The following is a 143002-nucleotide window of genomic DNA, read 5'->3' on the forward strand; positions in this document are numbered from 1 at the left end:
CAGACTCTGCGGGCTGGATATGAGCCCCCAGGAGCCTTCTGGATCACTTTCAACATGAGCAGGAAAAGCGCCTTGTGGAGCCGGACTCCACCAGGCAGCGCGCATTAAGGCTTTTACAAGTGTGCAGGGCCAAGAGAAAAGCCTCTAACACCGCCACACAGCACCCAATAAACACAGAACTTGGCCCAAATAGTCTTTATAATACAATAAATATGTTTTTACATTTGCCAGTAGGAGCCACCATAAATCCCAGAAACGTTTTTTGGCCGCCTGCGCTGATTTCAGGCCAAGTGTAAGTGGATATATAACAATCGCATGTGGCCAAAAACGGCTCAAAACACTCCATAAAAGCTGATCTATGTGTTTTAAGAATCTGAATATGTTGTAGTTTAAGAGTTGGGCGGCAGATAGTCAAACAGGTCTGTGTCACATAAATTATCAATAATGAGAGCGATCAGGTGAGCTACATTGCTTTTAAAGGTGATATTTTAAATGCAGGAGTTTTACTTTACAGTATTTCTACTTTTCTTCAGTAAATGGTCTGAAAACGTCTCTCATTACTGAATATTAGACCTGAAGCACAGTCCCAGGCCATCTGATGCTCTGAGCTGTGAAGACACACTCAAATTAAACTTTATTGCTTCATAAAAAACATCCAGACTGCGTTGGGCTTTCTGGACCGCCGTCTGCACGCTTAACAATTTTCTGGTTTGACCTCAAACACAACTATCTGCTCCATCCACACCATGAACCGACGTGCTGCGCTCAGTTTGTCCACATCGTAAGACTCTCACACAAACTCCTCCATGAAGGGAAGCTGCTGAGGTTTCAGGGTCAAAGTGCATCTTTGCTTTGTAGGAAGTCCATCCGACTGTGAATTTCAGTAGAACTGATGTTTTCAATAGAAATTCCCTCTTCACTGAAGGTTGTCCTGGTGGACGATGTGCTCTTAAACCCAGAGTTTGCATGTTTGTCCTCACTAAGTTCTGCTGAGGAAAAACAAATGGTTCACTCATTCAATTAACATGAGGATCAGGTTTTTGTGGCTCTGAAGGAGTTTTGCCAAGTCTGAGAAAATAACCCCCTGATGATGTCATAGTGATGTCACTGGGGTTAAATCAGCCCAGGCCTGCAGATGATACATTTCCAGTTAACAAACTTAAGGTGTGGATTGTCATAGATAAGGGAAGTGTGGGATCCAAAGTTTTTGGACTCGATGCGTAGTGGTGACTCAAGGCTTGGTCACACCTGAAAGCACCACAGGAAAACAAACAGTGCTACAGCCTCTGTGACTACCAACAGGGCTAGATGGCAAACTGTGCCTGGTGAGCTAACCGCTAACACGTTAGCCAGATTCAAGTTCCCACTGCTGCAGTATGTGTGAGTACTCAAAAGGCTACTTGTGTGAAGTATTTCTAGTATTTGCCCCAAAGTGCGCCGTGACTTACAGAAATACAAATATTGTACGTGACACAATCGAGCTAATCTTTAAAAAGCCAGATGCACAAAGATCTACTGCCCGTAAAATAGAGGATACATGAAATCATTAAAAATATATAGTGATACGTGTCATTGATCTCGGCAGTGACAGATGTGTGATGTCATTCTTACTGGTCCCATCACGGAGAACAGATTATTACGTTTTAACCATCCATCCATCCATCCATCCATCCATCCATCCATCCATCCTCTATACCGCCTATCCCTTTCGAGGGTTGCGGGGGGGGGGCTGGAGCCTATCCCAGCTTTGACGGGCGAGAGGCGGGGTACACCCTGAGCCGGTCGCCAGCCGATTGCAGGTCAACATGCAAAGACAGACAACCATTCACACTCACACTCACACCTAGGGGCAATTTAGAGTCACCAATCAACCTAATGAGCATGTTTTTGGTCCGTGGGAGGAAGCCGGAGTACCTGGGGAGAACCCACGCATGCACAGGAAGAACATGCAAACTTCACACAGAAAGGCCCCGCCCGGGGATCGAACCCAGGCACGCGCACTACCTGTGTCGCCCACGTTTCCACCATATAAACCTTAAATCAGTTCATTCATCATCATCATCGTTGACCTTTGTCTCGTGTCTGTCTGCAGACTGTTCCTCTTCTCTGGAACAGTTTATGTGCTGCTACAGGAAGTTTAATAGACGTGAATGAGGCAACACAGCTGATAGCTTCTCTCGTTTTGGACTCGGATGTCCGTTTCCAGAAAGGTCAGTTTGACCTTTGTGCTGAACAGAAAAGTTTCCTATCGTTCAAACAATTTGCATGTCAAAGTTCACCAAAGTCATACCTGACGAGTGCAGATCTGCAGATCACAGCGATTCCTTTAAAGTCACTTTCACTGGTTTGAAATTTGGATCTCGTCCTCTGCTGGTGCGATTTTGACTATTTAAAAAAAAAAAAAAAAACCCTTTCCCCTTCCCGTCACTTGAAGACAGTTAAGACGTGCACATATGATCTAGACTGGAAGCTAATCCTGGTCTAACGTGCTGATATTCTAATATGAAAACATGAAGCCTCCAGATTCACCTGGTGACCAGCAGCAGGATTTTTCAATGAAGGGAAAAGGGGTCAATATAATTTTAAGGTATTTTAATGATAATAACTGAACTTTTTAGTATAAAAACCACATCAGGCATGAATTATTATTCAAAGCAGAGTATGTTTTTGTCTTTAAACGTGTCGGGGGGGAGATTTGAACAGTGTGACTCCCTCGTTTTGTCTTCCTACGTCCAAAAGTTCCCTTTTTTTTAACAACCAATCAAACTTTAGAAACTGAGACGTTCTACTCAGCTGATTTATTGTGCAGATTAAATGATTTTAGCTATTCATCTAGTCTGAAAAGGTATAAAATGCATAGTTTAAAAGCCACTATGCACAAAGCGAATGCATACTCAGTGAAAGTCTCACAGCAACTTTTTGAACTCAAGAATATATCTTACGAAAAAAAGCTAAATCTTTTTTTTTACATTACATCAGTTACAATGAACATGTCGACTCTTTTATGTTTCAGGCAGCAATTTCAACCCGCTCTCATGTGAAAACTTATCCTCACAGGGTTGGTGTTTGAGATTTACAAAGTCGCACTTCAGTCAAAAGAAAAACCGTTCATCTGGTCTTAAAACCTTCAGGCGATCCAACGAAGGATGGAGGGTAACTGTACAGATCTGAGCGAGCAAAGGAATCGTGTATCTGACAGATAGACAGCTTCATAAACAGACCTGTGGCGGTCTGACTCGGCTGCATGGCGGCAGGAACACAACCCAAATATCAGTCTCATCAGTGTGTAACTGTCCTGCAGAGTCCTGCAGGAAACACAGTTCACACTGGAACAATTATGTCCTGTGTGTCTGGAGAGGCTGCTTTCCAACTGTCTGCGGCTGCAATGGAAACAACATTTAAAGCCAGCCCGGCGATAAAAGCCATTAGCTGAGGGGAGAAACAATACTTAGTATGAACAAACTAATATTTACACAAAAACAGCTTTTTGCTCTTGTGCCATAAAAAACAGCCAGAAAGTCTTTGTCCACTGGGTCTGAAGCTACAAACAAATCATCAGTCTGCCCGGCTGCAGCGGGGGGGGGGGGGGGGGGGGGGGTTACGGCTGGTCCGGCGGACTGGCTGCCGCGGCCTCGTCGTTGCTGCTGTCCACCTCCTGCTCCATGGGGCTGTCCTCCTCCAGCTGCTGGCTGGTGTAGTTGGTGATCTCCAGGAAGCCGCTGGGCTCCACCACCACGTTGGACTGGCTGGAGTCCGGCAGGATGGAGTACTGAGGAATCACCTGGATGCGTTAGTCAGATTTGGGTTTCAGTCAGTTTCATTTCCAGACAGGTAACAAGATTTTATTGGTCACAATGTAAATTAATTTGATATTTTATAGCTTAAAGATATCATTAAGCATATCATTTTCCAGAGGATGTGTCTAATTGCTGGAAGAGATGCAGAAGCTTCAGGTATTTTCCCACTTGTGTGTTGGCTCACACACACAACCTCTTTGGGAAATTCCAGTTATTTGTTTTATTGCATTAAATGATCAATAAAACAATAAATGTCATATCACCTGGCTAACAGATAGCACCAGCAGGCCACTCCCTCACCACAACTTCTCGTTTTTACACCTCAGTTCAGATTTAAAAATACAAAATAATATAATGTGCTAATCAGTGACTTTTGGTGGCGGAAGGCAGATTTAGTTACCCTCAGACAGAGACAGGCTAACCTTTCCCCCGTTTCCAGTTTTTATGCTAAGCTAAGCTAGGCTAGGCTAACCAGCTGCTGGCTGTAGCTTCATATTTAATGTAAAGATACCCGTCGATCAATTTAAATTAATTCTGACTATAACAAAATAGACAGTAGTGTTTCAGTATTTTCACCTAAAACTTTGAAAATAAAACCGATTACGTTGAAGGGTGACCATTAAGTTCACTGGAAATATACTTTAAATAAACTTGTTATTAAATTATCCTATTTGTTTTACGGTTAAATGAACCTGTGAACATTTCAATTGATGGTTTATAAAATGTCAGTGTTTATGAAGATGCACCATCTCTTTAAAAAGGAAGTGACGGTTTATTACTTTGAAGTTTAGTACATTTTTAGTACGTTTTTCAGTGTTTCGAGCTGTGTGATCTCACCTCGATGACCTCCAGGTCCTCTTTGCTCCTCTGTGCTGTGAGGCCCTGCATGCAGCTGAACTGCTGGGACTTGGTGTGGGAATGATGCATGGAGGTCCCCGAGCTGCTGATGAACTGGCCTGAGTCCAGAGTGCCGGACACGGCCCGCACCTCCAGGGCCTTCCCCAGGGGGCCGCAGTCGCTGGAGGAATCCACCACCATGGGCTCCGTGCTCGGGTCGATCTCCGCCTCCATCATGGAGATCTTCAGGATGTCCGACACAGACGGCTTGTCTCCCGAGGGCCCGGAGCTGGACTCTGGGATCAGTTTGGCGGTGGCCTCGCCGCTGCTGAAGACCGGCGACGAATGGTGGGAGCTGCCGAAGGTGATCTTAGTCACGGTGGCGCTCTGTGTGATGATTGGCTGCTGTGGTGAAGATATGTGACGAGGAAAAAACACGTATATAAGAGATGGTCGTACGGAAACAAGATATTCATCTGCAGTACAAAGACAGAGCAATGATGACACTGTCCGATTAAAGGGAGACAGGGACACCACCATGAAACCAAAAATATCAATGACTCATGTCTTCCTTTTGGTGGCTTTGTGGTGCAGATTCAGCAGAACATAAAACATGAAATTTGATTTCAGCTGAACTTTCTCTATTACTGTTGCCATGATCAATGTCAGAGATGTGAACGGCTCCAAGGCAAAACATCACGCTGCAACTCACGACGACTTCATCACAGTCATGAATCTGTCACCCAAAAACAATGTTATTATGTTCAGATTCTAGAAGAAAGCAGCTGCCGCCAGCGTTACTTGTTATCAGTCTGCAGCCTGTTCAGGTTAACATGATGAATGTTTGACTGCGTTTGTCAGGAAGTCAGGAAAAACCCAACACCTTCACACGGACTGGTGAGACGTCAGGTGCCTCAAAGAAAAGTCACCACGATGGGTGACGACAGAAGCGTGACTGTCAGCTGCCTCTGGGGTTTTTAAAATGAATTTTGAAAACCACTAATGCACCTGAACGCGTGACTCAATGTGTCTCAAAGGAAACAAACGCCCCACGCTGTGGTTCTTCCTCCTGGCAGCGCGCTGGGCGTAAACACTCACCTGGCTGGAGGACGTCTTTTCGGTGCTGACGGGGTGGTGCGCCTGCAGCGGAGGAGGGTGGGACATGGATGTGTGCAGGGGCCTGTGGTGGGACGTGGGTGCTTGCTGGAGCTTCGGGAGCTGCGGCGTCACCGGGGGCTTGGCCGGCGTGCCCGGGCTCGTGACCTTTGCCCCGGCCTGGGCTGGTGCGGTCAGGGGTCTGTCTTTGGGGGTCTGGGTTAAGGCCTGTGGTTTGGGCTGAATCTGCTCTCGTAGTTTTGGGAGTTTCTTTGTCAGGGGAGGAGTGGAGGGGAAGGCAGTGGAGGAAGAGGAAGGCTGGCTCATTTGAGGTTTGCTCTGAAGCTGCGGCGGCGGCGGCGGCGGCTGGGTGGAGGCGGAGCTGTGCCGGCTCTGCTCCGGCTCTGCCTGGCTCAAAGGAGGCGGCTGAGCGCCCGCGGAGTGGGCGGTCTGCTTCATGGGATCTGCAGCTGGTTGGCTGGAGCGGTAGAACAAGCCCGTCTGGGGGTCCAAGGTGTCGCCTTCCATCTCGCCCACCTCCAACACGGCCTCCGTTTTCCCGTGGCTGTCCGAGGACTGAGACAGTCACAAAGAAGAACACAGAAGGATTAATCAGAAGGGGACACCCACCCCCAGAAAGCTAACCACATGCACACGGTGAGTCTCATGACGCGTCTTTAACACTTTCACTTTCACATCCATTGAATGTGCGAGTGAAAAGGTTCAGCTTCTCGCTGACCTTTCATGGTGACCCACACACTTCTCCTGAAACTTCAGTACTTCTGGTTGTAGAAACAGTTCCTAATCAGATTTACGACAGCGTGCTCTGTGAGTCATCCACATGGTTTGTGGTGCTCGCAGTATATTTTGATGGATTTTTAAAGGCTGCGAGCACCGCAAACAAAACTCCACCTCCAGTGAATCAGGGTGGAGGTGGAGATCTCAAACACTGAGCACGTGAGTCCAGAAAGCTCTTTAAACACTAGTGCCAGGTGAGAAAGTGCGTTTCTAATGTGGGTGCTGTGTCTTCTCTTCCTCAGGTGTCCTCACCAGGTGGCTGACGAGCGACGCGGCGGACGCAGAGGAGACGGCAGCCGGTTTGGTTACCACGGTGACCTGGCTGCTGCTGCTGGCTTTGTAAGGCTTCCCCATCTGCTGACTGGAGGACATGACCACGTCATCGTCCTCTGAGGACACGCCCACTCTGCTGGCTTTACCTGCACAGGGGAAACACACACGTGCGCACACACATACGTGCGCACACACACACACACAGGTTTCAGTTTGACATTTTGACTTGCAAAATACTGGTGCTGATGATGTCAGATATGTATTTATTCAAGTACTGTACTTAGAACCATCTCAAGGTACTTTACATGAGTGATTCCACTGTGTGCTACTTTATACTTGTACTCCATTAATGCATCAATAATTACAATCCAGCAATACAATAAACAGAGGCGTACCTGCTGTGATGTAGTCCGTGCTGGGCTCAGCCTCTGAGGTGGAGGGTCTCGGGGACTCGGGGCTGGGCTTCTTCTCCTGGGCCAGCTGGAGGGGCACGGCCATCTGGCTCAGGTCGATGGTGGGCTGTCTGGGTTTGGACTCGCCCTTCTCCTTCACTGCCCGGAGGGAAAACGCCCAGATTTATCATCACATTCGGATTCAGATCAGTCATAAATCCTGTTTTTAACATGTTCACAAATTAATTCCAGTCGTTTCTAATTTACCTTTTGGGGCATTAAGCTACCAGTAATGAAACTCAACACTTCCTGCACGTGTTTCACATTAAAAGTGTAGGAGGAAAGGAAGGGATTATGCCCTCTGACCCACTGGAGGGCTTTTAATGTGAAACATCTGCGCAGATAGTTTCACCAACGCTACCTTAGCAGTAAAAAAACATTCACTGTCAAGATTTCGGTCTCAGACAAAACAGAAATGCTGCTTGATTTCAGACTGAGGCAAACAAAAGCTTCTCACTTGTAGCCGGTGATCGTTGAGCAGCTGTAGATAGATAATTAAGCTAACATTAGCTCCATGAATTTGTTAAAAACGGAGCCTCCGACTGACTTTTTAATGTTTCCAGCTGACTATATTTGACTCATTTTAAGAGTTTTGATGCCTATATTCATTATATTGTCCTAAAAAACTGGGACCACAGCTGCCCGCACCTGGCAAAAAGTTAGCATCCTCACTAAATGAGGATCCATGTAGAGCTAATTAATAATTAATCAGATGAGTCTTATTTCATTCTAACACAACCCTGTGTCTTTTGGCTGCTCAGCTAAGGTGCTTGTTTGTCAGTAGTGAGCTATTTAGCCAGACATGCTAACAATTGAGGCTTACATTAGAGCAGATAAACACACACTTTAATATCCTCCTTATATTTTTGCTCATGTTTTTTAATTTTGAGCAGCTCAATAGAATCAAAAAGACCCTGTGCACACTGGGATCAGCGAGGGGAAACATACAGTACACTGAATCCATCAAGACAACAGGGAAACGTGGAGGAAACGTTTGCAGCAACGGGAGCAGATCCTGAAACAGCAACTAGACTACGAACAAACACGTTTAGAAAATGTCTCTAATACATGCCTTCAAATAAAGGCTGGCTCTCCGTGCAGTGGAGGTAAACTAAGGCCACTGATTTCACTGTATTTTCACTGTGCTGTGCTGTGCTGTGCTGTGCTGTATAACTCTGGGCAGTGAGTCAATTAATCACTGCTTTGGTTTCATGCACTGAATCACATTTATGGCTTTAGAGAATGAAGAGTCAGAAGTGGGTAAATGTCATTGGCTCTTCTGTGCAGCTGTTCTTACACATGACTCAGTTTTCATTAAAATATTCCGTGGTAATCCTTATCTCTTCCCGTCTGCTTATCAACCCAGTTCCGCAGGTTTGGAGGCCGGTGAGCCGATGAAAGCAGAGCCCCGGGCCGAAAACATGATTACTGTGGCTCTGAGGCCAGCAGCTCCTCAAAGGACATTAACAACAACAGAGGAAAGGGTGGGACAACATGTGCATGGACGCAACACGCTTGAAGCGCTTCGGCTGAAATATTTCACCTCGCCTTCCACCAGCTGACCCCCCCCCCTCCACAGATGTAGGGGCTCACCTGTCGTCTGTTGCAGCTCCAGCAGGGCTTTGATGGTGGAGGTGGCAGACTGGGATTCCCCGCCTGACACCTCCTGGTAGATAATAGTGGGGCTGGACTCCACAGACACCTCCTGCTCTGTCCAATCCTGCTCCCTGGAGGACACCACGTGCACTACAGGCGGAGGTTCTGAGGAGTGAGGGGACAGTATTTTCAGGGGTGTCACAAACACACGTCTTTACCTTCACACTACACTCTTTTCCACGGTGAAACGAAAGGGAAGTTTACCCTGAGCACTTCCATGGGAGGCCTCTGACTCGTCCTTTGTGGACCCGTCCTGGCCTGAGGTCTGACCCTGCCCGACGTCTGCGGCCCGGGTCACCTGCTGCAGCGTCTCAGTGACCAGCTGCCTGGTCTGTTCGCTCACCACCGCCGTTTGGAAGACAGGTTTGGGCTTGATGAGAACCTGGATGGAAAAGCAAAGGGACGGACTGTGAAGCAGCAGTTCCAAACATTTCTACCTGCCCAGGTTGCTGTAAAGCAGGTGGTACAATGACGCTGGCACAGGTCTTTAACTCAGGACTGTCTAACTCAGTCAGCAGGTCGTAAACTGTAAAATGTTTTCTAAACAGGAGCCGTTTCCATCACTGGAAAGTGTTTCATAAATTGACTGATGACATGCTTTCAGAGCGCTGCTGCTCTTTTAGCAGATGGAGCTGGCGGTTTAAAGCACGGCGTCACTGTGGGTGTTCATACAGTACTGTACATGTACATCAGTCCTGACTCACTGACCTCAGTTTCCCTTTAAAAGCTAAAAACAGAAACTGAACTCGTGCTATATTTAGACGATGAGTTTGATATTGAAACCATGATGTGCTATTTGTGAATGGACGTGAAGAAATCAGAACAACCTGCTGCAGCAATTAAATATTTTTCATGACGAGTCATTCAGACGCAGACATTTTTAGAAATATATGTGCTGTGTAAGGTACTGCACCAGGACAGAAGCAGGACAGACTTCACCCTCTCAGATGTCTGTGCTTTAAATTCAAATTCCCCTAAAAGACTTTTAGAAATATTAGGGAAGGTTCAGGCATTGCTTTACTTTTTAAATCAGGAGACATACTTTCATAACCCACATCGGACCTTCTTGGTATTTGTCAGAAATATATGAATTTCTACAGAACCGAGAACCAGAGTTGTCAAGTTTTACGTAAAAATCCCCAGGAACTGAAAATCACCCACAGGCTGCTGGTTTCAATGTAAAGACTATTACGCAGCAGCTGTTGACAGGGGGCAGCACTAGGCACCGAGGACAGATCACAGAACACAGAAAAAATCTAAAAACATAAAACTAGAGATCAGATTTTATGTTTTTCTCTCAGTGTGACCACATCAAAGCAACCAGAGTTATTATGACACAGACTGGTTACTGAACAGAGACTCTGCCAGTCAGGTGAGGGTTGACTCATCTCTACGGAGATTTTTAACCTCTTTCATTGGTTCGCTTTTGCTCTCAGTGTTTCCCGCAGAATTTTCTGGAATTTGTGGCGGCAGCTGAGGGCTGGTGGAGGTGTGGTGCACGTGGAAGGTGGAGGCACACACACCAGGTTTTTGCCAAGTACAAATAAATCAACAAACCGACATTCATGATGCTAATCATTCTTGAACTCTGCAGAGAAAAGCAAACAGCAGTCCTTCCTCCTCTGCATGATTTCAGAGGGTGCACGGGGACGAGGGGCTGTTGACGGACGGGTCTGTGGTCAATGTGTCTGTCTGTGAGAGACAGCGAGAGCGGGACAAAGAGCGAATCAATGCTAGCTTCACCACGACGTGAGGTTTTGCTGATTTTAACCGTACGTGGCGTTCAGTGTTTACATTGTGATAAATCGTTGGCTCTTTTGCTTCAGTCTCCCTGCTCTCATCAGTGAAAACCCAATTACTGCAGGTTTGATATCAGGGGTCAGAAACATGATCCTGCCGCAGCCTGCAGCTGTTGACCCGACAGAGCAGCAGAGCGGATTTGGCTCGCTGACAACATTCAGCCGAAGACTCATTTCTCTCCCTGAATGGGGGAAGTAAATGGAGGAAGAGGAAAGGTCAGTGTTAAAGCCCTAGAGAGAAATTGGAATTTTTCTCTTCTGTTTGAACTAATGTCATGTTTGTTTTAATTACTAGTGATAAATTTCTCCAGAAAACAGCCACAGGAGGTGCTGACCAGTCGTCTTCTTCAGAGGACTAAAAAGAGCAAATCTGTTCTCCTTTTCAGACAAAGAACCTTTCGTCTGACTTGATGTCGGCCCTGTGGCTACTCCATGTCCATCAGTCAGTCATATGAATATCCACTTGATGTCTGTGTCTTATGATAACCTCACTGACCTGTGGTTAACCAGGATTTTACGTCGACAACATTTTAATTTCATGCCTTAAAGCCTGTTTGAGTGGGAAATCTCTGACTGCGACGCTCCTCAGTGGAAAATGGGATATTTCAGGGCTGAAGGCTGAATCAAAAGGTCAGCTGGGACAGTTTTTATAAATAAAAGCGCTAAAACACGGAGAAACGTGGATCTCACCTGTGTCTTGCCCTGCTGGCCGTAGACGATCTTGGTTGGGATGATCTTGGTGGCGGTGGACTGGGACCCAGAGCTCATGCCTTTGGGCTGGGTGACGATCATCTTGGTGATGGGCCTGGAGGCCGTGATGATGGCCGGTTTGGTCCCCTGAACGGCCTGCAGGCCCTTCTCACCCTGAAGTGCACATAGAGTCTGCATGAGATTTAAAACCAGTTTCATTGCAAAGCAACACTGAAAGCATCATAAAACAGTGTGAACGCTCAGTCGGTCCGTCCATGAGATGTGTCTGCTTACAAACTGGGACCAGTTACAGTCAGACATACTGGGATTTCTGGCAAGCTGAATCTGACTTTTTCTTGCATACGATACAGTATGTCAGTATGAGTACTGAAATACAACATATATCTTTACAACAATGGTAAGATGCTGTAATGTGCTAAAATTAGATATATATAACTTAAAGACAAACCCAGGCTGGCTGTGTCCACATTTCTGTCTATGCTAAGCTAAGCTAAGCTAACCCAGACGCTGGCTGTCGCTTCATAATTAACAGATATAAAATCACATAAATGTACAACTACATCAGAATACTTTGAGAAATAAATGTCATTTATTTATGGCTGTTTTCACCATTAATCTGTTCGTTTCATTCTCTCATTGAAATTGTTGCCAATTGATTACTGATCACTGAATCATGTCGACACAGAGCTCAAACGCCGGCGTGCCGTCTGACTGACTGACCCCGGCATTTAACAGCGTGGTGACCACGTTCTTGCCGGGCAGCCCCTGGATGGTCGCTCCTTTTCCTGTGGTCTTCTGGACCACGATGACGTTCGGCTTGGAGGTCATGGGGATGGTGGTGATCTTAGTCGTCGTGCCTGCAGCAGAAGATGATGATGTTTCATCTGACCTCAAGAAAACTGCACACATGATGTAAAATCACAGCGGTAAAAGCTCGACTCACCGGAGACGATGTTACTGCTGATGATCTTCCCGCCCAGAGTGGCCAGAGACTTGGGCACCACTGTGATGATGCTGCCGCTGGTGGTCTTGACGTAGGTGGTCCCGCCACTGGAGGCCGATATTCTGGCACCGATGCTGGGGCTGACAGTGGGTCTCGTGTAGGTGGCCTGCGTGGCTGCAGACAAGAATCCATCATTATTCAATAATTAGGCCTGAGTATCTGTTTCCTGCAGCATCGAGGATTGAATGAAGTGTAAAACGCTGTCAGATTCCTGGATTGGATTTGATTTGGTGTTGCAGCGTCGAAGCTGCTCACCTGTCGGCTGAGTGACCAGTTTGGTGGTCATGATGGCGCCGTTGCTGCTGACGACCATGATGGGGGACGAGCTGCTGCTGGACAAAGCCACCGATGAAGGTTTGGGCAGGATTTTACTGGGCTGAACCTGCTGAGTGATGATCTTGACCCCTGTGGGAGGAAAAACACTCTTAAATGCTGAAAAAGAAAGAAAGAAAGAAAGAAAGAAAGAAAGAAAGAAAGAAAGAAAGAAAGAAAAGGCTGGTCATGTCAGGCGGGCTCACCGGACTCTTGCTTGATCTGGATGGTGGGCTTCGATCCAGGTGAGCTGCTGGTGGTCTGGGTCTGGCTGATGCCTGAAGCTCCTAAAGGTGAGCTCTGCAGCTGTTTGGGTGACTGCTGTTTGGGGAACTGGGCCAGGATCTGAGCGGGAGACCCCACCAGGGTCTTGGGTGAGGGGAGTCTGGCCGAAGCCACCTTCACTCCAGCCGAAGCAGCACCTACAACAGGTGGAGGCCGAGAGTTAAAACGTGAATGAAGGAGCTGCTGCTCTGCTCCAAAGTCCAAACAACGCTGGTCAACGGCGATGCTAACACAGCTAGCTGCTCAATAGATTGGCAACAAAAGGTCAGAGGTCAAAGTCTGTTTACAGTGATGGGGCTTTAAGTTAATTAAGATGATTTTTACTTGATTGCTGATCAACTGACTGTGTGTAAATACGATGAAGGCACAGAAAATCACCACCCAGCAGGCAGTTAACTTCACTGAACACTACCTGCCGAGCACCAAACAGCCAAAGGCAAAGTTAGCAGTTAGCAGCTAGCTAAAGATCAAGATCAGTGCAGAGGAGGACCTACACGTTGCGACAGTCGACATGACCACTGAAGGAGTAGAGGAGACCACCGTGGTCACTGCGACGGTGTTGGCGTTGGAGGAGGGGCTGGAACTCGCCGGGAAGACCACTGTCTGTTTCTGGGTGGGCGTGGTCAGCATGGAGGTGGAGCCCAGCTTGGACATGGCGGCATTGTTGTGAGCGTGAGACTTGGACAGGATGTTGGGCACGAAGTTGGAGCTGGGAGAAGTTGTCACGATGATCACCTGAACGAAGAGGAGGCATTTAAAACTTAGACAGGTGTGTGAACGGAGCACCAGAGCAGGTGAGAAAGCCCCACTCACCTTCTGTGTGGTGGTGTTGGTGGTCTGGATGGTGGGCTTGGTGAAGGTGATCTTGACGGGGGACAGGTGTGGCGGCAGCGAGTTGGCGATGCTCTGCATGATGTTGCTCATCTTGGGGCTGCCGCTCACTGGGACCGTGATGTTCTTGGACACCTGGGGGGACACCTTGGTGACCTCCTTCAGCATCACCGGAGACGAGCTGGACGAGTTGGTCCGCCTCCGCTTGCGAGGCTTCTCGTCTTCATCTGAACAGCTCACACCTGAGGCGAAGCGAAGGTGTGAATTCAGGACGTCGCAGAGGTAACAGTCGATCTGTCTCTGGCTGAAACTAACAACAGGTCGTTCGCAGTCACGTGACGTTAAATTCAGACGGAGGGCAGGAAGTGAAAACCGCAATGGACGAGATGGAGGAAAGTCTTACTGTGCTGCTTACTGTGTAGATAAAATTACGAGAGAAAGGTTTAAACAAAAAATCTGAACATATGTCGGACGTGACGTTATGAACTGAACTCAAAGTTTTGTTGCTACTGAGGCAGCAGATAAAACAACTACATTCAGACTTTGTTCTGCCCTAGAAAACAAATGAAAGCAGACAAAAGTATGAAGGCAAACAACTTTCTTGTTAGCGAGTAGGACCTGCATGAACAACAACCTTTGGTACTCGATAAACACTCCTCGGTTTGAGCGATCTGAACAACAGCAAACGACACAAAACAGTCATTCTGAGTGTGTGTTATCGTGTTTCCTATGCAGAAAATCACTTCCTGCCTTCATCTGCAGTTTGCACCACAACAAAAGATCGACATGACGTCAGCCTGTTATTTTTATCATCAATCAATGTGCAAGTAATTATCTCGATTAATTGTTTAGTGTGCGAAACATCAGAAAAAAGGAAAAAATGTCAGTTGTAATTTCCAAAAAACCAAAGACATTCAATCGATCCATCAATCGTTGCAGCTCTGATTGTGTCCATTTGTTTGTTGTTCATCGCCTACATGTGAAATTCCAACCAAGAACAAGAACAAGTGGCAAAGTCTACAGAGTAAAATCACAGAAACACACTGAAAACTTTTAAAATCTCCCTTTAAAATCCTGATCTGCACGTTTCTACTCACGTCTATGAATTCTCACAAATGCAAATATGAGACTGGTTTCCAACTATAATTCTAGAACTAATTACAGCTTCAGCGCCAATAACATGGAGACACATTCGATCTTTTTCTCATCCTCCGTCAGGCTCTGCTCACAGCAGCTGTTTAATGCGCACACACACACACACACACACACACACACACACACACACACACACACACACACACACACACACACACACACACACACACACACACACACACACACACACACACACACACACACACACAGGCAGCTGATGCTCATGGAAATTTCAGATTTAATCCAGGAGATTTTAAGAGATGCTGTGTTAAGGAAATTTAAATCCCAGCCAGCAGGAAGTCTGCGCTGTGGGGAGAAATTCTGAATCACTGGTCCTGCGGAAAGCCTGAACCTTCACACACTGTGCAGAGGATGAGTTTCCATCAGGGCCATTAGTGTTGCTCTGTTTGTTCCTGATACACAGAGTGATGGAATAAACAAGCCTTGCGGTGCCCCCTACAGGCTGATCAGTGCATTTCATAAAGCCGAGCGACAACCTCAGAGAGCACATCATCTCTAAAGGTTTGGCTTAAATGCATGTTTGACCTCATCAACAACGTTTTATTTCGCTTTCTATTAGAAACATACGTGGTTCAAGTCTCCTGGATTCCTTCTATCATCCTCTAAAGGGATAAATGATTTGATGATTTTCACACTCACTCTTCACATAGACCGTGCTCCCGCTGGGCAGCACCACCACGTTGGATGAGGGACTTGGTGGTCGCGGTGATTTCACAGTTGCTCCTATGGTGCCGCTGGTCGCCGTAGCGCTGGTGGAGGTGCAGGTGGTGCTTGTGTAGGAGTAACATACAACCACTGCAGGGAGGAGATTAAACACGTCATTCAATGCTTGAACTGTTTCAAAACGCTCTTAAAGCTGAATGTAAAGTGATGCTGTTCACCTTCTTTGTTTCCGGTTTCAGCTGGCAACAGAAGAGAGGCGTTCTGATTGGCTGTGGCACTGGCCACAGCATTAGCAGTCACAGTGAAGGCCGTCTGCGGGACCAGCCTCGGCATCAAGGGGACGAGCCGGCGTCCTTCAATGGACCATTCGGACGAGCTGTTGGGACCCGACATGCTGAAACGCGAGTGAGACACGAGCTTACGTTAGAGGTGACCTGATAGGCTGAGCGGCTGCACGTGACGAAGGACGAAGCACTTACTGATACGCGATGGTGGTGAGGCGCTCATCGTTCACAGCCCTGCGGACTTCTGCTCGATGGCGCTCTGTTGAGATACTGGGAGGATGAGGAGGACAAAAAGGGTAAATAAAGTTATGTTTGTGTGCAGAAAGTGGAGAAAATGTTCCTCCAAGTCTTCAGTTTCAGAGTGTGTTAGAAGTCATTACCCAAGGATTTTAGTGAGCTCTCCCAGCAGGTCCTTTTTGTCCTTCGTCAGGTCTCCCTGGGCTCGCAGGGCACTGATTACCCCGGCGTAAGCCTCCAGCTCTGGGAACCAGAAACACACATCAAACACCAGGCAGCACTGCAGCATCTTATTCATCCAGTGGAGCAGAAAGACGTTCAGTGATGCTTTGCTAATGATGGCTGTTTTTTACACAGTTCACACACTGGACAAACGCTGCGTCCAGCGTGTCTATGTCCAACTTTTCATGTCCAAGCCAACGTTTCATGATCAGTGTGACGACAAAGGACGAGAGTTCAATCAGATAAACTCAAACATGAATTTCTTGGGCTGGTTAAGATTCTTGCCCCAAAGCTGTATAAACGAAGTGTGTAAAAATACTATAAAATACAAGTATTTGCTCTGTGTTGCGTGGCCTCACCCAGTTTCCGGAGAATTCTTTTGCACTCATCCCTGCCCAGGTCGAGGATGGTGGGCCATACCACAGGCATGGCACCAGTCAGCACCGGTTTCTCCAGCTGAATCATGGGCTAAGTGGAGAGTAAACAATAATGTGAGTTAAGGCAAATTTTTGGCATAAACCACACAAATGATGCCCCCTGCAAGGGACTGCTCTGCGTGTTTACTGTAAAGAAGTTTAACAGGAATGAGAAACAGCAGAAAGATATAAGAAAATTATATCAACACAATAAACAAAGACTCAGTGAAACAGTCAGTTTTGAGCTATCGATCTATGCAGAACTGGCAAGATAATTATTTTCATACAAATACTGCATGAGTGCAATAAAGCCAGTGTTTAGCTTTGCTAAAGCAGGCTCCTCAGTGTATTCTGATTCAGCGAGTTCAAGGTTAACTGAATGAAATCTTCCCTTTAAAGAAGCTTTTCTCTCCGAAGAACCACTGTGAGTATTTACTCTGCTAATGAGCTCATTCGTGCAGTTTTTATACAAAACTCTGATAACGAACAAAAGGTGCCTTGTTGAGATGTTATGTGTGGGAACTGAAAAGCAAATTCATGTTTCTGCAGCACTAATGTTTGCAGGATTAAATCACTGTCAAAGAGAGCTGAGGTGACTTTGATAAACTCTCACTGAGGAACAAATCAGCTAAATGTTTGAACTACATGTACGTTTATGCTCTACATGCCTTTAAATCTAAAGACAGTTGTCCAAAAATAATTCTGTCTCTTGGCCCATTTGTTTCCAAAAGCAAAGCGTATGGTTAGATATCGGGATGCAGGTGTTAAGATAGAGCAGCCGGATATTTTGGATAAGGAGTAATTGGACAAAGGAGCTCATAAAGACACCATAAAGCATCAACAGTGACTTCCTGGGGAAGTACACAAATCAATGACTGGCCACAACACCTGGGACGCAGTTAAAGGATTGGACTGCTGTTATTCTATATTTCATTAACTATCAACTAATGACACAATATGACCAACACCAAAAACGTGTTAGTCCATCTATCAACACTTTCTGACTTCTCTATCACGTCTGCAGGACTCAACTCAGGCCCAAACCTGCTCATTCCAGTTCGAGACCTGAGTCTTAAAAAAGAAACACTCACAGATGTGCTATATTATATTAAATAACTCAGTCAGCAGTCAGAGGAATGAACATTGCATTTGATGGTGACTATTTTTCACAGCGTATAAATACATGCATCTGCAACACCGGATGTGCCTGTTGTTTCTGTGCCATCATTGTTCTTTCACTGTGAGGATGAAGTGTTCATATTAACTGAAGCAAACAGGAAAATATATATTCGCTGCAGCTCCAACTGAATGCATGCAGGCTCCCGTGTACACAGCAGGCTCAGCAGGTTTGCATATGTAACGTACTCCCTCATAGTGGATTAATCCGACACTCTGAGATGAACCTCCTCCAGATCAGGTGTGCAGCATCCGTTACCATGGAGACCTAACCAGCCAGGATAAGAGAGCCACCTACGTGTCATTTTCCTTTAGGCTCAACACGAGCCCGTTTCTTTCAGTGAAGTCTCTGGGACTGTTTACACCGACCAGCACCGCCCACCACCGGGCATCTCAGTAACTACAAACACTGTGGGCGGACAAGGCCAGCCTCACACAAAAGTGGAGTTTTTGTTGAATGCAAATGCTCCCTAAACAAAGATTTATATGGCGAAAGTAGCACATATCCTTCATAATCACAGTGCCGTGCGTTTGTTCTACCAGGCTCCGACATTTCAGAACAAGCAAAGAAACGTTTTGTTGTTTGTTTTCGGGGTCAGATTCTGTCAAAGGGAAACGGCACGTACTATGCTTTCATCAAAATGGCCCATTAAATATGCAATAAGCTTAACGTTAATTGGCAAAACGTCCAGAGCAAGAAATGAGGCCCTTAGCAGGGTGAACCTCCGACAGAGAAACATTAAATTTTGCTTTAGCGAACAGCGAAAACCTTCGCAATTGAAGATATTAGCTTAGCTAGTTAGCTAACAAGTCCTATGAGCCAAATCAGTGTCTTACCATCCGTTAGCAGGGCAACTTCAAGGCCTTGGAAATCCTGAGATCCGAACAAACATGGCTGACCGTAAGATTTTTAGCTTATCTACCGCATTATGTGGTTCTCCCAAATAAATTACGGCAGAGAAAACAAAAGCTGAATTGTTAAGACAGCCCAAAGACGGACTGGTGTTTATATTTTCTGCTAACTAGCTGCGGCCGGCCTGTAGATGAGCAGGGTTTCTTCTTCGTGTGATTTACGTGGCCACGGGAATGCGTCTTCTTCTCGGTCGGCGCAGTGCTGCCACCTATAGGTAGAACGTTCATGCGGCCAAATCACAGATAAAAATCAAATGAGTAATCTAAACATTAATAACTCAAATCTTGATTAGAAACTAAACTAATGCCAAAAAGTGGAAATATACATATATTAAGGTCATATTAACAACATATTTGAGCCTTGATACTTGTTAGCATCAGAACACTCTTTGTTTTTTAATTGTTTCCCAAATAGATCAGTTCTTTTTCTGTTCCTTTATAATAATGATTAACTATTTAAATTTCATGCTATATAATACAATCACAGCTTTGCTTATACTTGGCATTATCCACTGCAGATGTTGGAGTTTCTCTGCTTGACAGTACAGGTTTTTGTTTTTGGTGTTGGTGATAAAATTAGTGAAACTGGTTTGAAATAACTGCAATCGGCTGGCGACCGATCCAGGGTGTACCCCGCCTCTCGCCCGTTGACAGCCGAGATAGGCTCCGGCCCCCCTGCGACCCCGAAAGGGATAAGCGGCATAGAAAATGGATGGATGGATGGATGGTTTGAAATAAATCATCACGTCTACTTGTTCCACATAAAGCTGCATGTTCTTGAGATATACCATACTGAAGTTTATATGACTTACACACTGAAGCATTAATGAATAGACCTTTCTTATGAGAATGCGTGTGCTCTATTTGGTCCCCTTTTTCCTTTTAGTTGACAAAACATCCAATGACCTATTTTAAAATGTCATATATAAGACCCACACATGCAGGAACATAGCCAGGACTGTAAAAAGACTGAGGTCACAAATCCAAATTGCCCCCGCAGGACCCCACCCACCTGGGAGAAACCACCAACCAAATTCTGCAAAAAAATTGAATAATCATGCATTTTATTTGTCATTTTGTTCAATTATATGATTATCTCTCTATACTGTTATCTGAATGTCGTTTCAGGGCCTTGTCTGAACTTTTTCTTCCTCACAGGTAAGTAAACCTGTTGGACAATATCAAGCTATTATTTACATAAATTATGTGTAAAAACACTCAAAAATTAAGTTCTTTTAGTTTGAATATCAAAATTGGACATAAATAACCCAACATGTGTAATATGTGAGTCATTGTACAACATAAAATCCCCTTCGAACCCAAACTTCCCCATGATATGACGAAGTATGTGAGCTCATGGTCAACGTAAAACCTGGAAGTTCTCAAATATACCAGATGCACTTGAAGGCACCATTGTTGTACGTCCCCAAACTGCTCTCATATGAAGTTTGTTGGTAAACAATCTTAATTTGAATAACAAGTAAAGATAAATGTAGTGCAGTGAAAAGTAGAGTAATTCTGTCTGGAACGTAGAGGAGAAAAATGATAGTAGTATTCAATGGAAATACTCCAAATTGTACTTAATTGAAGTAGCTGAGTAAATGTACTTAGTGATCATCCATCAGTGTTTATGTGTGATTTCTATTTTCTGATACTTCCATGTATACACATGTATTTCTGCCCTACAACAACTCAAAGGCAAACACTTATAAAGCAGTTAAAATTAGCTCCATCATCAAAGTGATGGACACATGAATGCATCCACAATTATCATCCGGTCATAGCTTTGACGTTTTACCTAGGATTCAGAAGTGGAACATTTTGCATCATAAGTACTTTTACTTTTGGTACTTTGAGTATATTTTGATTCCAATACTTTCGTACTTTTACTAAAAGTTTGAATGCAGTACTTTTTACTTGTAAAGAGTATTTCTACACTGTGGTAATGCTACTTCTGAGTACTTCTTCCACCTTTGGTCTTGTATAATTTTGCACAAACTCGTCTTTCATTGCATTGAATACAAATGTAAATATTTGTATATTCAGACTGTTTAAAGCTCAGCACGAACATCCAGATGCACAATAATCGTGAGAAAAAGTAAAATAAAACCGCAGCGTCAGTTTTGAGTGTGACAGTAGCGCGAAGTACGAGGAGCTCCTGAACGCAACGGGATGGAAGGTGGGTTTTTCTCCTCTTTTTACTCTTTTGGGGAGGGGGGCGAAGCATTTCCTTTTTCCATTCGCATCACACAGTGAAGCAAAAAACCCAAGTCTTCCGTGCAAATGAGTGCGGATTAAAGCGAGCAGACCTGGAAGAGGATGCTTCAGAAACTGCTCCCAAATCAGCAGCGACCGGACGGAAACGAGAGGACAGAATTCATTTTGGACTTTGCAGCCAAAGTTTGACGTAATTCTTCCCGGGACATCAGGAATAGGCTGGAGTGTCATCATAGAAGTATTTCCCAGGGAAAAATAGAGATATCCTCACGTTGGATTTGGGGGTTATTTTGAGAAAGTTGTGAAAAACATCCAAAGCAGTGAGTGAGTGTCGCTTTTCCAGATGTCTGTGCTGCTGCAAGCAGCCGCTGCTTAATGAAACACACTCACACCCCAAAGGAAAAGCTGCACATTTCTTCACTTTCTTGCAGCTTTCTGGATTTCAGGCTTAATCATCGTCGCTGCTCGTGAATATATGAGAAATTTGGGCTTTTCCAGCAAACAATCCCATCAGAATAACGAGGTTTTAAACTCTCTGCAGGATATAACGACTCGCCGATCTTTGTGGATATGGACGGACACCGAGGGGATGAGATAAAGGAGCCGTTTTAATCAGAAAGAGCCTCATATTATCCTGAAAATGTTATTTGGGTGAAGTCCTCGGAAACTCGAAAGAGAAGCTCAATGAGTGGCTCACAGTCAACTCTCACTGACAGGTAAGTTAAATGCTCTTTCTCAGCCTGCGCTTTCTTTGCCATCTGATGACAGCACGGTTTATCAAGTTTAAATGGTTTTCTGAAGCGGTTTGTGAATGGAAAAAATGAGCTACATCGCGCCAAACTCCATTAAGAATTCTCTAAATTTAAGGTTATCTTAGTTTTTGGAAACGTACATAAGAAGCAGAGCTTAGTATAAGACATGTTGTCGTTTGGGGTGGTGTTCTGGTGAATTCGGCAGTCAAATGATGAAACAAACAAGAGCAACGCTCCTTTAAAGTATTACTTTCTAAAAACTTGTTATGATAGCTTGCCCTCTTCACGTCGCAGTGTGGTGGGAGACGCCTGTGGAACCGGTAGGGAATATATTTTGTTAAAGTTAAGTTTTAGTAAAGTAAAGGTTCTTGGTCTGCTGGATCCACGCCGAACTGGACACAAGTCCTTGAAAATTGCTGTGAACTCTAACATTATCATCTAACTTTTATGCTTATAAGGTAAAATCAGATGAAGATCAAAATGTACTGATTTCTCAACGGAGGTCAGAAAAGTTTTTTCTTCTATTAGAACCAAAACACACCATAACGGGGCTCGGTTTTCCCTTATTTACTGGAGAAATGTGATTGGTCTTGACTGTGGATCACACGCTCCCCTTCCCAGCCAGCAGGGGGCATTTTCCTGGAATGAGTCATTCTTTACTTGTGGCCCCTAGAAGGTCACCTTAACGGAGGGGCTCCTTCACATTTTTCTCTTCATAACCTCCAGGACAGGATGCTGAAGTGCACAGACCTGTCCTCTGGCGAATGTTTTATCCCAGATACCTGAGTCTGAGGCAATTTCCTTGTTGTCTGGCTTGACTGAAGGTGCACTGACTGAAACGTGTCTGTGTAAAGATGTCCTTCAGTATTTATACAGTGAAATATTCTGCAGGAGGCTCCTAAAGTTGCCACAGAGGGACCTATGGGGGCTCAGCAGGCCCTTGAATGCCTACAGACACATTTTCTTATCTGTGATTGCAACTGGCTGCAGCATAGAAGACAAACTAAAGTTAAAAGTCACATTGACCGGTGCACATCATTACAAATTTGATTATATGGTCATACAGCTTCCCCTCCATCGATCAGAGCATACACAGGCTGTCTTTAGGAAAAATAAGCCTCACAGCTCTGGGGTTTGGTGCCATCCTGAAACATTTTGGCCGATCTTCGGCTTCTGTAAGAAACACATGAGGTGAATTGTTTTTGGAAAAGGTTAATGGCTGACTGAGCTTTTCAGACTCCATCCTTCATAAGTCACTCCTGTATTTTTACACTCAGTAATCAGGAGTTTCCTCTGAGGAAACGCCAAAACAAAGGCACACATGACTGCCTCGGAAAGTCAAACAAAGTCATTTGTTTCTTGACCTTCAGCCTGCAGAGAAGCCCGAGCCGCTCGTCTGCTTTTTACAAGAATGGACCTCTTTTATGTAGTTTTGATTCTCTGTAGTGTTTCCATTACAAGTTCCCCATAAGCACCATATACAGTTTAAAATCCGGACGGACTGTGGAAGTGGAAAGCGTTACACACACCGAAGAATGGACTTAAAGGGGAATCATGAAAGCCAAAGCACCAGCTGGAGTTTCTAAAACAAAACACAAGTTTAAAGGCTTTAAAGGCTCTCTCTGAGGCTGAGATGAAGATCCATATAAATCTCTGTGTGAAGGACACTGAGTTAGCCTAGCATAGCATAAAGACTGGAAGTGGGGGGAACAGCTAGCCTGGCTCTCTCCCAAGCTTAAACATGGCTGCCAACACGTCTGGAGCTCACTCGGTACCTGGAGGGTCTCGTTTGTTTTATTCTTGCACCAGCAGAGATGAAGACTGTCCTAAACTGTCTATCTACCTAATCCCTGAAAGAAAGTGACAGACAATATTTTCCAAATTGTTGAACTATTCCTTTAAAAGAAGAAGTTGACTCCTGGCGACTTTTTATTCATTAAGGATTCACATACCGAAGTTTTACATCAAGATATTTTTAACCTTTGCAGTCATAAAGTCGCCATAGCGTGAAAAGAACATGAGCTGTATTTCCCTGCTGAAGCTGAGCTCAGTTCAATGGATCGTTGTGTAGGTCAGAAAACTTCACATAGAGCTTGTTTGTGTGGAAATCTGCTGCATAATAAAAAATACATGAAACCAGTACAACTGCTGGAGGCGCTGGTCCAGCGTGATGGTTCAGAGCAGCTTCAGGAGCCCTGAGCCCTCGTGCTTCGTGTGGAAACGTCAGCATTCGTTGTGTTTGTCTGCAGTGGAGGTTCAGGAGTTACTGTGTGCAGAAACTGGATGCTAATGAAGCAGAATCTCTCTGTGGAAGCTGTTGAACCGCAGCCTGAAATGTGTAAAACTGCTGCAAAAAGCTCAGATTTAGAGCGTGTAATTATTGTTTCATGCAGCGTTTTATATATATTTGAGATTAGTTAGGATGAGTTTTAATGAGTGCACATTAGTCAGAAGCACCTGTTCAGGTCAAGAACGTCACATTTGATTGATAAACTCAGAGTAAACTCAGCGAATGAGATCACAGCGAGTTGTTTTCTAAAACAGTGTTTCACTCTTTGATTCCTCTCAGGATGAAGTGTAATAACTTTCCATCTAGCGCCACCATCAGGTCAAAACTTGATTTTGGTTTATGACCAAAATATCAGACACTCCTCTCAGCCTCAGGTGTACTTTGTGTTTTATGCTAATTAGCAAATGTTAGCATGCTAACATTGTCAGTGTGAGCAAGTTTATTTGTTTATTTTATTTATGTATTTCACAGTGGATGCCCCTTTCATAGCCAATCATGATGCTCTCACCTGTTACCAATGAGCCTGTTTACCTGTGGAATGATCCAAACAGGTGTTTTTGGAGCGTTCCACATCTTTCAGTCTGTGAAACGTGTTGCTGCATCAGATTCACAATAAGCAGATATTTACAGGAATCAGTGAAGCTGATGAGCTCAGACGTGAAATATATTCTTTGTTCTTTCCTTTTTTGGACTCAGGGTTCAACATGAACTCACCGTATCAGCGTTAAACTGTAGGAAAATATGTTCACTCTCTCAGTGTCTGAGCTCCTGCAGTTTGCACTCTGCATGTTTTGATTGAGTCACAGTTCAGAACGAGGTTTTACTTGCAAATTAGCAAACGCAGCCCGTCTGCGAGCTTCATCGCTCAGTGCCAGAGGAGGAGAGTCGCTGCATGTCCGTCAGGAACGTGCTTTTGTAATGACATGATTTAGTTTCATTATCTAAACAACATGCCGTCAGCGGGTTTCGAAGGTTATTACAGAAGCCTGAGATACAGAAAAAGGGGTTCAGTTGCTCGGCAACATTTGTGCCAGCTCCTGCAGCGGTGAGGTCACTTCCTGGATGTGGTTCAAGGGTTTCTCAGCGAGAAGAATTCGGTCTGAGCAGCCTGCGAGGTTTCTCCCAACCTCCGTGATGTTTTACTGTCTGGACGTCGAAGCCCCCAGCGTGGGACATGTCCTCCTGTCCCCCAGCGTGGGACATGTCCTCCTGTCCCCCAGCCTGCAGGAAAAGACCAGTCACATATTCCAGACATACCATCATTACTTCTATCATTGTATGCATCCTATTATTATTCTATTCATATACCATCATATAGTAATATATACCTATGCTGTCATACAAAATACATACAAGTCATATTTCTACTATTATTATATATGTGTTGTTGTTATTTAGCAATGTAAATACAGTAATATTTCTATTATTATATACATGTACCATCATATATTAATATATGCAAGTAGTATCATATATACTATATCATACTATCTACATACTCACATATCTTGCATTATTTATTTATTATTGATGACCTGCTCTCCTTGAAAAGTGTCGTGAGATCACTTTTGTTGCGATTTGACTGTATGAATAAACTGTCTGGATCAGCCTTGATCGACCCTGCTTGCCGTAGTTGTGTGATCACATGGTTTTTCTGTGCAGTTATGGATTATTAGCGCGACACCTTCAGGCTTTGAGCTCTCCTGCCTCAGACACACGTGGTGTATTTGTCTAACAGGCACACTCTCTTCTCATCACACACATTTAATGGAGAATCATGCAAATAACCGGAGGAGACAGCAAACAGAGGCTGAACATGCTCAGCTGGGTTCACCGAGGCCGTGCACGTTGCAGCAGTTTTCAATGGAAATTGATCTGCTTTGAAAGCAGCAGATGAGTTTAAGGGACTCAGATAAAGCTGTTGTAGGGAAACAGACCTAAATATCCAAAAACTGATTCTAAACAAACACATCTGATAACTTCTTGCTTCCCATGAATGTGTTTGCTCTTCTCTGAGCCCGGGGCCAGTTTCACTTCATGCAGATCGTAAACTGTGGCAGCATCCTGTTTCACAGACGACTGTCATCTGAAAATTGCAGATTATTTTATGAACTCTGTGCAGCTTCTGCTCGTGTGTGCACGGGATGAAAGAAAGGCGGTTCAGTGAGTGAAACCCATAAAAATGAATGCACGATGCTGCGTAGCACAGCTGCTGGAGGTCAGTCCCAGGATCAGCTGACGGAGGCTGACGGTGCGACGAGCTGCTGCTGCACTGAATCAGGGCTGAACGCCTTTAAATGTGAGCTGCAGGGTTGTTGTGGAGAGCTCAGGGAGGCGATGGGATGCAGCCAGGAGGAGGTTCCTCTTTGAGTGTGGTCCTTCAGAGCAGGTGAGACGACACAGCGATGACTCATTGACAGCTCAGAGATGCAAACCAGCAGACAGTTTAACTAATGACCCCCTCCCTCCAGGCTCCCGTTCAGCTGTCCTGACTAAAGCCGCCACACTCATTAATTTCTTTATTTACATGTTTGTTGTTTGAGTCGAGCGACTGTGAGGCCGATGCTTGCGTTGGGGATGCATCCCAGCAGGCCGTGGAGCAGCTCTTTTGCTCTTTGTCACACGGTTTTGCTGATCTGTGTGTTTTCCCGCCCGCCGACCTCCCACCTTCCCCCTCTCCACCCTCTGACGGGAAGTGGTGACATCACTGTTAAACAATGTCTGTCGGGCCCAACAGGCCACTGGTCCTTCCTGACCGCCACTGTGATGCATCTGTGCAGGGTGGCCACCAGCCGCCCGCTGTCATGCTACTGCACGTACAGTACAATATAACACGCCGAGATCAGCAGTATTTCACGCAGTAGATTCAGAACTCTGTGCGTGTTTGTGCAGCTGTTTCATTACTCCTTAAACGTATAATCACATCTGCTGTAAAGAATAATTGTTGTTATCTTTTCAGCGTTAATGCAAATGAAGAGGTTAAACTCTGCATGTTGCAGCCTGATGTTTGTATGCAGATGAAAGTGCACCCTCATAAAAAAGAAAAACAGGCTTATTAAAGTCATATAATTAAAAACACTGGATTGTGTTTGTCAGTGCAGCGTGCTGTTGAAAAACTGTACGATGTCACGGCATCCAGACATGCAAATTTTAACGCTTTCATGTGAATTATTTGAGTTAAAATCAAACATTTTAATGCAAAATATCTGATTTATATTTGAATTGATATGAAGAAGAAGTATACTTCATTAATCACGACACATTAATCACAACATGCACAAGACGTACTTCTGTGAAATTATTTCTCTGCATGTAACCCATCCTGGAAATCTTTCCTCCATGGCAGACCAGGAGCGGTGGGCTGCCCGCCGACAGCGGCGACCCAGTTCCTTCCTGTCACCGTTGGTCAGGTGGTGATCTTCTTGCATGTTCCACACAGAAAGGCCCCTTTGGAGGACACGCCCCCCAGCGCCCACAGCGCCCCAGCGGGAATCGAACCCGGGACCTTCTAGCTGTGATGTGACAGTGTTACCACTGTGTCACCGTGGCACTAACATACACATTTGCTGACAGTAATCCAGCAGCACTGTGTGTCCCTCTGAAAGTGGATGACTGCATTTATATATGCAAAGCACTCAATCACACACCAATGGCGCATTTGGTTAACACCGTTAACTTAATGGTATTTAACGTGAGAAACAGACGACTCTGTGAGTTTGTCACTCGCTTCAATGCATTTTTCAGATTCTCTTCAATCAGCTGATGACCGAGGGCGACAGATAAGGTCAGCATTGATTGTGATCTGTATCATCAGCATTATTGACGAACCGCTAAACGCCCTGTTTCAGTTTGAGACTAGTGACAGTGAGCGCTTAATGCTTCAAATTACAGTCACAAATGGGATTTATTTTCCACCGCAGACGGTTTGTGTTTCCACTGTCTGTCTCTGGCTGTCAGGACGGATTAAACAGAGCTAAATGAATAATTCACACCACTGAGAGCTGATCTCCATACGTCACGACGCCGTGGTTTTGTCTTTAATGGAGTGATGTCTGTGTGAGCGGTTGTTTTCCAGAATGAAATGTGTGCATGTACGCAAAAAAAGTTTGAATTGTTTTTTCTAGATCGATTCGGATATTCATCACCAAAGACAAACAAAGCTTTATCAAGACAAACGGCCAAAGAGCGGGCGGGTCAGGGAACATGTGCCGTGCACTGAGCAGCCTTATTCACGCTAACAATTACAGCTAGTTACTGAAGACTGGTCCCAACTTTAAACTGTCTCTGAGGGGTTGTTGTCAGGGTTTCTGCTGCATAATGAACGCTCTGTATTTAAATGATATTATTCTGGGATGCATCATCCCACAGAAAGGTGCTCTGAGGGGATAGAGCCTCCAAGATTTGAGCTATGTGTCAAGATATCAACAGAATCATGATTTATGAGCCACAGGAGCTCATCTATCAATCATTTAGTCAAAGAAAATATTGGAAATTAAATGTGCATTTATATATTTATAATGTATGTCAGTGACGTGATCGTTATCAATCAGCTGGTGTCGGGATTTGAGGTTTCATGCATGGCCTCTATTGTCCAAACAGTCTTAAATGTTTTACGGCCTTAATTAGATCTTTATGGGAGTTTGCGAGCTTATATTGAATTTGGATGTTTGTGGTGAAAGAGTGGTGCGAGCCAAGTGATGTCAGAAGATCGTGAGTCATTAATGGACCAGACGTGAAAGTATTCGCTCTGGAAAGCTCCAATAATGATCCGGTGGAGTTCGTGTTTACTCAAAGGTCTGGTGGATTGAGCCCATGAGCAAACATCGTGTGTGTGTGTGTGTGTGTGTGTGTGTGTGTGTGTGTGTGTGTGTGTGTGTGTGTGTGTGTGTGTGTGTGTGTGTTCGAAGCCTGATGTATCCTGTTCCTCCAGTGCGACTAATTAAAAAGTTAATGAAGTGGTCAACAGATTTGAATGTGGTTGAAACAGAAATGAAAGATGCCTTTTTAATGAAGTCTTCTCTTACATCCTCCTGTTAGTCGATTACAAACCTATGACATTCATTTTGCATGATTCTCATCTCGGCTGTATATTTATCTAATTTATTTTATTGGTTAGACGATTTCTGTGCATCCCACAGTGAGATGATAATCTCTGTAACGTTTGTTTAAATCATGTGAAAACTGTAAGATAATTAATGTGACGACTGGGCGTATCTATGTGGTTTGAGGTGGTAAAAAAAGTGTCCTTCGTACATTTAACCAGTTGACTGTATGTTAGCCTTGATTTAACCAGCAGTTAATTGGTTTTAAGGCACAATCTTGTTGTTTTCTCTCTGCATTCGTCATAAACGTGGAGGTCTATGTGGAGTTTCAGCTTCTTGGACTCTTGTCTTCAACCCTCTGGAGCCGAGTCCTTCGCCGTTATCATCCCAGAGGAATTGTCTGGTATTTTTGGCATCTGAGGCACCAGTAGATTACTGCATGGTTTTTTTTGGTCCTCCTTTGATAACTGAGCAGTAAGGAAGTAAAGAAAGTCTGAACCAGTTAGCCAGCAGACCTGTATCCCAGCCCAGTGACCCTAATGCAATAATTAAATTAATGGTCCCCTTTTATGGTGGTGCCAGTTGCTTTTTCACATGGACGTGAACACTTTCCCTTTTGTAATCCTGGATTGGTGAACTTTTGAACCAGATTTTAAGGACTTCTGCAGAGGAAGGCCATATCGCTGCACTGCTGGTAACTTGGCAAGATGTCGTGACATTCAGGAACTTTCCAGCTGAATCGGCCAATATTAGCTTCTTACATATATACTGGTATATATAAGTTTCAAGAAAGTGCCAGTCACGCTCATATTTGAGGGGATTTCTCCATTACAGTTTATTCCCTTAAAAGTTTATTCGGTTTATTTTGTTCATGATTCTTTAAAGCTGCTATAATCAATATTTTTTAGCTAGCTTGTTTTTGGCAAGAATCATTTTGAAGAAGTTATGACGTTTTACATCCAAAGGTCAAAGGTCAACTTCACTGTGACATCATGGTGTCATGAAAAAACTCTTTTCAGCACCGTAACTCAGCAGAAGGGCAGATTGGTACCGTTAGCATGATGCTAACAGTACCTTAAACTCTTAAACTAGTAAGCTAATTAGCCGGGCATGCTAACGATGGGAGCTTAGAGGACATAAACACACTGTTGAATAAACTTCTTACTGTTTTTCATGTGTGTTTTGGGGTTTTCGTCCACATTGTCTCAGTGTCGGGGTCACTTTCTGTAGTTCCTGTGGTAAAGAACCATGTTTCAGGCATCCCTGTGCAGCAGTGTTGTGTCAGAAAGTTAAAAGTCATCACCTGCTCTGAACCAAAGAAGTAAAACCTCTTACGTTTGTCTCCATGATGGTGCCTCGACAGGCCCATCTGAAGCAAAAGGCTTTTACCCAGCAGTAAGTGCTTAGCTGCCACCCACTGAGCAGGATGTAATCTGTCCCTGTCTCGTCATATCTTATCAGCTGCTAATCTCCTCCAACCACAGCGAGGAGGATCCTGAAGTGGGCCTTCCAATCTCAGAGGAAAAGACGAGGTTACCGCTGTAATTCTTTCCTATTCAACCTAATTTCACCTTTTTTTCCTCTGTAACTGTGACAGCTTTGTTGCGTCTGGGGGAGAATGTGCTTCAGCTCTTTCCTCTGGTTCAGTTTACAGGAAAAAAGATCATTTTCAGACTTCTGTTTCTCTGGATCTGATAATCCCAGAATTCAATTCGTCATCTTAGTTTGGACAGGATTGTCCACACACTCCCGGCTAAGTGAGACTGCCTCAGCTCCGTCCTCTTCCCTCAAGACACTTTTGCGCCTCCTCCTTCCCGTCTCCCTCCTCCGTTTCTTTCCCAGCCTTCTCCCCCTTTCAGGAAACTGGAGCCAAGCCAAAAACCCTAGTCTCCGTTTCCGGGAATGTGTCCCACAAAGCCACAGTATAGTAAGTTGGCTCTGACGTGGGAGCCATTGTTAAAAGCCCAGGGCCCCCATTATCCAAGGGAGGAACAGCAGCACAAACAAAAGCCCTCTTGCGGAATGAGTGGGAGGAGCTGCAGGGGGGACACGGAGAGGGAACCTCTGCTATTAATGTATGAACTACCACCATCAGGTCCAGCTCCCATCAGGGATATCCATTTTAAATCAGTTAAACCAATACCAACAAACACGGAGTTCATGGAGCTCTGTCTTTCCACTTTAATAATATAGAGAAAGCTACACTGGTGGTCTATGGGAAGGTGGCACTTTTAATGGGTGACTGTACGCTGTCTGAGTGGCAAAGAGGGCTGTCATCCACATGAGAAATGATCTGATTTTCAGGTTTGCTTAATGAAACATGACCCCACCTGTGTTTGGGTTCTTCGGGATGAAGGTGAAGAGCTTCTACAGGTCTTCCTCCAACTACAGTGTCTGATCACCTGTGCAGCCACAGCTTTGACTCCTCAGCATCCCAGACATCTTCCCTCGGCTATGGGAATCGAACATGGACAGTGATAGGTCACTTTTTTTGCTGATGAAAGGATTGATGTGACTTAATATCCGTATCCAGTTTTCTTAGCTCAGCATAAGGACTGGGAAACAGTTACCTTTAAACAAGCCCACCTGCCAACGTTACATCTGCTTTAAAAAAACTGAAGCGCACAAACAATCAAGTGGACGATTTTGGTCTCGCCGTTTGTTTTGTTGCACCTGACGAGGGGAACCACTTAAAGCCTTCATCGTTCAGAGCACGTAGCGCTGAATAGCTGTGAATTACCAGCTTCGCCTGTCTGGGAGTGTCAGCTGTAGCTCACATCAAACAGCCCATAAACCTCCAGTCTCTGTGGTTGCAGCCTGTCTGACGTTTGTAATAATATTTCATCATCCACCGTTTACTTGTCCTTCTTTGTCTTGCAGATGTAGGTGCATCTTTAAAGCATTTAGTTCACTTTCAAATGCATTTTATTTATTCTGATGTCTTTTCTGTGTCCTCGCTTTGCCGTGTGTCCTCCAGGACCCCAAGCATTCTCAACAAGGACCCCACAGACAAGAAACCCAAAAATGAGAAACCCTCCATCTCTCTCAAGCACGAGTTCGACCCCACAGGTGAGACGCCAGCAGATGATTTGATCGTTTCTTTAATTTGCTGCTGCATTTCTTCTTTAGAAATCCAGCATGAAGGTTTAACTGTGAATGCGTAAGCGACCTCAACAGACGTTTTCTTTACTCCTCTTTAATCTCTGCATTTTTCAGTCCCACCTTCAGAAATGTGAAGATTTGCTTCTTTTCTTTGTCTAAATATCTTTAGGCTTTGGACTGTTGATCTGATCATTTAGGATTTAATCCAGGAAGTAAACGGCAGATGAAAATAATGAGTAAAGTCTGGTTCCTGTGTATCCTTGAGTAAACTTATCTCTCACCTCTTTGTGCATGTTTTCCTCTGCTGCACGTTTGCTTTAAAATTTCAAATACAAATGGTCCCGTAGCCCTTAGCCCAGGTGTGAAGGGGGAGGGCAGAGATGTTGTGTTTGCAGGCAGGAACAAGCTGTTCAGGTGGTTTCCTCGGTTGCAGGCTTGACATTAATCCTTCCTGCCCTTTTCTTCACCCTGAAGTCTTGAGGCTCCTTCATGGAGTCCAGAAAACAACCAGTTATCCGCTTAGGAGGAGGAAAACCAGGAAGATAGTGAGAGACTAAACCTGCTCAGAACATCCCGGATGGACCGTCTTTGGTCTCTTTGCACATTTCAGGCTGTTGATGGAGTTCGAGTGTAGGGATGTGATTGGCTTGTCTGACCTGGAGGCACTGGCTTCACAGGGTCGCAAAGCTATTAGCTGTGCTGCTGGCACGCGGTCGTGGGATTTCCCAAACTGTCAGTAGGACAGAGTGCAGGGCGGGTCAGGTTAAAGGTATCCTGTGGAGTTTTTGACTCCTCTTGTAGCGCCGTGTGTGTGACGCATTGCAGGACGCTAGAAAGGCAGTGAAGAAGAAGACTGAAAGCTAGCAAACATGGAGGTAACGCTGCACAATTTGTACCAAAAATAAGCTTTGACTGGGTTTCATCAGGAAGGAAATGCACTCAGAGTGTGTTTAGTTTCTGCATGATGTTTTATATGAGCAGACAGGTTTCAATAAAAGGTTTTATTTTAAATAAAGTAGTATCGTTATTATATTACAGGGATGTTAAAGAGAGGAGAGAGATCTGCTGCTGCTGAGTCCATTTTTGTGGACAGAGCGCAGACTTCTATTTAAAACCCTTTTCTGCTGCAGTCTCTTGATTTGTCTCTTCCTGTGTGGAGAATTTTTCCCACAAGTGACTGCACGAGACGTTCTGTGCCAGAGTTTCTTTTAGGCAAATACTGCAAAAGTGTGAGACTAAACTGCCTTCAATGGTCACTTTTAACTGATAGCAGAATGTGGAGTGTGAGAGAAAACTCATGTAGGTTGGATTTAATGTGTTCTTTGATTAGTAATGGAGGAGACTTTGACTCAAGAAACCAGAAAAATCACATTCAAGATTAACGGAGGAGGTTTGTGTTTGGACATAAACATCACGCCATGACGGTGGATCATCTCACGGCCGTTGGTTTCTTCTCTGTGTGTGCTAATGACAGGCCTTGTCCAGCGGTGTGTGATAATCCAGAGAGATAAAAATGGCTTTGGGCTGACTGTAAGTGGAGACAACCCGGTGTTTGTGCAGCTGGTGAAAGAAGGTAAGGCTCACACACACACATGCACACACGCACACACACACATGCACTAGCCCTCACCATGACCTTAACCTTAAATTCAAGTCTTGACCTTCAAACAGTGCTTTAAGTAGACAGGACCGGCCAGAATGTCCTCACGATGCATAAACGTCCTCACTATGAAAACTGACCTCGTCCGCAGAAGCAGCATCTCTGACTCTGTCTTTGGTTTGCAGATGGAGCTGCAAGGCGAGCTGGTGTCCAGACGGGAGATAGGATCATTAAGGTGAGCCTTTTTGTTTCCTTCTTAGTATCTCTGCAAAGGATGACGCTAATCCATTTAACATAGCTTTTCAGTGCAGGTTGTTGGACCCCTGCTCAATTATTCAGGTGGTTCGAGGAGTTTGGGCATTTTCTATATTTTTGTCGTCATCAAAAATATTATTTTCTGTGTATTTGAGGCCTGATGTGGCTTCTCCCTCTGCTCCAATGAGCCACGTCGTCACACTGAGTCACATAAGAAGCATTTTTAAAGAAGTCAGAATGTGTTTAGAGATGGACGAACACACTGATGGTTCAGGATGGATATCGTGATCAGCTGTTCTCTCCTCATGTTTTCTGATAGGTTAATGGGACCTTGGTTACACATTCAAACCACATAGAGGTTGTAAAGCTCATAAAATGTAAGTATGCGTTTGGCTTGGACAAATAATTCATCAGTGTTACAGAATTTTGTCCTTTCGTGTGGTCAGATGTTTCTCTGATGGAGCTCTTTCTCTCAGCCGGTTTGGTGATCACGTCTTCACGGTGGCTTCATTCTTCTCTCTCCTCACCCTCCCTTCATTCCTTTCCCATGACTCCTCTCTGGCAGCGGGTTCCTATGTAGCCCTGACAGTGCTGGGGAGGCCGCCGGGGCTTCCTCACATCCCCCTGGAGGACGGAGAGAGCGAAGAGAAGGAGGAAGGAGCAGAGCTCAGCCCGTCCTCCTCTCTCTCAGCACCGCACTCACCTGCGCTGCCAGGTGGGGAGAAGTGCAGCCATGTGACCAGCGGCTCGTCCTGCAGCCCTCAGGAGCAGATCACCTCCTCCCTGCCTGACGGGGTGAGGAAGGAGACGAGAGGTTTTATGTGTTTCATGCGTAATGTGCTCCGTTTCTTGAGTGAAGGACGGGAAGACGTCATCACACAACATTTAGCTGAAAGAATTTAAACTGATGTCACCTTCTTTAAAATGCAAACTCCTTCGTATCTGCACAGTTTGTGTTTCCTTTAGTGCGACTGGTCTGATTTTGTTTTATTTAAGTGATTAAAGAAACATTCTGAGCTGTGATTACAAATGGAAACTCACTGCAGCGATCTTTAAGACACAGAAGAAGAAGATGTTTTCCAGAGAAATCAGGGTTTGGACTTCTTTTCGTTCACAATACAAATGTCCCAGAAACTTGCTGTCACTGTTAAACTTGGAGCGTCTGATGTTTATATACAGAAGGTTGATTGTGTTCATCTCCTGCTGCTGTTTCTACTTATGAGAAATGTGAGAATCTTATGCTTATTCCATAATAATATTCTCCATAAACACACGAAAATGTGATTTGACTATTCTTACGAGTGAGATGCTGCAGCTGAGCAATTTGAGGGTGCAGACGAGACATTATTTCCTTATTTTTAAGATGTTATTGTCTGCGTGTGATTTGTCTGCTACAACCCACGCAGCTCGTTATTTTTAATTAGCTCCATCGTCTCAGTCCATTACCGCCAGCTTTTCCCAAAACTGCAGCGCTGCGTCAGCGATTCGTCCTCTTTGTAACATCGAACGTGTCAAACTGGAGACTCTGGTTTCATAAAATCTGAAGAATCTAAAGAATGTCTGAATGTGAAGATACGCAGAAGACGTGTACTAAATAACATTGTTGGAAATAGTCAATAATTTACTGTATTTCCCCTTTTTTCTTTTTCACTTTCAGTCTGATTCGTATCACTTCTCTCTTCCGCTGAGTCGACCTAAAGCTGCTTTCAGTCACATTAGTGTGTGATGGGAATAATGATGTCAGGATGTGTTTGTCACCGTGTCTCTGACTGTTTTAGCTCCGTGTTTCCTCTTTGTCTCCTCTTTTAGCCTGAGAACAAAACCACGCACAGCCAGAAGGCCGACATCCTGCAAAAGATGTTAACCAAGGAGCAACAGGACCTACAGGTGTGTTTATTGGACAGTAAGACTGTGATATTCACGGCTCTGTTTCATTAATTATAAAATTAATATTATTAATTAAGTCTCTAATCTGTTCATTATGGTTGGTCTGGCTTCTGTCATGTTTCCACCAGTTACTCATTATCACATTTGACTCTAAACATGTCAGCAGATCATCAAATATTTTTAAAAATATGCTTGTTTGGGATTTATTTGTGTGAAGGCGAAGGAGGAGGAGTACAGCAGAAACCCCCGGCCCAAACTACTGAAGGAGATCCAGGAGGCCAAGAGGCACATTTCACTGCAGCAGGAGCAGCTCAGCAAAGCAGCATTACAGGTGCTGCACGCACGCACGCACGCACGCACGCACGCACGCACGCACGCACGCACGCACGCACGCACGCACGCACGCACGCACGCACGCACGCACGCACGCACACTCAAAACGGGTTAAAACTCTCGTCTTTTGCTTCCTTTATATCCTGCGACAAGTTTGACGACATTTTTTCTCTGAAGTCCGAAGCTTCGTCTCCGCTGTCACGTCCACACACTTCACATTAACGCCGGTCACTGCAGGCGCTTTGGTCTGCAGGACCCGTGTTAACTGCGCCTGATAAGAGGGTCAACACGTTCTCACCGTGTGTTTCAGGATGGAGCCACAGGATCCAGGAATACTGAAGCTGAGGAGGGGGACAGCGGGCCTCCTCTGAGGGAGCACACCCTGTCCTCGCGAGGTGACGGCGGCAACGACGGGCCCTCGACCAACAATAACTCTGTGGGTGTAATGACAGATCGCAGCAGTCAGTGTGGTGAACCACATTACCCAGAAGCACTCTGCATTTAACTTTGGGAGCTGTGGTTTTGAGCTTGTTGCTCAAGTCAGTGTTGCTTAAACAATCGATTGATATATTTGTTGTATTTGTTGGAAGCTTCTGGAATCTAAGTATTTTTTCTCTTTTATTTCACTGTAAATTTAATATGTTTGGGTTTTGGATTGTTGGTCAAAGAGGACACGATTACTATTTTCTGATAGTTTCCAATCAATGAATCTTCTAAAAATAGTCAGAAATGACCAAAATAGCTCTCAGTCTCAATGTCAGCTTGATTTTTTTCAGATTTTAGTGACCGTGTTTGTGTTTAATGGACATTTTCTAACTACTTTACCCTGGATCAGGTGTTTCTGTTGACATGGATCATTGTTAATAATACGCTGTGAGAGTACCCAGGATCTGATGTTAAATACAACAGGAAGTCTGTCTGAAAATGCTGCTTACTCAGACTCCTTTGTAACAACAGTCTTTTTTATCACAACTTCTATAAATAGGGATGAAAAAGCCGTACTTTCCAATCTCTTGGGATTTCCCAGTATTAAGCACCAGACTAAACAATCAATTTGGCTTAAGTGTTGTGTTGTTCTGTGTGTGTATTGATGTGTGTGTGTGTGTGTTTCTGTATGTGTGTCTTAGATCCACAGCAGCCCCCTCCCAGAGAGTCCTGGCAGAAGAGAGACGCCCTGTCAGAGCCCAGACATCAGCCGCCGAGACGGCCTCAACTTCTGCCCATCGCCCGACGCTGAGGACACCCCCGACATGGTAATACACACACACACACACACACACACACACACACACACACACACACACACACACACACACACACACACACGCACACACGCACACACACACGACACACAAGTGTGATGTTTTTATGCTAAAGTAAGATTTTCAATGCAGCACATAATAGTGACATGTGTGAGTTTGTCCATCAGTGCATATAACGGTGCCAATATATCAGCAGGACTCCAGTGCTCAGTGCATTGTGGGTAGCCCTCCCTACCTCCTCAACCCTCAGATCATTGGAGCAGAGGATGACTACTTTGACTCTCAGCAAGAGCAGGTATGCAAAGATCCAAAGATAAATCTGACAATAAGGAAACAATAAGCAAGTTCAGTTCAGCCCGTCCAACCAGAGTGACTGCATGAATGATGCAGTCGCTCTGGTATAAATGATACTGATGAAAATACCTGGAAATGGATGCAAACCTCGCTGATGAATTAATCTCTGACTGGATTTCTCTCTCTCAGATTAATGGAGAGTGTAGCTCATTTCAGAGCGTAGACTTGCTGAAGTCTCGGCCGGCTCACCTCGCTGTCTTCCTCCATCATGTTGTCTCGCAGTTCGACCCTGCGCCTTTGGTAAATATCCAAACACGCACACACAATAGACACTAAGGTATAATAATATCCATGTTATTAATTCAGCATAATGATAGACATGCAAACTATGCTGAAAAAAAGCTATGTGAATAAGAGTAAATGCTATTTTTATGTGAATGTAAAGTGGGCCATGGATCAATCCTTGTGGGATGCCATGACTGGTCTGAGAAAAGCTTTTTGATTCGAAGGTGTATTGTCCATGTTCTGATGCAGCATAATATACTAAATGTGATGAGGAACAGCACATTGGCAGCAGTATGAAGGTCTTTTCTTGTCTTCTTCCCTCTGTTAGCTCTGTTATCTCTATGCTGACATGCACAAGCAAACCAGCTCGAAAGAAAGCCGACGCTTCTTCATGGAATTCCACTCGCTCTTTATAGACCGAACAGCGGTGAATTGTTCTCAGTCAATTCCTTTTCTCTTAGACCACATTTTTGACTTATTGAATCTTTTGTATGTTTGTTGATGTAACTCCTTTTCTGATTATCTTTCCTAGAATCTTAAAGTACCACTGCCAGAGACAATGGCAGCTGAATTGGGTAAGAGATACAAAGACGCTAACATTTATCTCAGATTTCTTCCATGAACTGGCATTTATGTTTTGGGCATGTTTTTGTCTGCACAGAGAAGAGGAGGTTGGAGTTAATGCCGGAGGAGCTCTGCAAACAGTACACCCAGGTTTTACAGGATGCACTGCTACCAGACCTGCACAGGAACCTGGAAGATTTCAGGTAAGATTCCTAAAACTGTGCAACCACTCTGATGATAATGATTTAACTTGAAATCTGTAATGGGTTAGGTTCAAGAAGGTGATTCCTCCATATGTCGACCTGTGAATGATGTTATTCCTGTGTTTGTGTTGATGTTTAATGGGATACAGACAGAAGCGCAGCATGGGTCTGACTCTGGCCGAAGACGAGCTGTCTAAGCTGGACTCAGAGCAGGGAAAAGAGGCCTTGGAGAAGGAATGCTCCTGTGCTGAACACATCCTCTCCAAGATAGAGGACATCCTGTGAGTCCATGAGCACACACACACGCAAAGACACGTGCATATCTATATACAATTCCTATATTCTTTGTGTGACTGTGTGTGTGCTAACCCTGAGATGCCTGTTGCAGGTTGACCTCACAGCCCACAGAAGAGGAGAAGTGGTAAGGCAGGACAGTCAATGTGACATCTGTTTTAGTTTCTGTTCAGTCTGATCTGATTTACATTAAATTGCATAGAAGACAACAGTTATATATGCTATACAGTGAATAACAATTTGCCTTTTCCCTGATTGTGTCGTATCATGTTGCAGCCAAACTATGCAGTATGTGATTCTCACCTATATGAAGCACCTTGGGGTGAAAGTGAAGGAGCCTCGTGGCCTCGAGCATAAGCGAGCTCGCATCAATTTCCTGCCCAAGATTAAGGTCAAATCCCACGTTGAGAAACACGCACACACAAAAATATCCTGTATCATCATGTCCACACATACCTGTGAAACCAAACTATCTGTCCACCTTAGCTCGCATTCATCTGCCTTAGCTTGCTAACATTAGCTTGAGCAATCACTGTAATCTAACTAGGAACTGTTTACAAAAGGTAGTAGCAATAGTGAATTGTTTATCTATCTATGATATGCTTATCTAGCTTAGCTCACTAGCTTGCTGGTTATCTCTAGCTCTCCTAGCTTGCTAACATTAGCTATTGATCTATGTATGTATATGTGAAGGCTAGCTAGATAGCTAGCTCGCTAGTTTTCTCTCTGTCGTAGCTTGCTAACATTAGCTATCAATCAGCGTGACGCTATCTCTTGTCTATGAAATAATTGCATGATATGATCATGACATCATGCTTTTCTGTCTGATAAACTGTTTGAAATTCTGCATTTTCAAGTAAATATTTCAAATATGCATCATTTTATCAAGCAGAAGAGCATCAAGCCCGAGAAGGAGGGCGAGGAGAAGGTGAAAAAGCCTCGATTTCCCAACATCCTCGGCCCTCCTCGGCGCCTGAGCAGAGTGGATTCAACTTCAGGTGAGGAGGATACCACAGATCCTAGTACCGTTAATGCAGAGTGAGGCAGCTGGTAGTTTTCAGTTTGCTGACTTTGCTGACGGTTTTTCTACCCTTGCACACTTGTGTGTTTGTGGCTTTGTGTGCAGTCGGTAAAGCCGTGGAGATGAACAAGCAACGGTCACCAAAGCAGCTCTCTCAGCCGGCCTTCGGCATCCCTGAGCAGTCCGACTCCTCCACCCCGAACTCTGGACGCATCCGAGGAAATCAGCTCGGCGAGGGATCTGACACCAGCATCCAACTTTCACCTTCCACCACCTCCCCCATACACAGCTCACCCACCGGTCAGGCCTCAGATACGAGTGGACAAGACTCAGACTCCAGTAAGATATGCTGGCTTCTCCTCCCCAAGAGTATCTTGATATTATCAGGAATATGATGGTAGTGTCGTGGGTCAGTGACACCTTGAATGTCTATAAGTTATGAGCAGTTCAGTCAAAGAGTGATTTTCTCTTCTCAGTTTGTTCGATTTTAATATTTTTAGAGGCTTGAAGAGAAAAAAAACTTTACAGTGTGTCTCAAGAACCAAGCAACGACTGGAGAACAGTCCAAAAAGCAAACCAAATTTTGTGTAACAGGACATTTCATGACCCTTTAGACTCACATTAAGAGCCCTTAAAAAACATTATTTATGTAGCACCTTTCCTAACACTGTTACGAAGGGCTTTACAAAAGAAAATTCACAATTATCTGAATAGACTTTGGAATACCACAATGTTCATTTCCTCTGTATTGGACCGCTCTCCTCTTTACTCCACAGATATGTCTCCGTTCTGCATCCAGCCCAGACTGGCCGAGGGTCTGCAGTCTGCTGACCACCAGGACGGCGTCTCCAGTCCGACCAGCACTCAGTTTGACTTCAGCCCGTCCAACCTGGAGCAGCTACAGGAGGAAGACCAGGAGACTTTCAGGTATTTACAGGTTTGGATTTTCTCTTCGTGGTCCCACTCTGGAAGGATCCAAGAGGGGAGTTAGTGGTGCTTAGAGAGAGATGTACAGGACAGACAGAGGCCTTTACTTTAAAGACCTCCTCACTCTCCTCTGTCCTCGCCTGGCAGCAGGATGGAGGTACAGTGCGCAGTGACTTCAGCCGACGTCCAGAGCGAAGACGACCAGGGAGGCGAGATGGAGTGCGAGGAGGACCCTCTGACCTGGCAGAGCCTGGTCAGCCAAGGCGTCCTAGCAAGCCTGACGCCACAGGAGATCAAACGGCAGGAAGCCATCAACGGTGAGTCAACAGCATTTCCAAAGTTACAGAGAAATGAAAAAATGTACATGCGGTGTATGTTTTACACGTGTGTGTCTGTCGACCATCAGAGCTGTTCTACACCGAGCGTGCACACGTGAGGATGCTGAAGGTGCTGGACTGTGTTTTCTACCAGAGGCTGAACAGAGACGGGATCCTCCCCCCAGAAGACATCAAACACATCTTTATTAACCTGGAGGAGATCATTCAGCTGCATGGTAGCGTCACACACATATAATAAAATACTGAATTGTTGCTTCATGTTGTTCTTCTTTCCGGACACTTGAGTGTCAGATCGTCAGTAACAACAACATGAGACGCTGATTGTTTGTATTTCAGAGCTTCTTCTTCTTCTTCTTCTTCTTCTTCTTCTTCTTCTTCTTCTTCTTCTTCTTCCACAGTTTCTCTAACAGAGCAGATGACAGCAATCAGGAAGAGGAGCGAGACATCAGTGATTGGTCAGATCGCAGATGATCTGCTGGGATGGGTAAGACCAGTTTGAACTCAGCAGCCAGAAAAATATTCGTGACTGCGTATAATGCAAGTGTGAACACGATGTGTCTGTGTGTTGATTCCAGTTCAGCGGTGAGGAAGAGGAGAAGATAAAGAGAGCAGTGGGAACTTTCTGTAGCAACCAGCCGTCTGCACTGGAGCTCATCAAGAGCAGGAAGAAGAAAGACCAGAGGTTCACTTTGTTCATGCAGGTCAGAACGGCCGAGTACGGTCGACCAGCACGGTCTGCTGCCAGGAAGTGACACGTTTGATCGAGAGGAAGCCGACCTCTCCGCCGTCACTCGTCACAGTCGTTTGAGTTCTTCCATTCAGAAGTTGAATTTTGTTGAAATGAAGGTCAGGAAGAAAGTTGAAAGCTTGAGTCAAAGGTCAAGACCGTGTGACGTGGAATGATTTGATTCTATTAAAGGGCGCAAATTACACATGTACATAAAGGGCAAATGGGGAGCGTTTACATGCTCATTTCGAGTGTATTTGAGACTCTTTGTTTATGTTTTTTTTACCAATTTCCACCAACCCCCCCCCCCCAACAATCCCTAATTATGTGTTTCTGATTTGCCCTTATTGTCTGTCTTCAGGAGGCTGAGAGCAACCGTCTGTGTCGCAGGCTTCAGCTTAAAGACATCATTCCTGTAGAGGTGCAGAGAGCCACCAAGTACCCGCTAATGCTGGAAAACATCGCCAAGTACACAGGTATGCGCCGAACAGGTGTAAGTGTGGCCGAGGCTGTTCATCAAGCGGCTGTTGGTTACGTTACGTTTATCTTCCTGCAGAAGACGGCGAGGAGAAGGAGAAGGTGAAGAAAGCTGGAGAATGCTGCAAAAAGATCCTGAACCACGTGAACCAGGCCGTCAAAGAGGCAGAAGACAAACAGGTACAGACGTGAGAATCGAGGAGACTATTCAAGATTAAAATCAGATGGTTTTTTTTGTGATATAGAGCGCCTGAAAAGCTTTTAACAAGTTGTTCTTCCTCAACAGAGGCTGGAGGAGTATCAGAGGAGGTTAGACATCTCGTCCCTCAAACAGAGTGAAAACCCCATGATCCTGGAGCTCAAGGCAAGAAACTAGTCAGACTGTTCTGAGCTCAGCATAAAGTCCGTCCCCGGTGCATTAAAATACACGAAATGGACATCTAATACACTGTGACTCAATATGTAGTCGTGGGAGGTGTTCAGGTTATTGATGAAGCTGTTTGTTGTATTCTTGTCCTGCAGAATCTGGACCTGACCAAGAGGAAGATGGTGCACGAGGGGCCACTCTCCTGGAAAGTCAATAAAGACAAGACGATCGGTACCAGTATACGAGAATAACATTAGAAGATATCTGCTTTCCACCTCTACGTGAATAAAAAGTAGGATGTGCAGTCGGGTTACAGTGTTTACATGCAGTTTTATATCGCCGTGTCTCTCTTTCAGAGCTGTACACAATCCTCCTGGAGGACATCCTGGTTTTACTGCAGAAGCAGGACGAGCGTCTGGTCCTCAAATTCCACGGCAAGAATCTGGCGAGCGCCGCCGACACCAAACACATCTTCAGCCCCGTCATCAAACTCAACACTGTGCTGGTCCGTCCAGTGGCAACTGGTGAGAACTGCACTCACTCCAAAGTGGAATATTTGTAAAAACTAAGATGGTGAACGTCGTAAAAAGACCTGCTAAAATCAGCACATTAGCATTGTCATTGTGAGCATGTTAGCTTGTCGATATGAGCCTTTAGCATTAGCATTTCAAAGCTTTCTCACAGAGCTGCTAATGTGGCTCCAGCTCTCTCTTAATGTTTTGTGCATTTAATTAGTGTAACTGCTATGTAATGTAATCATTGTTTGCATCTCTGTCCTCATCAGACAACAGGTCTTTCTTCGTGCTGTCCATGTCGGAATGCGGGGCTCAGATCTATGAGCTGATGGCTCAGACGGTGTCCGACCAGAGGACGTAAGTCTCACGCCACAAACATGGCCGCATGTCGTCTGTTTCCTCCGTCTCATCCTGCTGTTTCACCTCCGTCATCCAGGTGGCAGTGTCTGATCACACAGTGCGCCGACGCCATGAAGGCCAAGCCTCACAACAGAGACGCACCTGCAGCTCAGTCCGAGTGAGTCCGCCGCCGCCACCGCCGCTCCCTGACACTGATGTTTATTATTTATTCTTTCCATTGTTTCTAACATGAGTGTGTTTCAGTGCTGAGCGGGACGCCATTGAGATCATCAAACACGGCATGCCCAAGACGAGCAAAGATCCAAACGAGACATCAGGTGGAAGCGTCCATTCTTCAGGTGTGTTGACGGCAGTTTTCATCATAATTGAATCATTGATCAAACAAAAATGCAGATTATTCACAGAGTGCAGCTTCATGTGAGGATTTTCTGTTTCATATCACTCTAAACTGCACATCTTTGTGTTTTGGACTGTCTGTGCATCCTTCATAAACCTGAAGGTGACGTCGTCTCACAGCTCAAGTGTTAAACATTTTACGTTAAATCTAAAACTTCACTTGAAATGTGTTTTTCGATGCGTCACAGATAAAGATGCCGCCTCTTCTCCAGACATTCAAGCTCCACCGAGCATGAACCCGTTCGATGGCATGAAATCAGAAGACGAGGAAGAGGAGGTGGCAGACAGACAGGAGGAAGAGGAGGATGATGAAGAGGTGGATGAAGCTGAACTGGAGGCGTTCCTGGACGGGCAGCTGGCAGACAGACTGCCCTTCCTGCAGGAGGGGTCGCGTCAGGGCATCGCCATCGGAAACCAAGAGCAGGCTGTATTCGCCATCCCCTCCTCTAAAGGTGAAGAGGCTCTCAGGACACGTAAGTCACAGTTAAAGGGCCACTTCACCCAAATCACAAAAAATGATTTTCTCTCTTGCCTCTAGTGGTGTCTGTCACGTCTTTCTCTTCGTCCTAGTGGCGACGCTGAAGCAGGTTCTTTTCAACCACTTGATGAGCCGAGAGGCAGAGGAGGAGACAGGGGAGAACAAGCAGAGTGGGGCCCCTGAGTGTCAGCCTGGGAGCCCTGAGGGGCCCTCTGCTGCGTCTGAGGAGGGCCAAGCATCTGCGAGCTCAGAGAAAGACAACCCTCAGCTCCCTCCAGGACCCGCTGGCACGTCTGAGACAGCCGAACGCAACGGTGAGGAAAAGAAGTGCTGAAGGCTTAAAGGAAGGTTACAGCCAGCAACTGGTTAGCTTAGCATAAAGACTGGAAACAGCTAGCAGCAACAGGAAATGTAGTGTAACCTGTTGATTAACAGGTGGTGCTGCTAGGTGCAGTTTGTAGCCCGTGGACAGAGCCCGGCTAGCTGGTTAAAAACTTTGTGCTAAGCTAAGCTAAGATAAGTGTTTCTGCTCCTCCATCCAGGTGGTTTCGTGGTTCTGGATTTGGGCGGGGGCTTTGAGGAGTGCAGCACTGATGACGATGGAGGAGGCGACGTGGGCATCGACATGAGGAAACTGCTGTCCTCCTCCTCGCAGACGGGGGGCAGCGGTGGCCCCAACCTCAGCCGGCAGCTTATGACCCACCTGCGCCTCCTGCAGGCCGACCTGCAGTATCTGAAGGTACCGCACGCTAACGGACAGCCTGCCGTCGTTAGCTGCTTTCACACACACACGCACACACACACACACACACACACACACACACACACACACACTGATGCTACAGTCACTGGTCGGTGGATCACGGTGAGTTTTGTTGTGACGATCTGCTTCCAGGAGGTGGAGATGAAGTACAACGAGCTGCGACAAGCACACGGTGACCCGGCCGCCGACTCGGACGACAACAACAGTGCGTTTCACTCGTTTTTCATCCACATCAGTATTTTGTTCCTTTACAGCGAATCTCAAACTGTTTGATATTTTTCAGATGGGATTCAGTGATGAAGGACTTCCTGCTCTCTCGGTCGTGTGAGCCAAGTTTCCTTTTACCACGAGACGACTTCCTCCATCATTTAACACTGATGTCGTCCAGTAATGGAGGCTTGACGTCTGATTTCCCTCCTCAGGCGTCTGTGATAATCAGTGGAAGACGTTTTCATCATTATTAGGACTGACTGAGGAGAGACACCGTGGACTCACCTGAGGACAATTCAGTCTTTTCTCGCTCAAATAGTAACCAACTGCATAACTTATCTTAAACACTGGAGCTGTGAAGTGGAGAGTGGCGTGAGGACACACAGCAGAGATAAAAGAGACATGAGGACTGTGAGGGTGACCGGGACGAGTCTCTGAGGATGAAGGAGGTAGATTGTCTTGTTCAGGACTCACTGCTGTAAAAAAAGAAGTCTCCTCTCCTGTGCACATTCAGCCCAGCACATCGCTGGACATGCTCAAAGACGGACGTCCTTGTTGTGTGGCAGCGCTGAAAAGCAGCCGTTAAAAGCCAAAATTTCCTCTCACCATGCTGATTATTATGCTTTCAAATTCTGCAGCACTCACAGAAGAGGCTCTATCATCTACTCCTACCATCCCCGAATATCTAAAAAAGCACTTTTCTGTTGTCTGTCTGTAGCCTAGCTTAGCATAAGCAGCTAGCTTGACCATAATTAACACTTAGATGTAGACATAGTGCTGAGTGGATGAAATAGTTCCAGCAAACACTCTATAACCACAAAGAGTATTTAATGTACGTTTCTGTGTGTGTTTGTAGGCGTACTTTTCAGCAGAGCCAGGCTAGCTGTTTCCCCCTACTTCCAGTCTTTGTGCTAAGCTAGGCTAACCATATCTGCTCCGAGCTTAATGCTCAGACATGAGGACGATGTCGGTCCTCTTGACTCATTCTTGGAAAGCAAACAAAGAGCCATACTGTATTTCCAAAATTGCAAATTTAAGTAATCCTTCTAACAGATGAATAATGTGCCATTTAAAAAGAGTTTTAAGACGTTAAATCTCATTTCTTGTCCAGATCAAAAGACTGAACATGGTTTATTTTTTGGGACTGGCCACAATTTGCCATATTTCTAAAGTTCTAGTACCGTTTGTTTTCTGGTTGTCTTCTTGATTTGAATGTAATGGCATAAAAATGCTCTTTAGCAGCTGACTTTTAAATTTCCTATAGCACTTGAATGTAGCATAATATAGCAAACAAACAGATCCAACAGATTGATGAAATAAACAAAGGATACAGAGTGATGGACGGACCGGTGGAGGTGAAAACAACGATGTTCAGATGGAGTTTGGCAGCATGCAGCTGGGAAACGCAGCTTTTCTCCTGAAGCTACACACATCTAAGAGCACAACACGACATACTAATCCATACAAGCTTTTCGGAGCGTGTGCACATGTGAATTTACTGAAATTAACTTAATAGTAGAATTTATTTTCCATTTGTATCTCAGACCTTTTTACTGGCCTTCATGGTAGTGAAGTGACTAACCTGAGTGCAGTTTTCCACCTCTTGTACATCATCAGACGCTGAAAAGATTTTTTTTTTTTTTTTTTTTTTGTGAGGAGCTTTCCTGCAGGATCGTTTCAGTTTGTGCAACAGGCTGCTCAGTAAAGCCACGTTCAGCTTGTAACGCCGGCCTGTTTCCCTTTAGGTACAAGCTTCAACGATTGGCTCATCACTTCAATGGCTGGACTGACCACAAGCCACAAGACTGCACAGAAGACATTATGGCTTTGATTTATGAATGAATTATACAAACAAATTAAAAGAATATATAGAGAAAAAGGATTGTTATGGACTGTAAAGGAATATAATGTACAATTATGACTGTATATCAAAGGTTTTGTGTTGTTGTGTTTTTGTACACCATGAAATCATGTAAAGTTTTAACAGAAACTACTTCAAAAGCAGCACTAATCTGTTTTATAAATGTTCTATTCAAAGTGTTATATTTTATTACATCGTTATTAACCCTGTTGACGTGTTTAAATCGCTCCTGTGACATGAGGAGCTGTTGTTAAAAATGAAGGAAACGACTGAAACCAGCCTCACTTCTTTTTTAAATGATCTTTGGTGGCGAGCTTCATCAGGACTCGTCCACAAGCATCGTTACGGGGACAGTCCTCTCTAAAGTCAGATCCTTTAAAAGGTATTTGTAGGTCTTGAAAATCCTTGAAAAGCCTTGAGTCAGCAGCATCAGACCTGGAGGAAACTCCATCACTACTGCAGTCACAGAAAGAAACTAATTAACTTCATTTAACTCATTCAGCTCAATTCATTTTAATCGGTCAACCCGTCCTGGAAACCACTCTAAAAAGTGACCTGATATTAAAAAATATTGTCCCCACTGGTTTTCCATCATGATTTGGTGTAAAACAGGTATTAAACTTCATTTGATGTGATATTTAAAATGTGTTAAAACATTTAAATTTGATGTGGTCAAACCTGCAGAGACGCTGCTTTAGAATCTAACGTCTGTAGTTTCTTGCAGTTGTTACTCAAAAAGCTGTAAATATCGCATTTGTTGGGGACTATTTTCAGTTGCGGATTAATACAGATCTGACGTTCTGATGCAGAGGGGTCATGAGATGATTGACAGAATGGCAGAGAAGATGCAGACAGATGTGGAAATCAATGACAGCTAACAACGTGTGACAGTTACTGCTTTGATTTTAATGTCTTTTCTCTCACAGAACGTTGTCTCCGTTTGTAACGGACGCTTCTGTCGCAGCTGAAAACATGTAAAATATAACTGAACGCTGGTTTGGTGGATTGAGGTAAAGTTAAAAATATGGCTGATAGCTACAAGAGGAGATGACTTCCAGATGTTTCTCTTTCCCGTTTGTGGCATGAAAACATTATGGCAGCAGCATCGGTCGCACAGACATTGAAAGCATCGACACAAATCAGCTAAATCAAATCAGACGTCCCTCATGTCTCAACTCTGAATGCTACAAAGACAAGAAAGTCAGCTTCAGCTGAACTCGGCTTCAGAAAACCAGATCGGTTTCCAAAGCAGACTCAGCAGACCGGAGTAAAAAAGCAGTTTGACACATCGTGTTGATGCAGTAGTACTACGTTTGAACATGAGTATACCATAAAAGTGGGTATAATTATTCCATGCTGTTATTGCAAACAGCTGAGACGCTGTTTAGAATAGAAATAAAACAACGTGATGCTAATCTGGAAACAGTACAAAGACAATATGTAGTCTGTTGATGATGTCACGTGACTCAAACTGCAGCTGGAGGGCAGGAAGTCATTTTTTGTAGGAAACACTAAAACACTCAAAATGCTGATGTTTTGCATCGTTTACGGTTGTTCAGATCGATCAAACCAAGAAACCACCAGGAGCTTTTACTGAGTACCAAAAGTTGTTTATAAGGGTGAAAAATGAGAGAAATTAAGTTGAGCGTCTGTGTCGGATAATGGCAGAAATGCTGTAACAGTAGCTGTTGTTTTCAATCTGTGGTGATTTAAAGTTTAATTTTATTTAATTTCTTCTAAACCAGCGCAGTAAGAACCTTCCTCCATCTCGCCCTCTGCGGTTTTCACTTCCCGCCCTCCGTCTGAATTTAGTGTCACGTGACTGCAAACGACCTGTTTAACATTTGACCTCATTGGCTTCATTGATTTTTGTAAATATCTGCTGATTTTAATCTGTTGAAGCAACACGGTTCAAAGTCTGGGACAGATGTGGAACGCTCCAAAAACACCTGTTTGGATCGTTCCACAGGTAAACAGGCTCACTGGTAACAGGTGAGAGGATGATGACTGGATATGAAAGGGGCGTCCTGGAAAGGCTCAGTCGTTCATTGAGGATGGAGGAGGTTCACCGCTTTGTGAACACATGACTGGATGAACGATCGAAGCTGTGAGTTTAATTGTCTTTCAGGTGAATCCCGTCGTCCGGTTTCTTCGTGTTGGCGTCTTTGACCTTGTGGTTCTCCAGCCACCGTCTATACTTGGTCCGACTCTTCTTGTAGCCAAACCGGGCGATGTCCACCATGAACACCCAGGCCAGTCCGTACATGACCACGCCGCCGAGCTTCATCACCAGCGTGGTCCTGGGCGACGTGAGCTCGCAGTAGAACATGGCCGTGCCCACGCCCACTCGCACGGTGGCGAACAGGAAAATGAAAAGCAGGTCCACGGCGTCGCCCAGCAGGCTGTCGTACAGGCCCAGCCGGCGGAGGAACCAGCGGATCTGCAGCAGGGGGTTGGTGATCTCGCTGCCGAAGATGACGCCGCAGGTCTCGCAGCCCGACACGCCCATGAGCAGGGCCAGCAGGATGCCCGCGATGCTGGCGGCGTGGTGGGCCATCATGACCGGGCCCTCGGTGTGGTTACATACGCACCAGCACATGTCGAAGAGGAAGTAACCCAAGCAGACGGCCAGGGAGAGGGTCTGCAGCTCAGTGTTTTCTGTGCCTGAGAGGAAGTCACATGTCAAACACCTGCTTTGAGCCTCAGAGTGCGCAAAACAAGAGTAATGGTCTCATTTATGGCCTTTGTACCCAACAGTTCCAGTAATAAGCTGCATAAAGAAAGCTGTTTGTCACCTGGGCTCATTCTCTGATGTGTAAACTGTCCTTCTGTGAGTGGTTGAAGAAGCACTTTTATCCTTTACTTAAGTAAAAGTAGCAAAGCCATAGAAATACTCAGTAACAAGTAAAAGTATCAAAAGTAAAAGTACTCATGATGCAGAACGGCCCAGTTCAGAACAAACTGGATTAAACGCACTGACTCATTAAAGTGCATTAAAGGTATTTTTAATTACTCTTTATACTGTAGTGTATCCTAATCTATAATAATATATTTGTTGATCATATTTGGATTAATAATCTGAATGCAAACAGTAACTAGTAACTAAATCTATCAAATAAATGCAGCAAAAAGCACAAAGTTTATCTCTGAAATGTAGTAAAATAGAAGTAATGACCTCAGAATTGTACAATACTTGAGTAAATGTACTTAAAACAGATCTAAGCAGATCACAGGAGACACAAACATAATCTGAAAGTCTGTTTCTATTTTAACTTTGCATTAAAAAACACCTGCGTCAGGTGAGTTTGACGTCACCGTGCCTGTCGCTCGTCACGTGACTGACCTGCGTGCGTCAGGGGCCAGGGTCCGTCTATGAAGATGACGTACGCCGTCAGCAGCACGATGACGACCCCGTGGATCAGCGTGACGAGCCGGCAGTTCCACTCCGGCCCCCGCGGAGCGAAGGTGCAGCAGAACAGCAGGTAGAGACAGAACCAGCCAATCAGGCTGCAGATCACCTCCAGCACGACCATGGCTGCCTGCGGGACGAGTGGAGGGATTTCATTGGACAACTGGTATCATGAGAGGCTGAAATAGAGCTGCGGCATGTTGCGTTTTCTGTCACTTTAAAAGTCATTTATGTTTAATTTAAACATGTTTAAAATCAGCATCTTTCATTATGATGTTATTTAGGATGTAACACTTAAAAAAACAATAATCAATCAGCAGACAAGTTCAATAATTTGGCTGAAAGTTAAATACCACTCTGACAGAGTTCAGCACCAAGTTCTCAAAAGTTACCCTAAAAATGTCACAAATCTGTGGTATAAAACAGCCTGCATGCATGTTAGATTCTCTATTTTAACGCCACAGTCAGCATTTAGAAGCAGCCCACGCTGTCAGCTTTGACCCAGTGACCTTTTGTTCTTCGTGTGGGACACGTGCAGCGCTTCACGCTCGCGTCCTGGATCTTACCGTGACCCCGGCTCCCCTCGGCCGTCCTCAGATCCAGGAGACGACACCCCGGCAGCGGGACCCGGCCCCGGCCTCCATCGCTGTCTCTGCTCCAGAAAAGGCACAAAGCCTGAAGCTCAGCGCGTTTCAGACGGACACATGCTCCGTCTGTCAAGATGACAGAAATGCCATGTGCAGGCTACTACGGACAGTTAGTGGAGCCTTTATCCCTTCCCCCTGGATCTCAGACCTGATCCTCTTAAAGGATTACAGTCTTCTCTGCAGATACCTGCTTTTAGACGGGGCGGGTGATACGAGGCTGCGGCTGAATCCCTCTAAAGTACAAATAACTGGAGTTTGCTCATAAAACACTTGTCCTCATGTCTTTAAACAGGGTACTTTAGCTCCATGTGCAGCCTGATCTGTCCATGCATGTATACAGAACACCTACTGACATGAAGCAGAAGAGTTCATTAAAAAGGGTTTAATACTGATGAACATTCAAAGTACGAAACAACAAAAAGTCTTAGAAATCTTAGTGATAAAGTGCACCTCAAAGTGCTTTAAAACAAAGAAATCACAGGCGCCAAAGGCCTGAAAACAGGGACAGAAAATGAATGCAAAATAAGATGAAGACAAATAAAACTACTCATAATTAATAGTAATAAAGTACAGTTAGAAATAGAGTAAATAGACCAAATTAAATCAAGTAAAATAAAACAATGAGAAAATATATGAGTTCATACACGGCCAATGTTAGATTAAAATTCACACTGGAACAAGATTCTGATGCTCATTTTAACAAAATTGAGACATAAATAATCATTTTTATCATCATCATCATCATCATCATCGTCATCATCACGTAAAGCATCAAACTGCTTGACGTGCATTAGGATCAAAGTGAGAGCGCTTTCAGGGCTTTTCAGCTGTGTGTTCCTCCTCTGACCTCCTGGTGAACAGACAGCTCTGTTCTCCACATACAAACGCCAGCAGGGGGCAGCATCACGTTTCCCTTCCTGAGAGAAGGACATGATGAACATTAATAATCACACTTCAGCTGTTATTGGAACTTTTGAGGTTAAAATGAAGGAACAGTGGATAATCACAATTCATAATATGTTTCATATTTCATGTGGCTCTGCGTGCGATTACTCATGTCTGCTGCTGCAGGTTAATAACCTGTGAGGCTAAGGTCAGGTTCTCACCTGACAAGCCTGCAGCATTAACCCACTTCCTTAGTCGCTCTAATCTGACTCAAGAGTAGATTATTGGTCAGTTGCGGACAGTTAAAGCAAACACAGGTGTGATTTCTCCATTCAGCTCTGCAGACATTTTTAAAGAACAGGAGTCACTAATGTGTTGGAATTAAAAATGAGAAGTCTGCAGAGTGATGTTAACATGTTGAATAGAGGAACACTTGTAGTTTGCAGGGAGCTTGGTGCTAAGCTAAGCTAACTGCAGCGGCTGATCTTGCCGCGTCTCCTAAACTTGCTCATGAACTTGCCTTTTCTGTCTGCCGTGGTGTTTAGCCCAGAAACATCTTGAACTTATGGGAGGTGGTGTTCATTAAAGGCAGATAAAACAATAAATACTAAATGAACAATGATATAAGATTATTTTTGCCAATTTTTCCACAATAAAATGATTTCATTTCCACTTCCTGTCTTCCTATTTTGTTATTTACTTCAATGATTTCAGAGGTTGTGTCCTGTATGTGAACTCCACTCCGGTAGGTGGCGCAATGCTTTACTGATGACTAATGTTTACAGTAAGACGGAGAGGGGGAAACAGAACCGTAGAAGAAGAACGGCTTTTCCTCTTCCGGGGTCAAGTTAGCTAAAGATAAACAAACACGCGATAATGACATTGAAATCTGTTATTACCAATTCAGCAGGTTCACATTAGCTTCTGTACAGCACAAGTTAGTTCTTCAGCCTGTGGAGGTTTTTACGAAACCCGGTCTAACAGGAAGTAAAGGTAAGTTCACCAGAAGTCAGTGGCTGCATGTGGAAAAACACAAAAACACGAGGTGAAACTCCGTTCATATTACTGATAATTTAACACTCGCGTGAGCATTGTCAAACGCACGTGCTTAGTAGAACATCTTCTTGTACCTTGTTCGAGTGTTTAGGAGCCGTGTTGTCATTCGGCATTACTCAGATGAGCTGAACATCAGTTATCTTGCCATCATTTTAATCTGTATTAGCCGTTTCACGTGTTAGTCTACTCATCGGTGTCAACCTCCTGCGTTAGCTGAAGTTCGTTAGCATAACGGGACTGCTGCTGGTGAGGGCATTAAAATGTGACATTTAATTCAAATTTAGAGCTGTTTACTAGACCAGCAGCAAGCCGAAGTTATAAGTAGACAATGACCAACATTGTAATTCCTAAATGGCTCACAGTGTCCTGTGTTTCATGCTTAATAAGGCTATGGCGATTATTTGTGAGAATAAGTGAACGCAATTTGGCGATTGTACATTTTCACTCCACAACACAGTACGTACAGTACGGTTGTACGTCTATTTAGACTAAAGCTGAGATATTTTCTGAAATTCGTGACTAGACAAGCTATTATTGCTCAATGCTTTTGTTAGGCATGTTCAACATTTATAAGTGCCAGTATTTTTCAACTTTATACTACATACAGCGTGTTATTTCTGCAGGTGATGCAAAATGTTTGCAAACGTTTGTCTAGTTTTACTGTGTTGTTTCATGCTGATTTAAGCTTATCTAATGAAAAACTGCAATTTTGTATGGCAAGGATGTAGTTCTGATATACTATTTCAGCTTGAATTATGAAAACAGCCTCCCTCCAAATGTGTAAAACTGGCTTCTCGGGTCATCTTTAACTGGCCTTTGTTTTTTGGTTTTTATGCAGACTGTTTTAAACTATTACCTGTTGTCCGTTATGCAGCCCTGCCTCGTCTCTTTCTACAGGATGGCTCTTCCACGCGTGCGACTGTGCACTCGACACATGACTGCAGGGCTTCAGGTCTGTGGTTATGCCACACTCAGTAAAGCATCCAGACCTCAGGAGAAGAGCAGCACCGGTCCTGTTTTTCAGTATGTCGGCCAGCACAAAAAGCCCAGCCACAAAGTGTTTGTGTGGGGCTTCAGCTTCACTGGCGCTCTGGGTATCCCCAGCTTTGTGGTGCCGGACAGCGGCAGGAAGAAGCCCCGGAAATACCAGCTGACTCCTTACCGTCTGGAGACGGCAGAGCAGGTGAAAGTAGACAGCACATGTCAGTGATTATTGTTCAGTGTCAATCATAAAGATTTCAGATCGAATCAGCTGCACTGCTGCATCATCGCAGTCTGGACTGTGCGTTTTGTGAGGTGAAGATGTGTTGAAGTAGTTTCATGACTGAACGCGCTGCGTTGCAGATCTCTTCTGCCGCTTGTGGTTACGGCTTCACTCTCATCGCCTCCCCGACCAAAGATGTGATCAAGCTGTGGGGCATGGGCCTGAACAAGGACTCCCAGCTGGGCTTCCAGCGCACACAACACAGCCGGCGTAAGACAAAACACTCTGCTTGACTTACTTCCACAGAGAATGAGCTTCTGTTAGCTCCTTGTTTTGTGCTTTCAGTCTTTCAATGTCAAGTAATCTGTCTGTTATTTTCTGGATTAATTGATTACATGTTTGTCGATGAAATGTCAGAAAATGGTGAAAAAACAGAGAACCCAGAGATATTCAGTTTACTGTCACAGAGGGGTGAAGAAACTAGAAAATATTCCCACTTAAGAAGCTTGAATCAGAGGATTTGGCCTTTCTTTCTCTTGAAAAATCACTCAAACTGATGAATCGATTGTCAAAATATTTGGTGATTAGTTTAACGGTTGACAGCTAATTGATTACTTCAATTGTCGCTGCTGGTTTCTACCACATGAATGAAGTCAGTGCAGCTTGCTTCCTGTCTCTGCGAATATCCCTGCAGATCAGAGCTACGACTACGTGTTGGAACCCTCCCCGGTGGCTCTTCCTCTTGTGGATCCTCTGCAGACCAAAGTGGTTCAGGTTGCATGTGGCCGCGCTCACTCGCTGGTCCTCACCGACCAAGAGGGAGGTAAGAGACTCGTCCTGCGCCAGCTCGATGCAGCACGCGCCGCTCGACGTCAACATCGTCGCTATAAATCACTAAAGGCTTTTTAGAGGAGACGCAGCAGCCGAGTGTTCGTCACAGCTTGTGGGAAGAGGAAGAACACCTGGTATGGGGTTGTTAACAGCCTCCTGCTGCGCTGTGCGTCCTTTACCATCCTTCTCCCACCTCTCAGTGAGAAGGAATGATTAGCAGGCAGCTGTTGAATCTCATCTAAAAGCCCATAATGGTCTGCTGGCCCGCTCAGTGATTTAGCACAGATGTTCTAACAAGCGCCACTTTCTAAAAACTGAAAGCTCAGTTTTTAGAAAGGGCTCATGTCTCTTTTGCTGCCCTCGACTTTGTGTAACGCTTGTGCAGATTTTATTTTACTTCATGAATTCAGTTGAAATGAGTCTCTTCATGTTTGCCAAATGAAAGAACGGCTCTTTCATGTGTGTTTAAGGCCTCCACGTGTTTTATCTGGTATGTGCTGTGCTGTTGGGCGTTTAATTAGCAGATTTCTGGCTGGAGTTTGGTCTGACTGTATCATCACTGTTTTTCATGCTCTGCCCTTCACCTCCTCCTGTCTGCTTCCAGTCTTCAGTATGGGAAACAACGCGTACGGCCAGTGTGGGAGGAGGATAGTTGAAGATGAAGTCTACAGGTTTGTCCCAAAGCACTCATGCTGCTGCTCAGTCAATCGTTTTATTTTCAGACTGATCTGATGTGTTTTCATTCATTCTCATTTGCTGCTTTTGTCAGAATTCTGCTTTGTTACATTTTTGGGTCATTTTGCATCAGTTTTATAAATTATGAAGTCATTGCTGAGATGAGGGAACATGGCGACTGGTTGTAAACAAACTGTGTAAAGACTTTATTTAAAGGCAAAACAAATAAAATAATCCCTCATTCTAAGCAGGCGTGTGCAGCTGTGGTAAGACTCTGCACTACGTCCATTTAACTACAGTTTAATTACCTTAACGAAGGATTCTGGCTGCTTGTTTGCAGTTTTAGACACTTCAGTTTACTTCAGCATCAATGTTGGACTTTAATTACACAGTTTGTCCAGCAGAGAGCGCTGATGGGTTTATTTTTTTAATGTGCATGTCCCTGTCAGTACTTATCTTAACCATATTTAAGGGATCCTTAGCAGAAAAATGATTTTCCAGCCTTTGTTTTTAAGCTTCATTCTTGGCCTTGAGAACAAACAGTGACAAAAGGTTTTTTCCATCACCTGCTCCCAAAGGTTGAACTTACACTTGTAAATTAGACACCATACCTGTTGAAAGGAATAATTCATCGGCTGTTTGCCTCGGATTTATTGTTCATCTGGGAGTTGTGTTCTTGCTGATACAAGCGGGAGGTTGTCGAGAAACGGATGTGTGGCCTCTCTCGCCGTCCTCCAATGATGGATTGCTCATTTCTCTGTCTCATGTCCAAACAGCGGCAGTCACATCATTCACAAGATAGAAGGCTTCGGCTGCAGGGTCGTCCAGGTGAGTGCAGCCTGAGCTGTGATGACAGATGGTTCTGGTCTTCCTGTAACAGACCCTCAGGTGCACCAGCACCCACATCACACACTCCGTGTAGCCGCAGTGCACCAACACCTGCCCGTGGTAACATTTGCACTTGTTCACGTGCCGAATGCGTCTCTGTGGAGTCGATTCAGACGAGCAGATTTCATGTGTGTCGTGTGCGTTTGCATGTGTCAGCGCTCGGATGGGGTTCGATCATTGTGATTGAGAGTCACGTTTGGTTTCCAGGTGGCGTGCGGACAGGACCACAGCCTTTTCCTCACCGAGGCAGGGCGAGTGTTGGCGTGTGGATGGGGAGCAGATGGACAGACGGGTCAGTGCACTGCGTGTCACAGTGACAGTTTGCTGCATCGGGCGCAGTCAGCACTCTTAACCTTGAAAGCCAGATGAAAAATGTCTTTTCTGAGCAGCCAGTTCTGCAACACTGAAGCTGAACTGAGACACAACTGAAGTACAAGAAAACTTGGTACAAGCTTCTTCTGCAGCACTATCTATGTTTTAGATTATTCTTTAATCTCAGCGAGATCACGGTTTCTGTAGAAGGAGAGAGATTCAACATACACTCTGAAGATTTAAGCCACGCAAAGTGGTGAACTGAGGTGTCTTTAGCAGAAGACATGACTGCAGACTGGACGATTTATCTCCTGTACTGAAGCGCAGTGATGGATGATTTAAGGTGGAATGAGCAGCCTTCGGGCACAGACGCCATCGTTGATTCCACAGAGGAAATCAGGCTTCGTTCAGATATACAAACCCTTCAGATTCTGCACCAGTTGCTCCACGTGTGGTTTAGAATTAAGACTCGCTGTCGAACGAAACTCTGAGATATTTATAAGACTGAACAGCTTCGTGCTGCTCTGCGTGGATGGCAGACAGATGGGAGATGGTATTATGTGTTCTTGAGAACAAAACATTTTGTCTCATCAGTATTCGGTACGAGTTTGAGGTTCTGCAGGGATGTCTGACGGTCCGTCCCAAATGTCTGTTGTCAGACTTCGACTGTATACAAACTAATTATGTACAATAAATCCATGTAGTGCACAGGCCTTTGGAGTATCACCACTGATTCAAACAGTATTTTTAAAGGTTTGATATCTGACAGCTTTCTCACCACCATCTTCAAAGTGTTCTCATTTTTGTAGATGTGAGCAGCTCCTCCAGCTCCTTCATGCATTGCATTGTGGGACAATAGTATGCATCAGCAGCACAGTCAACAAATCCAGTAGAGTACTTTGCGTGCTGCCCTCTGACCTTTCCATTGACACCTCACTTGACCAATTAGGATCTTCCATGTCATGTCTACAGCCTATGATAGCCACTGAGAGCCTGAGTTTCCTGTAAAGATTCAGCCAATTTTCGCCGTTTGATGAATGCGCACCCGTCTCGTTCTTGTTCGTCCTGCAGGTCTGGGACACCACAACATCAGCTCCAGTCCGGTGGAGGTCGCTGGGGATCTGGCTGGGGTGGAGGTGCAGCAGATCAGCACGTACGGAGACTGCAGCCTGGCCGTCTCCAGAGACGGACAGCTGTATGGGTGGGGCAACTCTGAATACCTGCAGCTGGCCTCGGTCACAGAGTCCACGCAGGTGAGGGGAGCTGACGGCTGGATGGTATGAGTGAAATCTGCCTGGGCGGGTCTGCGGGGGGCTGCAGACGCGTCAACAAGCAGCCGAGTCTCACCATCACTCAACGCTGGTTTATCTGTTTCTTCCAGATCAGCTCTCCTCGACATCTTCCTCTGAAAGGCTGCGGAAAGGTGGTCCAGGCGGCGTGTGGAGGCACACAGGTGGCCATTCTCAACGGTCAGTTCACACGCGTGCATCCAGACGCCATCCAGAGCATCTGAACTGCGAGCGTCGGTCAGACCGGTTTAGTTCTCTCAGCTGAATCGAGGAGCTTGTGGGAGTGACTCCTCACGTGGCCTCTTGGTGGCGTCATAGTTCAGTTTTTGGTGTCTGGCATCTGTTTACCTTTCAGACTGTATGACGGGCCGCCACCAACTGTTTCTGGCAAACATCTGTGTGAGATAAGAGCCGAAGCTTTTACTCATCCAGAATCTGTGTTTTCCTCCATTAATGCTGTTTTAATGAGAGCTGAGTCAAGCAGCTGGATCATTTCTGTCTTTAATGGCCTTTTTACAGGGACTGTTGATGTTCACAGCTATTCAGAAAGCAGACCTGGTATTTCTCAAACGTGTCAGAGCTGAAAATCAGCCATAACAGGTCTGAAATAATCAGACTGATCCATGTTTGGTGCTCCTAAACTATTGTGCAATGCTGCCAGTAACATAGATATGGCACCATTATAGCCATTATAAAGCTACGTACTATTTTAAATTGCAGTTAGCAGTTAGCTTGATGCTAGCCCATTAAGGGCTTTGTATGCAAGGAGCAGGACCTTAGCATCAGTGCTAAATGTTACGGGCAGCTTGGCTTTCACATGTGATCTGTTGTCAAGCCCAGACTAAAATATCTCAACTGCTATTGGACGATTGAGATGAAACCTTGTGCAGACATTCATGTTACCCAGTTGACGATGGTGATGCCCTGCAGCGCCACCTGCAGGTCGACACTTTTTCAGTTTTACTGAAATATCTCAAAATATTGAGCTTACGCTAACACACTAAACTAAGATTATCAACGTTATACCTGCCAAACATAAGCATGTTAGCATTTAGCTGTAGCCTCTCAGAGCGTGTACTCTCAGACGCAGTGTATGAACTACAGGTATTTTGAGTGTAGTGCTGATGGATATTATTGTCCCACAGTTCAGTGCACAGAGGAAAAGGACGTAAACTGGTTGTTTTGATGTGTCTGTGAAGTTTGAAGTTTGGCACATAGTGCATCATTTCCTGTTGGTACATCTTTGGCTATGCTAACCGCTAAAACAGAGCACATATGTAATACATATTGTCCAGAGTTGGTCTGTTTTATGGATTTGGGGAACAGCAATCTCAGCATGTGTGTTTCTGTGTCTCTGACTCTTCAGATAAAGGCGAGGTGTTTGTTTGGGGCTACGGCATTCTGGGTAAAGGACCCAAACTGTCCGAATCATCGACCCCGGAGATGATTCCCTCCACGCTGTTTGGACGCTCAGAGTTCAACCCGTCCGTCGCCGTCACCAAGATCAGGTGTGGCCTCAACCACTTTGCTGCAGTGACAGGTGAGAGAGTGAAACAGAGTTTACACGATTTCTGCTTCATCTTTCAAACATCAGCTTCATCCTCTGGAGCCTCATCAGTGGCTCAGTGAGGATAAAAGATGGAAATTAAATTCACAAACTGTCTCATCCAGTCTGAAATGCTAAAAGTGAGGCGTAAATGTTTGAGGCACTGAACCAGAAGTCTGCTGCGTTTCTTGTCTGGTTTTTATCTTCAAACGGCGGCCTGTTGTCACCGTGAACAGCGAAGGATTGACTGAAAACCTTTTAGCCACTTTTTATTAGTGTGTCTCAGACTTTTAAATCAGGAAGCAACAAGAAAAGTTCAAGGGTATTTTTTAAGCAGGACACTATTTCCCCTTGTTTTTGTGTCTAAGTGACTAATGGGGACAACAATCTTTGGATTTTTTCCAGTATTGATCGAGAGCGCTGCGGCCGGCAGCTGTGAAACAGGCTGCAAAGTAATCCCTCTGTGCATCTTTGCACTGTCAATGTGCGTCCACTGAAAGTGTTTGTTTTTGCCGCTGACAGGCTCAAATTGATATTCAGGTGTCTGACAGCGTTATGGAAAAGCGTTATGGAAAACAGAGAAAGACCTTTTTGTTAAAGAGTGAGATCCTTTTTGTTTAACCAGGAACAGCCGCTGTGTAGCTCTCGCCAAAACCACCAGACTCCATTTACAGAAACGCTAATTTTATCGTCAGAGACACATTTCATTCAAACCGGACAGAAACATAATTAAACTCACCAAAACCTCCTTGGTTCATCTTCTCACTGTTCCAACAATCTTCACCTACTCTGGTTTGGTTGAAATAAAGCCTAAATTCACCGAATCGGGACAGGAGCGAGGGAGAGGGCGGACATCGGTGAAGCAGTGAAAACAGCTTGTAGAGGTGGAAAATTTTCACACATCACTTTGTAAATTAAGGATTTACTCAGACCAAACCAGATTTTTTGACTGTTGGAACAGTGGAAAGATGAAACAAGAAGGTTTAGGTGAGCTTTATTTTTCTTTCTCTTGAGTTTTAATGAAATAGCGATTTATTGGCTGTTTCAGGTTGAAAACGACCAAGGTTGCCCTTTATGACTGAACTATGTTAACACTGACTTTGCCTTGAACGGTCCATTTCCTAAAATCGGCTTCATATTCTCATGAAAGTGTATTAGACTCTATTATGTATGTAGTTATTGTGCTTTTCTGTCGTTCACGCAGCACGTTCTCTTTGAGGAAAAACACGTTCTGCTGGCTGTTTTTATGTTATTCTGCGCGTCTCAGGGATCATCCCGCTGAAAGCTCTGACTTGCTGCTCACTGCGGCTGCCCTGCGTCGAGGCCCTGCAGGCGCTCGGTGTCACAGCGGGCTCATGTTTGACGGTTGCCTTGCAGGTCGAGGCGAGCTCTTCGTTTGGGGGAAGAATGTTCGAGGTTGTTTGGGCATCGGGAAGAGAGACGACCAGTACTTCCCGTGGCGAGTAAGACAACACTGATTCAATATTAGTCCTGCAAACAAAAGAGTGAAAGGCGGGCAGCTGGTGTACTGTGTAACGGCAGACGCTGACCGATTGGAATAATGAGCGACTTCTTCTTTGTTTAAATCAAAGTAGAACGCACGCTGAAAAGGCTGAAAGATCGTTTTCCTCAAGCTCAGCGTGTTCTCTGATTTTCTGGCAGGTGACTGTTCCGGGTCAAGTGGTGGACGTAGCGTGTGGCGTTGACCACATGGTGGCGCTGGTGAAGTCCCTCCTGTGAACTCCTCAGCGAGTGGATGAAAGGCTGGATGTGTGGCCGACCCCCCCGCCGACCCCTGGGCTCCTCGGGGAGCCGACGGGGGCCACGGTGGAGTCTTGAAGCCAGCTGCTCTCCACAGGTGTCGGAGCCTGGTGCCGCTCCGCAGAGCGGTGGATTCTGCAGCAGCCTGAGCTCACTTCATCCTGCACGAAGGTCAGATGGGAAAGACATTAAAGGATAGTTGTGGTTCGTCACAACTAGAGCTGAAACGACCAGATTTTTTAAGGGAAACAGAGGAAAAAATGCAAATAAATCTCTGCTTGCAGCTTCTCAGATGCGAGAATTTGCAGCTTTTGTTTTCTCTATGTTTTTGGAATCGGTTGGACAAAAAAAGACCTTTGAGGACGTCACCCTGGACATTTTTCACTCTTTTCTGACATTTTAAAGACTATTCATCTGCAGATTTACTGCTGTAAAACTAGTTGTTGCTTCACTAATTTGGCAATTTGGGTTTTATTTTCATAGCTTTGGCCTTTCTGTCGTAACTATTTTAGTGAGGAAACGAGGCCCGAAAAAGTAAGACCCAGGGTGTGATAAACCAAAGACGCTTCCAACCTGAAAACCTTCAGGTGCTTAAAACGGTCTCATGTTCATTTGCACCGTCACTGTGACAGAAATGTGGTCGGCGTTTGAAGTGATTCACTGTGGGATCACCAGACTCACGAGTCTCTTATCTCTTATTTCAAAAACACCTTCTGTTGTCTGCATGTTGTGCTTGTAAAAACTACAGAAGACTACAAACATGGCACCCGCTTTTATGTCACGATCCTCCTGGATGTTAGTTTGATGCCGTTAAACACACAGTATGCAGTGAACATGACACACTTCATATCCTTAATAAATGTTTTTATTGACCACATCATCTGTGTGTTTGTAAATGTACTTTGAGTTTGAAGCTTCATTGTAGGTGTCTGTATATAAATATAAGGTGATGAAATACTGCTGACAAACAGGAAGTCATTTCATCAAGTCTGCAGTGACTCAGATTTACACAAACACCAGTAAGAAACCATATTTTCATAATGCTTTCAAACTCCTCTGAAATCCGCTCATTTAAATGTCTATTAATGAAGTAATCACCACTTCACACACTTTAAACTCATTTTGCATTGATTCTGTGAGCTGCACTCTTTCTAATGAGCACTGAAACGTGCTAACGTGTGTTAGCTGCATTCTGAGGACTGAGCATTTGATTGAGTAATTTACAGCATTTTCAGTCAGTTTGGTTGTTGCATAAAGGAGTTTTGCACCTTAAAACTCATTAACCTCTTTAGTAAATCGAACTAAAGGGATCCTAAAATACTGTAACTGAGCAGCTCAGTGAGACCTTTGATCAGAGCGCCATTGATCATGCAGAGATGTGCAGTGTGTCTATGAGCAGGCTGAAGAATAATCTGTAACAGTATCACAGTCACATTTATTTTGTAGTGTTGTATTAGTACTTTCACTGAAGTACAGGATGTGAGTACCTCCAGGTTCAGTCTGACAGTCCAGTGAGTGTCTGAGGGCAGTAAACCTGCTCTTACTGTTTGGGGCCGTTCATCATCGTGACAGCTGGCGGGCCCTCGGAGGGGATGGAAACGTATTTATGACAGAACTACTGAGTGAGCGTAAAACATCTGACCTGTGATCAGCACGCCTGGCAGGACGTCAGAGCACATGGACGACAGTCAAATCCAGATTTTATTCATGACATTTTCCAGCTGGTCGGGTTGAGTGTTAAAATGTTTGACACAATCTTTAAATTCACTCTTTGCTCGCTTCTCTTTAAAGCGAGCAAAGGAAAACCGGCTCACACGAATCAGCTGACGGTTCGATGAACTTCCTCTGAACTCTTCATCTTTATTTCTGGGCTCAAAACCATCCCTGGATGTAGTTCACTCAGTTGCCATGGAGATGGGTCTGTTGATGTGCGAACACTTTCTCATCGATGTAGCTTTACATCTGCATTTGTCTTTTTGGCCACTTGGGGGCAGCAGAAACAAATTGTAAACACAGTGACATATCGTCACCTTTTAAGCTGATATGACATTTTTTTCATAGGATGGCGAAGGCATACCCCAGCCTACTCTACCTCTGATTGGCTAGCGCTCATCGCCTTTTTGGTTTGGCTGTCAGGTCTAGGCATGAGGAGTGATGATTGGGTGGAGTCAGGGTGAGAGTATCAGGATAAGAGGCAAAGCAGGGCGGGTCATGCCTTCACCATTCTAGAAAAAAAAATATCGCAATGTGGGAAATTTGTTAACTAACTTGCTAATTTATCTTACAGCCGTGTAGAAGCTACGGAGCAACATTATGGTTGATCTGGAGTCCCGTTTGCGTCGCCTAGTCAATGTAAGTCCAATATCCTTCTTTTAGCTCAAGTAAAGTACTAGTACCTCAAAACTGCACTTAATGACAGTACTTAGTTACACTGTTAAGTATATTAGCAGTACAGTACTGCATCATATCATTTAAGCATATGTAAAAAGAAATGTCAAATAAATGTAGCGAGGTGAAAAGTACAATATGTCCCTCTGAACTGTAATGCAGTACAAGAATAAAGGAATGATGAGTCCAAGTATGTTAAAATTGTACTTGATGCAACCTTTATTTAAACCTGTGTTGAGGTACAGTAACGCTAATCTTTACCATAACGTGTGAAAATACTTTGTTTCGCCCATTTTTACAAGTAAACGAACAAGCTCCTTGGTTTCGTTGATGACAGTAAATGTAATCTATTACTTGGAGCCCTGCAGGTAATCAGAAGCCTTCGCTGACGAGTCGCTGACCCTCAGAGTTGAACTGAAGACGATTATGTAAGAAGAAAGATGATCATGATGAGAGAAAACACAAACATACTGTGCGAGCTCCTTTAACCTCCTGCTCTGCAGCTGGAGCGGCCTTCCTCCTCCTCCTCCTCCTCCTCCTCCATGTGGAGGCTACAGGTTCCTGACTGTTCTCTGCTTTGTTTACTCAGGTCAGATAATACAGACAGCTGATACACCTGCAGTCCTCCCCGCTGTCGTCCATCTGCTGTGTGCAGGAGAATCAGTGAAGGCCGACAGACGCACAGGTGAGACCTACAGGTGTGTTTTCACCTCAAGGTATGATTAAAATCACACTGAACCGGCTGCTGTTACACCTCAGTGTGGCAGCTGAGAGTTAAGCAGGAAAACACGTCCTCGCTTGGTTCAGTACGATCAACACGCTGCAGCTTCAGTGTGCCAGAGCGTGTTAGCTAATGATTATCTTCATCCTGGATCATGATGCTTATTTTCTGTTCATCGATTGGTTTGAAAAATTCTGAAAGTAGTGAGAAATGTCATCACACCTACCCAAAGTGAGACCTTCACAATGCTTGTTTTATCCAACTAACGGTCCAAACCTCATAATTATTACAAATAAATTAGAATTAAATTAAGTAATTAAATGGAAAAGCAGCAGATCTTCACATTTGTGAAGCTGGAAACAAGTTTCCAATTAATTTTATGCCCACTGACTAATCGTTTGGTAGACTGATCGTTTCAGCTGAGCTTGTACAAACTGATGGGCAGTTAAATTTTTATTAAAAAATAAATATGTGTAGAAATCTTAATGTAAAAGTGACGAAATCTGCCAAAATTAAAATGTACTATATTTACCTCTGAACTGCAGTGTAGTAAAAAGGAGAAAGCGGCATGACGCTGAGGCTCTGACGACACACTGGGCAGAGATGTCACCAGTTTATTGATGAAAGTACACACTGGGAGCAAATAACAGTGAGAGGACAATCCCCGTTGTTAAGTAAAGACAGTAAAAATGACACATCGGTGAAAACTCAACAACTCCAAAAAAAAAGAAAGAAAAAGAAAAGAAAAGCTTGTTTATTTTTCCACACAAGAAGCTCCAAATGAAAATTTCAAGGTTTTTTTCTTTGAAATGGAATCAGAAACGTCGCCGTCCTCATGTTTTAACACTGATAAACACAGTTTCTGCTAATCGCGTCTGATCAGAAGAAAGGTCGCTGTTAGGTGCAAGCTGTCGTGGAAAACAAAAGAGAAAAGAAAGAAACATGATCACCAAATGCTTGAGACCAACAGAAATCTCCCCATCTGGACTGGATCTTTGTAAAGTAAATAGCCCCCCCCTCGTTTTCACATCAGTACAGCAGGCCTGTGGGGCTGAAACCTGCATTAAAGTGCAGACCGGGGCGGGGGAGGGGCGGCTTCAAGACCAGAACGGACACCAGGGCCTGGAGGGACCCGTTCCGTCCCTGTGTGAACCTTAGCTTATGTTTAGCACGCTTGCACTCAGTCATTATTCTAGTACATTGTCAAAGTGGCTCAGTAATTTATTACTATTGTAGATGCAAACATCTTCATCATCATCACCATCATCATCATCAGCGGGTTCACGCTGAGAGCAACATGAGCAGCAAATAAACAAAAAACAAACAGCTTCGATGTGCTGGTGGGCGGCACGGCTAGCAGTTGTCCTTCGTTTCCTGTGTTTATGCTAAGCTAAGCTAATGCTAAGCTAGCTGTATGGTTATTATTTTGGCACCAGCAGAAATCATTATTTTATTTATTTAATTTAGCAGGATCCTGTGAGGTGGAAACCAGCCTGTGACCCACGAAAGAAAAGCTTTTATGAACATAACTTTCTTCAGCTGTTCCTAAAAAAAAAAACAATGTTAACATGCTAAAGTTTAGCAGGTTATGTTTATTCAAAACGTTAGCGTTAACATGCTAACATGCAAATAATCACCACAAACAAAGGTGTTTGGACACAAACCAAACTTTCTCTTCACCATAGATAAATGAGAACTTTGACCTGCTGGTGGCGCTAGATACATATATCAGGAGGGCTCATCCTCTGGGAACTTTGAATATCTGCATAAAACAATTTACTGGAGGCTAAAGCAGCTTATTTTAAACTTAGTGTAAAACTGAGAGAAGCAAGCAAACGTTTGCTTTTAAGAAGCTGCATCGTGCAGACGATCGATTGATAAATTAATCAAACGTGAGGTCATTGATTAAGGTCACATGACGAGCCTGCAGGCCGACGAATCGCTCAGAAAACTCCCTCATGTTGCTCACAGGGTGAACGAATCTTTTTAAAACACAAGACAGAATATTTCCTCATCCAGACCAAACGTGAATTTAACCTCCAGGACTCCAGCAGTCACATCGTCGCTGTGATTAAAACTCATTCCACAGCCACTAAAAGCAGAAAAACACACCGCATTTCTCAGCCGGGCGGCCGCTCGCCGCCAGCCGTCTCCGAAATTGTCTCCTTCAATTGCACACATGAACAGTATTTTGACAAAGGCATCGGTTTAGGCATTCAAACATCTTGGCACTGAGAAATGACCTGTGGAAAACTAAAACAAACACAAGGAAAAAAGATGGAGAGCTTGAGATACATATACACATGTGTATATATATACACGTATATGTGTACATATACGTGTATATATATAATATTTCTTTCGTTTTTGAGAGTACATTCGTCATCCTTCCATGAGAGGAATTATGTAACTAATACAGTATGGTGCTCATGAGGGTCAGGGAGTGGGAAGAAGCAGCTTTAGAGAGGAAAAGAAACATATTCAGTCTGGTAAACTAAAGTAACAACTACCAGAGCAGGCGGTGGAGGAGGGAAAAGACCGAGCACCGAAGGCATCCCGAGCACGCCGCCACGCCGCCACCCGCGCTCCGTGGTTACATCCCGTCCTTTCAGAGCCGATCCTCATAAGTCCGCTAACTTGGCGCTTTGCGGGCGTGATGAACGTCTGAACGAAATGACTTTGAGAACGGTCGTTTCCGTCGCCCCCCCCCCCTCACTGCGCCGTGCTCTTGGTCCGCAGAGCTCCGATCACGCTTTGGATGTTTTCTTCAGGAACCTGGAGAGCAAACGAGGTTTCATGAGCCTCTGAAGGCAGCAAATTAGGCCTGACTAAACATTACCTTTAAAACATCAGTAAATAACAAAAGATTTCTTAAATTTATTCGAATGTAAAATCAGGAAGAGCAGCGAGTTCTCACACTGGAGAACCAGGAAGGATGTTTTCAGATGATGTCACGTCACTCTTTTGTTGTGGCGTGAACTGCAGATGGAGGGCAGGAAGTGATTTTCTGCATAGCACACGCTCAAAATGCCTATTTTTTGTGTTGTTTACAACTGCTTCAATTGTTCAAACCAAGAAACCACGAGGAGGTTTTATTGAGTACCAAAAGTTGTTGTTCACAAGGGTGAAAAATGAAGGAAATCGACCGAAAAATGTCAGAAAATATATCGTTAACTGTCTGTCGTCGGGAGAAGCCGAGTCGGCTAATGGTGTAACATTAGCTTTCGTTTTAAATCTATGGTGATAGATTTTAAGTAACAGCTACAAGCAACACGACCAACAGCTGTTAAATCAGTGTTAACAGCTTCACACAAGACAGCTGAACATAAACCCTGTTTTGTTTCCAGACGATCAACGCGTTTCATTGGACCTTTGCAAACGGTTAGCCTAGTAAACAGCTGTAACGTAAACATCAACGTTGAGTACCGCAGCGCTAACGTCAAGAACCGCTAACAAGAAAGACTTTTGTCTTTCCTCCATCTCGTCCAATGCAGTTTTTACTTCCTGCCCTCCGTCTGAATTTAATGCCACGTGACTACAAACAGCCTGTTGAGTCGTAACAGTAGCTATCGACGGACATGTGACATCTTACCAGGGCGTGGTCGAACTTGAAGGTACTAATGTAGTAAGCTGGAATGTCAGCCGTTGCCAGAGGTTCCGATATTTGCGCCACGATGCCGCACTCATCTGCAACACATTCATTTTCTACGTTACTGATTGATCCAGTTATGGTGAATGAATGTGTATTCAGGCTTTACAGCAGCGATCCCCAACGTCGGACCTAAAAAAGTGCTCTTTTTACTGGCTGGAAGTGGGCGGGGCTGAGGTCACATGGCTCCATGCACCAATCAGGATTCGGGGATATTTGAATCAGATCATGATGACAGTTTTGGGCTTAGTTCGTTTTGAGTGTTAAACTCTTAATTAATTAAAGTTAAATTGATTTTCCTGAACTTCAGCTTTAATTGTTTCTAATTTTGTCAGAAATATTTAATGTTATAGGAAACACTGAAGATTTTAACACCAATTTGCAGCTTTATTTCATCCTAAACATAAATATGTGAGTATTTTACTTTAACAAATCATCATTTCTGCTGCTCCACAGTCTTTCCACCTACTCCTGTTCAGGAATCACTGCAGCACAAGATCCAACACCGGATCCAGACCAGTTTAACGAGTACAAGCACAAAACTGACATTACATGCTGTTAGTATAAATAATGTGACATTTAACATAACTCACCATGAAAGCTTTAATGTGACATTTGCACAAAGTGGAAATGTCACTTGAACATTTTCAACAGCTGCTAAAACAGCTGCTAAAAATAAAACTTAGGAAGTATTTTTTCCAACTTTCTCTGAGGATCACTGACTATAACTTCACTTTCTGTGTATTCACTCTGTGAGCGGCCTGTTTGGAGCAGACGGGCAGGCAGCACCAATCAACACCAGCTGAGCAGATGTTTTCTGATTCAGCTCGTCAGGTCTGATCCAGACAGCTGCAGAAAGAATCCTCTAAAAGCAGCAGAGAGCACCTGAACGCATCATGCCTCAGTAGCATCTGTGCTACAGCCCTCGTCTGTAGTTTGAGCATATTTCTGACACTGTGACTGTTAAATTTACCATCACATTGCCTGTAGTGACTTACCAAATCCTAAAGGTTGTCCCCCGATACGAACCATTTTCCACAGCTCACCAGACGCGCTGGTGAAGAGGACGTTGTTTGGAAACCTTCATGAAGACAAAGCACAAGGAAATGAACAGATTCATATAAATATAACAGTTTGGTTTATGCGACCTGTGAGACGTTCAGTTTCTGCAGCATAAATCATGTCAAAGTGATTTTTAAATTGATTTTTAAAATCAAAAAAGCTCCTTTAGCTTCACAGCCTGTGTGGGAGTTTACCTGTGTTTGATTGACAGCTGGACCGGCAGGGACAGTGAGACAAAACAAACCCGTGATGCTAACTGTCGCCAATGACGGAGCCATTTAGCGTCTAAGATCATGTGTTTTTAAACCTTTCAGTGTGTGACAGAGCTAATTAGCCCGCTAGCCTGCAAACATTCATTAGCAGTGTGTCTCTGATGGATGTTTTGTAGCTCGTTCAGTGACACAGGATGTGTCCACAGTGTTACTGCTGTACAAATGATGGTTTTACTGCCTATGTGCAAAGAGTTTCATGGATAACTAACGCACAGACAGGGGGCGCCATCCTGTGACCCGGAATATGAAAAAAAGTCCTTTTTGGTCTCTGATCTGCTTTCAGAGAACACAGGAAATGTGATTAACATGTATTAAAACCTTTTCAATGACAAATAAATGAGTTTCTCATCTTCAGATACCATGCAGCGCCTCAGTCCACCTGAAAGCACCTCTCTGTTTTGCTCACCTGGCACAAGTAACAGATACTGTTAGCGGAGGAAGCTAACTGTTAGCCGCTGAGATGAACATGAGCAGGTGAATCGTGCTGCTGCTGTTCAAGCCTCTGCGCTGAATAAGAGATCCATTGTAAAGCAGAGTGAAGTGGGTGACCCATTCCTTTAAGGCAGCGCATTAGGTCTTACATAAACGTGGGGACGAGGCTGACCTACATGCTGCAGCAGCAAAATATGAACTTTAAAAACACAGCGAAAGTTCGGTCCACCTTATTTTACCTCCGCATGGCTTGAAGACATTACTGGCCCACATAAGGGACGCCTCATTATGAATGGCCGATCTACGATCAGACGCTAACGTGGTAACAGATCTGCGGCTGCTCGGGGTTCTTTCCTCTTTGGCCTTTCTGCTTAATTAGAGCGTCTGCTGTGAGAAAGAGGGGACGCAGAGGAGAGTAAATGAGTCACACTGAACCCCACTGTGACTTAAGCAGATTCTATATAAGCAACTGCTCTGCTATCGCTTAGCAACAAGCTAATCGCCCCCTCAAACAGCAATCATAAATCTGTTTCCCCTGCAGAAACATTATGTTTATGCAGCTCTCAACTAACAAAACAACATCTTGAAAGAGCAAGGGTGCTTAATTACGCAGCAGCGACTTTCAGCACGTTGCTGCGAAACGAGTGATTTCTGCCACTCAACCTTTGAGTCGTCTGTTCGTCCATGACCAGAGAGATGTAGCCCTCGATCAGGGAGAAGGAGAAGAAGCGGATGTGGTTGGAGTCCTCGCTGGATGCTCCGGGCTCCTTCGGCCTGGAGAGGAAGCAGCGACGGTCAGTGTGGTGTCAAACATCTGGCTAATGGTCAACAAGTGATGACGGAAACGTTCTGCGTTGTGTAGAAATAAACAAATCTTTGCAGATTTTCAAGCTTATCTCATCGCACACACTTCTTTTATACAAGTTAAACACATGCTTAAAATAACATGCATGAATAATGAACTACAGCTAGCAGCACTCTGAGGCTAAACTTCAAGCTAAATGCTAACATGCTCCCAGTCTAGGTAATAGCTGGTATGACGTTTACCGCCGTCACTGCTGTATTAAAGCAGGCTAGCGTGCTACCATTAGCTAATTAGCACTCAAAGCAAAGCAGAGGCTGATGTGAATCTGACTAGTTTTGCAGTCAACAGCCAAAGTGATCAGGATTGATCCTCTGCAGACAGGAATGGACAGATTTTGTGGTTTCTGTTGTCTGTTTTGGACCAAACAAGGGCCGTTCAGAGAGAAGCACAGCTAGCATGGCCCCAGGGTGAACACACACTACAGGTAACATCCTCCAGGACTCCTCGTGTTCACACACTGAATCCTTTCACTTTCCGCTCAGAGTCGTTCTGAAAGCTCGAACTCATCAAACAGCACAAACAGAAACGTCCTTTGTCCGCGTCCCTTTTTAAGATAAGACGAGCCGATTCTTACCCTCCAGAGTAAAACATGACGTCCATGAGCAGCGTGGCTACAGAGGGCAGTGTGTCTGGGTCCAGGCTGGTCACGCAGAACATGTTGCTGGGGCTAGATAAGGGGTGAATGATGGGACGGGGCACTGAAAGACAACAGCGATGGAGCACATGAGGGCTCGGAGGCAGCGACACGGGCGAGACGTGTTTAATTAAAAAAAGGTCTAAACGGCAACAAGAGCACGTGATTCAAACACACTGTGAAAGACAGCATGGCTTTGTCTGAAGCTTGAATTCACACACTGAACACTAATCACCTAATAAATGTGATGTATTATTGTATATTACTGCAAGATTTTACTTTAATAGACATTATTCTGCATAATACTGTACTTCTTGCTCTTTCAGTACATGTAGATGGCGACACTTTTGGACTTCACAGCTCGAAGACAATATATTTCATGTCTGATGATTTATCTGCTCATTCTGAATCTGATGCACGTTATGAAAACACTCCTTTTTTTACGCTTACCAAGTTTTGGCTTCACGAAACCGTTGGTGACTCCCAGATTGTGAGCAGCGACGGTCTCTCCGTTGACCACCCGAAGCAACGTGAATTCGGAAGACAGCGTGTGCATGACCATCGGCAGGTCTCGCTCTCGAACCTGAGCGCAAAGACACGGCGGAGGAGGTCAAACAGCGAAGGACAGCATGAATCTCACTGAGTGCTGTTATGATGAAAGGCTGCGAGTTGGAGAATATGAGCTACATCACTGCGAGCAGAACACCTCTGAAACACAAGAGGCGGATGAATTCAGCAAAGCAGCATTAAAAAAAGAGCAAGAAAACACAATCATTTCAAATTTAACAGAACGAAAGACAATAAAACACAAGCAGACAGAGTCAGAGGCGAGAGCTTGAGTCTCAGCGCGGCAATAAAAAGCAGGAAATAAAACTACAGCGGAGAAAGTTTTTCATTTAGATCTGAGAGCAGCATGAAGATAAACAGGAAGTGAAAGTTTCACTTCAACCCACAAAACGTGCAAACCGGAGGTCAGAAGGTCGCTCGTGTCTGTCGGAGGACTGCGAAGACAGCACGTCCAGCAAAGTTCAAGGAAATTAATGGAAAACAAAACAAAGTCCACAGAAAAGGAGCATTTCCTGTTTGAAACTCCACAGCCGTGACTTCAGCTGAACTTCTTTCTGTGTGCGTGTGTTGCTGGTGAGACGCCGCTCTGAGCTGCTCAGTCAGGATATACTTATGGCGCCGTCTAAATGAGTGCATTCAACATGTGGGTCAGGATTTACCGCTTTACGTAACAAAAGGTACTCACAGTGAAACACACACGTCTTAAGCCGCCGTGTCTTCTGGTCCACAAACAGACTCTGTAACACGATCCGACGCGGCGCGAGACAAAGACGGGCGGTGGGCGGCGGCGGCAGGGCGAGCGCAGCCTCTTTTTACCAATAACTTGGGTTGTGGGCAGTGGCGGCGGCCGGTGTGGAGGCAGAAACGAGCCCAAACGATACCTGGAATTCCAGCGAGAGGCTGAGCTGCTGATCCTCGTTACGTAACAGACTTTCAACGTGGACGCAGGTTTTTTCTTTCATTTTCATAAACATGCCAGAGCCGCTCAGAAGACCTTGTTTTCCACCGGAGCGAGGCAATAAAGAGACACTCCCTGTGGCCAGAAGGCTTCGGCATGAGAGGATTCCTCCTCGATCGAAGCGGGAGCGGCTGCGGATGCTTCACTGTGTCTGCACTTATTGCTTTTTCATGTCGGACGTGAACAACGGTGAAGCCAGAGGTTACATAAGAGACAAATAATACAGCTGTTAAAGCTCGCCGTGACGCCGATCAACGAACACGAATGATCAGCTTCTAAAGTGCGAACATGTGATAATCAATGATGTGCGACGATGTGACGCTACATGCTTTATGTCTCTATATAGGACTTTTCTGTTGTTGGTGGCGGACTCCGCCATTCCTGAGTGGCGTTCAAACACGTTTCCGCCTCATGTTCGCTCTGCTCGGTTCTTATCGGAGCTCTTTTAACTCACCGCTAACGCAAAGCAAACATTTCAGACTGTCGCTGATTCACACGAGAAGCATCGAGATCTCACACGTGGCGCCGTTTTTATTTTGAAGCTGACGTTTTGCCAACGTTCATTAAAACTGCGTGCAGCAAACAGCGCAGGCTGAACTCAGATCAGTTTAAACGGACGTTGGATGAACAGAGCGTTGATTATCAGAAACGCTGGAGGAGAAATTTAACTTTGATCCATCAGTTTGTTCACTTCAGGACAGTTTTTAATCAATAGTATTTGAAACGCGTGAACTGGAAAGAGAAATAACAACAGAGACTGAACTAAATCTGAAGATTGGCGAAGGATTAAAGATGGCCGCCCTCCATGGGGATGAGCTGCATTCAGACTCTGCATGAGTTCAGCTGGACCAGGATCCGGTTCAACCTGCGACAACACACACAATCTCTGACAGAAGCCGAGCTGGAAGGTTCAAACTCACCAGGATGAAGTCGGTCTGATACGTCGACAGCATGAAAACAGAGATGTTGTGGTCGGCCAGCGGCGCGATGACCGATTTAGCGATCTTGGTGACTCCGATGGGCTGCGAGTTGGAGGCGTTGCCGCCCCCTGACACCACGTTCAGGGCCAACCACGTGGCGTCAGCGACACTGATGTGCTCTGACTGAGGCAGCTCTGGGAAAGGACGGACAGTCGCGTCAGAAAGAGCGAGAGAGGAAGCACAAAATGAACCAATGAGAACGCAGATCCCCCTCTTTAGCACACAGAGTGATTTACTTCAGACTCAACGCCTTCAGCGCTTCAGAGGGAAAAATGCTCCAGTAATCAAACATTTTTGGACATCAGTTTGGAATAAATTGAGAGCAAACAGAGAAGTTTGGCTGAGTAATGAGCATGAGCTACGCTCCTTCCTCATTTCTGTATTTCAGTTCCTCTTCATCTTTTACACGCATACTTTTCTACTAAATATCGAGCTCTATTGCCAATGCCTTTTTATTGCCTGGAGTTATAGGAAGTATGATATTATTCACGGCCTCTGCGTTAGACTTTTCAGGCCGTGCCGTCCAGACGTCTTCTGCGGTTTATTTAAAAGTCAGTTCACTGAGAAAGAGAAAAACATGTGAGCTAAACCTGCTCTTCATCCAAAACTGAAACACTGAGACAGAAGCAGCAAACAGGTCAGAGATGAAACACGTTCAGGGCTTTTTGCTGCTGCGCACTTAGCTCATGGTGGCTAACGTTAGCTAACCGCAGGTAGAGATCAGCTCTGAAGTGTTGAACATCTAACAGCGCTGCAGCAGGTGTAGCAGAGGCCTTTAATTATTAGCCAAACTCAACTTCAGTCTTCAGTTAATGAACAACTTTTAACGTACAGCAGATATTTAATAATTTAAACAAACATTTACGGCATGTTTGCTTTAATGAGCTGCTGTTAATCAGCGGCTGGACGGTGTGACACCTGTCAGACATCAGCGAACGTCACGTCAGAAACGTGTTTAAAATCATATCTGATGTTTGAGTTTCTCACTTTAAAGAGCAGAAAACTGAGCCGGTCAACACACAGCCGCCGTCTAAAAGGTGTGTAATGACATGGATTCAGTCCGCCGGCCGACCACACAACCCTGCGAGCGGCGGCTCGGCCTGGCGTCCGTAATGACAGAGCGTGCTCAAACACTGGCAGCTGAAGCCACGCGGCGCTGGAGAGGATCACGGATTACGCAACGTGATCCCCGCCTGCCGCCCGATCTGCGGTTGCCACAGAGATCTGCAGAGCGAGGCCCACCTTTAAAGCCCTCCTCGTCCACGATTATGGTGTAGTCCTCCGGAGTCTCTGTCAGGCTGAAAAACTTGCACCTGAATGGGAAAGACAGGAGACAGCAGTGATCAAACAGAAGGACAAGAGAGATCCTCCAGGAGGCGGGAGACATAAGCCGTCTGTCCCGGCTCACGGCGAGCGCCTGAAGCGTCCATGACACATCAGACCGTCTGCAGGAGGAAGGAGACGGCTGCCGACAGCAGCGCTCGACTGCAGCGTCGCCTCCTAAACTCTCCTTCAGCGTTTCACACTGAATCTGAGGCTCGTCAGTGAAACCCTGAGAGGAAGCTGAACAGCCGAGAGGCGCTTTAAGACACGCACACATGCAGTTATGACCTACAAACATCACCCAAAGTCTACATCAAACCAATGATCTGATCCACCTCGTTAACGATAAGCTTCTTCTGCTTCTGATGGCCGTTTGATGGATCAGATTCATGATCCCTCAGGATCCAGCACGTTTGTCCGGTCTGATTACGGTCTGACGAGCTGAAGACACTGATTGGTTGATCGGGGTTCTGGCCTTTCCGGCACCTTTGCAAACACACAGGCTAGCTAACACTTTGCAGCTGCTACTGCAAAAAATGCTGAACTTGCAGATGTTTGACTAATTCAAATCCTTTTTTTTTGCCAAATTCAGACAAATTTGGAGTTCTTGTACAGCTGCTTGCGTTCAGACAGAACTTGTGTTTCCTTTAATTGTGTTAAAAGCAGCGTTTTTCTGAAATCCTTCATGTGACGGTTATTTTTCTGCCTGAGTCGAGATTTGATGCTCCGAGGTGGTGAAGGACACTGGACACGAGGACATAATTCAGCCTGAAGTCACATCCAGCAGACTTTGTGGAAACCAGCGCTCTCGACACTGCTGTGATAATCACGTCTGTGCAGGCCGGCTGCTGAAGGCTCACGCGTCATATTTGGCTGAAAGGTGTGAAAAACAACAAGGGAGCAACAGAAAAGACTCAAGCAGCGTTTCCTCTGACAATCAAACGAGCTGCCGGAGAGGCTTTGACTCGAAGTGTGATTTCTCAGAGCCGGGACGTCGGGCTGACGAGCGCCTCTAACGCTCCTCTAATCACGACGGCGTCATTACGAGCGCCGCTTCATGGCTTCCTTTATTCTGAGACCGTGCTTCATCCAGATCAACAGAGACGCTGTCGGCGAGGACTTCGCCTGCATGACTCACATTCTGCGTGCTTGTAAGGAACTTCGCAGAGGCTCTTTAAAGGAGTTTCCACCGCGAGGATGGCGAGACACGCGGACACAACGAGGCGTGTTCGTCAAAACGAGGCCGACACACGGCGCTTTAAGTGATTAGCACTGCGCCATTTCATCTGAGAGCTGCGAGGGGATTCAACTCATGAGGAGGAGATTTCATCATCAGCACTTCTCTGGCTGCTGGATAACCAAAACAATGACCTAAAAGAGGCTAAAAAGTAAAATCCAGGTATTCAATTACAACATATATCCACATTTTTTAAACAATACTCAGCAAGACAAAAGGTTTGATGTAAAAACTGTTTCGTGAGCGTATTTCTGAGGAGAATATGAGCTGACTTTATGTTTGACGGACGATGTGTCAATCTTCACAGAGCAGGAGGAGCCAGACAGGAAGTCAGACACAGGAACAGTGTGGTGAATCTGGTGAATTTTCAAATTAAAACACCCTGTGACAGAAGCACAATTATCAAAACAAAAAAATGACCAAATCAGCAAAATCTGAGCAAGTTAACAGAGTCAGGCTGCAAAACACTGGGGGTGGGGGGGTTCAGGTTACACACCACACCAACAAAAATGGCTGAAAGTGAAGAAGCGTCGCTACTGGATCCATGGTGGAGGAACTGGCTCCACAGAGGGGACGTTAAGATGTAAGAAGGACGAGAAACTCACAACAAAAGAGGCACAAACATCTTATTTCACCACCAAAGCACCAAGAGGCATTAAAGGACACTCAGACATCCAAGACTCAGAATCTGAACCAAACACCGAATCTGAAGTTTGAGATCTGAGAAGAAGCAGGAACTAACAGTCAGCTGTTCAGCGCTGGTTCACTCGCTAATATCCAAACGCAGACATGAAGAAGCATCAGTGCTTCAGAGCGAGAGCGTTCTCACACCAGACTGGACACGAACAAACGACGTCCGAACGGACCACTTCAAACCATCCTCACAGCTTTTTATCAGAGTCTTCATCAAAGCTGGAAACCAGAACCACACTTACAGTGTGTTTACTTCCTCTGTGACGCTGAACCAGTTCAGTTCTGACACTGAAACAAAGATCAAATTATTGGAAAAAAGGAAAATCTGAACTCCTCTGCAACAGTAAACTGAACGTCGTCAGGTTGCAATCAAAACGAGGCGTTTGAGGACGTCGTCTTGGGCTGTGGGAAACACTGATTGACACTTTTCACAGAAAATAATCAACAGATTAACTAACGATGAGAATAATCGTTAACTGCAGCCCTGATGTTGTTTCAGAGACATGATTTAAGGTAAATAAGAGCTTCCAGGCAACTTTCTCTGTCTTATTTGATCTGGATGGTGACACTGGCGCTTTTTACAGGGCCATCCTGGAACCGGTAGTGACAGCAGCTCAGGTATCCCCTGAATGCAGCGTTTCCACCTCTGCTAAACCGACTTCTGCAGCACAACACACGTGTTTGACAATTTAAAGAGAGATTCTGCTGGTGCTTGCAGTCAAAGAGCACATTAGGACCATGCGAGATGATCTTCCAGGCTGGTGTCACGACGTGCAGCTCTGCAGCTTCTCTTTCTGGACTTGTGCAGCGGCCGTGGCGGCTGTGGGAGGCTGTTTCCCACCAGCAAAACAGATCAGCTCACACTGGAGCTGCATGATGTGGTCTGATTGCAAAGTGCCCACATGGAGAAGATCACACTAATTAACTCTCACTTTATGTAACTGCACGACCCAAAGAGTCTGTTTGAGACAGGAGAGGACGCCACGAGGAGCTGACGGTCATGTGCAGGAGTTTAGAGATGAAGTGGTTGATTGATTCGTCGATGGACAGAAATGTACCTAAAGCAACTGTTTCTGTCATTTTTTTCCCATTTCAAACATCCTCTGGTTCAGGATAAGCTGCTCTTCACTGCAACCTGCATGCTGTATAATTGGATTTTGGACTTTTGGGGGGACAAAACAAGACATTTGAAGCATTTTTCACTATTGTTGGACATTTAACAGCACAGATCATGTGTTCATTCATCCAAAAAAGGAACATTCAATAATGCAAATACTGGTTAGCTGCAGCCCAATTTAAGTAACATCCAGAGGGTCATTTAGATCCTCTCAGGTAATCAGTCACCTGGATGGATGTTTATCAGTAACTTCAGAGCACAGAGGGAGTTCACACACAGCCAGGGTGTGAGCTAAGTGAGCTAATTTGCTTATGCTAATGTTAACAGAGTGTGGTGGTGATAGAAGCTGCACAGCAGAGCGATGACAAGTGCAAAGGCTCGTTGTGATGTTCCATTAAAGTTTCCTCGGGCTGAGCAGGAAACAGTCTGTGCTGCAGAAGCTGCTCGTCCAAGTTTGGCTGCAAACATGTGAGAATTTCCCCGAGAGAAGGAAAAACAGGCTGCACACACACACATGTATGCATGCATGCATACACACATACACACACACACACACACACACACACACACACACACACACACACACACACACACCCGCTGGCGTCGACCCAGCCACAGATGGCACAAAGCTACAAAATGACACTACAGAAGCAGGATAGGCCTGGAAACTGGTGGCAGGGCGCGAGCTGCTCTCAGAATAACACGCAGCGCTGCGTTTGGACGCGTTAACACACCTGCGGGAACCAGCGGGAGCAGAGACGAACACCTCTGCCTTCAGCCCGAGCACCGAGTCCGTGCAGCCGCCGGCGTTTGTCGCTCAGACGCGAACAACAAGCGGATCCTTCCCGCAAACCCCGACAGCCCCGTGCGGCATGACAAGCACACAAACCAGCATGAATGAGGTGTCGTGTCTGGGAAGTTACATACCTTGTTTTGGAGGCCAAGAAAGCGAGTTTTATTAATCCGTGCGTGCAAATCTGGATCCCCTCTTTCTCTATACTCGCCACTTTCAAGCTGTGCTCTAAAATATGAAGCTCCATCTTTTACGTCTTCTCATTTGAGGAACGGCTAAAATGTAAAAACCTAAACACTTTCAAATTAGATGCATAAATAAATAAATACACACATACGGCAGGCTAAGGCGTGTTAAATAGGGAAAGAAAGAGCGAGGCAGGGTGGAATAAAGAAAGCAAAGAGGTAAAAACGGACCTGCTGTCAAACCTGCAACGGAACCGCTCACACTTCTGGTCGCAGGTTTTCAAAATAAAAGCCTCTGGTACAAGATTGTGGCTTCTAGTTCTAGCTAGCCCGAGTTTGGGCCTCAACTGCATTGAAGTCACTGAACTAAGCACTAGTCTTCATAAAACGAATATATAGCCAGCAAATGCCGAAGGATGCACTCATTTTCTCTCTGACAGACAGTTAGATATACACATAGGGTAGATTAAAAGCGTTATATACGAAGCTAACGTTACAGCTAACAGCTAGCTTCGCCAGTGTCTTAGCAAGGAGCTGAGATGGTTGCGTTGCAACTGATGAGAAGTCCGGCATATCACCCATAAAACCGCAAATTGACGTTTTTACACCAAAGTTTTTGTACAGGTGAAACAAATGAGATATATACATGTTACTTTTTGACTTTTGAGGTGCTAGTAAGTGCACTGTGTTACCGTCAGATTGAACCAAGGTACCCGTTTCCCCCCGTGTCTCGTCATTGTGCTAAGATAAGCTAACCAGTTTGCTGGCTATTACATTTACCACGCAAATATGAGCGATATCAATCCTATAATCTAACTCTCTTCACAGCAGTTAAGTTTTTTTTTCCTCAAAATGTCGAACTATTCTCTCAACACTTACTGCTGTTTTGAAGGAAGACTCCTACAATTTAACAGCTAATTTAAAAACTCAATAAAAAACAGGGTGGAACTATGACTCTTAACCTCATTATTTCTAACATCTCAGATGAGGCCCTGACGACATTATGCTGACTATATTTTGGGCACATCCAGATATTAGTTTGAGTGGGAAAACGCTTTAAGAATAGTTTCGTACCGTTTCAACCATAGACATAAGGGTTTCAACCCCTCTACTTTTAATTTGAAGACAAAGCGGAAGTGGATTAGTCACCAGCTTCCCGGAGCTTGTCAGGCCTGTTAAATGGCAGCGCAGAGGTCCGCTGTTCCCCATGTTTGCTCTCCGACTGGAATAGTTAGCAGCTGGTCGGACTGAAACAAACAACTTGCCATTCAAACGAAGGGGGCGGGTCTGCAGTGGAGCTGGGCATCATGGGAAATGTTGTTCTCTCATATTTGTTGACACAGGTAGGTCTACACAAGGGCAGTGTGTGACACACTGGCTTTGAGCTGAGATAAGTAGCGTCAGTGTTTTCTTTCATTTAGGGTGTTAACATTCATCAGATGATCTGATGATCAACCATACGATAAAGATAAAATAATAGTACAGAATTTGAAAAGTATACAATAAACTATGCAATAAATGTTACTGTACGTCCAAGCCAAGGTGCTGGTGTAACGTACAGGTCTTGTTAGTGGGTGGTGCTGAGTGGACAAATTAACTCGTTTTAATGAGGTCACCATATTTAATGTTTAGTTGCGGATCCATGACAGTCAGGACGGGTTAGCAGCTGCTGTCACAGTGCGGCTCCATGCAATCTAAACTCATGAACATAATCACTGTTATTACATTATTACCGCACCTCGTCATAAACCGTCACCTCTCTCGAGGCCGAGGCCTGCAGGTGTGTTTGCGTTGAACATGTCATTTACATACGCGGCTCCAATTTAGCAATTATCTTCTCCCGTTGCCATGGTAATTACAGCAGCAGAGGGCTGGAAAGCCGCTGACCGTGGCAGTCAGCTTTTCCTCCTCACCTCGCACCTGTCAAAACGCTTTTCGAGCAGATTAAAGTCAGAATAATTCTCATGTTCTTTGCAGAAACGGGTTCGTTTGCTCCTCTTGCTCTTCTTCTCTCTCCGGCCTCATTGTTTGATTCAAAGCACAGAATATTTGGACTGTACCTGTGACTCACCTGGAGCCTCTGATGGTCCTCTGTACTCATTGCACTTCATAAAAACCTCCAGGCGACAGACAGCAGGAGGCTGAGCCGTGCAGAAGCATATTTCACCCTCAGGGCCGACTCACAGGCCAAATCACAGCAAGTCCAGCTCCTTCTGCTGCGTGCTTTTATGCTGCTCATTGTTGGGGGAATATCTATTATTGTCCTAATTATTAGTAGAAGTATTAATTCAGGTTAAAGGCTTCAAGGTTTAACCAGTTGCTTCCTGTTGAGCATTTCAGCCCAGAGGAAGAAGCTGTGCACCAACCTGAAATCCCAGCCTCGAGCAGCCCTGCAGTGCTTTTTAATCCGGACTGCGGCATCACCAGTATCACAAGTTTTCTCCCACAGACGGATACTAAAGTGTATTTTTGCTTAAGCTCAACTCCAGCTCCTCCATCCTCACCTTACCTTTGCCCCGGAGGCTCCAGGAGTCCCACACCTCTCCCCTGGCGCCTGTGTTCCTGTCTAATGTGTTAATTGTCTCGCTGAGGGCCTCCGTCGCGATGGCGTCTCCAGCCAACACTCTAATTGCAAGAACAATAATGTGTAACAGCCCACAACAAAGTATTAATTAAGCCAACAAAGACACAACAATAGAGAGCGCTGACGTATTTGAACTGGAAGTCAGTATTTCCCTCATGACAGGCAGCCATTGTGCTCATCTTCAGATGGGATTCAGCAAATAGATGCTTGTACTAATACACAAATACGCAAACGGAAGGCGTTTAAGTCCTGAAACGAATATCATTTCTCATTTGTGTTTAGAAATCATGTGAAATCTGAGCCGGCTGGTGAGAAATGAGACGTTCATCTGTGATTTCCTTTTTGTCGTCTTCCCTGTTGGACAGTAACATACTGCAGAGCTAAAACTGGGAAATGTACACAGACACCACATGAATATTTATCACCTGTTTTTTATTTATAAGCTCATCGTCAGTGGAAATGTTTTTAAAAAGAACGCAGCAGTTCAGATGAAGCGCCGTTCATCTCTCACATCTCACAGCCCTTAATGCAGCGTGTGGAAGCCAGGCCTCTTAATAAATCTCCATTTACTCTTCATGCATAAGAGTGTATTATGTATTGATTACTGGGACGTGGATCTTTTATTGCATCGTGCCTGTGAGTGAATAAACTGACCTGAACTCAACACGAGTGCACTGTCAATCCCAGCTGAGGGACGCTGAAGTGCTTGTGCCTCACAGGCTGGGGAGGAGGTCTGCACAGATCTGGGTCTGCAGACCAGCTGCTCCACCCTTCAGCTCCCTTTTTTGACAAATTGATTAGCTCACTTAGCCAGCTAGCCACATCTGATGCAAGCTTGTGATGCATATTTCTGCCATGTAGAGTACAAATGTGCAAGAACAGGAAGTTTGGCGGGTGTAGCATTAGCATTAGCAGCAGCAGCAGCTAAAGTGGGGTAAGGTTTAGCATTTCTGCATCATAATACTAAGAACTGACTGGACGGAGGATGGAGGATATCAGCAGGTACAAACACACAGTTTTATGTATCTTCATTTGTTTTGTGATCTGAAAATAAGCTGATTTGGTCCAACAGGAATTCAATAAATGCTCCAGTTCATTAAAGGACGTGTAGTGCGAAGTTAAATCAAAGAGGACGGCGCTCAAGTTCAGAATAAACCTGCAGGACTTGAGGCGTCAGACAGTCGTGTGGTCCAGTCCAGCATAGACGTTTTACAGGCTGCTGAATGTCCAATAAGGGATTTATGGATGAAAAGTGCATGCAGTGTTTTTCAGACCCTCCTGACCTCTGAGGGTTCAGTGTTTGGGGCTTCAGGGGACACTGGGACAGGGCCGCTCGCTGACTCTGTCCTCCACAAGACATCTGATATTATATCTAACTGTCATGACGCAGATCCACAACAAAGGAGCGGCAGGACGAGGGAGGACTGAAAACCAGCAAAGTTAGGTTGGATCATACGAGACGTGACAGCGAAGAAGGAAACAGGCCTCAGGACGCTGCGTTTGAAATGATGCATCGCGTCTTCAGCAGGCAGACACGGCGTCCAACTGTCTCAAAGACACGTCCCGAAAAAAAGACGTTAAAGGACAGATGAGTAGAAACGTCAACAGTGAAGGACAGCAGTTCATTTAATACTTCAGCATTAACACTGAAACAGCTGCTCCGCTCATCCTTTCATGTTTTTATATGAAATGTGACGCCGTTACACACAAATTTAATATGAGAGGGAGCTTAAAATGACCTGCAGGGAACGAAGGTTAGCTTAGCTTCGTTTTCAGAGACTGTTAGCTGAAAATGGATGTTTCATTCATGTGTTCATTCACCTCTGTCGCCTAATGCAATGCTAACGACGTCAATGCTAACACTACTCAGCTAGATGTTTGGCTGACGTTTTCAATGAGTGCGTGCATGCATCAAACAAATAACAGTACGCCTGAACAGGATCGACTTTTTGTGGCTCTTCACTTCAGCGTTCAGTCTGGGTTATGCTGCCCCCTGGTGGCCAAAAAGCTGTCAGACTGACCTGCATAGCTGCTGAAGCACAACAAGAGCAGTTGGTGTCAGATTTAGTCGTCTTGTTTGACTCCTCTGCTGCTTAGTGCAGGAACAGAACACGAAATGGGAACAGAACAAGCCAGAAAGTGTTCACAAATTTAGCATCTGGCGAGAAATAATTGATCAATTTCACTGAGAGGCTCCTTTCACGGCAGCGTGGCGCATCCTGCCTGCAGCTTATTACGGTCAATGCTTGCTTGTATCATTCAGTATGTGTTTTTAGCAGCAGAGAGCAGCCTTTTCTGTGCGAGGGAGGCTTTTAGACTTGGGTCGTTGTGGAAGACAGCGTTGAATGCTACAGCTTATTAAACTCTTCTTATATTGTTTGACGGGATTAATGGAGAGATTCCATGCAGTTCTGTGCAGGAGAAGATCTTTGACACTGACTCCCAGATGCTGACACCAAAGCCCTGGTTGCATTACAGAGACGTCACTTTACTCATATTTGGATCTTTATTGGAAAATGAAACCAGCCACAGAAATGGGAATCCTGCCGGCGGAAGCTCATTCACAGAGCTGGATCTCCGCCTGAGGAGCGCAGGTTTGGTCCATAAAAGCGCACTGAAATGAAGGCAGCCGAGCAGCTTTAAAGTCTGGCGGCAGCATTGTGATCTGTATGATTTACTGAAAAGCCTTTAAATCGCACAAGCGGCAGACGACAGGCGGGAGAATCTATGTGCGGCTCAGGTGAGAGCTCTGAAAATGCCCGTCGCTGGACTTCGAGTTGGGATTATTTCGTCACAGATGTTGATCTCACGTTCGAGAGGAAACCTCATATAATCATATATGAAGCTGCAAACCTTCAGGACACAGCAGGTGTGTGTGTGTGTGTGTGTGTGTGTGTGTATGTGTATCATTGGCAGGTTCTTGTCAAACCGTGTGAGTCGAGGAACTCTGAGTTACACCTTTCACGCTCCTCACCTGCTTCACCCTCAACATGCACGATCAGAGGGAAGTATTTATCTATGAAAAGATGTTTATGAGCAGAATCTCCTCCTCTGTGTTCCTGACAGCTTCAGGCTCAAACCCACTGACTTCCTGCGGCGTCACGGCAGCTTTGAGCTCGCTCAGCACTTTCCTCGATGTCTGCAAAGGTGGATGAACCAACACATCGGCGCCCCGGACGACGGCGAGAGAAGTGAAGAATTCTCCGTAATGAGGCTCAGAAAACAGCACAAACACACACAGTTCATGTTGTGTGATGCTTTGTGTCAAAGGATCCTGCAGTGAAGCTGAAACCTGGATTAGTTTGGATTCGTCACCAACTGTGTTCGCAATTTTAAGACCATGCGACCACCAAAACACGAGATTCCAGGCTCCAGAAAGAGAGCGTCAGATCAAACAGAGTACACAGGTTTAATGAGGTCTGGTTTACCTTTGAGCAACTTTGATCATAGCGGCAACGAGGAATGTGCTATTTTAGCTGCAGCCTATTAGGAAGCAATTATATCTGAATAATATTAGCAGAAGAAAACTGAGCAGAGAGTGACTTCGGACATTAGATGGACTCATGTTCGCTTACAGAGCTGCTTTAAAAGTAGAGTCAAACAGCAAAAAGTGGGCTCAGATTAGGCCTGATGGCGGGGCAGGAGGGATTATCTGAAGTTTGCATGCAGGTAAATGTAATATGGCTAATAAGACCAATCAAAACTCTGTGATGCTCCTCAAAGTACAGCCATCCTCAAGGGCTAAGAGCGATTTCCAGGTCAAAGGCCGGAGGACAGAGGAGAAAAACTGCAGTTCCTCGAATGGCCACTTGAGGCTGGCTCCACAAGTGAGTAAATCCCCATAGACCTCCACATTAAAATGCTTTTACAGCCTGGTACAAAGAACGCTTCATATTAAGGCTCGAAGTTCTGCGTAGCATAAAATAACCTGAACTGCACCTTAAAGGCAGTTCTGTGGTCCAGATGTTGGGGTTACTGGTGCAGCTTTGAGGCGGTTTCCCACTGAAAACTGGAACCAGTGAAGATCTTCCTCCCTGATATGAACTTGATTAATTTTAATAAAAGGACACGACGCATGCTGAGGAATATTTCCCTCTTCTGTCATCTGTCAGCTCGTCTGTGTGAGGTCTGATAGAGACACTTTACGTCCTTCCTATTGACTACTGTCTTTTCAGTCATTTTAATGACACATTCAATGACCTGTAAACCTCTGCTGAAGCACACGAGCAGGAGAAGAATTTGTTCTGTGGCTTTGTACCGTTTGTCCAGAGTCTGTCAGCCTCTGAATCATCAGACATTAACAGAAATAATAAAATCAGGTGCTGGGAGTCAGAGATCTGGCCTCTGCTCAAGGATTATAAGAGCCACCTGTTTCAGTCTTAATGTAATGAAATGATCTGTGAGATGTTTTCATCGCTGAATTGAGGAAAAAAAAGCAAATTTTATCATGTGAAGGCTGTGAATGCATCGTGCGCTGGTGTTGAGGAGTCATTTAAGAGGCAGCCTCAGGCGGAGGCATGCGAGATGGAGGACGGGGTAAGCTCTAATCTCTTCCCCGTGACCCAGATGAAATCCTGAGAACAACCAGGCTGCTGGCAGGACTCGGCCCACGTCTTAAAGTACCTCCCTCCACCAGACCACACAGCTGTGATCTGTGCAAACACCGCTCTCCACGGATGAATGGACTTTGTACACCCTCAAGAACACACACGGCCGAGGCCCCACAGGTTACGTAAGGATGGACCGCAGCTGTTAGCAGCAGCTCCAAAGATGTAAAGATGAGCTCAGATTTTCAGAAACAGGCAGATAAATTAGCTCCTAAATTAGTTTTAGGGTCTCAAGCGTAAAGTGCAGTTTGAAAATTAGTAAGACTGAATAAAATTATAATAGACTGATGTTCGAGGTTAGAAAAAATGGCTGCACTTGAGTAATAATGAGCTTTCAGACTTCACTGGCTCAGCTCTGCAGCGCTTTAACTGACAGTGGAAACAGTGCAGAATAATCCTTAAAGTTTGACTGCTGGAAATGTAAAAAGAAAGAGAGGAAAAAGAAGAATTTCACCTCACAGAGCTTCGAGTCCTGCTGCGGAAAGCAGAAATGACATGAAGTCAGAGGCTCACAGAGATGTTCGACTTGTAAGACTCATGCAACAGGTCGCTCAAGGCAAAAAATCTCTTTTTTGAGCCAACCTGCTTACCACGAGGCCGGCTCTGCTCATCTAATATTTAATATCTAATAATAAGAGTAACCACACCCTTAATTTCTGCTTTTCATCTTTTTTAAAATCCACTGTGGCTCTGCTGCTTCGCTTCGGTCTCTCTGGGCTCTGAGCTGCATTTTGAAAGCAGAAATCATCAGTTCAGGTGCAAACTGTCATTTATTAACACTCAGCAACCCCTTCTGATATTTACTCATATTCATCAAGCAGAAATATTGCACTTACAACCTCCAAGGGTCACTAAAATGAACATATTAACCGTATTTTACTGTCAGCTCCACCGTGTGACAGCTGTAATGTTTCCCTCTGAGTTCAGCTGCAGGAGTCAACGAGCCACCGGAGCCACTCGTTCATCATTTCATGCATTCTCCATTTGTTAGATAGATGGCTGAAAGCTCACATTTTCTCATTTCTGTTGTGCTCAAAGACATAAATCACGAGTTCGGGATCGTACTCCTGACAGGAAAGTAAATGGGCACCCTCCACACTTCTGTACATATTCCCCCAAAAATATCATTTTAATGCGGCCGCTCTGACAAAACGCCATCTCCTGTCACAAGAAAAATACCAGAGTACGTTTGGCTTTTTGCTCCACATTATTTTCTTCACAAACATCTTGTCAAACAGTGAATAAATGAATGAGGGGATGAGCAATATTTCCCTCTTTCTGATGATGATGAGAAGTAGGATGAACAACAAAAAGGTTAAAACTGTTTTCCTCTTCTTAAAGTCTGACTTCACCTTCATCCGTAAACTAACAAGTTAATCGTTTGCTTACAAGTTGGATGAATCTGCTTGTTGGCCACTAGGGGGCAGAACCTAAAAGACACACTAACAAGTCAGCAACAGTTTGCACATTTACACACCCAGCAGACATGGTGTGCTGCTGTCTGATGGACGAATTTAAGTCCAGCATGAAGGGAAAAATGTCTCTCAGCTGCTAAACGCTGCACTGTGTTAGCTAGTTGCTAACTGTGTCTGCTGTTTGGTGCTGAGCGGTTGGTGTTTAGCAGGTTTATCAGCTATTTATCAGCAGTTTATCAGTTTTAATGTTTGGTTCTGTTAGTTTAGTTTCACTAATAGCTCTAAATACTACGATACTCATGAGCTTTAACTGCACAGAGTACAAAGCTGCAGGCATCGCACACGTCAGTCATGTTTAAAACCAAAGTTCGGCTCATTCTGATGCAGGTGAGGTGGTTACATGAGACCCAGGTGACTGCTGTTACTGATCATGTGATCAAGAGGATCGTCCACCCCGACAGGGAGTTCAGACTCTTTCACCGTCATCCTATAATGAGCTGAATTAGGCGACGAGGGCACAAAGAAACGGGCCGCCGCACAGCTAATTGATTTTCTTTTGTTCCCTGTGAGGATCAGAGCTCTGCAGCCTCCTGGGTTTTTTCTAAAAGAGGAGCCTGTTGAAAGGCACAAAAAGGAGATCTTTACCTTCTTGAATGGCCTCCTAATGTCCTTCGAGGGGAATGCTGCTTGAAAAATGGCCTCTTTTCAACAGACCTGAACAATGCAGCTCTGAATACGACGCACTCTGCAGAAGACAGTCAGAATACGATAATGTATATCTGCTGAGGAGCTCTGAATGTGTGCGTGAGGGAACAGTAATGGCTGTGAAATGTTGTGGAAATGTGTAAATACTTTATCATGCAGGATTTGCTTTATAGGACATACGCTGGTAAAATACATCAGATTTTAGGTCTATATGCTCCAGCACTCTTGGTCCAGACTGAAATATCTCGACAGTCGCTGGATGGACGGCTGCAGACTTTTGGACATTCGTGGTTTCCAGAGGATGAATCATTGTGACTTTGGTGATCACATGATACCTCAAATTTATCCATTAAAACATCTCAACGTTTCCCTGATTGATCGGCACAATATGTTGAACAGATATCCACATTCTCCAGATGATGAATCCTTTGGGAATGCCCTAACTTCTCATTACATGTTAGCATGCTAATACGCTAGCATCCGTTAGCACTGTCTGACAGAGCATTCGGCTGTCACCACACTGAAGGTAGTACTAAATCGACCCTCAGTCAATGACTTTAACACTTAGCACAATAAAAACAAGCACATGACTCCTGCTAGCTATGCTAAGTTAGCGTCTGTGGCCTCATGTTAGCAGGAAACACAGCAGCCATGCAGCTTCCTGCTGCTTCCCAGTCAAATGACATGACTGGTACCAGTGAGCAGACAGGAACCGCCTGCTGTTTGCAAACACCATTAACACAAAACCCGACCCGAGCTGCAGAAAAGATGTCGCTGTGCGCACCTTAACCACTGATTTGACCTCACACGAACTTTGATGATGCAAGTGTTTGATGCAACTCTGCACTACATCTCTTCTCATTATAAACTAACACAGCCTGCAGGAAAAATAAGATTTGCATCGATTTAACAACATTAATACAGCAAAACACAACGTGCTGCAACCAGAACAGCAGCTTTCTGTGTTTTTCTTAAAGCGTTTTTTCCTTTTTCTTATCTTTTATCTATTTGCATGTGCTTTTTTATATTTTATATACTGAAAAAAAATGCAACTCTTTATGATTATAATCCAGCAATTCACTTCTAAATTAATCTCTGAGAAGCATAAATAATGGAAATCGAAAGGCACAGTAACCTTCCCATTGACAGTCATTCATTCAACACACCAGAATAACGCCAACAAGTGCCTGAGAGTTAAAAAGGAAACAAAACAACAAAGGAGAGATTTTAATTCACATCAAGTCACGCTTAGTCAATACAGCAGCCAAACAGGCAATGCGATAGTGTTCAAAGGTACAAAATGTGTCCAGAAGAAAGACTGACTTATAGCGTAATTGTAGAGCATCCACAGTCGTGTATTTAGTTTTTTTATACAGAAAACAGTATCAAACATTAGGCAAAGTCATCTCATGACAAAACCAAGAACATATGCATGCAGTTGTGTTTTTTCCATAATATTGAGCTTGCATACAAAGGCAGACAGATTACAAAATCAAAATCACGCCGGTGGTATTCGTTACATATTCATCAGAGGGATCACTGCTGTGAGAACACCGAGATGCAACAGGTTTCATTCATAGCCGCTGCGTGCGGCCGCCGAGGCTCTTCACACGTAAAGAAAACGCCGATGTGATGCATTAAACGTCTCGTTCTGCAGCTATGAAGGCGCGGCACCGTTTCCCAAAATCAACCCTTCTGCAAAACGAGCAACACGAGATCGACAGCGAGGGTAAATAATAAGAGAACAAATGGACGTCAGGGCTGTTTGTCACCATCCAGCAGAAAAACAGCAGCCACACCGACAGAACGACGCGCTCCTAAAGACAAACATGCCCGGCCAATCAGGAGGAGGTGATGACGAAGAGCTGTTAGCTGAGCTGCAAGCCTGACGGGACCCTGAACGTTACATGAGGACTGTCAGTCAGTCAGTGCACGGCGGGGGTTTACAAGGAAGGTGGAGGCATGCAGAAGAGGTCAAAGTGCGGAATCAAACTCATAAAATCACAAATACATGGCATGCATCCCCGCCCACTGGTCCACGAGGGCAACGCAGGTTTGGAGTTTCAGACCTGGGGGGGGCGTCCAGGCCCGCATGGGGGCCTCAACCTTAAATACAGAACAGAAGAGGAAGGAAAAGAAACAATTCAACAGGCGAGAGGGAGTCAAAGAAAACCTGAACGTCTCTATCTGAGTGGCGGTCCGCTCCAGGCCACTTCACCCACCTCCATCCCAAGATATGTGCGCCCAAACACAGAGCTTTAATCTGACATGAACGATATCAACAACACAGAGCACGAAGCTGCACATTCTCAGAGGGTCGGCGGTGGAGTCGGAGGGCTTAGACATTCTGTTCCATACATTAATGGAGCTGCTTACATTAAAAAACCCTCAACAGGTGCAACAACATAGCAACAGTTCACATACACGGCTAGTAGATTCAAAACCCCGCCCCGCCCCGCCCCGCCACCCCGGCCCGCCTGAGCAAAGCTCGCATTGCACGACTGAGTGATCGCGGGGGGGGCGGGTTTCAGCGCCCTTTCAGCAGCAAACGTGAACTTCAGCGACGAGAGGCTGTTGTAAACAATACATGCGTTTGTTATTATTATTATTTTTAGATTTGACGTAAACTTTCTGTTGTGGAAATTCGGCCCTTTTGACAAACAGCAGGTGCGTTTTCAGCCGCTGAAAACGCTGTCAGCGAGTTTTTTTTGTTGTTGTTGTTGAAACTGGTTTTGTGTAAACAATAAGCTGCACGCACAACCACAGAGCTGCCCAGTCCTGCGGGTCACCCGCTGAGCTTCATCATCATCATCATCATCATCTTCACGTCCATCCTCAGCCTCATCACAGACATCACATGGAGGACATCTCAGCGGCGCTCTGCAGACGCCCCGAGCTTTAAAGCCTCTGTTTTTCTTCTTGTTCCACAGTCGAATGTTTGAGCTTCACTCTGCTGATTGACAGCAGAAAGCTGATAGTGGAAAGACTAAATGCAGCTTTAAAGAGGCGGGCCTATGACATCACCAACAGTTTGGAAGCCAATCCCGCTCCAGTATTCAGTTTTCACAAGCTGATGATGTTTTTGGAGAACGAAGCCTCCGAACTGACTTCTGAAATGACACGTGTTTGCATAATCACAGGCGTGGATGTAACTTTAAGGATTTACACGTGATCATTCAGTCCAGAGTTTTGTCTGGAGGGATCTTTAACGTTGCTCTTCACCATCTTTAAAGCGCTGCTCGTGCCGCGGCCTCGCTCTCATCACTCGCCTCCAGTTTTACTTGAATTTCTAAATGCATATTTGATTCAGCGAGCCGTCGCTGCGGCGCCGTCTGGATGGATGGACACTCGTGAGGCTCTGACATCAGGATCGCCGCAGAACTCGGCAGCTCTGTCGGCTCGGGGTCGCACTGGAATCAGTGAGTGATCTAAGCAGGTGGCGTGATGACACGTCTCATATTGATCTACAGGGACGCATGGGGGATCGGTGGGTGGAACGCCACGAACACGACGAGTTTCGGTGATGCTGACTTTGCTTATTGGACAGAAATTGGGTACCTTGTCCTCCTGCCAGCTTACAGATGAGCATCAGTCATCCTGAAATCCTCTAAGAGGAAGTTATGGCTCTCCACTTCCAGCATCCGTCTCCTTACAGCCATTAAACCTTAGACCTTAAACCGTACTGCAGTTCACCGGGAAGAGGGCTGAAGGCCTCAGTATACTTCAAACAAGGCTCGGTCTAACAGCGTCTGATGGTGGGAAGGGGTCCACGTCGCCCACTCCATTGGGGCAGTGAGGTCTCGACGCAGAGGAAACGAGTATTTGTACTGTTTAGCTCACGACTGTTGTGAAAAGCGTGAAATAACTGCTGCTGCGAGGTCGTTCCATCTTTCCAGAGCTGTGAAATCCTTCCCTGTCACGTCACAGGCTGCTGTGCGGTTCAGCCGTTAAATAAAGCTTCAACCTCAGCCGAACTTCCTGAATTGTAAATCGTCGTCTCAGCCCTCCTCCAGCTCGGCACGCTGACTTTTTTAATGCAGGACTGTGTTGTTTTACAGCCCAAGGCAGCAAATGAACTCGTCTGTCAAGCTCTCTTTATTCATTCTTCTCACAACTACTTTTTTAAAACTTTGTTTGCAATGCTACATACGACACCACGCATGCCTTTAAGGAGGGAGACTCTGAAGTCTGTGCCTTTATCGCCATTTGATTCATCCTGTCGGGACCACAAAGACAAACGACGCAGAGTTCAGGGAGGCGGCGGGACACGGGAGGAGGCGGCCATGACGGCAAGTGAAAAGGTACACTTTTGCTTTCGGAGAAGTTTGGACCAACACGTCCTTCAGATGAATCCACATTCATAACTGCATTGATCCTGTATCTGACCAACGTCTGTGGACGTTAGAATCGATGGCTCTGATTATCAGCAGCCTGACTGTGCTGCGTATCGATGAGTCCATGCCGCTGTCCGTGGTGCTGGAGCTGCACATGGATTCATAATTACGCCTTTTTCTCTCAGTCCCGCCCTTCTGTCAGTTTCAATCTATTATATTCTCTAAACTATAAACTATAAATACTCAATTCTAGCCTATATTACAGCCTATTTCTGCTTCAGAGTGGTGTCACCTAGTGATAAAAGGTCGGAACGTGGAGTCACAGAAGAGCGAGAGGATCACAGAGACACACTGCTGCCTTCATGTTCCTGTAATATTCCTACAATATTTCTATGATCATTCAGTGGCGTTTGTGCTGCTCCAGACCAAACCAGAAGATTTTAGGGGATATATATGTGACAAAACCACAGTCTGCCTTCCAGGAGGACTTCTTCTGATCTGATTTCTCTGTGGTGAAGGTTTCACCATCAGGCCACCATGACCGTCCCCCTCTGTGGCCGTCTTTCCTGCAGCCACTCGAGGTCATTGAACACAACGCATTGAATCAACAGCAGGTTGTTTGAAGCATACTGAGGCCTTAACTTTTACACTTCATTAAAGAGGATCTGAGTTTCAGGGTTACTGTTCTCACCTGCGCAAATGACTCAAACTACAGGAAACAACTCCAGATTTCTGAAACAAACTACTGGTAGTTGTGTGGGAGCCACTTCGCCAGCAGCTAAATGCTACCAAACACTTACATCTCTATCAAAGTGCAACACCAAGCGGACCAAATCTGAAGGTTTACTCAAGACGATGAGAACTACTCCACTTAACTCCAACAGTATGAAGGTTTGCTACATCCTTTGTTAGATTCTCCACCCTGTTACCACCAAGATGACAGCATGAAGGCTCTGTTTGTGCTGTTTCAGGGACCGGTGAATCACTGCTAAATCATTTAGCCGCTCTCAAATGTTGCCTTTGCTCCTTTCATCGTCACCGATCATGCAAGAAATCTGAAGCTTAAACTCTACAATCGCAGTGATTCGTCGCGTTGACTGAAAGGAAAAAGAGATGAGCAGCTGTGCAACCCCTGTGTGACATGAGAGAGAGATGCTGAACACAAACAAAAGGTTATGGATGTTTTTAAATGAGCCCTGTCGAGAGGAAATCTATCCCCGAAGAGGTGTCGCAGGTCACAACACGAGGAAAATCCAGAGAAGAAGAGGAGGGCTTAGGAGATGAAGGCAGGAGTCCTGTCTGGTGCAGCCAGGGAGGGGGCGGGGGCCAACAGCTTGATGACAGGATGCAGGGCTTCAGTCATTTAATGAACCAGGTAACTCATTGGTCAACGTGTGCCAGCGCTCAATTTTCTTGTCCTTGTTTTTGAGGCAGTCGAACCAGTGTTTGAGCCGCTCTCCGTTGGCGTTGATGCCCAGAGACACGCCACCTGAAAGGAGGCACAGGAGAGCGTGAGTCATACGGCGGGCGCTTCGCGAAAGCTGCAGGAGGTTTACACAATGAAGGAGCGGAGGGGTTACAGCGGATCATTACAGTGTCTTAGCAACAGCACAAAGCGGCTGAACGACACGGGCGTTACGAAAGGTGCTGTGACGGACAGCCGAGCTACTGAGACACAGTTTAAGATGCACCTGATGACTTATGGATGGCTGATAAATCACTCACTAATGCTGATTAAACAATGTGCCTTTAAAGTCCACGTAGTAGTTTCTGAAGCTGTCAATCATTTCAGAACAGCAGCTTAAGGAGTGGTGGAAAAACTGTATATTTACTGAAGTACTACAGTACTCATGTCCATATACTTCATGCTACTTTCTACCTCTGCTTCAGTTCATTTAAGAGGGAAATATCTATCCATCTTAAAAAATGTACCTGACAATTTTTCTGTACTTTTACTTCAGTGCAGTTTTGAATGCAGGACTTTTACCTCCAGGGCAGTATTTTGACAGCGTGGTATCAGTACTTCTACATGAGTACAGCCCCTGAGCCCCACGTCTCCCGCCGCTGCCCTTGAGGTGAGATTGTGTTGACACCTGCAGTTTCCACGATCACGAACCAAGTTTGAATCTCATTTCCAAACGCTTCATAGATGATTAACAGAGGAGGACAGATGCGACTCGCTGCGGATTGGTTTGGGGAAAACACAACAAAATACCTCGAAACACAGAGCGCTGAACACGAACACCGTGTCAGGCTGAGTGTTAAATAAAGAGGCAGCTCAGCTCCATTTTCAGGCTCTGAGGGACGAGAGCATGAACTCAAGCTCCACTTCTCAGCCTTTTCTGGAACTTCTTCATCAGTTTCCATGACTCAAGAAATTTATTACTCAAATATATCATCAAAAATACTATTTTCTGACATGAAATGCATTAATTAACCTCAATAAAAGCTTTTAATTGCTCTGATCTCCTCACTGTGGAGGGAGTGCTTTGGGCATCAGGCTTAAACAGACACGAGGACACGATGGTCGGCCGGTTAGTTCCCAGCATGCCTCAGTGGTTGTTTGTTTCCCAGCCGCCAGCTTTGGCCAGAGCCGGACAGATGGCAGACTCAGCTGGACAGAAGGCCAGCGGTGCTGCTGACGCTGATGAATAAAGCCACTTAAGCTCGTCCCACGCCGTCGTCGTGTCTGGTGAAAGCAGAGCTGCCCTGGCGCGGCTCACCTGTGCTTACCTATGAAATCGTTGGACTTTCCGATGTCGTAGTCCCACACGGTCACCTCCAAGGTCTTCTTGGTGAGGTCTGCATATTTTATGTCGTAACAGAACTCCTGCAGAAAAGACAACAGCAGAAAATGAGAGCTGCAGAGGTCCCTCTCTGCGGTGTGACGTCGAACGTGTTGAACGAGCGTGGTGCATGGTGTCAAACCTGAATGCATCCTGGTGAAGCTGATTCACCAGCACCTCATTGAGTTTCAGCTGTTTTTGTTAGAATCAAATAATGTGCAGGTTAATGTGGGCTCTCACACCCTGTTGGTTCAGGACTCTTACATACAGGTGACCTGTTCATTACACTGCAGGTGTCAGAAGTATCCTGATTGGAATCAAATGGAAAAACATGCTGGAATGCGTTAATGGGATGATGGTATAATCAATAACTGCACTGTCCAATAGATGAAAGGAGCCTTTCTGCTCATATCAATCTGCACTGTGAGAAGCAGAAGCCTTCGTTCTGCATTGCAATCTGCAGTTCAATCAAGGCTGCTGCTCCGCCTTAATGAAATCAATGCCTGGATACGGAGGAGGACCCCGATGCTCGTCTCTGACAGAAAGGCCAAGAGGTGATGGAGGAATATGGGCGCAAAAAATGTCAGAGGAAATGTCAAGCCGCTGGCCTGCGCGAGCGTTTGTCCGGGGCTGACGGCTCGTGCACAGGCGGGTGCTCCCGAGCCAGAGCCTTGAAAACACGTTGGCATCCTTCTGCAGACGTCCTCGGGGTCTTCAGCTCTTCATTTGTGATTTCACCAGCATTTCCAATCAGTGTTTTTGGTTTGTGTTTGTCTGGCTCAGTTCTGAAGAAAACAAGAGCTGACTGCAAGTATTCCTTCTCCTAAATGACCTTATCAAAGTGTACAGCACAGAACATGTAAAGGTCCCTCCTTTGAACCAGCTGTGAACACAACAATGACACAGTATCACCTCATAATCTGACTGGATTTTAGTAAACAGTTGATTGTGTACACATCCAGCAGACGTGGAGCAGCGTTAGCGTCCATTCCTGAGGCACATTTTGGGCTAACTTTGTCTGATCTGCCAGAGAGTGAACCAAAAGGCCATAAAAACAAAACAGACAGCTGAATGATGCTAAAACGGTCATAAGTAGCCACGTCTACCATCGCTAACTCAAAAATATTGCCTCGTCGAGCTTTAAAGAAAACTCTCTACAAGCTTGAATATTCACAAGTAAATCAGCAGCAATGAAAGCTTTGAAAAAAATGTTGCTGAGTCCTGATTGGAGCACAGGAGTATCACCTTTTTTCCATATGAAACCCGCCCACTTCAAGCCAGTGAGAAACCAAATGTGAGTAACTTCATGGATAAATGTTCGCGCAGGAACTCGTCGTTCAGAGCGAGAGCCTGACGGAGAAAACATCTCAGGGCTTTTAAAGAAATGGAGAAAACATCAGCAGCGGTTAGAAACATTTTCAAGGCTGCTGCATCGACGCCATCGCAGGTTTGCAGCGATGAGGTGAGATAAAGCATCCGAAGACGCCTGAACTATGTCCATGACATACTCTGCCCTCTTCTACACGCAGCTTCAGCTCTCAGAAAGCCGTCCTGCCATGAGTTTAGAGGAAAGCGCCTCCTTTCTGTCTGACAGCCGTGCCCTCTCAGACGGCTCTGGGGTTACGGAGGTTGCTCGGCACATGAAAGCGCCGGATAAGCACTCAACTCAGACAGAAGGAAAACCGGGGACAAACCACGGAAAATGAAATTGGAGCTGCGAGGTTTTAGCGCCCTAGCTGTGCTCTGTACCTCGTTGAACTCGGGATTGAGCGTCTTCTTCTTCACAGCAGTCTTGTGCTTTGACTTTTTGTTCTCGTCCGGCTTCAGATACCTGCAGGAGGGCAGAGTGGGGGGGTGGGGGTGGGGTGGGGTGGAGGAAGAATAGAGGACAAGACTGAACAGTGCTGACAAGGAACAGCAAGCAGAAAACTACATGATGCTGAGCGGTATCTGAAACCCTCATCAGCTATGTAGATCCTCACAGGCGACATGGAGGCGCCTCTGTACACCTCTGTCCTCTAGAGGGCGCTGTGGCACTGCTCTACATTCAGCCACACAGCTGCATTACAGTACACATCACATGACTACAATATCTACTTTAAAGACTCCACCTGAGCTTTTATTAAAGACGTTTCTTCCAGCTGGTGACACGCAGACGCCGCCGTGTCGCCGCCTCTCAAAGAAGCTCTGTGTGAAGACTAACGCGGCTGGTTTAACATCAAAATCTCATTTTGGTGTCTTTTTGATGAGATTACAGAGGTGAAGACACCTCATGACAATAAAACGGTCCCAAAGTCGGTCAGACCGCCTCATCACAGCAGTGCAGAGCTCCAGTGTAAAGTTTATTTAAGCCCTAAATCACCAAAATGAGGCTTTATGAGCTTCTGCTGGTAGAATTTTAGAATCACACTAAATTCAGTTTCCTGTTTATAAGGCAGACTAAACTGAGGCAGCAGCCCTGCAGTGAATGCTGCTCTCACCAAGGTTATAATGTTCAATTTTTAACTACTTCTGAGAAGTTTTGCTTTAATTCACAGAGGCTGTAGTTCACAGTGCTTCTGGCCTGTATTGTGTTATACTGAGAGCTGTTTCCAATATTTAGTTTGCTACGAACTTCAGCCTTTAAAGCAGTTCTCTAAACTAAAACTGAACATCATGAGAGTGTTTTATCAGACTGCGTTCGCTTTGTTTAGGTGTACCTAATAAACTGGCAAAGGAGCTGACTGCTGTTGCTGATCAGTTTCAGTTTGTACTCACTGCACAATAAAAAGCGAGCGTTAGTGTTATGGCTGGTCTGAGTGCAGGCGTCGCTGGTTATGGATGTACAGCCGCTGTGTGAGTGTGTGTGTTAAGGCCTCCATAAATGATGCAAAAGGCAGGCTGTACTCCGCGTAGTGTGGTGAATGTTGAGCGTTACCTCCATTTGGAAAAGAGCCGTTTTGGGTAATAACGCTCCTTCCGGTGTGGTGTATTTCAAACCAGCGAGCACTTACAGCAGCTCTTCTCATCCCTCTTTACTTCTACGTGCTCACTGGACCCACACACACTTCAATTTCCCAAGGTAACACGCAGACTTAAAGGGAGGGTAAGTGGGTTATTGCTCACACTCGCAGCCTCGGGGGATTGAGGGCTGAAATTGTTGTTGATGAGGATATTGCAGCGAGCCTAATTGTTGTCATGTAATGGGACTGCTGACCCCCGGGCGAAACCAGCTGAGTGAGAGTCAGGATGCAAACAAAGCCTCTTCTTTTAAACGTGGCCTCGCTGTGGAAACGGCTGCAGTTTCCAGTGGTGGAATTTAACTTCTGCTCATTCTGAAACTGACGCCAGCAGCTCGTTTCAAACCAGTTACACAACCGAAGACTGGGAAAGACGAGGAACGCTCCAGAAACACCTGTCCACAGGTAACAGGTTCACCACTTTGTGAACACATGTTTGGATGAAGGAGGTTAACACATGGACTCATCACAGTTTGATTGCAAATGATTGATTCTTTAATTACTTTACTTTAAACTCCTTTAGATCAGGGTTGTATATCTTTCTGAAAAATGGTTGTACTTTTACTTCAGTATTAATAATTTAGGACTACTTAAACGTACATTTACCTTTAGGCTTGGTGGTAAATGGACTGTATTTAAATAACACTCACAGACTGATGGTGCAGCAGCGGGGTTCAGTATCTCGCCTAAGGATACTTCCACATGTAGGCTGCTGAGGCCGGGGATCGAACCGCCGGCCTCCTGAGCCGCTCAGGGGGTGAAATGCACTCACTTCCCTCTACCTTGCTTGCCTCCCTCATGTGTTTTTTAAGAATATGGCAGAAATGACCGTTTACAGTCCAGACGGCAGCTGTGACCGGACGGACTGTTTCCGGTGTCGCAGCAGAGAAATCACGCAGCCCGTCCGTCTCACAGAGCGTACATGTCCTTTATTCCCTCTCACATGAGCTTGTCAGTAAACCTATTATCTGCCCGTGTGTCCTTCAAGCTTCAGGGAGATTTGCTCAACCTCAGACTGTTGGAAAATTGTTGCCAGCCCCTCTCCTCCGAAACGAGTCGCGCTTTTGTTCTCGAGCTGTGCACAGCAGAGTCGGAAATTAATTGCGCTTTCATTGCTCAGCCAGATGAAAGACTTGGGAAATGTTCAGGTGTGATAAATAGGACTCTCCTTCAAATTGCAGCCCTGCAGATGGCCTCTCGTGCTGTGTGTCTTTCCTGCTGCTGATAATCACAGGCGGTCTGCCTCGTCGCTGCTCTGAGGCCAAACGTTGGTGGAGAGGAGAGAGGCAGCCTCTTAAAATCTAAAATCTACAGATCCTTGTTTGATGGTTTGTGAATTCAGGGTTTACGGACGGGGATGCCAAAAACAAGCCAGGTCGGATTTTGTCTTTGACCAACACTTCAATAATGATAATGAATCCATAAATTTGATTGTGGACACTGCAAAGTATCAATAAAAGTTCAGTGAAATTCAAAAGGTGGAGCTGTGAGTGTCAGTGCTTCACTTCGTCTTCCTGGTCTTTTATACGGAAAGCCAAAGTGTTCAAAATTCACTAAGCAAGAAATGAATCATTGTCTGAGTAAACTGAGACAAAAACTGAAATGTTGTTGTTTATTGCAGGTTACTTTTATTTCATTCCAGCTGCTTTTATTTCAAAATGTCCCTTTTTAAGGACATGATGAAATAAACTCATCATAGTTAGAACAGCTGAAACACTTAATGGACTCTCCACTTCAGGCGTGTCAGGTGAGGATTTCCTGCTTTTCTTTGTCTTTTGTGAGAATAAATTCAAACCTTTTGGGTTTCGAACGTTTTGTTCAGACGTCTGATGTCACCTGGGACTGAAATGAGTGATTTCTTCACTGTTTTCTGACATTTCATCAATAAAATGATTCATCAGTCAAGGCAACGCATTGCTAGCTGCAACTAATAATGACTCATCTGTGTTTATGCGTACGATTATTCACTTTCTAATCATGTATTTATTAATCTTATTTTGAGGGACTGAGGGCATGTCTGCAGAGGAAATCTACAACTACAGCAAGCGCAGAGGGTCAAAGGTGAAGCTGACAGACTGTAAAGTTGTAGTTTGGGTAATTAAACAGTTTCTTTGACTGAGTTCGTTTACGCTCTGTCTGACTGTCTGCTCGTCTTTCTTCTCAGCTGTTTTATGGAGGTAGTATGATGGATATTCTCTGTTTGGGTGTTGTCATACTGACGTTTTGACGTAGGGGTCGGAGAAGCCGTTGGCGTCCATGGCAGCGAGGTGAGCGCAGCGTATGATGCCCACGACCAGACAAGACTTCTGGGTGTTGTACTTGAGAGAAATCATGATGCGTCCTCGCTCCTCCAGGGACTTGTCTTCCGTCTTGTTGACCTGCAGCGTACAAACGACAGGAAAATCACACTCTTTTGTTACAGAGTCTAACACATGCAGGCATTTACGCGAGCGAGTGGCCGCCCGCCAGGGTTCCCCCTCATGAGCAGCACCATTTGCGACTGTTTCTCATTTCTGGCATCATCAACACTTGGGATTTAACCAAAGCTTTAATTTCCAAAATGCTGTTAATCCACGCTGACAACAAATCATCACCTGGAGCTGCTCTCACTCTGTAAACTGTGGGTTTAACGTCCTGTAAAGCACTCTGTAAAAGTTGATATGAGGAAAAGTCGACAGCCCTCGCCTTCTCGACGGTTGTGTGTCCTGAAAATCAGCCAAACACTGATTGGCTGATTGATGCCATCTCCGCTGTAGACGGTGAGTTAATGGCCTCATCAAAATTAATTTGCCGTGTTCTTTAGAGACAAGATAAACACCTGAACTGACACGACCTGCGTGCCAGGAGAGCCAACCGAACTTTCACGTCCGCATCAATTCAGACACTTTGACTGTTTGAGGGCACAAAACTTAAAACCAAAACCCAAGATGAGACTGAAGACCTGTGACGTAAGAGAAGAACAGAGATGAAAGTATGCATGTAAGGTGTAAACAACAGAAGTAGTGCAAACAAATAAATACTGAATGGAAATACACTGAGTGGATGATACAGTACATGCATGTGTACCTGTCTACAGTAAATACTTGTATACTGCTTGCCATGAAGTAAGAGAGAACACATGATTCTCATTTGCTCTACACTGATTTTTTTTTTTTTTAATACTGCGTAAGTATTAGTTTCTTTATTTTCTTGTTCAGATCCAACATGCAGCAATGTGTAACTGAGCTTCAGCTGTGACTGAACATCATTCATCCAATAAAGATAAAAAGAAAAAATAATTTGTGTAAGAAGCAAAAAGAAGAGAAGTATGAAGAAGTGTGAGGTTTACATCTGTGATCAGGTTTTCATGCATACTGCTGAATCAGTTAATGTCATCGTCTGTGAAGACTCATTCATTCATTCAGGTCACGGTTCTTCTAACTGGACGGGCTTCGACTTTCCACAAGACGTTTCCTTCATAATTGTAATAATCGGGTTGATTAGCAGATTATCACATGATGCTTAGAATACAGAGGGTGTCCATGACTGAACAGTATAAGATATTTAGAAATTGTGCAAAACAATAAATAGAAACAAAGCTCTCAGTATTTTCTGCTTTCATTGCTACCGTCGCCTTTGATGCTTTTCAGTGTCAACTGTACGTTCAGTCTCTCACTTCCACAGTAGATTGCATTAAACTATCATATTTAACGTAACATGCAGCTGTAACATGTATTCATATAAACGTAACCTGATCGGCTGAGAGTCTGGGCGGTTGAAGGATTGAATAGCTGCTCATTCAGAGATATTTTGAAGGTCTTTAAGCTTGTGGTTTTACCTCCAGCTTTGAGACCCAGGCCCATTACCCCTGCCCGTAATCGACCACCTGACCAGCCATCAATCAGCAGTCACTTCTTAATGGGTAGTGGGCATGTTCGTGGTGAAGTAGCAGTTACCACATATCATGCTCTTACCGTATCAGTGCGATTGTCTTCTCGCCTTCTTTCAGAGCTCCGCGGAGCACTTTGAACTCTCCAGAGAGAAAAATACATACTTGAGCGGATGACTTTTTCCAGGACTGCAGAACAGACCTCTAAGGAGCTCTTTGAGCGTCGTTTTTTCACTGCAGTGACCACCAACTTAGAAATGCAATTTCCCAGCACGCTCCCGCAGTTGCTGAATATGCACTGGGCTTTTACGTACATCAGCATTTATTTTAAACCACATATGCAGTATAAGGCCACCCATATCAGCGGAGCAAATGCGCCGAGGCTTAACAACTTCAGGCTTATCAAGAGCTACTTGAAAGTGCACTGACCCGTGGAAATGTGGGCATTGGGTCTGTGAGTTCTTTCAATTTGGTTTGTGCCATTTTAAAATGATAGTCATTAGTTTTTCTGTCACATTCAGACTCACTTTATGACAAAGTGCCAATTACTTCCCACTCAGCCTAAGCTATAAAGTTAAACTTACACAGTTCTAGAAAAAGTATTTCAAAGTTCTTTGTTTCGCTTATCAAATGTAGTTTTGCAGTATAAAAATTCGAAAGACAGCGTCACAAATACCACTGATGAATCCTTCTGTGACAATGACTTCCTGTTGTACTGTATGTTAGAGCCCACAAGATTTTCCAACTTTGGCGCCCCCCAGTGGTCGTATAATGGACACTGCAGTGGAAAGTGGCTACCACCCCGAGCGACCACTCTCACTAAGATGGTGTTGCTTAATTTCAGTGAAAATCACAAAAAGGGCTGTTTTCAGTGAAAAAACTCCTCAACACCAAACAGGAGGCAGACAGCTAGCAACTAGCTGGTGAACATAATAATTAATATTTCCTCAGGAGTTGGTAGAGACCAAAATCAGAGATAAAAGAGTGAATATTGGACCTAAATGCAACAGGTGGACGACCACAAATGAATAGCAATGCTGTGTTCACAACTTGTTTCTGCTGCCCCCAAGTGGCCAAATAAGAAATCAGTTATTGCAGGTTTAAAGATATAAGAAAAGGTTTTGTAGCAACTTTGACAACCTTCGAACAACCCAAATGAAAAATGAGATCATGCCAAAAAGTCTCAGTCATAACAACCACTCTGCTGTTCGCTTGTTTCGACAAACACTACACCAACAACTTTGTTGAACGCACAGCTGTGACTTGGCCGACTGAAAACTGCTGCTTCGGAACGTCATGATCAGTAATCACCAGGAGCTTCAAGCAGCCGTCTTTGTGAAAACCGCTGTGGCCTCACGCATTCACAGTCCGACACTGACGCCTCAGAGCATCCTCAATATTCAGAAACAGTGTGAGAATAATAAAAGGAAGAAGAAAAGTCTGCAGTCACTGACTTGTTTCTCCGTCTTGTACTGTGTGTAGGAGACACTGCTCAACAATCTGTCCAACAGTGTCCACAGCAGGATACTAATGAGATATCTCCGGGGAGCTGACTCTCTCTACATGAATCACAGATGACTTTTACAAGACGTCTCACTGGACTTGTGGACTCGGCATCCATTTCATCTGGCACGCCAGCATGTTTCAGCCGCCGCCTCGGTTCGCTGTCAAATCCGTTTAGTCCTGTCTCTTCTTCTGCTGTTTATCCACGTTTAGGACATCCTACTGTTGTCTCTGCCTCTCTGTCTCCTTTAACAAGATGCACTTTGGGAAGTCTGTGACAAACCGAGAGGTTGACAGGAATGCAGGAGTATCAAGACAGAAAGCGAGGGAGGAAGTGCAAACCTCAGGCGGCCTGGATGGTATCAAGGTCGGCATACCTGACAAGTGCAGACATCCTTACAGCACTCAGTGTCTCCTCTTCTATTTCACACCCACAGACCAAGCATTTAGCCTGGCCGGCCTCCCATCCCTAACAAATGATTTTTTAAGCTGGCATATAAACAAGATAGACCAACAAATCGGCATATTTAGAGCTTACAGACTCAATTACCGTGTAACATCATTAATCACAAAATGAAACACTTAAGCTGTCTGCGCCTGCATGAACTCGGCTCTTCATGGACTAAAGTCTGCCCTCCCCTGCTTCTGCGAGCCTCCTTTTCCTCTTTCCATCAGTCTGCTCAAACACAAAATCAACTTACATAAACAAACACACTGCTGTGCAGTAGTGTTTGCTTAACATTTCCCAGCTAATTGCACCATTGCCTTGGGTAAAACTCAATTAAGATTGGCTAGAGGATGTCCATTAATTGAATTTAACGCGCAGTATAACCGGACACCTCCGACGTGACTGTCTGCACATCGCTCTAAATGAACGTAGCAGCAGAGCTAAATCATGGACTGAGATATACATCGCTCGCTCTCTGCCTGCCGCATTGTTTTCTGAACTCCACACACTGATAACAGAGCAGCAGAGGTAGCAAACCAACACAATAATATTCCAGCTGTATTGACTGGCTTTCAGGTATTACTCAGTCCCAGGGGGGTTACCACGGAAACAGAGACATTACCAGGAAAAAGATCCGGTGATATCCCAGGATGAAGAGGAGTTTTCCTTTAATCAATTTCAATTTCTTAACATGCAGGTTGAAGTGCAAAAACGTAATTACCTGCCACAAGTGTTTCCCTCTTTGCCAATCTCCTGACTGAAACAGTACAATGAGAAATCCTGACATGCTTAGAGGAGCACAGGTCTGTTTCTACGCCACATGTCATTAGCAAAGCTCTTTGTACCGAGGCGTGGGTAGTTCAGGATACAAGGCTGTAAATGTGTGCAACAGGAAGCCGGGCCAAAACGCATCTCCTGCCAATGTCCTGGTAGGATCCCTCAGATCAACACCTCTCAGGGAGCAGTGGGGTGCTGGCCATTGTGCTGATGCAACAGAAGAGGCCGTGGCTTGCAGGGCACTGGCATTCAGTCTGCACACGCAACATGTTCCTGCTTTCAAATCTGACGACTTTCTCTGCAACAAAAACTCACGTCTAAAGTAGAACTCAACTTTAAAATTTGGGGGAAAACATTCAAAATTATTATCTAGTAAGAGTTTAACAGTCAAAACTGAGCAGTCTGCCTCATCGGGACTGTGTGGGTGTGGTTGGCAACATAAGCAATCAACCCCCAAACTGTCCTCACAGTTTGAATCAAATGTTGCCAAACTCTGATTGGTGCACGGATATATCTGACATCACCTTTTTCCAACTGAGTCCCGCCCACTTCAAGCCAGTGAGAAAACAACAAATACAGAAATATCTCATGTGAGACAGTGACGGGAATTTTGACTCTTTGAAGGGGGCTGGAGCTTATGTTCATCTTTTTATTTAAGGGTTCGGGGGTTTGAGGTTTATGTGATCACGACGATAGTGATGGGATAGAGTTCGGATCAGATTCAAACATCACACCAACGTAATTTCATTTTGCATGCCTGGACTAGGTTTAGCAGCACTAAATTACTCGTAATGTCAATGATCTGTATTGAAAACATCAAACAGGGTGACTGCTTCGTCAGGGAATTCATGACTTTGAATGAAATGTGTGTTGTAAATAAAGCTGCCTTGCCTTGAATGAACCGGAGAGAATTTGGCGGAATGATTTGTATTCATGTTGGACCCCATCACTAGTAGGTTGATTGAGGTTTTCGTGGACTTTAATGGATAAAATGACACTGAGATATACATTAACCATGAATATCCACAGGTGAGCCAGAGGGTTGGAGTGTCGCCAACTCCTTCTTTTGGCCCGGGGAGGCTGCAGACAGTCGTGTGTCAGCACCAAAAGTTAGACACATTTAACAACTAGCTGGTGAACATAGTGGAGCATATAGCAGCCAGGTATTTTGAGTTAGTGGAAACCAACATTGGAGTTTAAAAGGTAGTGAATACTGGACTCACATTCACCAGGTGGGCCGGAAACATGACTCCAGACGAATGTTTACATTGATCCATAACTGATTGACTGGACAACTGGCACCGTTTGCTAATAAGTTCACCAGAAAGACTTTATACAGTGAAAGTATGTCAGTGTCATGTTTATAGTTTGTTGACGAGTGGCCAAAGAATCAGTTATTGCAGGTTTAATGTGCAAAGAGTTTTGTATTGGTGGATTGTGCAGTGAGTAGACTGTGACCCCTCACTGGCTGGCCAACTGTAATTGATGGAGCGAGCCATGGAGCCATAAGCACCGCAGCCAAGGTCTTACTGTAAGAGAAGACTTTGACCTGATGGGGATGTTAGGGTCATAATCACCATCTGGGGACCATGAATGTCCATACTTTAACAGTTTCATTACTTGTCAAGATATCTTGCTGTAGTCCACAACACTGTCACCCTTAGGGCTCCTCCACTAATGGGCCATGACTTTTTGTGTGCCCTCTTCAAGAATTCAGCACAGTAGCATCATTACTGCTGGTGCTGAGCGTCCGGGGCAGACAACGCAACAGCTTTTCAACACTGGTTTACATGCAGCGCAGTGAGACAAAGTGCTATTCCAAAACAGGACTCAAACCTCCAAATGGCAACAGGGTGAGCGACAAATTGGTGGTCATCTCTTAGAGTTAAGCCTTTCATTGTCCGACCGAGCCGAGGGAATGGAGAAATGTATTGCACAGATACAAGATTCATTGCCAGATTAGGCTGCTGGCTCCCACACTGCTCGAGCCCTCTTGCTCTCTGCTGGTGCCAACGCTAAGGGCAGATCCAGAGTCGAGGCTGGCAGACACATCCATTGCATAGAAACGGGTGAATGGTCACAGTGTTAGCAAGGACACAGCTGTCCAGGTACTGTGAGATTAGCAAAACATACAAACAGTTCTGTTTTTAAAGACCTTTCTCAGGGAATGTGTCCTTGTTTCTTTTGTTTATGGTGGTAACTATAATGACAAAGTTTCAGTGTGAATTTGTCTGGTCCCCTCAGGTTCATGTTCACTGCTCATTCCTGGGTGCTTTAACTTGAACATGAATGAACTTTGCATCATGATGAAGTTGCAGTGGTCCCAGTGATTTGGATGATTTAGATGAGAAGACACAATAATTAAAAAAGGTACAAATTTAGACTTCTAGGCTCTGTCTTATCATAGTGTTCTGCATTTGTTTAACTATATTTCCACCTGTCACAGGTCCATTCCACAGGTGTACTGGCTGACCTGTTGATGAGCTGGACAGTCAGAAAGTCAAAAAGCTCCAGTGCCAGCCCAAAACCATCAATAAGACGGGCACTGCTAGCTGCTGGATGAGATGATTAAATGGTCGGTGCTCTATTCTCCACAGCACAGCAAACAACATCCTGTGTTCAGACAGAACTCCTCATCCGCTACTTCAAAAGCCAGCAGAGCAGAAAGCTTTTTCCCCTCAGTAACCAACCACGCTCACCGCTTCACTTCGCCTTGAGGCATTTCAATGTGAAAATGGCCAAACTGTGCTTTATACTCTCTGTTGCTAAGGTGAGACACATGACAGGGTGGTGCAAAATAGCAAAGCAACCAAACTGGGACAGAGCAGACAACTCCCCAAAAAACAGTGATGAAGGTGGACACAAACATCTGCTCTAAAAGCCTCTGCACGCTGTGATGGTGTGAGCTACCAGATCTGCTCCTTCAGTCTAATCTCTACGAACAGATATCTGCACATGCATGCAGAATCTGTCTGCAAAGGACAGCTTTGGTATCACAAGAGTTCTGGTTTCCCTTTGTAGACCATTTATCATCTGAGTAGTATTGATCAATCACATTTGAGTGGGTTTTGGGTGCATACACGTAAACAGTCCATGTGGAGAGCAAAAGAGGTGGAAGAGTCACATGCAAGTATCAGCTTATATAAATCAGCTGAGATGCCGTCTTCATGTCTCAAGTTGCTAATTGGACTGCAAACAATGAGCGGCACACAGAAAAGAAATCTTGGCCCGGATATCCACCGGCTGCACCAGAAGCCCAGAGACATTGGCCATTTCCCCCAGAGACTAAATCATCATCAGACAATGGCTGATGGGTTCTGAGATTGCCTCCAGTTGTACTAAAAGGAAGTAAATCCATCCAGTCTTTGCTGTAGATAGCTGCTGAAAATCCGTGGCCAGCGGTTTGAAGCAGGTCTGCTTCCAGTTTTCTAAATCATTTGCACATTTAGTTACGGTGACGGTATGGATTCATGCAGAAACATCATGTAATCCACCGTCAGGATGAGCTTTTCGTGGTGGAGGCTATGAATATACTTGACTGACAGCATCTATTGTAAATATCCAAACTGACACGGTTTGTGTTTCAGCCTGTGGCCTTCATCAGGGTCATCAGTCTTTCTAACTCCAGCCATGCTGTGTCTGTGATTTCTACTGATGCTGTTACGCTGTGATGGTTGTATGACAAACATTAATCACTACACACATTTGAAATATGCTCATTTTGGAAGGGCAGCATGTGCTCACACTAAATAAACCTTGACAAAATCAGGGCTCGCGGTGGCAAACGCACCGTGGCTGTTTGATACCAGTTATACACGAGCGTATTTTGTATTTTCGGATGCAGTTTCACACTCCCACATGGACAACAAAGCATATGAGAGGAGCAACAGGAATTTGTCTCTCCGAGCACTGTACTGTACTCTGAACATGGACGATCCAGGATTCTTTTTTTTTAAACCAAAAACTGTGTAGGCAATTTGAAAAGGATATTCAATCACAGTTCAATGATACTACACGCTATTGCTGTGCTCTCATAACACATAATCCACTCCTGCACCCCACTCATGGGCTCAAAACCCAATGCTCTAATCTGTCATGTGGTGAAACTGAATCCGTATGGATACTGATGTTTGGTCTGGTGTTCGTCTTACCAACCAACCGACATTACCAACATGTACTGTGTGGAACACCTGTACAGCTGGATTTAAGCTTTTGTCTGTTTAATGTGCAGATCTAAAAAATCTTTTTGGAGATTGCTTATCTTTTGTGGTTACTGTGAAAACTATTTTATGAAAAATGAGTTAACAATGTCCAGTTCCAGTTCATATTTTCAGTTTTTACTTCCTATAAAACACTGTAATCCAGGCTTTAACATATAGCTGAGTATTGTTTGGAAATCTGAAGAAGAAACCAAACTGAACTAGACCTGGCAAAAACTTCAGACAAGTGATTCAAGCAGTGTGTATTTATATATCTGTAGAAATGTCAGTTTTCTAAGTAACATCATTCTAATAATCCCTTGATGATAAAAACAATTTAGGTATTGCCTTTTTTTTCCTGTACTACTGCTTAAATTAATAGGTTATTTCATTAGCAGGAAGGTGGAAAGTGTAGAGTAATATATTATCTACTAATGTACTGACAGAGAAGACACACTAAGGTCAGAGGCTTGCTGCCCATCACTTCCTGCCATGTCACGTCCTTCAGTGAGGGAAAATAAAATGGCTCATAGCTAATATAAACCACCCTGCGGCCATGAAATGTTAAATGTCCAAGGCTTTACTTAATATTCTGTGATGAAATCAGACTATTCACCTCGGACACCAAAATTCTCCAGTTCTGCTCTGTTGTTCGGTGTTCCAGTGATTTCCATGAGTAGTTTCTTGTTAAACATTTAACACATAAATCCAGAAACACAACACACTCTTCAGTTGGTTTAACCCCTTACCTTATATGTAACATGATATTGTTTATTGCAACCAAACTATGGGATATTTCTGCAGTATAAGATACAATACCAAATATTTTATTAATTAGAAATATTAGTAAATATGTTTAACCGAGTAGTTTGGTGTAATATAGCATCATATAGCATGTACTACACAGTAAAGCGCTGCATAGTATAGTATAGTATAGTATAGTATAGTATAGTTTTGTACAGTATAGTAAGGTATAGAATGGTGTAGTTTAGTGCAGTGTAGTACAGTATAGCATACTATAGTTTAGTACAGTATGTGCTGGAGAATAGTGTAGTATATACTGTACGACAGTGTAGTACAGTATAGTATGGTATGGTGGCATAGTATAGTATAGTATGGGATAGGATAGGATAATATAATAAATAAAGAGTATAGTATACAATATTGTATTATTTCCTGGAGCATATTATAGAATTTTATAATATGGAATATACTAGAGCATAGTATAGGACAACAGAATAGTATGTATAGCATAGTATAGTTCAGTAAAGCATAGTACAATACAGTATAGTGCAATATACTGTTTTACTCACTGGAGTATATTACAGAATACTGTGGTAAGGTTTATACCTGAGAATAGTATAGCAGAATAGTATAGTATAATAGTGCAGTAGAGCACATACTGCAGTGTTAATCGGTGTTGTTACTTATTTTATGCTAAATGCTGTTAGTACAGTATAATACAATATAGTATGGTGTACACTGGAGTATAGTATAGTATTGTTTTGCTGTGTATAGTAATGAATGGTACTGTATAGAAAAGTTCAATATGTAGCAAAGACAATACAAACAACTTAGTCTGATCGGTGTTTCTGTCTAGAGTGATTCATCATCCTGTTAAAAAACACGTGTGCGTGTGCACGGTGGACTTACAGGTAACTGTTTCTCCAGGCAGTTGTTGAAGTTTTTGATTTGGTTGGGCTTCAGCTTCTTGAGGGGGATTCGCGTTTCCCCGATGAACTCGTTGTGGCGGAATTTGTCCTCATCACACACTGAGATCCTGAGGGGACGAGAACAGAGCAGGAAGAGGAGGACGTGAACGAAGTGAGGCTCAGGTTAAGATTCTGTGGCTGAACAGAGGCTTAAAACCATAAAACCAGTCATTTTCTACCTGGAGCTCATCACCCTCAATCACAGCCGTTCAATTCTCACCAGAATCTTCACTGAACTACAGAGTTGCTCCAAATGCCTCTCTGGGCCTCATCACACTGAAGCAAAAACCTCGCAGTTCTGCAGCGAGGGACATTTTTCTCAGACTCAATATGCATGACAGTAAATTATGACATAATTAGGATTTGAGAAGCATTCAGCCATGTAGGGACCCAAACACTCAAATATATTGAAACAATGACATTTAGAGCCAAATCACGACTCAAACACATCGCAGGTTGAAGACTGTTCTCATCTTATTCCTCAATGGAATTGGGCCGTCGTGCACGGTACATTCAGCCTGTTTACTCTCTTGGATTATCTGTTTCCACCACACACATGAACGCAGCACACATCCTTGTTTCAAAGCACAGCAGCATCCTTTGAAAACATCGGTGTACGTTTGCCAGCATGGTCTTCAATCAATAAACAACAAAATTCATTATATTACAAAGTAAGACTGCTTACAAAAGATAATGATTGACGAGGAACTGAAGGGCAGCTCTTCTTTCAAAACCACAAAGATACATATACAGTACTCTGAGCCTCAGCTTTACGAGTCTATATTCCTCGCTGCCATTTCATAACATTCACAATGAATGCCAATTACAGATGTGGGACAATGCCGCTCTCCGGTGGATCTATGTCTTCAATAAATGCAGAAAACAGGCCCCCTGTGTGCACTCACAGCCCTGACATGACATGATTCGCACTCATGACAACATCAGGCTCATGTTGAGGAATACTGCCTGTTTCAAGTGTTTTTCTCTGCATAATCAGCCGCCGTGCAGAGGAAAACATGCAGCCTTTGTGCGCCCAACGGCATGAGTAATATGCATTAGCATTGAGGGGGATGCGGCGTAATCAGAATCCCAGTGAAACCCGACAGATAAAAAATATCTTATCTGCTTCATGGACAGGTGGTGCTGAATTCAGATTTCAATTTACAGAAAGAAATGAACAGTGTTGTCTGGGAATGAGGAGGCCTCTCTCACAGCATTGTTCCTGGAAAATGGCTAATCAGGGCAGTTATGTGAACAGATTTTTTTGGCTTGTGTGCAGACGACTGTCCGTCAGATCACACCTCTGAGAAGTCGCCAGTATTCCTGACATTCATTGTTGTTATGGTACTCAATGCGGTGACAATAAAATCATATTGTTCCTGCTCTGCAATACCAAATAACCATGATTGCAGAGTGCGGATAAGGTTGCCAGGCAATAACGGTGATTCAGCGTTACTTCACCAGCTGTGAGATACAGTATGTTCAACTTCATCTGAGGCCTGAAAAATCAATTATTCCATTTGAAATCATTAAAAACAACACAAGCACATTTTATTACATGGTGACAAAGTCACTCTCTAATGATTATATGAGCACATTGCTCAGCCGTTAATCTAATGGCTGTGGCTCAGGAGGTCGGTGGTTTGATCCCTGGACTCGGCAGTCCACGTGCCAAAGAAGCCTTGGGCAAGATACTGAACCCAAAAACTGCCCCGATGCTGCGCCGTCGGTGTGTGAATTCACATGTACGTCACTTTGGATAAAAGCGTCTGCCAAGTGACTGATTGTAATTGTAATTGTAAAACGTATCATTCAGAAATGGATGAAGTCGGAGAAAGAGCTCTAGCAGCTTCTTGACACTGTGGACAACAGTGTTGAATAATTCTAAGAGGTTTACAACAACTGGTGCTTCATTCATTATTTCTCATCTGACAGACACTAAATAGTTTACTGCACAGTGAGCAGTGAACACACGGATCATCGCTGAGAAGTTTGTGTACAGCCTCTAGAAAACACAACGTACTGGATTGTGAGACTGTTAGCAGTACAATGGTACTAGTACTGACCTTTGAAGGTAATATATCATGAGTGAAATTCACATTCAGAATTCAGATATTACAATAGGACAACAAACAGTATTTGTGGTACATTTTGCAGAAAAGGAATGAGTCTGCAGCCACGCTAGCAGCTCTGTGAGGCTGAGCTAAATGCTAACGGCAGCATGCTAACACGTGAGTGTTTAGCAGTTATAATGTACAGCCAGTGGTGGAATGCAGTGTAGTACATTTACTCAAGCACAGTACTTAAGAACAAGTTCAAAGTATTGTGCTTTTTACTCCACTACATTTGTCTGGCAGCTTTAGTTACTAGTTACTTTTTCAGATTAGACTTTTTCATGGGGCTGCACGGTGTCGCAGCAGGTAGGTTGCAGGTTCGATTCCCGGGTCGGGCCTTTTTGTGTGAAGTTTGCATGTTCTTCCCGTGCATGCGTGGGTTCTCTCCAGGTACTCCGGCTTCCTCCCACAGACCAAAAACATGCCCATTAGGTTGATTGGTGACTCTAAATTGCCCCTAGGTGTGAGTGTGAGTGTGAATGGTGTGTGTATGTGCCCTGTGATCGGCTGGCGACCGGTCCAGGGTGTACCCCGCCTCTCACCCGTTGACAGCCGAGATAGGCGGCATAGAAAATGGATGGATGGATGGATGGACTTTTTCATGAAAAACACGTATCTCCAGATGTGTTGAATGTCTGCGATAAAGGAAGGATGAAGATTTCTCCTCCGTCTTCAGCTCAATAAGCTCTTTAAAAATCCTCTTGGATCAGCTGAAAATGCATCACAAAGCTGAAGAGAGGCTGTTTTTCTGAGCTCGTTCAACTTTTTGGAGATACGTGGTTCTCACAGGACGGCCATGCTGCAAACATATGATGATCTTATAGTGGATTGCTGTGGATTAAACCAGCCAGCAGTGTATAAAGTATTTGTCATTAGTGTTGCATGTTTGGTGATGACGAGATGTGAGGGGATAATCACGTTAGTTAGAAGGGGGACATCAGACTTAACGGCAACCCGTCTGATTGTTCTTTCTCACAAATATCACCCTCATGGTGACGCTAGAGGATCAATAAAGTCAGAGGGATTCATCCTCTGGGGGTGATGAACGTCTGTGGAACATTTTATGGCAGTCCGCCGAGCAGATGTGAGGATGTTCCAGAAGGCGCCTCACAATGTCTGCACACAACAAACAAACAAGGCTGTCGGTGATATTATGAACGCCTGCACTCACAGGAAGTCACAACTGAAGGCGCACGCCCACACTCAAAACAAAACTAAAGCAAACTCAGATCCTCCGCTGGCCCTGCAAACGCCCATCCATCACTGGGAAACACGCAGTTCTGTAACTGTAGCTAGCAAAACATTACACATGTAGTTACATAAGCTACTTCCACCACAGAGTTCACACTTTGGTAAAAATAAAGGACAAAGAACAGTGAAGTAACACTTCCATTACATAACAGCGTCACATTTATCAGGGGAAGTGCACCTTTCTGTTCCAGGTTTTAGTCTATTCTCAACACAAACAACCGAGCAAACAGGAAGTCGTCTCGCCCAAACAAAGTGCTGTGTGGAGGTTACGCAAACGAAGGGTTTCCCGGCCGTTAGAGCGGTTGGGGGCTGTCACACGTTCGGCTTCGCAAACATGCATCATAAAGTGTCGAGAGGAGGGAGACACGGGATAAATAACCACATCATTTCTGGCTAAAATGGCTGCTGTCAGACACAGGCTGTAATAATGTGATTTAACTCTGGAGGCAGGAGAGAGAGAGAGAGAGAGAGAGAGAGAGAGAGAGAGAGAGAGAGAGAGAGAGAGAGAGAGAGAGAGAGAGACTGACAACCATCACAGAAAACTGGTTTCTAAACTCTTGCTTTCTTTCTTCTTTTCCTTCCTCACCATCGCTTTCATCATTTTCTCCTTCCTTCCTTTACTTTCCATCCTTCTCTTCGTCTTTCCCTTCCCTTCCACTCTTCTCATTTCCTTCCTTCCTTCTGTCCATCGCTTTCATTTCCCTCTTTCCCTTTCTTTTGCATTTCCGCTTCACTTCCTCTCATTCTCTACTCAACTCTTTTTTCCATCATTTCTTCCATGTTTTTCCTTTCTTTCTCTCCCCTTCATTCCTCATTTCATCACTCTCTTTCTTTCCCCTTCAATTTATCTAATTTCCCTCCGTCCCTTCAGTTGCTTTCAATTCCTTTTTCGCTCCCTTCTATTCCTCTCATTTCCTTCTTTCCTTTGTCACTCCCTCCATTCCTTGCTTCCCCCCTTTCCATTACTTTCATTACCTTCCCTGCCTTCCTTCCCTTCCCCTTCATTCCTTTAATTTCCTTCTTCCCTCCATTTTTTCCTATTCTTTCCTCCCTCCCTTTTTCTTTTTCCCTCTTTCTATTCTCATTATCTTCCCAACTTTCTTACCTTTCTTCCTTTCTTTCTTCCTTTCTTTCTTTCTTTCTTTTTCCACCTGTCCTCTGTCCCCGTCATTCTTGTTTTCCCTTGCCTCCTTCCTCCAAACATTCTCCGTCTCTCTCTTCATTATGGGCACACAGAGAGCAGGTGAGCGTACCTGAGTGTTTTGCGGACCATATCCTCGTCGGTGATGCCGTAGTAGGTCAGGGTCTCGCTCCAGACAGGGTTGAGTGTGTTGTGGAGGGTCTTGGTTCTAAGTTTATTGGCCTGAAAGACAAACGGAGCAGTCGGTCAATTACAGGACTGAACGTCGTGATTGACTGACGGCTGGCTTCCACAGCTCGTCCCTCACACGTCAGGCGTCACTGAGACGCTGCAGAATTAAATAAACATCCCTGAAAACACAAAGCCGCTCCGCCTTGGCTGAAAATTTCTCAATACATTGAGCGGGACGCATGCAAACACGAGCTCACTGTTGCATATTGAACGCTGTCGGGAGTGAAGAATAAACAGCAGGCTGCATTAGCATGAAGTGACATGCATAATCAAAGCAATGCAGGAAGTGAATGATGGTGAATAAACTGAATTTAAAAGATAGCGACAGCGTCTCAGCTCAGTCTGCTTCGGTTTCATCCATAGACCTTCATCAGGGGTAAATTTACAGTTTGCAAAAACATCACACAACGACATCTAACAACAGAAGACGTGCCACCGACAGCACTGCATGTGCCTTAAGATGGACAGAAATAAACAACACAATGTAAGATTATTTATCAATAAGAGAAGCTCAAATTGTCGCTTTTATAGAACCAGAAAGTGATTAGTTTAGCTTAGCATTGAAGCTAAGCATGGGGAAACAGCCAGCCTGAGAGTACCAACACTTCTGAAGCCACCTTACTGAAATAATGCATCTTTTTTGTTTGCACTCTAAACATACATGTAAAAACAACAATTAGTCAATTAAGGGAGAGGGACTGTTTGTAGCCACCCACCACTTCTGTGCAGGGTGTGTTTTTAAGTGCAGATACAGTGGAAGAAGAAATACAGCTTTTCATTTGTGAGCTTTGCTGGTGTCATTAGGTATTTTTAATGCCTGGCTAGCATCTATGCTATGCTAGCTGTCTCATAGACTGAGTCTGTCCACGGCTCTGTCAGAGTCTTTCCTGGTGTGTGACCTCGGCCTGGTTTTGGCTTGATTATCCAGAATCGTAGCAATAAATATGACAGCAGATGTGACGCTGTTACGCAGCATTTTCCCTGATTTATTTGTCAGAGCGGCATCTATTCCAGTCCAGCGAGGCGTTTGAAAATGACTCTGAGAAGTAACACTTCTTTATAAGTGTAACCCAGTGCGGGGAAATCCTCCGGGCACGCTGCTGAACATGATGAGGATGAGGAGGATGATGCTGAGCTGTGAGTCATGGGTGAGAACATGTGATTCTGTTGAATTCTAATCAATTAGCCGGTGTGATTATTAGTAAGTCTGAAGGCTGGGTTCAACGTAATAAGGCTCTCGCTGATTGTTTCTCCCTCAATCAGCAGCTGATTCCCACAGGAAGACACACACACACACACACACACACACACACACACACACACACACACACACACACACACACACACACACACAAGCTGATAACCAATCACATTTTGAAAAACTGCAAATAAGATATTTTTATTTTTAATAATTTTATGAATCCATTAAACTGGAATCTTGCTTGGATTCGACTGATTATTAATTTCTGTCTTCGGTTCTTTCCTGAACTACAGATTCCTTCAGGTTTTCAGTCTCCTCTGAGTAAAATGTGTCTGAAAAAGCGTTTACTGCCCTGCATTCGACTTCAGATGAACAGTGTTTGGGATCAGGAATGGTGATATTATCCATCCTGCGTAGCTTCAGTCCATCCAGGCTTTAATTTTTTATACTATTTATGTGTTATTGTACACTTGTGTGTGCTTGTTCTGTGTTTACCAATAAAGACTGATTGAAAAAGTGACAACATAAATCCTTTCTAGTCTCAGAAAAGTTTGGAAGAGACTGATGCATAATTCTTGACTCCTAAATTAGCATATTTCTTCAGTCGTTATGTGAATGCTCACTGAAGGCTTGTGTGAGGACAAAATGTCCAGGGATGAGGACAGCACTCAGCACTGATGGTTCGGACAGAAACAATCAAGTAAAAAAAAAAAGTAAAATACCTGCAGGTAACTTGTCCTCATAGAGGCACAGTAGGTCCCTTTTGGCTCCTTTGTGTGTTATTTCCTCAATGCTGTTGCATCCTGAGCTATTACGTGTAAATACATGACTGGTACATATATATTTGTAGATGTTTGAGGTATATAGATTATGTTTTTAATCTCTGATCGTGAACTAGCTTTGAAAAAACTCACCTGTTGTTGTTGTTTGCTGACAGATTTGTTATTATGATCGACTGGACTGGTGAATTAGGCCGATCCCAACCTTCCTGATGTGCCTCAATATGTGATATTGTACCTGTCCATTCAGCTACTCCATCACTGTCTACAGCAGCATTCCCATCTGCTGCGAGGGTTGAGGTGATCTAACTGCTGGGGGGACACTTTATGTCAAACACCCCGCTGGGCAGTTACTAAGTGTATTATTGGCGGCAAGCAGACGAAGAGATCAGGTGAATTACGATGTTGTTGAGCTATTTGTGGGCACAGATGTCGATACATCACAATGAAGCGGGCTGACCTGAAGTTGTGACTCAACGAGTATTTAATTAAAGGCTTTCAAAGGCTTCCATCGCTCAGATCCTTGAAACGACAAAATGAAAGGAGGCTGGTTTTAACTGTGGTCATGAAAGCAGGGAATTTAACAGATACAGGGTGAACCCGACTTTTCTCTTCTACGTGTGATCAGCATGCGTTAAAGGGGAAATAATTCACCTCCACCACCTGCTCACAGATGGAGGGCAGTGCTGAATGAGCAACCGGCGTAAGGCGTCATCTCAGCCGCCGAGGCTAAAAAGATTCACCATCAGGCCAACCATTGCAGCATTTATGCATGAACCTCTGGATCTGTGTTAAAACTGTGCCCCCATCCTCAAAGCAGGAGAGGTGACAGTGACTGGACTGCAGGTTTAAACTGTTCAGGAATGACTTTAATCACAAAAGAAACCTGGAAGTCAAAGCTGTGTTCAAGGCCTGGAGCCCGCTCGTTCTATGCTACTGCTTCATGTAAAAACAGGTCACGTAAATTTGTTTGAGGCTTAGTTTGTGTGCACATTTCATGCCAACTTGGAGTTATTTTCCTGGATTCAACAAAGCTCCTCAACAAACACAGAAGACATTATACAATTTTCATTGGCTGAAATATGACAAGATGATGGAGACTGAAATAAACCTGTGAGGGATGTAGACACTTAACGTTTAATGTTCTTCTGACACAATTTGACTATCTCCTGAATATCTCATGCACTTTGTGTAAATAAGCGCTAATTATCCAATGCAAGCATGCCAAACTAAGCAAACATGAGAAACATTGCATCGTCTTAGCATCCGCATGTTAGCATTGCCACTCTGAGCATGCTAACATGGTGATATTGGCATTTAGCAGAGCAGGACGATAGACTGTACAACTTTAATAATGAACCAGTTGTGTAATTCATCGCAAGGTGGCTCCCCAGAGGCCAAACTGGGTATAAAGTTGTGGCGCTCACATGCTGTATCACCATAAAGCTAACAGGTAGCGTGGCTGACCTTGCTGTTGGGAACATTTGACTCGTGGTGGGTTTTAAATTGACATCCTGTTGATAGACAACTCATCACAGTGACCAGTAGGTTCTGCTGAGTGACTGACGTAAGAACGAGACACCTTCACCCCTGTGTTACTCTGCCTTCAGTGATGTGTCTGGAATACTAGTTTTGGACATAGAAATATTAGTTAGCCAAAAATGAAGAGACACAGACTTCATTTAATTTCTTACTGTACATCTTCAAAAAAGAGTCTCTGAGCATGCAGGTGAATGTGTTTTGGCACAGAATCTGTTTTATTCCTCCTCAAACCTCAAACATTGCTTCTATTGTGGTTTACCACATGATGCAAAATACAATATTCATGAAACAATGCTGCAGTTTTGCTCACGATTAATCAATTTGCCTCTCCAAGCTGATTGATTTCTTGGACTGCTGTTAGTTCTTTAAAAACTATCACATCAGACACTGAAATGTGATTTTATCTGCCGTTGAATGCTTGTGTTTATCAGTATTATGTCACACAATTGAGCTCCAACTATTTTAGAAATGCAATATTATCACGAGTATGAAAGCATAAATGGCTTACACGTTGCTACTGTATACCAAATTTGTCAACTGCACCAGTTAATCACCTTGTGCTCCTGTGAAAACATCATCATTTTACAATATTTAATCCCTGTCAGTAATCAACAGTCTAATCTGGAATAATTACAGGCATTTCGTTGTGTTTGATTGTGGTCTCAAAGGAGATGAGACTGTGATCCGGCTTTGCAGCCGAGCGTGAAACTTCACTTCTGATTAGAGTGCAAGCAGAACTTATGACCTCTTTAGTGGGTCTTAATGAGGCTCTTAGACCGAGCCTAATGATTATTTTGAGAGCAAGCTGAGAGAATATCAGAGTGGGGAGAAGGTGATGGCATCTTGTTTTGCTGGCAGGAATATGCAAAAGCCTCCATCAGACCTGCGACTGAGACAGGAGACAAATCCACGGGAGCCATATGGCCTCACAGAGACTTTTATTTCACTCAGCAGTCTGATAATCCATGACATGTTCTGCTAAATACAAGCCTATTCTGCCTTCTAAATTGAAGATTGACAGCAGTGACAGTCACCATAGCAGGACACATGAAGAGTGGAAAACGCTTTACATAAACCTGAACCGGTCACTGGAAAAAGAAGTGACACCAATCTCGCCATCTGATCTTAAGTTCAATGTAAAGCCATTATGCTACACGTGAACAGATGTCTACCAGTCAGTGCGATCTCTGGTCCTGCTGATTGACTGTCAGCTGTCACACAGCTAAAGCTCTCTGGCAGAGGTGTCCAGCAGGTGATGATGTGAGCTCCCTGCTGTGGTTTCCAGATGTTTGTCACCCATAGTGTTGAACTCTTCTCCTCAGTCAGCTGCATTACTACGTCCTGTGTATCCAGCCTGCCAATCAGAGTCAGTTTACCAAAGCTATTAGGTTTGATCAGGAAATATGGGTCCGTACTTCGAAAATTCCTGAATCTGTTTGGAATTGACAGCCTGAAAAATTGCTAGCTGTCCTACAGAAACCACCCGTGTATTGTACATGTCCAAAACAGTTTGACCTGCACCTTGCAGCTGGAGACTGAGCTTGTTGAGGTGTAATATCACTTATTGTCCTCAAGTACTGGATAATCTTTTCCTTTTGCAGCCAAGAGGACCTTTGTGTCATCAAAACAGCCGATAAACTACTCCAAAACCTTTCCGCAGCTTAGCCACCTGTTTCTATGAGTTCATTTCCTCGAGCAGGGACTCTCTGGACCTTCTCCACTGCAGCTACGACCTCAGATCTGAACTTGACATCTTTGCACAGAGGCTTTCTCAGTGTATTATGCTGTGGAGGTTCATGATGGGGGCGCTATCTGTTGTCACAGCAAACATCTTACCAATGTCAATCCCACAAAACATGCCATAAAAACTTTGGCTGTGTCCTCGTCTTTTGTTGCTTCAGGCAGAGCTCTTCCCTTACAGTCAAATCATAGTTCCTTGCCATGACTGCCAAACTTGGTAAATCATTCACGTCCACGCTCTCATCAAGTTCGATGCTAACCGCCAAGGCTTCTTTCAAACCAGCTGTCAGCTGCGCTCTAACATTTTCTGCCATTTCTTTGATGTGTTGTTCAATGCTTCGGGCTGACATGGGAATGGCTTTTATTCTTGACTTTATTGTCTCTTTGTTTGGTAAGCCATCAAACATCAACACCTTCTTCTTCCAGTTTTACCAGCTGATGACAGGCACCAGGATTAATGGAGATGTAAAGCTTAGTCTCATCGCTTAGAAATGGGAACCAAGTTTGTAACTATTGACTGATGAACCAAGGGGCAAAACGTCAATAGAGGAAAGAACAGGACCGAGCACAGACCCCTGTGACACACCATAACTGACCTGCTCTGATGAAATGCTGCTGTGTAAAACTACGACGAAGTCAACAGCTTTATTTTGTGTTTGGATGAAGTGTGTTTCACAATGATGAAATGACTGTTTCTGTAAATGGTGTCTTGTGGTTAGCGGCTGTCTTCTGTTTAAAAGGATAAAATGCTTTCACTAAAAGGTCTATCTCTGTGGGGATCTTTGCTAAAATGTAGTCAGACGCTTAGAATAACAATCTGAAACTATCAGTGGCAAAAACACTGTCAGTGGACGTACTTTGACGGTGTGCAAACACCCAAAGGAACCATCTGCAGTGCTCTCACTCAATGCTGGACCAATTTCAAAAACAGTTATCCCCATTAGTCAACTAGAGAAAAAACATGTAAAAATACAGTCCATAAAAACACAGGTATTATTTGACCAAAATTTCCCTCACTGAAATCTTCTGGGACACGTGGACAGAAACTCTGCATGGAATGAAAATGTCAAATTTTCTGGAAAAATATTTTAAGTATATATACACACTGGTCCTTTAAGCTAACTAACACGTCATGATGCACAACAGATTCGCAGGCAACAAAGCAAACACTGCTACTTCAACATCACCAGCTGAGACCATCAGCTAAGAACATGCTAGCTAATAACATGTTAAGCTAGCTAACATGTTTCCATCAACAGCAGCATTCTGCTCAGGCCATCAAAAAAAACAAAAAACTGAAGAACTGTCAACTGCCAACATGCTAGCTTACAGCATGCTAAGATAAAAAACATGCTGCAATCACAGACACAACAATAATTAATTAACAGCATCGTCGCTTAAATCCATCACAACCCGACAATTACAGGAACTGTTCAACATTTTTGCCTTCTGTCTCTTTTCTATGGATTAAGCAGAGAGCTGGCTCAGGACATGGCTAGCCTACTATAGCTTAGCTTCAAAGGGTGGTTGCACACGTTTAACCTTCTGAAGCAGGGATTCTCAAACTTATCAATCAAAGGTTTGCATCTGATTTTCAGTCAAGGTCAGACGTCTGGAATGATTAGCAATCACAAAATAACATTAAATCAATTAACGTCACACCTCTTGTGATTGTGCCAGCATGAAACTGAGGCGGACAGGGCTCAGACAGTTGGTCCATATTTATTCCTGACTCAGACACATTCTGACATCTACATTTACGCTGACAGAATCAGCGTCTGAGAGAAAAGGAGACACACTGTTTATCTGTGATTCAGAAGCTGAAAGCAAATTCTCTGCTGTAACGTTAATGTGCAAAATCTGCAGCAACAACACACAACGCCGTCTCCAGCAGTTAACGTCACCACAACAACGATGTCAACGGTATCAGATATCAGCCGTATTAAAACCACGTTCCTCTGAGAAGAGGATCTCTGGGAATGATCTCCAGCTACACTTCATATTCAACATCACCAACAATTTATTGCTCAATGGAAAACAGAAAACATTACGCTTATTAACGTATTGTTGTCCAAGTTTTTCTAAGGAGACACTGTGGGAGCCAGACATTAAAAAACATTTATTTGGGTCTAATTAATCTGAATCCAGTTAATGTTGCTTTTATGATTATATCAGCCTGAATGGACTGAAAAAATACAGGAAATTTAATGGTATCAAAAACACTCTCAAACCTCCAAAAACGAGGAAGTCAATTAACATTATAAAAACACAAAACCCACAGTGCAGCTACCAATGAATGAGCCCTTATCTCAACAAAGAACTCCTCTTCAGGGTCCCAGGAAGCAAACAAAAACACTCAATACAAGAGCAGGCCAGCAAAAACGAACCCAGGTGACGCCTCTTGTGTCTAATCGACAAGCTTGGTGACTCTCCGTGAGTACTGGCTTCTGCTGATCAGGTGAAAAGCTAATCGTTGATCGCTGTAAGGATGAACTGGACCTCTTCCACTGCTTAGTAACATTAGATCCCTGAATTCATTAATACTCTGCAGGCTGGTCGGGAAGCTCTGGTGCACTGAATGTGCCGCTATTTGATGAAATGTGGTTGCATGCAAGAACTATTCTTGACGGACATCAGCGTGTCCATCCGGCCAGTGTTTATGTGCGCCATCTTTGGGTTGCTTTGATGTTGTTGTTGGGTTTGGCCACCTCATTGTGCCGGTATGCTCATCAGGAAACAGCTCCAGCATTGACTCCCCTTAAAACCACACACTGTCATTTTCAGTTTGTTCCTGCAACGTATAACATGTTTGTCAGCTTCGGAGGTGCTGGTGGGTGTTTTTCCCACATTGGACAGATGTTTGTTTTATCACAGGATAATGAAATCTGATGCTGATTTAGTAAACAATGAATGAATCATAACTATTAAAAACTGCGTTAATCCTGTCAAAAGCCATACTTCACACGCTGAAGGCAACAGCAATTATCTTGTGAGAAATTGAATAAAATTTCCTTTTAGGACAAATGAAGTGATGATTCACTACTGACGTAATTGTGTGTCATTTAATTTCAAAGGTTTGGAGTATTTTTAGCCTCCAACCACAGCAAGGGAGTAGGTGTACATGGTATTATCAATGAATTCTGTTGTCTTCTTTCTGAGCAACACTTTGTCCTCATCTTTATTTTTACAGAGTCAACAGCACAAAGACTTTTACAGCGTGTGTTTTGCTGTGTAAACAGCAGTCTGTGGGTATTCTTTCTGTAAGGACTGAATCATTTGAATCATCCTCAGGCTGCGATGAATATACTCAGCAATCTGGTCACTAGTTGAGGCGAAATCTTGCCCTGGACCGAATCTGCTGGACGGATACAATCACAGACGATGTCTCCAGTTGGTGGATTTCTCCTGTAACTCGAGCGATTAAAGGGGAGGAGCTGTCCAATTCAGACCAACAGCAGGCAGACGGTTGATTTGTTTTATGGGTCTGCTCCATGTGTTCTGTGACAATTATTACGCTATTGTTTCATTACAGTTGTCAGGTCCCCGCTCTCTCACTTTCTGGCTAATTGCACATTCTCACTAATTAGTCCATTTTTAAATTTCAAGAAAACAAATTGTGCCACAACAACGCACCGTCAGTGTCTGCACACATGGCGCAGTCTGTAATTTACAGCGCTTGTGCGCTTGTGCGTGATTAAAGTCACAAGGCATTGTCTCGCTGAGTATACAGTGGACAAAGATGCACTGCTGACGATAAACAGTGGCATATGTACGGCAGACATGATGCCAGCGTCCGTCTGTCTGCAGAGATCTAACAGCCTCGGTTTATTCTGGGTCTGCGGCTCAGAGTTTAGAGATCCAGAAGAGCCTCAGCATTGACTGATATGTGGAGAATAAATGTCTCTCAATGTCACTTAAACAAATACGTTAACTCAAGTGCTGTACTTAAGTACAACTGTGATACACTTGTAGATTAATTGAGTACTTCCACTTCATGCCAGTTCATACTTTGTACTCAATTCGGGGAGAAATATTGTGTTTTTATTTGTTTACTTGTCTCATAAGGATGCTTGGTCAGGCACTGGGTACCTTTTAGTGCCATGTTAGCAATGATAAATATGCCTGACTTTAAAAATAAAGATTGCTTTGCTTCAGATTAGGCATCCTAACTGCTTGGGTAGTTTAAGAAAGATCATGGAATTGCTTGAAATAAGTAAGCTAGATAGCACGTTACTTCAGTTACAAAAGAAATCAAACACGACTCAAACTCCTGGATGAAAGCCTCCAGCTTTAAGGCAGCCGCACTGACTGTAAATCTGAGTATGAATTCAACAGGTTTGCAGTAATACCAGCAGCTCTGCAGTTTTCCTTTGACAGCTTCCTCTATGAGCATCACTCACAACATTTCTAAATGGCTCCTGCTGTGGAGCTGTTTCCTCCATCGTGTATGCTAGGTCTCTAAAAACCTTTCAGGCTGGTGTTTCGCTTTTAGCCATGTTAATTATTGGGCTCTAGCAATGCCCGTCTGTCTGCTGCTATTGTTTCAACACTTGTGTCTGAAGACGGACCACACCCAGCTGTGTAGTCAGGTGTGGTTAGAAGTTCAAGGTGTGCAATGCAGGTGTGCATTACTTCCTTACTCTCAAGTTTCATATTTTAGAGAACAGTCATTTTGACTCAATCAGCTCAGATAATCTGAGCCTAAGCACAGCTCAGACTGACCAAATGCAGCTAGACTCATGGAAAATGAGGCTGACACAGTGAGTCTAAGTGAGTATCACACAGAGGATGTGTGTGTTTACAGTACAGCAGACACACAATGTTTGTCTTGCATAATGTTAGCACACAATTTTCCCACGTATCAACGCCTGCCGATGCATAAAGAATGACCCGACACACATAACTGCAGTTTCAAGTCGAAGCCGAAGTTCAGTGCCGCTGACAGTTACAAGTTTACATCGAATGAATAAATGAGATGAGTTTGAAAAGATATGAGCAGAAAGGGAGATGTGAGTCAGGTAGAAGGATAACCACAGCTTTAGCTTTCAATAAGCTGCTTTAGTGGAATCGACTCATTCACAGGATCTATATTAGATTTGAGGACTTTAATGAAAGGATTAAATCAACTTCACGGCCTCCCTGTCAGAAGCAGGCAAATCAAATAATTCATTGTCTTACATAAAACAACCATCCGCTTTAAGATGCATTTCCACCTTTGATTCACGTGTGTGCACTTTGTTGATGGTATCAGTGGAGAAGCAGCGACTGGGATCCAACATGTGGAGACCCGCGGGACCTTTCATGGCTCTTACACAACAGATCATAAGTTACGTCTCTTTGAGTGCGTCTGCTTTCGACACCGAGCAGACCGAAGCTGGGCTCGCAGCGTGACCGTAAGAGGCACGGCCTTCACAAGTGAAGCACATCATTGGTACGCGGGCACATGAGGTCGTTCAGTTAATGTTGTTTACATTGACGAAGCTTTGCACTGCCATACCCTCACTGCGCTGCTCCCCGGATCATGAAGTACATTACTAGCCTTATTCTCATGTGGTCTGTTTTCAAGCCCTGAGAAAACCACAAGAAGGGCTCCACACAAAATGCACATGTATCCCTCAAAACTCAGACTTCAGGGAATGTTGCTGACTCATCAAAGCTCATTTCCAGTTAATCCACGTATAGACTCCCCTCACCGTTCCAGTGACAGACTGAAAGACGCCAAGCAACGTTTAAAACAGTCTATGACCATGTTAGCACTTCACAATGTTTCTGTTGCTGCTTGATAACATTTTGGAAAGATTGATATGAACTCTCATGTTTGCACATTATGCACAGAGCTGCAGTCAAGACAAGTTTAGCTTGGTTTGCATAAAGACTGGAAGCAGGTACAAACAGCCAGTTTCTCTTTAGGTTCCATTGCAATAAATTTGATAAAATGTCTTAATATTTGAGAGCTTTAGAGTTACTGGTAGGTGTAGCCTATTATTTCCCTTTGTACAGAGCCTGCTTCCAGTCTTTATGCTAAGCTAGGCTAAACTGCAAAACCTTATCTGCAGTAAATCCACGGCACAGCACCGACTTCTCTTTAATTGGAGCACAGATTCATTATTTCGTCACACGGCACTCACCTTGCTGGCTCCTGGCAGTAGGTGCAGTTTGACGTAAGGGTCGGAAAGCCCGTTGTAGTCCATTGGCTTGAGCCCCTGTGAACGAAACCCAGACAAGTCGTCATGAATGTGAAGATTAAAGTGCACCCCATAAAGTCAGGAGGTCACAAAAACATTCAGATTCATCCTCTGGAACCACAAATATCCAGAAGAAATTTAATTAAAATCAGTTTAAATATCTTGTACACAACAAAAAGTATTTGTTCTGACGGTAACGCAACAGGAAAGGTAAGGGGGCTTGTTTAGAAGTGGTAATTTGGATGTGGATAGCTTAAAAACGTGAAATCCGTCCATTAAAAACATATAAAAGTCTCTTCCTCTGCGCCTTCACGTCTTGAGCTGTAGATGTGCTTCACATGCCACTTCCTGTTTCCTCTATGAATCAATACATCAGCTCTCTGTCGCTGAGGTGTGTGAGATATCCAGCACAGCACCACCTCAGCGGGAAAGACCCTCCTCACCACCCCGAGAAACAAACGGGCCGAATAAAGAGGCTCTACGTTCCTTAGAAAAGGGAATCAATGAGACTCGTAGAAGGAAGGGGCTGTAAAGGTCACTCCTGTAGAGTTAAAGGTCTGAAAGACGGAATGAACAGAAGAGCTGAAGCAAACTGCACTTACACTGTTTCCTCCTCTTTGTTTCATGTCAGCTTAATGAAAACTTAAAGTAGATCCACAGATGAGTGTTTTATACACGTTTTAGCCTTATGAAAATGAGTTTTTGACATTCCACCTGTACACTCACAGATTTCTCATAAGGTCCAGAGACATGATCCTTTAAAACCTCTTTAAAAACATGAAAATACTGCTTATTAACCGTAAATTAAACAGAGTGACTGACCAACATAAATTAGTAGTAAGATGAGTGGATGCACAAATTCTTAACGAGCTGAATTCTATGCAAATTAGTTAAAAAAACAACAACCACAAGTAACCACAATGAGTCTGGAACAATTAAATTAAAGGGAGTTTAAAGGTCTTTAAAGGGGCACTGCAGCCATTTCCTTCCACAAAACTGAAGCAGTGGAGGCCGAGATGTTCAGATTTTCATGAGTCAAGCTCTAAAAACACTGGGTCCTACATTTCCCATCATGCAACTAAGAGGATAAACTGGGGGGTAAACTGTTCAGAACGTATTAAAATACACAAAGTAGCTACAAGAAATGCAGTATATATACCTTAAAGTGCAAGAGGTTTGCAATTCAGGGGTAATAAAAACCCAGAGAAAATATCAAATTGCTGTGAATAAATACAAAAGCAACCACGAGGTAAGAAATAAAATGTCCTCATAGTGTGAGAGGTTTACTCTCAGGAGCCTCGGGGAACGTCTTCTGCTCCTTTTAAAGCGCTCACATTCAGAGGGGAGCTGTCTGAACCTCCTCCCCGATGACATTTCCTCAAAGACGCGAGCTGCCGGCCGAGACTCGTCTCTGACAACACGCAGAGCCTTTTGGTGAAGCCCAGCTTTAGAAATTTAACAGAGGTGGGAGAGAGCGGCCGGTCACGTTCGAGGCAGCCTTGACTATGCTCTCTAATTGCGTTTGTGTCAGCGGCAGAAAAAAGAAGCTCGCTCAGGTTCGGCAACAGAGGTGTAAAAACTGAACTTTAAATAGCAAATTTCACCTTTCACTGTTACAAGATCTCCTATATGGTCCTACTTGAGGTTTACAGAGATTACAGTACAGAGAACTTTACACCCTTAAGAGATTTAAAGAGCTTGACGGAGGAGAAAAAGGAGAAAGTCCAAATCTAAGTGCAGGTACCTGCACCGCATACATAATACAACAGTATATGGACGGGGTTTGGCATGGAGATATTGGACAACTTTAATGTACATGTCCACAGTACAAGCATATGTTATACTATGTACATAAGCATAAACTACTTTTTAAGGTCCATGATGCATGAATACGTGAAAACAGCAGCAAACAGGGAGACTGGGAAGTTAACTTTAATTCCACGTACTTTAGAACAAAGTAGCTGTAAATGAGCTCCACCTCAGCAGTAAAACCTGCTTTATTATTAAAGCGTTTGCAATAATAATCTAATGATATAATATATAATGGTAAAACAATCACAGGGGACGCTGAGTACTCCTCTAGCACACCCTCCTGATTATACTTTTAGATTTCCAGTGGAGGACTTTTACTTGCAGTGGTGTGGTTCTACACTTCTGCTTCGTTTAAAGATGTGAACACTTCCTCCAGCGCTGCCTAATGATAATAACGTGAAGCAGGCTGCAGTGCTCTTTGTTCCTGTAGGCTGAATGAATTCAAAGACAAATCAGAAACAGGGTTCAATATCAGCTTGAAATTAGATATCAGCAATTCTGCAGATGTATTTCCTCACACAATAAAAACAGTGCTCGGAAATCAGCGTTTCAGTCATCCTGCAGAAAACGTGAGAGTCTGTGCAAGTTGATTTTCAGGCTCTTCTGTATGGCGTTCTGGAGTTTCCAGGCTTCCATCAGTGAGAAATTGTTATCTGTGCTTCTTCTATAATTGATTTCACCCTGTGTGATTGCGGAACACTGGTGCAAGTCCTGATTTTCAGGGGCAGCACAACCGACCTGCAACATGCAGTATATTATGGTTTGTCTAAAAATGTTCTTTTCATTTCTCTGATCCTTCTGAGGGAGCGTCATGAGGGGCTTTTCACGGTGGCTTCAAGGTCTACAGGGCTTCTGTTTAAAGTCGTGTCCGCTGTGATGGAAAATTCATGTAATCAATATTAGATATGTCGTCGTCAGGGCTGTTGGAGGAGGCAGTGTCAGGTAATGCTGCAATATTTACCATCTCTGCCATCAATGTCTCGCACTGAATCCTAATTTGTCCACCGTGGTTTACAATGTTCTTGGTGGATAATGGGAGGAAAAATAAAACAGCCCTGATTTGCAAATCCTTTGACCTGTGTTGAGCTGAACACGGCACAAAGACATGCAGTGTTCAAACCAATAAACTGCTTTTGTAAGTCAACTCATTCTGAATTTGATGCCTCTAACACGTCCCAATAAAGCTGCGACAGCGGCCTGTTTACCACCGTGTTACATCACCTTTTCTTTTAACAACACTCAGTAAGGCTTTGGCAACTCGGGTCACTAATTGTTGAAGTATGAAAGTGAAATCCTTTGCTGTTCTTGCTTGATATACGGCTTCGCTTGTCGTATCTTGTGCTTCATGATGCTGCAGACATTTTTAATGGGAGATGGGACTCATACCTACACCCTTTCACTACGAAGCCACTCGCTTCGCTTGGCATTGTCATACCAGAACAAGTAAGGACATCCCTGAAAAAGACGTCGTCTGGATGGCAGCGTGTTGTTCCAAACCTGCATGTACCATTTAGGATTAAAGGTGTTTAAGCTATCTTTGGCTTTAGCTACCAGCTGCCGTTAGCTAGTCAGCCCGGCTAGCCATGCAGCTAATGGCCCTGTTAGCTGACTCGGAGCTCGGAGCACCAGGGATTAATGGTGTTTACAACAGACCCGGGCTCAGCGGCCTCCCAGCGAACACGGCCGGACCAGGACCGAACAGATCCTCCATGACCAAAGGAGGGTCAGCTGATGACAGGGAAAAGAGCGCCAGGGCGATTTACAGCAGCTCTGACCAGGACTCTGACTTGGGGTCAATGGAGAGGAAGGACGGCCATTGCCAGCGTGGAAAAGCAGCTTCTAGAGCTGGAAACTTTTCAGATCTAACTCAGAGAACCAAACCACAGCTGGTTACTGGTGAGTTTTATTTTGCTTCTGTGTTTGGATGAAGTGTGTTTTCAATGACTTCGTTTGTTTTAGTTCAAGAAAAGACAGAAAAGGTGTAGGGTTGTATTTTTCTTCTGCTTCTTCTCTGAGCTGAGCGTTTCTGGATGTTGTTGACATGAGGTTCGCTTTGCATGGTCAAGACTTTGAAGTTGATGAGGTAAAACATTAAATATATCGCCTCTGCACTGTTTTCAATTGAGTATACGTCAGAACGGATTAGCAAATGATCCCATTGTGTTTCAGCCATCTTTTACGCAGTAAATTTAAGGTTTTAAATGATTGCAAACAACAGTTCTAAGTCTAATAGAAACAGACATATATATGAGGAGTATCTTAATATGAGCACTCACTTGTTACTGCAGTACACTCCGTCCCATAGAGAGTGACACACACAGTAAAATCAAATCCTGGGTAATAAACCATATATATTAGCATGCAGGACAAAGAATAATAAGGCTTAGCAGCCCTATGGCTTTATAATCTCTCAATAAAAAGATTTCATTTCTCTCCTGCCAAATACTGAAGATTTCACATCACTGAAAAAGAGAAAATTCTTTATTATGAGCCTGGTGCCATTATTTTAATTGCCCCCTGTCTTTATGGTTCTTTCTTTAATGGACCAAAAAGGGAAAAAACAAAACAAATATGACGTCTATTCACCCACAATTATCAGGCTTAATAGAGGAGCTCGGCTCAAAGCCCAGCACTCAGCAGGAATTACTGGCAGCAAAATGACACACTCAACTGTGTCTCTAATAGGCAACACCACTGCTTTAGATCCCAGAGCCACGGCGACACTAATTTCTTCAGCTGACGCTCATAAACATCCACATTTTGATCGCGCATAGGCCACGTCGGATGCAGTTTGCTCCCTGACATCTCAAGAAAAGACTCCAGATGGAAGAGACCGCATTATAAAAACAGACAATTCAATCAGTTTAGGAGGAAACTAGATGACAGGTACTTTCTCTGGGTCCCTCTGATTTCATTTAAGTGTCTCACAGAGACAGTTATGGCTGCAGACAGTGAGGTATCATTTCAACAGCGCTGAAACTGTTCTGAGATCAGGCAGCTCGTGTCCTTCTGGGATTTTGGTGTCGCTGTGGTTTTAAAATCAAGAGTACGCGAGGTAATGAAAAAGTTGCTTACGTGACATTGTGTTAGAGCAACTGACAGTGATCCATGCTAAAGAGTTAGCAGCTTGGAGGACAAACACAATGGTCTGTTGGCTATTTGATGCTGAAGAGATTCACCGGATGTGCACTGTACTGCCTGCATTGATGCTGCGTCAAAACTACTTGGTTGTGTTCAGGAAACGGTCGTGGTTCGAATAAGTATGTTAGTTACGAAAGTTTAGCATGTTGTACCTGAGGCTATGTATGCACGTGACAATACGTACATGACTTAAGCACATTACGCAAGTTAACTTGCGTATGTAAATTTAAAACTTAACCTAGCTTTGTTAGTTAGGTATGTTACTTTATGAACATGAAGTTACGTACATTACTTATGTACATTAAGCTATGTACATTACTTACGTACATGAAGTTATGTATGTTACTTACATACATTAAGTTGCATATGCTGCTTACGTACATTAAGCTACGTATGTTACGTACATTAAGTTATGTATGGTACTTACATGCATTGAGTTACGTACATTACTCCATCCATCCATCCATCCATCCATCCATCCATCCATCCATCCCGACCTCCTCCATACATGGATGCTGTTGCTCTTTATACTACAAACGTATACTGCATTTGTCCGTTACTCCTGTCATTATTGCCCCTTGTTGGTACTTCACCTTCATACAGGTGTGCTCTTCATGCCCTGGTGAGGCGAAACAAGGCTCTGAGACGCTGTCCACTAGTGGATCAGAGGGTTTATTCCATGCTTTGGTGTGATACTGGGCTGAATGTTCTGATGTGTTTTAGAACAGTGGTGAAACGGAGTCATCTTAGACGGCACTTTGTCGTGTTTTATCTACCTCTGCGACATCCTACAGGCACTGCTGCAGAGTTTCTTTCAGACACGGCGACACCATGCCGGCCCTGAGGCCAGCAGCATCTTAGGACGTGTCAACGTATAAATACACCAACAGGTGTTTGAATCAATGTTGTGACATACTTTGCTGCCCACACAGCAGCAGATGTTACTGCATAAAGAAACATTATTAATTCTTAATGCAAAATCTGAATATGTTGACATTAAAAAACAGAAATGCTGTAAACCTGCATAGTTAACTAACCCTCATCATGCTTAACAAAGCTGATATTTTATGATAGATGATAACAGATTGATGTTGAGTTTAAGCATAATTTTAGGGGACCTTTAGATTTCATATTTTCTATGCTAGAAATCGTGCAGAGGAGGTGGAAGGACTGCCTGCAGGTTTGCTCTCTGGCTTCATTCAGCAAACAACAACTCAATTAATAATGCAGGAGAATGTGTTTGGAGCCTGAGAGACAAAACCTGGGGCAAAAAAGGCCACTAAATACTCTGTGCACCGCTCCTCGCTGCTCATTACGCCTAACCACTGTCAGTGCAAGCTAATTAGAGCTTATCAACATTTTGATCAGCTCTCTTCTCTCATCAGCGGAGACTTTGGCAGCTGGACAGTCGGAGGACAACATTTGGAGAGATTTTAGGTAGAGAATCAAACAAGCTGTAAAGGTGCAGGAGGCTTTTCAAAGTCCCTCCAGCATCAACTGAATGACGCTCACATGTGTCGAATGTGACGTGAAATAGCAGCAGCTACACATTCAAACACTGATCCTGATATTCTGACACATACCGTAGTGTCAGCTCAGTTTTGTTGCAGCTTCTGATGAAGATTATTCAGGTGTCAGCAGCCATTGCCAGCAAATGTTTATCTAGCTGTTTTGCAGATTACACAGATATCTGGCTGTTGCTGCAGTGTATGACAATATTTGGTTTGCAAGCCAGCTCGATATCAGTCAATATACTATATTTACCAGCACTTGTATAAAATGACTTCAATGAACGCATGTGACTGCATGGAATTACCAGATGTGGGACAAAAAGAAAAATGTTGACAACATGTTGAACTGGATGTGCGAGTAATGTAGTACAATGAGCAGCTGTGTATTTTTTATCCTGCTAACTCACGTCCCCATCTTTCTTTCATGATCGTTAAATATTCATTCAGATATTGCCAAAGGCCTTTGTTTGTTTGCATCTGCAGAGAGCAGCGCTGGTAAAATGATGAACTCGCACTTAGACGTGAAAGAAAAACGATCCATGTGTGTTGAAATTTGTTTTGATGGTCGAGTCGTGAGTTGCCGGAGGGTTGAGCCGCGCTGCCGGGAAGCACGTCTTATTTTGAAAGTTTTCTGAAAGGTGAAACGTTTTATTGTGTGGCACAGTACTGAGGACCTCTTAAGCACAAATGTGGGGGTTATTTCATATATAATTTATACATATTTCTGTGTTGTACACTTGGTAGGCCTGCTGAAAAACAAATAATACAAACTGCTTCAATTACAGTCAAACGCGCGTGCACTGAGGCGTGTCTGCAGCCCTGCTCCCACACTGACGACTGGAAAACTCATCCACAAAAACAAGGCGAGGGGCTTCTGCAGCGCCTCGAAAATGAGGCGTTACAACACAGTCAACATTCACTTTGCAACCCCAATCTCTGCGCCAGCCGTGACCCTTTCTCCTCAATCTTGTTCCTTATTTTCTGCTCCCTTATCCGAGCAGCGGCCCGGCTGAACTTAACACATAGAATATTTGGCAATATATAACATGCTTGATCTGAAACACTTTTTTTCCCGCCTGCAGAAAAGAAAAAACACAAACCAGCTGAGAGCTCAACACCTCGACTGCCTGGAACAGTCGTTTCTGCTGTCATGTGCTCCTCTGGGTGATGCAGGTTTTGTGTTTTCCACACAACAAAGTTATTGTGACGGCACTGCGACAGCTGATTGGTTAATGTGCCGTCTTCATCTGCCTCCATTGTTGCCTTCAGTGAACACCTGAGCTATCATTTCGGCGGAGGCGCGTTGTGTGGGGTTGGACGGGGATGAACAGACAGCTGCGTCATGCTGCTGATTGCGCGAGCTCACTGTGAATACTCTGTTGATCATAATTACCGAGGGTTGGAGAAAAATGACCAGTGCGACAGGCAGATGGGTAACATGCATCAGTGTATCCACACACCACCCATCTCACACATACTCATTCATAACAGCCTTTAAATGCTGTGAAATGAAGTCGAGCTGCCTTTGTTTGGGGAATTAGGAGCTTCCTTGGCATCGCTCAGAGGAAGTGAGGGGTGGAGTGGGTCTTGGCGTGTGTGCTGGTGTCGGTTTGGAGCTGGATTTGAACTGAAAACATCAAAATGAAAAGAAAGAAAGTCCTGCTTAAATACCGCAACGTGCATTCATGCACACAGACCATATGAAATCCAGAGCATATAAACCTCTGTGAGTTTCCACATGCTGCTCATTATGTTGCAGAAATATTAACGGTACGCGGCTCATAACCTGCTCTATGCATGGACTACAGTGAACCTACGACTCATAACTGAGGAGACTGTACTGCTGCTGTCATGAAGAAGAGACTTCCTGAAACCCTTCGTCTGTCAGGTTGGACTATTATCTATTAATATCATGTAGTCTGAATCTGGGAAAAGACATTGTCTCTCCCTGTCTTTAGTTCAGTCTTGTGCAAAACTAGACCAACAGAAAGAGTAATTCTTGGGTTTGTGGGTTTTACTTTTGTAGTTTTGGTCATTTCTCCTGTAAAAAAAATAACATTGAAGCTCTCAAACTCATTGCTGAACATCACCATATTTTAAAAAGTCACATTTCAGGTGGTCTTACCTTCAGTTTCACCCCCACATCTAAGTGGTTTAGATCAAGGAGCTAAACTGTGAGCATGTTTCCAACCTAACTGTCTGACTGTTTCTTGCCCCATTGAACATAATTTTATTGCTCCCTGATTTCAGCAATTTGGTGAGCACAATGTAATCATAGCGGATAAAAACCATGAAAATATGGGCTAAATTACAGGAATTATCATTATTCTGCCGCACAGTTATTGCATCATGATATTTTCTTTAGGAGGAACTTCATATTTTATTCCTGGCTGTTACACGCTGTAATATCCTCACACATGTGACAATGGCGCTCTGGTCCCTGGTGAGCGGCACACCAATGCAGAAAGCCATTGATCCTGTCAGTGATAACGATGATTCAGTGTGCTCGGGTCAGCGGGAGCGTTGGGGATTGAAGACTGATTAAGATTCATGGTTTGCACACCTCTAGCATCAACAGAAACAACAAAGATTTCATATTTAGTGGTCTGTGGTTTGGGTTAAACATACATTTTCTGATAAATACCAGATCCTGACAATCAAGGCATGAAAACCATTATTTTTCAGCAGCACAGCTGTATGTTTTTAGTCAAGCTGTTCATACAGCTGTTTTGGGTTTTTTTTCCCCATTCATGTTCATATATTTTCTGGTTACCATAATTCCCAAACAGGGATCAATAAGATTTCATGTTATCTATACAGGAAGCCTCAGAACAAACAGTTTATTCTGAGCTAATACTGCTCATGTGTATTTTCTAAGCCGTATGTGTCCCACATGGGTGCCTGTTTCCACAGTGCTATCAGCCTCTTCATCAGCCAGCGCATATGTCTTCATTACCATATCTGACCGGCCTTGTAGCACGCAGCTGGAGGAAGCATCAATCACTGGAGCAGCAGATAACAGGATGGATGAAACGGAGAATTGATCTCATCCAGGAGCTGACACGCAGTCATGTAAAAGAAGGGTTAATGCTTCAGGGGCCACCTGGGATCAGCGCAGGTGCTCAGGTCAAGGCTACTTGAGGCGATCCCGGAGTGATGGACGCAGGCGATACGGAGTCGGCAGAAGGGTCCCGTTCATCACCAATGACTGTCAGTGCTGATGATGGAGAGGCTTAAGGAGGAGGGGGCTGGAGGTGGAGGTTGTGTCGCGGGTCACGCTGGGACACATTAGTTTCAGCAGCGGTTACGTTATTGATAACGTGTCACTGATTGGCAGAGACGGGGAGAGAAGCTGAGGCAGCAGCTACCGGCTCTGCATGTGTGTTAACGTTAAGGTTAAAGGTGAGCAGCCGCAACGGAAAACACAGAACAACTGAAGAGAGCAGCATTTTAGTGTCAGTTCATCTGAATCAGACCCGTCCGGTTCACAGAGCCGCCATCTGCATTAGCTTTCAACATTTACTCTGCCGATGGAGGTGAACACGACGGCGTCCTTATCGCTATCTGCGTCCCGCTGTCTTCCACTCCACATCCTAATTTTAACAGAGTTTAGAGCATGTCGCGTGGTCATATTGGAAAAAATACAATCAAAGACTTAAATGCACTTGAATTTTAAGTGTGTTTGCTGACAGTCGCCACAGTGCAGCAGGGCCAACACATCAGACACAAGAACACTTCACACATCTGGAAACAATTCAAAACCAGCTGCAGTTGGTGGCGAGAAATCTCCAGAAAGATCTTTAAAAGTAAAATATAACATTTTTAAATTGTCAGTGGCTGTGCAATAATAATAATAATAATAATAATAATAATAATAATAATAACAATAATAAGGTTCAGTATATTGATTTGTTGCATAATAACAAAACAACACAGGATGAAGATAGAAAGGTGCCTGCACTTAATCATTTTGCTCTGATACAAGGTTTGTGCCGGCAGATATCAATTAACCTGGCAAAGCTTTGCAAACAGCAGAGTGTTTGTCAAAGGATTATTACTTAATTTGTGGGCTGGTGCCAGAACCACATACCCACTTTTCACACTTTCACATTTTTCCCAGTTGAAGGCAGCCCAGCGGTGCCCGCTGTGTAACACTGCAGGGGGTCACGATGTCCGTCAACACCACACTTAGTTCATTTTGTTATTTCCAGTGTGGATGCACGGCGTGCTCAAAAATAAAAAATTAGTGCAAAGCAACAATTTGCTTCAACAACTCGAGGCGACACTGGGAGGAAAAGGGAAAGCAGGCTCACCAGAGGCATGAAACAGAAAACAGCTAATCACAAGCGACGACCTGAACGACTCGTATCTGAGGATGGAGCTCGCCTCTAATTAATCTGCACACTGGCCGACCTCTCGGCCCTCTGTCGTCAGTCACCACAGTGCTTTCCAAGCTCTTGTCTGTTATCAGAGCGTTTGCTTTTAATCAGTGCGGAAACACAAAGAATTAAACATGAATTCATATGAAACATCACTCTGTACTAATGCCAAGTAAAGGAACCACATTCTAGTGAAGGGTCGGAGCTGAGGGGAGGTTACGGGGTTGATGGTGGTTTCGATCAGGGCTCGCAGGGTCTGGACGGTGGCTGAAGACTAAGGATTGATTGGTGGGGGCTGGTAGGGGTTTGGGCTTATCTCAGCGGCTTACCTTCTTGTATCTGGGAACAGGAAGCTGTTTTTTTTCCAGCAAACATAAAGCGGCGACACAGACGGTGAGAGCATGCAAGAGAGTAAAGTGGAGGAGAAAAAGAAAAATCACACTGAGCACGTGGAAAGCAACGTGAATTAACATGCAAATAAACAGGAAAAGAACAACTGATGGAGACTTAAAGGGAAATAAACAGAAGCCATCTGTATGCTTCCTGAGACGTTTACAGAGATCCTGTGGAAGAGCTGATTAAAGCTTTGCTGAATGTCTGTTTGAACAGTCACTTCCAGCACACACTTCTTAGTTCATGTACTTGCATTTGGCTTTAACTGAATTGCAGTTTGAGACGACAAGCAAACTCTGCGAGTTACAGAAACATCTTTGAATTGTTGATTGGATTTCAGGCCAGACTTCAGGATCACAATTCCCACATGAAGGCAGACAAATGAAGAAGTTTCAACACAGAAAATGTTAACAGTGGTTCATCTGACTGCGGCTTTCTGCTTAACAGACTTTTGTGTTGAACTGCACTGCTAACCTTTAAGCTGATGACGCACAAATGCAACAATAAACTCAACAAAAGGCTGTCAGAAAAAGCCTCAGTCCCAGCATTAACTGTTAAGATATGAATCACAATTGATTTTTGCTGTGGCCGTGACAGAGCAGCTACTCACTCCAGCCTTTCTGAAAAGACGTTCGATCGATATTTAGAACTGAAACGTGACAGGTTGAACAGCAAAAACGAAGCATTCATCAGATTTCTCAGGTGCTGCTGACATGCAGGGATCACAGAAGAAGACGAGTCGTTTTACGAAGACGTTTTATGTAAAACAAGCGACGTGAAAACAGATACGAACGACGATAATGAATATGAAAGAGCAAAAACATCTCCAAGAAACAAGCGGAGTGTGTGTGTGTGTGTGTGTGTGTGTGTGTGTGTGTGTGTGTGTGTGTGTGTGTGTGTGTGTGTGTGTGTGTGCTCCCACACACGAGTGCGTGGGCTCACAGGCCAATGAAAGGGCAGTCTGCAGAAGAAGAAAGAGAATGAAAGACTGCAGTGGAGTGTTAAGGTAGGTTGCAGTGTAGGCGGCGCAGAATAAACAGGTCTTGGATCTGCGATTGAATAGTGAGACAGCGTCTGATTCATGATAAAGGCAGGAAACGTGCTTTTCTGTGAAGGGTGGTGCTGCCTCAGTTAAACCGTCTCCATGCTGCTATTTGCTTTAATAAGCGTGGGAGGACGGGGAGGGACAGGACAAGGTGTGACTGCACTTAAAGACAGGAAGCAAAAGAGCGACGTATTCAGGACAGGAAGTCAACTCGAAGCCTCGTAAAGCTCCAGAGCAGCGAGTGAAAAACAGGAATACTCCGACAGAACATCACAGTTTACACTTTCATCACCTCTGTCAACTACAAACAAATTTATTTTGGAAAATGACTTTGTGTCACTGTCGTTCCTGCGCGGATATCCAGATAAGCCTGACAGACTGTTTGTATGCCGCTAATCTAAAACAGCAAAAACAGAAACGTGTTGCAGCGTCAGTCACACAGCCGCTGGTTCCAAAAGCAAATCAATCCCAATAGACCCCCACGTAAAAATGGCAACATTTACAGCCTGGTACAAAAAGCCATGGGGTTCACATTTGTGTGTTTTGTTTCGTGAATCATCACGGTGATGGTCTGTGGTTATTTTGGTAGGATAACGACCAACCTGACCCAAACCCCCCTGACAGAAGCGCTTCAGTTGTCTGACCCCGTGCAGAAAGCAGGACGCCGTCCTCTCTGGTCTCTGATGCTAAACTCTGCGCTTTGTACAGCCATTATTTACTCCAACCACCCACATATGACTTCTGTGCAGGACAAGAAAGTAACACTTCACGGACCGGAAAAACGTGTGAACACAGTGAACATAATCAAGGCTGCAATTACATTTCCAAAACACATCCGGTGAAATAATTTAGCTCATTATTTCTAATGGGAGACTGGGTTTCCACAGACACAAACAGCTGTTTTACAAAGCTCTAAAGTTAGATGCATACTTAATTACATCCTGTAAGAGTCACTATATGACTGCTAAAATAAAGGAATACTTCAGGGATTTAGTACTGCAGTTCCACAAAATACAGTTTCCTTTCTTTAGACCCTCCCGTGCCCGTCAAACTCTTTCTAACCTAAACTCGGATTTGCAGTAACCCAGTGCAGAGATTATGTTGTGCTGTGCAAAGTAAACCGACTGCAAAGTTTGGAAGAACTTGGACAGCAACGCTGAGCTGAAGCCAACTGTGAAGGAAGCAAATGGCCCATTTTGGCCACAGTAACATTTCCAAGAAGCCATGAACTTCCTCTGGAACTCACTCAGGCCACGCTCACCCTCTGGCCCTGAAGACGGCCCTGCTGTAAGGACCGACTGTGATGGGCTTTGGAGCGTTACAGCTTCATTCAGCAGTCTGACCAGCAGATGTTCACATAAACTGCTGACAGGTGAAGAGACAAGCCAACAGATACTGCCATCCAATGGCTGCACCCAGGGGTGGCCAGCAGGGGCCATGGCCCCCGCTCACTGGACTGTTGTATGAATAATTAGTAATATTAACTGTAGAATAGGAAACCAAAGTATATCAGTATGTGATTCCTGTCTCACTGCCTTCATTCTCACTCTAACTCCCCCTGCCAGCCACGCCCACCTGCCTGCTCACCTGTTCCTCATTCCCAATCAGCCCAGTATTTAAGCTGCTCTCCCACACTCACTCAGCGCCACATTGTTCCTTGTTTCCATGCATTCCTGATTGGACTGACCTCTCGTTGCCGAACCTGCCGTCTGTTCTCCTGTTCCCCGGTAAACACATCGGTCCTCTGCACCTCCCGTGTCTTTGTCTGCCTGTGCTCATTTGGGGTCGCTTCACTTCAAACATTTCAAGGGACTCTGAATCCACTCAGAAGGAGTGAAGTGAGTGAGTTTCCTCTGCTCACTCGCTGCTTTGCAACAGATAACAGATCTGCCAAGTCTGAGATTAAAGTTGGTAAAAGCTATCCTGTGTACTCGTGGTACTGCATTTGGGTCCTAAACACCCCTGTTACACTTCCTTACAAGTGCAAATTCAGTTATGCTACCTTTGTCGCCACCCTTCAGTCCTGCTGTTACAGGGGCAAAACTGAACAATGAAATCATGTAAAACAGACCTCAGATCAGCTGTTCCCACACAAGATAACAAACTGGAAGCGTCAGGTGTGAGTGAAGCCACTTAGAAGCTGTGATGTGGATGCAACGAAGCACTGAACGCCTTCCAGGCGGCCGCGTCCGAGGTGCAGGAGATCGAAGGCTGACACGGGGCACTTATCAGCCGTTAATAGGTGGCTTCTGATTTTCAGTGGAGCTGGAGGGGATTGTTGAAATGCAGAGTGAGCGAGCTACAACATTTGGCAGTTGTTTTTCAGGGAGAGGTGTAAGATTGTTTTGGCCTGTAATCGTTCAGCTCTTGTGAAGCTGAGTAACTGGAACAAAAGCAGAAGAGCGAGGCTGCATCTTTCCATACAGACAGGCCTCCCGCTGTGACTCACTCTCTGGATAATTTTAT

General features: G+C 44.5%; 6 protein-coding genes across 12 annotated transcripts in view; 2 read left to right on the forward strand and 4 right to left on the reverse strand.

The window, feature by feature from the left end:
• Positions 1–2783: 2783 nt before the first annotated feature.
• On the reverse strand, positions 2784–19070 carry emsy (EMSY transcriptional repressor, BRCA2 interacting). 3 transcript variants are annotated; one of them, XM_070983548.1, is made up of 20 exons: positions 18861–19070; positions 16791–16899; positions 16353–16452; positions 16168–16242; positions 15907–16082; positions 15665–15820; positions 13832–14091; positions 13513–13753; positions 12940–13155; positions 12677–12826; positions 12362–12535; positions 12139–12275; positions 11398–11571; positions 9113–9290; positions 8846–9013; positions 7196–7351; positions 6780–6946; positions 5733–6305; positions 4635–5039; positions 2784–3781 (listed from the first exon to the last, which is right to left on the reverse strand). In XM_070983548.1, exons 1-20 carry the CDS (start codon positions 18861–18863, stop codon positions 3599–3601), a joined length of 3801 nt encoding a protein of 1266 aa, XP_070839649.1. In that variant the 5' UTR covers positions 18864–19070; the 3' UTR covers positions 2784–3598. The 3 variants fall into 3 exon arrangements, with proteins under 3 accessions (XP_070839649.1, XP_070839648.1, XP_070839647.1); XM_070983547.1 differs by having other exon boundaries at positions 4635–5036; positions 11398–11589; XM_070983546.1 differs by having other exon boundaries at positions 11398–11589.
• Positions 19071–21240: 2170 nt separating this feature from the next.
• arhgef12b (Rho guanine nucleotide exchange factor (GEF) 12b) lies at positions 21241–48024 on the forward strand. 4 transcript variants are annotated; one of them, XM_070983646.1, is made up of 39 exons: positions 21241–21476; positions 21694–21868; positions 32214–32305; positions 33813–33911; positions 34124–34173; positions 34513–34570; positions 34759–34988; positions 36003–36080; positions 36298–36411; positions 36724–36849; positions 37541–37666; positions 37869–37970; positions 38159–38269; positions 38583–38681; positions 38787–38829; positions 38916–39021; positions 39171–39302; positions 39410–39442; positions 39592–39706; positions 40208–40313; positions 40442–40675; positions 41113–41263; positions 41411–41580; positions 41670–41816; positions 42000–42085; positions 42177–42302; positions 42690–42804; positions 42885–42985; positions 43092–43169; positions 43328–43403; positions 43529–43696; positions 43957–44044; positions 44124–44204; positions 44291–44385; positions 44632–44916; positions 45014–45235; positions 45464–45660; positions 45817–45889; positions 45968–48024. In XM_070983646.1, the coding sequence occupies exons 2-39, from the start codon at positions 21837–21839 to the stop codon at positions 45979–45981; spliced, it is 4359 nt and encodes a 1452-aa protein (XP_070839747.1). In that variant the 5' UTR covers positions 21241–21476; positions 21694–21836; the 3' UTR covers positions 45982–48024. The 4 variants fall into 4 exon arrangements, with proteins under 4 accessions (XP_070839747.1, XP_070839746.1, XP_070839748.1 ...); XM_070983645.1 differs by having other exon boundaries at positions 21241–21868; XM_070983647.1 differs by having other exon boundaries at positions 21241–21868; positions 37872–37970.
• A 1609-nt stretch (positions 48025–49633) lies between these two features.
• tlcd5b (TLC domain containing 5b) lies at positions 49634–52214 on the reverse strand. The gene is made up of 3 exons (XM_070983283.1): positions 51731–52214; positions 51099–51294; positions 49634–50419 (listed from the first exon to the last, which is right to left on the reverse strand). The coding sequence occupies exons 2-3, from the start codon at positions 51286–51288 to the stop codon at positions 49869–49871; spliced, it is 741 nt and encodes a 246-aa protein (XP_070839384.1). The 5' UTR covers positions 51289–51294; positions 51731–52214; the 3' UTR covers positions 49634–49868.
• Positions 52215–53501: 1287 nt separating this feature from the next.
• On the forward strand, positions 53502–63134 carry rcc1l (RCC1 like). Its single transcript, XM_070983049.1, has 12 exons — positions 53502–53689; positions 54650–54935; positions 55097–55226; positions 55651–55779; positions 56392–56458; positions 57239–57290; positions 57558–57642; positions 58734–58915; positions 59044–59131; positions 60318–60491; positions 61875–61960; positions 62160–63134. The coding sequence occupies exons 2-12, from the start codon at positions 54651–54653 to the stop codon at positions 62235–62237; spliced, it is 1356 nt and encodes a 451-aa protein (XP_070839150.1). The 5' UTR covers positions 53502–53689; position 54650; the 3' UTR covers positions 62238–63134.
• A 2827-nt stretch (positions 63135–65961) lies between these two features.
• castor2 (cytosolic arginine sensor for mTORC1 subunit 2) lies at positions 65962–80421 on the reverse strand. Its single transcript, XM_070983216.1, has 9 exons — positions 80084–80421; positions 76029–76099; positions 74727–74920; positions 72732–72864; positions 72222–72345; positions 71446–71556; positions 70015–70097; positions 68960–69054; positions 65962–68142 (listed from the first exon to the last, which is right to left on the reverse strand). The coding sequence occupies exons 1-9, from the start codon at positions 80194–80196 to the stop codon at positions 68080–68082; spliced, it is 987 nt and encodes a 328-aa protein (XP_070839317.1). The 5' UTR covers positions 80197–80421; the 3' UTR covers positions 65962–68079.
• A 10218-nt stretch (positions 80422–90639) lies between these two features.
• Positions 90640–143002, reverse strand: part of doc2b (double C2-like domains, beta) — a 111442-nt gene continuing 59079 nt past the window's right edge. The window contains exons 3-10 of one of the 2 annotated variants that reach the window (XM_070982732.1): positions 139428–139451; positions 128199–128273; positions 116690–116799; positions 112013–112139; positions 101785–101942; positions 98315–98396; positions 96513–96609; positions 90640–95268 (exon numbers count right to left, since the gene is read on the reverse strand). In XM_070982732.1, coding sequence (XP_070838833.1) covers positions 95135–95268; positions 96513–96609; positions 98315–98396; positions 101785–101942; positions 112013–112139; positions 116690–116799; positions 128199–128273; positions 139428–139451 — 807 coding nt within the window. In that variant the 3' untranslated portion in view covers positions 90640–95134. The remainder of the gene's footprint in view (positions 95269–96512; positions 96610–98314; positions 98397–101784; positions 101943–112012; positions 112140–116689; positions 116800–128198; positions 128274–139427; positions 139452–143002) is intronic. The other variant, XM_070982733.1, reaches the window with a different exon arrangement.

Source organism: Chaetodon trifascialis, chromosome 16 (genome assembly GCF_039877785.1).
Source record: "Chaetodon trifascialis isolate fChaTrf1 chromosome 16, fChaTrf1.hap1, whole genome shotgun sequence".
Taxonomy (NCBI): Eukaryota; Metazoa; Chordata; class Actinopteri; order Chaetodontiformes; family Chaetodontidae; genus Chaetodon; species Chaetodon trifascialis.

Excerpts from the sequence above, each read along its gene's own strand:
- emsy (XM_070983546.1), bottom strand. Across the intron at positions 15,821-15,906 it reads TGAAACCGGAAACAAAGAAG|TGGTTGTATGTTACTCCTAC; the intron begins GTGAACAGCATC and ends TCCTCCCTGCAG. Across the intron at positions 12,536-12,676 it reads ACTGGTCACTCAGCCGACAG|CCACGCAGGCCACCTACACG; the intron begins GTGAGCAGCTTC and ends TCTTGTCTGCAG.
- arhgef12b (XM_070983645.1), top strand. The coding sequence starts at position 21,837 with ATGAGTGGCTCACAGTCAACTCTCACTGACAG. Across the intron at positions 45,236-45,463 it reads TGAGACAGCCGAACGCAACG|GTGGTTTCGTGGTTCTGGAT; the intron begins GTGAGGAAAAGA and ends TCCTCCATCCAG. Across the intron at positions 45,661-45,816 it reads CCGACCTGCAGTATCTGAAG|GAGGTGGAGATGAAGTACAA; the intron begins GTACCGCACGCT and ends ATCTGCTTCCAG.
- tlcd5b (XM_070983283.1), bottom strand. The coding sequence starts at position 51,288 with ATGGTCGTGCTGGAGGTGATCTGCAGCCTGATTGGCTGGTTCTGTCTC. Across the intron at positions 50,420-51,098 it reads CTGGCCCCTGACGCACGCAG|GCACAGAAAACACTGAGCTG; the intron begins GTCAGTCACGTG and ends ACTTCCTCTCAG.
- rcc1l (XM_070983049.1), top strand. The coding sequence starts at position 54,651 with ATGGCTCTTCCACGCGTGCGACTGTGCACTCGACACATGACTGCAGGG. Across the intron at positions 56,459-57,238 it reads GTTGAAGATGAAGTCTACAG|CGGCAGTCACATCATTCACA; the intron begins GTTTGTCCCAAA and ends ATGTCCAAACAG. Across the intron at positions 57,291-57,557 it reads TCGGCTGCAGGGTCGTCCAG|GTGGCGTGCGGACAGGACCA; the intron begins GTGAGTGCAGCC and ends TTTGGTTTCCAG.
- castor2 (XM_070983216.1), bottom strand. The coding sequence starts at position 80,196 with ATGGAGCTTCATATTTTAGAGCACAGCTTGAAAGTGGCGAGTATAGAG. Across the intron at positions 74,921-76,028 it reads GGACGAGGAGGGCTTTAAAG|AGCTGCCTCAGTCAGAGCAC; the intron begins GTGGGCCTCGCT and ends GTCCTTTCCCAG. Across the intron at positions 68,143-68,959 it reads TCAAGTTCGACCACGCCCTG|GTTCCTGAAGAAAACATCCA; the intron begins GTAAGATGTCAC and ends TTTGCTCTCCAG.